A 136,579-nucleotide genomic window follows, 5' to 3' on the forward strand; every position below is an offset into this window, starting at 1 on the left:
TTAAAAAAAATAATTAAATTTAATTTGAAAAATGGTTAAATTTAACTTAATATGTTAAGAAAAAAGAAAACAATAAAATTTCTTGCATGCCTACTATTTTTAGAATAAAAAAATTAAATAAGTTTTAGATCGGCCACTTGTTCATATAGATGGGCGGCCAAGAATAATAGCAGAGAGGAACCCACCAATAAAAAGAGAGAAAAAAAAAAAGAAAAATATTCTTATACAACAGCAATCCAACCAATACTGATTTGGAGAATATATATATGCATTACAGAATGATAATTTTATTTATTTTTCTCACTACCTTGTTTTATCACATAAATTCTAACTAATAACTTCACGTGCCAAAAAAAACCTAAATTTACAAAATATTTATAGCTTACGACACCTATTTTAACGAGGAATCTCTTTAATACAAAAAATAAATAAACCTGTTTTTCACTGTGAACTTTAAAATCATATATTTTTTAAGTTCTTTAACCATAATACTTTAAAATCAAATACAATGACGAATCTAAAAGTATATTTTATGGTGAGCACATATACTTTAATAATAAAATCTCTTCAGACGGTACATACAAAAATAAAATTTTAGAGTGATATCATCGTTGAAATAAACTAGTAATATAAAAAATGTGTCAATCTTAAAAAATCTGGTACATCTCTCAGTTCACATATATATATACAAATTTGCCATTTTCCTATAATTAAAGGTGAAGCCGGAAGAGAGGGGTAGGTCAAGTTGGACGACAACCCAATCCCATGGCAAATATATCCGCATCTCAACATGAAGCCGAATTTGGTACAGCTGCTTGAGATGGTTGGACCGTCAATAACAATAAAAGATTGTTGTAACACATACGTTAGGTTTTATCTGCTTGGTTTTCTGCCAAAACAAAACCTCACAAATTATAAACAAGAATGCCATCGTATATAGTACTAATATATATTCGTGGATGGATGGGAAAAATATGTATAATTAAAAAAGTAGTAAATTATTAGATAAGAAGGAGAAGTGAGAAAGGGAAGATCGAAGAGGAAGGAATATCCACATCAAGGTCAAGCAAAAGCGACAGTGATGCATAGTTATGTGAGCCACAGGTTGATTGAAAACGATGCCATGTCCAATCCATCCCCTTCCTTGCCTTTGATATCACCAAAAAACGACTGGTAATACAGGCTCAAGCAACTCATATCAGACATAATAATTAGGTAACTGATTTTGTGAGCCTTAAATTAAATGCCACGTCACTCTATTTTTCACACTTTCTACTATTATTTATAATTAAATGATATTTTCCCTATATAGGACATTTTTCATTTACCTTTTTAGAACCCATGTTAAAAATTCAAGCCCTTGTCTGCAAGGACGTCCTTACGTGCAAACATGGAATACGTGACGTTTTGGAATTTTAGGGTTGGGGTTTGGTTTTGTAGGGTCAAATACAGTCTATGCATGTGGACAATGACTTTTATAATTAAAATATAAGAACATTATTTGATATAGAAACAGTATAAATTAAGATTTAAGGTTCAAAATAGTCAGATTATAAAAATGTATTAAATAATAACTTAAAATATATTTTATAGCTCATAAGATACAATAATAATATACGTTAAATATAGTTTAAAAGTTAATACAATTGTTCAGCTACTTCAATAAATATAACTACATTTTGTTTTTGATAGTTGCAGACCCAACTTCAAATTTTGTTGTTCATCTGATCTATCTATTTCCAGAGTTTAATGGATCTTTATTCTTCTTCCTGGAAGAATTTTTTATGCTGTAATTAATAAAGCAGGAGATAACAGGAAAACATTATGATTTCAGTTCAACAAGAAGAAAACTGTGTGAAATGATTCTCTAATGTTGCACTGAATCAATTATACAAATATTAAACCACCCAGATTATGACTAGGTCAAAGACTGTAGCTATGAAATCTTCATATTTCCTTTTTTCTGTTCATTTAAAATATTTTAAAAAATAAATTTAAATAAATATAAAATTTATCACAAATTTTAAATTAATTGTATTGTTTTCTTGCTAATATTTTATCAAATTATATTTTATATATTATATTAAATTTTTATAGTAGTAAAAAAAATTCTACAAACCAAAAGTTTTCCTCTCTAAAAAGCAAAAAGCAAGGGGAGGGGGGGAGATTAACTAAGAAAGGCCTTTCCCTCTTCAAAGAAACTCTAGTTTCGTTTTATCTATATTCTGCAAACCATTTAGTTTTAAGTTCCATTGTTTAATTTATTACATGCCCTTTTGTTGGAAAGGCAGAGTCAAAAAGCAAACCAAAACACTGTCTTGTGTTTTTTTTTCTTTGCAGATCAGAGCTTTAAAGACAACATGGGTACTTTCCGATAACTCTTCTTCCAAAGATCTTCCTCTTTCATCTGCTTTTTCTTCGTTTATATTGCCTTTTAATGCTTGTTTTGTTGTATCTTTTTTCTTCAATATCTTCTCTGCAAAAAGGGCAAAAAAAAATTACAAATCTCACATCTTTTGTCTGCCTTTTACGTCTTTCCTTGTTTTTGCTATCTCTGGTCTGTGTATCTCTTCTCATGGATTCTGGTAACAGTGGTAGCGTGCAATCTTCGAGTTGCGGTAGTGAAGAGTTTGATTCACGCGCTGACTCAATCTCAGCTTTTTTAACAGTAACCCATCGACCCATATTTGTCATGGTCCTTCCGATATCCAACCGCCGCCGCTGATGCAACACCAAAGTCACTCTCCATCGTCTATGTTGTTTGACCCTTTATCCAACTGCTTAGATCGTCCTTTGTCAAGTGCGACGAACCCAAATTCACAGCTCAACCTCGACTTTGTTTGGTCTAGAAATATAAGATCTGAGCCCAATTGCAATGATCTTGGGGGTGGGTTTATGGCCTCACAACAAGCACAAAGCAGAGCCACGTTTTCTTCCGTGCAGATCCCTCAAGGACCAGAAAGTGGTACAAAAGCTTCAGTTTCAGGCACAACTAACCAACCCACCAACACCAATATGGTGCGTAACTCAAAGAAGAGAACCAGAGCTTCTCGGCGTGCACCGACGACCGTTTGACGACAGACACGACCAATTTCCGAGCCATGGTTCAAGAGTTCACCGGGATCCCTGCACCGCCCTTTACTTCCTCACCTTTCCCAAGAACCAGACTTGATCTATTTGGTACGACTCATTTAGACCCTTGTTCTCCTCATTATCTTTTAAGACCATTTGCCCAAAAACTGCAGTATCCTTCCCCATTTATCTCTTCTTCTACACCTTCCTCTTCCATGGTCGATGCTATAGCTTCTACACCTAGTACTAATTATACTTTTAGTACAACTTCCATTAACTACCAACTACCATCCGAGTTGGGCCTTTCAAAGCAGCTACCTCAAAATCCACTCAACAACAACATCAACATGCAAAACCCAATGCTTAATCTCTTTCAAACGCCTCCGAAATACCCGCTTTCCGATTCTACAGGGTCCTTGGGTTTTCCATCGAACGAGTCTGCTCTCAAAATGGGTGTTTTTGAAGAGTTGGGTTTGAGCCAGGGCCATGGAAATACCAACCTCAGCGGGGTTCAAAACATGGTTCCTTCATCAGATATTGGACTATTGCCAAGCAACGAATATAGTGCTATTCCTTCGATCTGGGGAGAATCAACCGGGGCTCGACAACATGATCTAAGTCTTTTGAGGTCAATCAATGGCAGCTACAACAGTAACACGCAAAAAGTAGTTACAAATGGAGATTTTCATGGCGATAAAGGGTCAGATAATGTAGCTACAAGAAGTGAAGGTATGGCGGGATCATGGATATGTTCATCTGATTAGAATTATCTTAACATATTATCAACAAAATGATAAAAATCTTCACAAAGAATATCAGGGAAATGATGGTGAATATATATATCATCATGATGCATGAAAGAGATGGAATCTTTCTTGTTCACATTTTAACCATGATTTTCAAACGTATATGTAAATCAAAACAGTACTGCCCCCCCAACCCTCCACTTTCTTAAAAGTTTAAACTCCTTTTTGATTTATAAATTATATTTTAAATGATAGTATAGCCTGATCTATATATCACATTTTAACATAGTATTATTATGTTCATCGTGCATAGTCATTTGGTTTTTGTTTGATTGTAGTGCAAGTATCAAAATATAAAAGTAAAATCAGATAACGCAAAACCATGAGAAATTAATGCTAAGAAATCGCAACAACAAAAGAAACCCTAATAATTTACTGTAAGAAAGCAAATGGCCTACAGTTTTGTCTGGTTCTTTCTATGTTATTACCTCTGAATTTAAAAGAAAACAAATTGCTTTGAATAATTTTATTTTATTTGGGTTGAGGATTGAATAGTTTAATATTATTTAAAAAGTTTCTAATTTATTTTAAATAATATTATGGATGAAAAAGTGTTAAAATCTTTTATTCTTCATTTAAAAATTTATCTAATTCAGTTTTAAATATAGTTGTAATTTGTATGATTATGGAACACGTAGATTTCATGTATATAATGGCTAGGGTCTATTACCTGTGGGAATTTGTGCTTCGGTGGAGTTCTACATTTTCTTTACATATTTAACATTTTGATGATTGTTTCTGAATTTACTCTTTTGTAACGTAGATGGAAAGATGCGCATAATTTTATAAAACTGTACAACATTAAATATGAATCAAATAGTTGATTAATTGTCCTATTATTATTATTATTATTATTATTATTATTATTATTATTATTATTATTATTATTATTATTATTATTATTATTATTATTATTATTATTATTATGTAAAAGCATGTATTTGGGGTTATCAATGTGTGACAAAGTGTGGGGATATTATATTGATCAATTTTCATCGATTGGTAGATCATCTCTTTTATTTTAATATAATATAAACTTTCATCTTTTATTTTAATATAATATAAACAAATGAACTTAGTCTCAATAATTCAAAAATAGTTTATTGTTTTTTAGATATACGGGTTTGAATAAGTATGTATATGATGGCCAAAACTGGCAAAAGTTCTCATATAATGCTACAGGGAATTTTTAATTCCCAAACTAAAGTGCTCATCCGATTAATTCTTCAAATGGGGTGTTTTCTATAGTAAATTTAGGATCTTTCGGCATCTTCAGGGTTAATCAGATTTTTTGGTGGGATCTCCCGGCGTCTTCAGGGTGTTGGATTGTTTGTGTTTTCTACGGTAGATTTAGGATTTCTCGGATTCTTCAGGGTGAACCAGATTTTTTTTACTCTTGCTTGGATCTCTAGGCGTCTTTAGTTGAAATCCATGAAAAAATTTGGCTTTTTTACAGATCAAGCAAATTTTTAAATACTTTCTATAAAATTAATCATATTTTGTTAGTATTTTATTTAATTATTTAATTATTTAATTATTTAATTATTTTATTTAATTATTTTGTTTTTTTGCAGTTATAAAATGGAAAGTGGTCATTGAATAATTATATTCGAATTTTTCGGCTTTTAAACTTTTCTCTCGGCTATAAATACACTCTCAACACGTGGATATCTATACTGAAGCGACGACATTCTTCTAGTTTAGAGGATTGATGTGAATGTTTACAGGTTGAGAGCGTATTTACAGCCGAGAGAAAAGTTTAAAAGTCGAGAAATACGAATATAATTATTCAAGGACCACTTTCCATTTTATAACTGTAAAAAAATAAAATAATTAAATAAAATAATAAAATAATAAAATAATAAAATAATTAATACAAAATATGATTAAATTTATAGAAAATATTTAAAAATTTGCTAGATCCGTAAAATATTCTTAAACAGTGCTTAACAAGTAATTAATTTATGTTAAGGTGATATTTGTGTAAAAAAGCCAAATTGTTTCATGGATTCCACTAAAGACGCCTAGAGATCCCAATAAACAATCCAAAAATCTGATTAATCCTGAAGACGCCGAGAGATCCCAAATTTACTGTAGAAAATACCCCATTTGAAGAATTAATTGGATGAGCACTTTAGTTTGGGAATTAAAAATTCCCTGTAGCATTATATGGGAACTTTGGACAATAAAAACTAAGAAAATTTTGAACATATACTCTCTTGTAATTATTTTACATTATTAAAAAATAATAAAAGTAAATAAATAAACATAATAAATGTTATCAAAACCTGAAGATTATACATTATTACTATGTTTTTTATATATAAATACATTTATAGCGTATAAAAAGATGGGAGAATACAAAAATAATAATGGAACAAGCATAAGATATTGGGGAACTTTTATAAAGAAATTGTATGTTTTATTCATTGTTGTGATGATAGGAATAAAAGAGAAATGATTAGCCATGAGATAATTGGAGATAAAAGGGGCCAGCCCTTTTGGGAGAAGAGAAAAATGTGACATTTGTTTCACCATATCACGGTGGCCCATGTAGCAATCATAGATAGCCTCAGCCCACACGCTATCAATGTGGCAAACAAGAAACAGAAAAAAGAATATACCATGACAATACATATGCTAAAATTAATTAATAATGACAATAAAGCATATATTCCTTGTATAAATATAACTTATTTTTATGTTAAAACACGTTGAGTTGAGTGGTAGCCAACAATTGATCGGTATAGTGTGATGAGGTATTAGATCTTTTAAGTAAGGTTATGAGTTTAAATTCTGGTTATAAATGAAGTAAACTGGGTTAGGAGGGTCGCTCTTACCTTTGTAGTACCCGATCTAAATTGATTGATCAATAGATCAGATATCGATAATTATAGAAAAAATCACGTTAAGTGGTCTTGATGGATAAAGATGGTGTTATTCTCTTAAGATGCATAAATTTCATGACAAGGACCAATGAATCGTCATGTTACAAAATTCATTTGGAGGTTGTTGATGAAGTTTCTTATTTTTCATTCTATTTGATTCTTTATTTGTCTAATTGCTCGGTTCATGAAATAGTAAAAAAATATTATGAAATTCGGATTCTCTAATATTAAATAAACTATTTTTTATTATTAAAACTTGAATGTATAATATATTAGTTTATATTATAAATAAGTACTTAAAGTATATTTTTGTCTAATTTAAGTATCTGCAGTGTTTTTGATTAACAACATAAGTATTTAAACTTATCATATTGATAAAAAAAATAGATACATAAGGTACACATCTTTTCAACATAAGTTCTAAAAAAATTGACACATAACATTAATTAAAGAATATTTTACGTATTTAGATAAAAAAATATTGAATATTTTAGGTTTTTTTACTGAAAAATATTGTAGATACCAATTTTGACCAAGAAGATAAATTTAGATGTTTACTTCAATAAAAGGATATTTTAAATACTTAAACGAAAAGATTATATATTTTAAATATTTATTTGTGATATAAACTTAATATATTTAATGATGAACAATTTTTTATATGAGTTTATATATCGGTATGATTTAATTAATTAATTAATTAATTTTATAATTGATGTTCCAAATAATTGTTAATTATTTTTTAAAATGATATATATACATAATTAAAAATAATATATATGTATCTAACTATATGAATAATTAATTAGTGCAATGATCAACTTAAATCATAGTAAAACTTTAATTTGAAACCCCTCTTTCTGTCTTTTTGAGTTTTATAGGCTACCTTTAAAATAATTCTTCACTTTTTTGTTCCTTTAGGTTGACCTTGACTACCTCTTGGATCGTTATCCACTTGAGAAAGAGGTGAATTGGAGTGATGAACTGAGTCTTGGGGAGCATCAGAGACTGGGGATGGCTAGACTGTTCTACCATAAGCCTAAATTTGCAATTCTTGATGAGTGCACTAGTGCTGTGACAACTGATATGGAGGAGCCATATCACATCGTCCAGCACTGGTTGCATTTCATGACGTTGTTTTGTCCTTGGATGGGGAAGGAGGATGGAAAGTTCATTACAAAATGTACCAAGCATTAAGTTGCAGGTATTGCATATATAAATGGTAGTTATGGTGTATTAATCAAGTTTCTTCAAAATCTGCAATGAGAATTCTTCAGTACAAAGTGAAGGCGAAATTGATATGACAGTTTCTGAGACAGACCGCCAAACTGATGCGATTGCAGTTCAACGGGCATTCACTGCTGCTAAAAAGGTCTTAAAAATTCTGAAGCTTGGTTTCTGTGTATTTTTTGGGATCTGTTTTATCTCACCGCAAACTGTGGACTGATTTTTTCTAGGACTCTATCATATGTGTCAGAGGTAATAGCAGCATCGCCCTCTGTCAATCACGATGCTGAATTGCCTATTGTTCCTCAACTCCACAAGGTTCCAAGAGTACTCCCATTGAGAGTAGCTGCCATGTTTAAAGTATTGGTATGTTTTGGGCAAGTTTTCTTTATTCTCTTAAACTAAACTCATTAACTTAAGATGATTCTCATTATTGTGCCCAAAGTAGGTACGAGTAATTGACCTTGTGAAGTTCTAAATTTTACTGGAAAACTCAATGATGAGTTTCCCGAAAATGTAGATTATTATGCCTCGCTTTATGTAGTTGGTATTGCTTATTCCTAAAGTGACTTTCAATGGATTTTTTTAGCTCCTGGAAAAAAAATCTCTATGAATGTTATCTTTGATTAATTGGCCTTTAGTATGGAGTTTGAATCCTAGAGAGCAAATGCTTAAAGTTATATCCTTGTGTTATCTGAAAGTGTCATTATGATTAGCAAAGATGGAGTCAACCACATTGCCACATGTCTCTAATATTCCTATATAACCGTACCATAGCTGATACAAGTAGCTTAAACACTGTTATATAACATTTCTTGAGCATATGGATGATTAATTTTTTATTGTTGTTGATATTTTACTTATCTTCAATATTTGAATTTGAGCAAATTTCATGCAAAGTCCTTAATGTAAGTAATGAGAAAATGTTGCTTTTATCCACCAACACTAGTTTTTTACTTCTTTATATTCAACCTTAAATTCTTGTATTTTAGGTACCCACGGTATTTGACAAACAAGGGGCTCAACTACTTGCAGTTGCATTTCTCGTTGTCTCGAGAACATGGATATCAGATCGAATTGCATCATTGAATGGTATTACAAATCTATTATTATGCTATTTATACGATTTAAAAATATAATATTGCTATTTTACATCCATAAACTTCCAGGAACCACTGTGAAGTACTTTTTGGAGCAGAATAAGACTGCCTTTATCCGTTTAATTGGTGTAAGTGTTCTTCAAAGTGGTGCATCTTCTTTCATTGCACCCTCCTTTCCTAAAGAGCAACTATTGACCTCCATATGAAATAAATAAACTAAAAGAGGGAGTTACTAATTGAGAAAAAGATCTGTGTAACAATGTATTAAATCTACGCTAATATAATACTATCTGCAATATAAGCATACGTGTATGTATAATTTTATCGTCCTAACTACTGTAGGTTTGTGTTATATTAATGATTTAATGCTAGTGTAGAACCCCAATAAAAAATTGATATCTTCCTGCATAAGTTTCTTTCTCATTCCTAGCTTTTTTCAACATCTAGGTTCATGGCTTCGCAGTGAAAAATTATTTTTTAAATAGCCTTTTTTCTTGGTTTGCAGGCACTTGACAGCTAGGTTGGCCCTTGGATGGAGGATTAGATTGACCCAAAATTTGCTTAAGAACTACTTACGAAATATCAATGTTTTGAAAATCGGACCGGTTCAACTTGGAACCGCTGTCAGGTCCGATTCATTCTAATCCGGTTAAATCGTTACTAGTGAACCGTAAAGAACCACTAAATCAGTTGTGAACCGTTCGAATCGGACCGGACTGGAACCTTTAAGAACCGGCCATCAATAAAAAATTAAAAAAGTTAAAATTTTTATTTTGAAGGTTAATCAACTTTTGTTTTGGTTTTAATGTGTAATGTTTGAAGATTTTTTATTAGAAGTAAATCAAGTAATGAATGATGGAATTTTGGTGTGGGGATGTTTTTAGTTTTTTATTAAATGTTTTTGGTATTTTTATTTAATTTCTTAAATAATTATGACGTCGTCTGATTCTTCCGATCGATCTGACCGGTTCACTGGTTCAACCAGTCGAACCGGTAGCACTACCGGTTCACTGACCGGTCCGGTTTTGAAAACCATGCGAAATAATGCATTTTACCAGGTAGTTTGATCAGCTAAGATACATTGATGCCTGTGTACTTGGTTGACATTGCACAGTGTTTATAATTTTCTCTACTGTTACCAAGAATTCTGCAATGGTAAATTCACATCACATACATCTCATTGTAGGTTTTTCATATGGCAAACAAAAATATTGATGCAGATCAAAGAATAACTCATGATCTTGAGAAGTTAACAACTGATTTATCAGGACTGGTTACCGGAATGGTAAAGCCATCTGTTGACATTTTATGGTGAGTACATTGTCTTGATTTATTTTGGTCATAGGATTGGTTTTCTGTCTAATCTTGAATCTTGACCTTGAAAGCATATGCCCCTTTCCTCCCTCATTTATCTACCCTTCTAAGAAAGATTCTTAACCAATGCTGAAAATTTTAGGTTCACCTGGAGAATGCAGCTGTTAACTGGGAGAAGGGGTGTTGCCATTTTGTATGCATATATGCTACTCGGTCTGGGTTTTCTAAGGACTGTTGCTCCTGATTTTGGTGATTTGACAAGTCGAGAACAACAGCTTGAGGGGACTTTTAGGTAATTCTAGTATCCATGTTACTAATACTAAGAATGCTAAACGTACTTACACACGGAAATACTTGCATGAACATGCATGTGCAAAGTGCCAATCTAAACTGGTCTGGTAGTTTAGTAAGAGAAGCTCTGGAAGTTAAAATGTGAAGATACGAGGTAAGAATGGTATGTTTAAAAACTGCAAAGATGAGTTTGTTTTGAGCAAACTTGCTCACATGATGCAGTGGATTGATTAGAACAATTAAAATCTCTAAAATGAGATGAAAGTTATATTGTTATCTCCTTTTTACATTTATGTTTTAAAATTAAATTAAGATGAAAGTTATATTGTTATCTCCTTTTTACATTTATGTTTTAACATTAAATTAATTACATCTAGGTTTATTTCTCTCGACAATTTTTGCCTTGGTTTAACTTTTCAACTTTAGGTCTTCTCATACTCTTACTGTGCATTACCTGTTAAGTTCTTAATGCATTCATGGATAAATGTGAATATGAAAAACACATGTATCCACTTGGGTACTTTTGTGTAATTTTATGGATATCTGGATGTTTTTCTGCATATATCATTCTAATAACTTGCACTACATTTTAATTAGGTTCATGCATGAAAGACTGCGCACTCATGCTGAATCTGTTGCTTTCTTTGGAGGCGGTGCTCGGGAAAAAGCAGTAAGATATTTAACTCATTGTTGTATCTGATACAATTGAATGCCTACCATTGTTTTCATCTTTTTTTTACACTGATGTAGTCATTTCCTTGTGGAAAATTAGATGGAAAGCAGGAGTAGTTTGATTCTTTCTATAAGCTGGAAGTTTGATACACCTTATGTTTATATTGCACAACTATAGTTTACAGTTAGCATGATAGACTGAAACCAAAAGATAAGCTCTTTATTGTATTGTTCCTACAATCCAAAGGAATATATTGTTTGATTGATGCCTTCCCTCTCTTGTTTTTATATATAGAAGAATATTTTACCGTGAAATGACGTGAGTTCTGGAATATTTTACGGATCATGGTCTACTATCCCCCCCCGGCCCCCTTTTTGCATGGTTTGCAGCTGAGCATGCATTATGCAACATTAATATTTCTCCAGAACTTCCGTTTCCTGTCTCTAATTATATGTTTCTTAAATCTAACAGATTGTCGACTCTAGATTTAAGGAGCTTCTTGACCACTCTTTGCTTCTTTTGAAGAAGAAATGGCTGTTTGGTATACTTGATGATTTTGTCACAAAACAGCTTCCGCATAATGTTACTTGGTTTTTGAGCTTATTATATGCCTTAGAGCACAAGGGGGACCGAGCCTTGGTTTCTACTCAAGGTTAGATATCTAACTCGACTTTGAAGTACTTTCTGGTTTTTCCACCTCCCTCTATTTTTTAGGTGAGCTGGCACATGCATTGAGGTTCCTGGAATCTGTTGTATCTCAAAGCTTTTTAGCTTTTGGTGACATCCTAGAACTGCATAGAAAGTTTCTAGAGCTATCTGGAAGTATCAACCGGGTTTTTGAGCTTGAAGAGCTTCTTGATGCTGCTCAGTCTGGTATACCAAATTTACTCTATCCTAATGGTTGTTTCCATTTCTTTTTCATGTGTGTTCTCATTTATTTTGTTGAAACAATAGTATAAAAGGAATTTCATTAAATCTCGTAGTTTCTGCCATTATTCTGAGTGTGAAAAAACTTTAGAGAGTTCAAATATCATATGTTTGGAGGTATACGTTTTCTGTTGGTATGTTCAGGGAGCAATTCATAAATTATAACAATTTAACAGTTGGGTCCATTTGCATGTAAGCTGCTTACAGTATGTCACTGCATTCATTGTTCCTCGGGACATTTCAACAAAAAGCCATGCATAACATATTGAGCCTCACGAAAACATGGGATTCGTAATGTTTGTTGTGTTTCAATTGAACATACTTCTCATAATATCTATCACTTGATAAATCTTTCTCATGATGGATTTGCTTCTGTATGACACATCTGTTTTGCCCTTCGTAAATATTTTTGCTGATCAGCTACTGCTCCGTATCTATGTGACTAGGATCAACTTCTTTTCTTAGTCATCTTTTGTTGTTCAATTTATTTATTTTCAGACTGACTTAGTTGCTTAAATGTTGCAAATTAATCTAACAAGATTGTCATCTAACCAGGGGATTTGAGTGCCAATAATTTGTTGCAGTCTCAGAGGACTGCTTTCTCCGCTAAAGATGTTATTTCATTTTCCGAGGTGGATATAATTACTCCAGCACAGAAGCTTTTGGCTAGGCAGTTGACATGTGATGTAGTCCAAGGAAAAAGCCTTCTAGTTACTGGTTAGTATAGGGATTTTTATTGTTTTCCTTGATAGGAGATTTGTATCTGACTTGCCTTTAATCTCTTAAGGTCCAAATGGGAGTGGAAAAAGTTATGTTTTCAGAGTGCTTCGAGGTCTGTATACATGCTTAGGGATCAAATCATATATCCTCTCTCTCGTGAGGAAGCAGAGTTGAGAGAATTGAAGTTGTATGGACAAGGTAACCTACTTGTATAAGTTGCATTGCTTTCCTTATCTTTTTAATTTCTAATTTGATGTCACAATGTACTGAAGTTGCCTCTTTGCTTTTGAAAATTGTGAACGTCTTTTTTCAGGTAAAAACCCAGCGGATACCACCAGCATTCTTGATGCACGTTTGAAGTCCATTCTTGAAAATGTTCGATTGAATTATCTTTTGGAACGGGAGGAAGGTGGTTGGGATGCTAATCTCAATTGGGAAGACATGCTCTCACTTGGAGAACAGCAGAGATTAGGCATGGTGAGTTAAGCTAAATTCAACACCTTTTGGAGAACAAGATTCTACTATTTATCGCAGGCGGAATTATGTTTTTTGATAACGAACTTTCTGTTTTACCAGGCACGGTTGTTCTTCCACAAGCCTAAATTTGGTATCCTTGATGAGTGCACAAAGTATGCAACTAATCACCTATGTATTTTGCTTAAAAACTGGTAACTAGCTGTCTAATTTACCTGGGTATTCTTCTCATGGCAGTGCTACAAGTGTCGATGTTGAGGAACAACTTTATAGACTGGCAAAAGATTTGGGTATTACCGTTATTACATCATCACAGGCAAGTAATTTGATTCGACAAACATGCAAGGGTTGTTTTCAGAACATTTATTTTTAAATTCGATGGATAATATAGAACATTTATGATACTCATCATGATTCCTAACACGAACATTGCAACAAAATTAGTTCCTTTGTATTTAAACTCTTCCTTTTTCTATCTATTGTGTTTTCCCGGCCTGCTCTAATACCGTTCCATGCTTTGGAGTTACGACTTGTTGATGGCGAGGGTAAGTGGGAACTTGAAGCGGACTTCGCTGTTTCAAGAATCAGTTGACATGATCATGGAGAAGGATAAACTCTTAGTGATGCTCAGAACTGATGGTAGCTAGGTGCTAATGAGAATTATAATTTACCTTTCATTAGAACAGATTGTTGCAAATACTGCTAGTTAGGCAATGATTAGATGAGAAGAATTAAAGTATAATCAAAACTATAATGTATGTAAGCATAATGAAAGCATTCGTGTACAGGTTTCTACCCCTATTATTTTTACCCTTTCTTTTATGGGATAAAAATCCATGTGTTGTAAGAATTGACAGATGCCCAATGAATAAATTCGAAGGTTATTACATTTTTTATCCCTTATGATTATTGTTATGATTTTTAAGAGAAATATTGTATGAAAATTTTACTTAAGATTTACTCCAATTAATAATATCTACTAGTTTGAGTGATCCCTATCACACCCCTGACCAATGGATAAATGCCGTTTATTTACCAGACCAAAAAATGGTTTTGTCTTCTAATTTATTAGCATCCGTTTATTGAAAAAGAAAATGATAAACAACCCTCTTCTTCTTAAACAATGACAACTAAATTTCATTAATAAAAACAATGAAAGAAATCAGAATTATAACGCAACCAAATATAGTGAGAAAATTAGATACGATAGTCATGAAAATCTCGTAGATACGAAGAAAAACGAAAATATTCTATTAAAAATGACTACTAGCATTAAAAGAATTCAATAAATTTCATAAAAACTCAGTGTCTCTGTTGAACAAGACGTTTTACGAAGTGATAAAGGAGTGATAAGTGAACTAAACTATCTGACAAGCTACTTCGTTACATAATTTTGATTATATCGACAAATTTTCTTTTACTAAAGAGGGGATATGACTATACATGACATGTGATTTTTTTTGTGCGAATACCAAAGCGATCGTAAATGTATGCGGAAAACATACTAAAAGTCACAAAGATTTTACTAAGAGCAGAGAAAACGTGTGTCACAAGAGCATATAAAAGCTTGTCACACGGACATAGCTTTTTATTCAACATTAAAAAAGCTTCAAGAAAAAAAAACACAAAGAACATAGTATGAAAAAAATAAATAAAAAAACTAATAATCGTCGACGACCGGCAACCAATATTAAGATTGGTGCCATCGACGACTAAACAAAAATCAAAAGAAAAGATGAATGTAACATAAAAATGTTGAGAGAAAAATTAGGTTAAAGAAAAGGAACAAATTCTTAGTTAATCAAACTAATTTTTAAAAAAGCTGAATTACTAATAGTTTGGAGCTTATTTAATTTTTAATTAAATTGTTAGTAGTTTTACACAAATTTAGGATCGGAGGAGTGAAAATAGATGATTAAGATCAATAGTAAAAATTGTGAAGATATCCACTGGAAAAAAACAATGAATTAATCTCAGCTATCTATTTTCACTCGATCCTAAATTTGTATAAAATTTTACATTGTGTAATTGTATCTTAACTCCCTTCTCTCTCTCTATATATATGACTAAAAAAATTACAATTCACTTAGCATGAAGATATACAGATCAATATATGTCCATGTTGGAGAAAATTATGATGTCAATTAAAATGATATCAATGTTTTCTTAATTTTATATTTAATTATTCATATAAAATTTTATGATAAAAATTATAGAGAAAATAACCTCAGTGACCAAAAATCCCATATAATATACGATTTTAACCAACTTTTTCCGGATTTGCCAAAATGACCAACAAAATCGCAATGCGATCGCTAATTCGCAACGCGATCTCCATTATCGCAAATTCGCGTTGCATTTTCGCAATGCGATAGTTGAAAATCGCGTTGCGATGGTCTACAGTATCGTTGCGATTTTCCCAATTCGCAATGCGAATAAGTAAATCGCGAATTGGGAAAATCGCAATGCGAATAAGTAAATCGCAACGCGAATTGGGAAAATCGCAATGCGATACTGACTATCGCAATGCGATAATAAAAAATCGCAACGAGATACTTACTTTCGCAACGCGATACTGACTTTCGCAACGCGATAATACATAATCGCAATGCGATTTTCAAAGCGCCATTAGTATCCTGGCCAAGTATTTTATTTTTAAATTCCAAACATGAATATTAATATATTGGAACACTGAACTGTCCACAGTATATCCCGTAATCGCAACTCATAACCTAAAACCTAAAATCACAACTCAGTCCCATCTCCATCTCTCACTCTCTCACCCATCTCCGACGAAATCCGTCCCCATCTCCGGCGAAATCCGTCTATCTAAATCTCTCAGAGCCACCCTCACAATCAGAAATGGAAAATCAACCAAATCAACCAACGAGGGTTAGTTTTTTTAATTATTTTCTTTTTGAAATTTTTGCATTATTATTAGGTTTTTCATATTGAAATTGATGATAAGTTTACTGGTAATTTCAATAATAGATTAACCATTTCACTTAGATTGCTTATTAAATCAACCAAGAATCGCAACGCGAAATGCAAATCGCAACGCGATTTTAGTTTCGCGTTGTGATTCTCTCGTTGCGATAGTCATTTTCGTGTTGCGATTTTCATTTTCAGAAACTATTCTTCTTCTGCAAATTGAAACTTGAATGAATTGCATTACTTCAACCAAAAAACAAAGACAAATACGAAATTCACAGTGTTGCATATTTAAGTTTGAAGAATAAACTACTATTATTTATGTTTATTATTGTTTTTGGTATATCTTCACAGTGTAGTTTTTGGTATATCTAATTTAGTATGTTTATTGTTTTTGTAGAACTTTTATTCGGCTCAATTGACCTTGAGAAATAAAGTCAGCCTGGCCAAAACAATTGCGTCGAAGCTTTCACCTGCACAAAGAAAAATATTTGAGGATACATGCTTCGGGCCATGGCTGAAAGTACAACATCCCGGTGGAGATGCGATGTTGACACACCTGTTTCTTTAAACCATGACTAGAGATCTACCAGAGACTATACAACGTCGTGATGAAGAGATATGGTTTGATTTTTCACCGGCGTATACGTGTTTTGGGCGGGAGGAGTTTTGCTTAATCACCGGTCTACGCTTCGGACACGATGATGTAGGTCGGTACACTAGACACATTACCCGCCCATCATGGCTATCCCGGGTTTTTCCTGAGCTGGAGAGGCCGAGTCTACACGTAGAAGACCTGATAAGATTTTTGAATAATAAAGATGGTTTTACTCGGATGGATGACGTCGACGTTGTCCGAGTATGCCTTCTAATTCTTTTGCATGCCGGCTTTTTAGGCAGAGAGGCCAGACAACCTATTCCAAATGATCTAATCAAATTGGTAGAAGACCTAAATGCGTGGAACCTGTTTCCGTGGGGCTCGTATTTATGGAAAGCTACATGGAATAAGTTATCGTCTGCCTTGGATGATCGAAAAAGTTTGCATGACGATGGTTCCAAATACACTTTGACAGGCTTTATTTGGGCCTTTAAGGTAAGAATTTTTATATAATGTTTCCAAAATTATAAGTAATTATTTAACAATTACTAATGTTTGTTATTATATTGTTTGTAGATTTGGATATTTGAGGCCTTTCCCGCCATGAAGACATATGCAATAAAAACTTCAAATAATATTCCCAGGGCTATTTCCTGGAAGAGGAAACGAACCTTGCAATGGGAAGATTTACTACGGTATACGACAATAAATAATGTAAGTTAACATAAATACTACCATATGTTTATAAACAAGTTATTACTAGTACACATTTAACTTTGTTTGAGCTTTTATATTGTTAGGAGGCCAACACTCCTCTACAGAGGCTGACACCCACAGAAGCTGAGCTTGCCACTGATTGGTGGCAAGCTAGTAAGCGTTTTTTTGATGGAACGGTTGATGAGCAGCCTCCACTTCAGGAGCCATCACCTCGCCCAGAGCTATCACCTCACCCAGAGCCATCATCTGATCGACCCGGCTATACACCTCCACAACGACAGCCATCACCTATTCTATCACATCATCGAGCCTCTTCTCCACCATCACCACAAGATAGGCGACCGGCAAAGATGCCACAACGTTTATCTCCCTGTTCTCCACCTCAACGGGATGAGTTAGGGGAGTTACGTGATGAGGTCAATGCCTTGCGTGAGGAGGTCGGTACTTTACGCAAAGACGATGGTGCATGGCGTGTTGAGGTGTCTACATTACGCGGTGAGGTAGCCGCTCTACGTGAGATGGTAGCATCGTTGCAGAATGAGGTTCATACTCTACGCAACCAGGTAAGTTTAAGATTTTTCATACTCGTAATTCATTCGGTTGCTGCCAATCTGTTTTTGTTAGTATTTGTTTTTGGTTTTGTTTTTGTCTTTTGGTTGAAGTAATGCAATCCATTCAAGTTTCAATTTGCAGAAGAAGAATAATTTACTTTCGCAACACGAAAATGACTATCGCAACGCGGAAATGGCTATCGCAATGCGAAATGAAAATCGCAACGACAAAATCGCAATGCGAAATGAAATCGCAATGCGAAATGAAATCGCAACGACAAAATCGCAATGCGATTTGTGTTTCGCGTTGCGATTTTGTCGTTGCGATTTCATTTCGCGTTGCGATTTTGTCGTTGCGATTTTCATTTCGCATTGCGATAGCCATTTCCGCGTTGCGATAGTCATTTCGCGTTGCGATTTTAAGTTTCGTGTTGCGAAAGTAAACTATTCTTCTTCTGGAATGTTTATATATGTTGTCCTTTTAAATGTTTATATAAGTGCTTACTTCTGGAATGTTATCTGAGCATTTTGTGAACTATGATAGAATAATGATTTGGGTGAATACAATGCTAGTTCGAAACATATTTGTCTTTGTTTAATATCATGTCTGTTTATTTACTGATTTATGTATTAATTTTTTTTAGCGGCCCGATAAGGTGGATGCTTTACGTCGGGTTTTCCTTGCACGACGGAGTTCACGCATCAGACGGCGTGGACGTGCTATTACGTCTCCGTTCACCCCAATGGTGCGAAGACTCCGCAAGAAGAAGCCCGACTCACCGGTCATCCCTCAAGAGTCCCCTCCAATCGTTCAAGAGGCCCCTATTCTCCCTCAAGATTCCACCCCACCGTTCAAGAGGCCACTGTCATCGTTGAAGAGGTCCCTCCCACCATTCCAGAGCCCGATTCACATGGGGTAATATATCGAAGTATTGAGAAACCCCCACCGGTTCCGGACATGATGGATGAGAGTTGGCTCTCGTATGAGTTACCGACTAGTACCCTTCCGGTATCTGAAGTGGAGAGGAGACAACTACCGGAAACAATTATGGATAATACCCTTTGGGCTAAGACCGCAGTTGATTTTTATCTACATGAGCGGAGCCAAGGGTGTTACACTGACATCAGCAAACTCAACGATGAAATGTTTTTGTTGCTTGATCGGTCTTGGTGGGGTGTGCTATTAGGGGTTGAAGACAGTGGCTATTTGGATGGGGAGGTAAGACTATATTTGTCTTATATATGATTTTGATTAATTTGTTTAAAAATTAATGTAATTCACTAATATATGTATTTTTTTGTAAAACAGCATATCGATGCGTGAGTGTCACGTCTACTAATAATAAGGAAGCTTAGGAAAAATAAAAAAAATTCGCTATATACAATAATGCCGACGGCTTTTCACGCAGTTCACTTGAAGAATCAACGAGATGAATCATTTTTGTTGGGCAATGGACAAGCTAAACTTTATCCTGCATGGTGGGAGGTCGATAAGGTTAGTGTTTATTTTTAAATTTTTTAAAGGTGTTAATAAATAAGTGCGCAAATAAATGAATTATTACTTATGATCGCAGGTGTTTATCCCTGTTTTGGAACGTCATCACTGGCTTCTCGACCTCCCACCATGCAGGATAAAGTTTAGCTTGTCCATTGCCCAACGCAAATGATTCATCTCGTTGATTCTTCAAGTGAACTGCGTTAAAAGCCGTCGGCATTATTGTATACCGTGTATTTCTTTTATTTTCCTTAAGTTTCCTAATTATTAGTAGACGTGACACCCACGCATCGATATGCTGTTTTACAAAAAAATACATATATTAGTGAATTACATTAATTTTTAAACAAATTAATCAAATGAAAATATAAGAAAAATATAAGACTTACCCCTCCATCGAAATAGCCATTGTCTTCGACCCCTAATAATACGCCCCACCAAGACCGATCAAGCAACAAATAAATATCATCATTGAGCTTGCATATGTTAGTGAAACACCCCTGGCTTCGCTCATGTAGATAAAAATCAACTGCGGTCTTAGCCCAAAGGGTGTTATCCAGAATTGTGTCCGGTAGTTGTTTCCTCTCCTCTTCAGATACCTGTATGGTACTGGTCGGTAACTCATACGAGAGCCAACTTGAATCCATCATGTCCGGCACGTCAGAGGGTTTCTCAAGAATCCTACATATGACGCCATGTGAATCGGGCTCTTGAATGGTGGGAGGGACCTCTTCAACGATGACAGTGGCCTCTTGAACGGTGGGAGGTGACTCTCGAGGAATGATAGGGGCCTCTTCAACGATAGGAGTGGACTCTTGAGGGATGATAGGCGAGTCGGGCTTCTTCTTACGGTGTCTTCGCACTATTGGGGTATACGGAGACTTAATAGCACGTGCATGCCGTCTGATGCGTGAACTCTGTCGTGCAAGAAAAACCCGACGTAAAGCATCCACCTTATCGGTCCGCTAAATAAAAATACAAATATCAGTAAATAAACAGACATGATATTTAAACAGTGAAAACAAAGATAAATATATTTCAAACTTTCAACCAAAAGACAAAACAAAGACAAAAACTAACTTCACAGTGTAAAAAGTTTAGCAGTTTTGGCAGCAACCGAATAAATTTACTAAGCAATCTAAGTGAAATGGTTAATTTAAGTGAAATTACGAGTAAATTTATCATCAAGTTCAATATGGAAAATCTTAAACTTACCTCGTTGCGTAGAGTATGAACCTCATTCTGCAACGATACTACCATCTCACGTAGAGCGGCAACCTCACCACGTAAAGTAGACACCTCCACACGCCATGCACCATCGTTATCGCGTAGAGTACCGATCTCCTCACGCAAGGCATTGATGAGGTGATGGTGGAGAAGAGACTCGATGATGTGACGGGATAGGTGATGGCTCTCGTTGTAGAGGTGTATAGTCGGGTCGATCAGGTGATGGCTCTGGGTGAGGTGATGGCTCTCGAAGTGGAGGAAGTGGAGGCTGCTCATCATTCGTGCCATCAAAAAAACGCTGACTAGCTTGCCACCAATCAGTGGCAAGCTCAACCTCCGTGGGTGTCAGTCTCATTAATGGAGTGTTGGCCTCCTAAAAATATAAAAACTAAAACAAAGTTAAACGTCTACTATTAATAACTTGTTTATATATGATAGTATTTGTGTTAACTTACATGATTTATTGTCGCATATGGTATTAAGTCTTCCCAATCCAACATACGTTTCCTCTTCCAGGAAATAGCCCTAGGAATATCATCTGAGGATTTTAATGCATATGTCCGCATGCTGGGGAAAGCCTCGAATATCCAAATCTACAAACAATATAATAACAAACATTAGTAATTGTTAAATAATTAATTATAATTTTGAAAACATTATATAGAAATTCTTACCTTAAAGGCCCAAACAAAGCCTGACAAAGTGTATTTCGACCCATCGCCCCGCAAACTTTTGCGGTCATCAAAGGCAGACGACAACTTAGTCCAGGTAGCTTTCCATATATACGAACCCCACGGAAACAGATTCCATGCATTTAGGTCCTCTACCAATAATATTAGCTCCTGAGGAATAGGTTGTCTGGCCTCTCTGCCTAGAAAGCCGGCATACAAAAGTAGTAGAAGGCATACTCGGACAACATCGACGTCATTCATCCGAGTAAAACCATCTTTCTTATTAAACAATTTCTTCATGTCGTCGACGTGTAAGTTCGGCTTCTCTATTGACTCATCAGGAAAAACCCTGGATAACCATGATGGGCGGGTGATATGACGAGTGTACCGGCCTATATCATCGTGTCTGAATCGTAGACCAGTGATTAAGCAGAACTCCTTCCGCCCAAAACAAGTATACGCCAGTGGAAAATGAAACCATATCTCTTCCTCACCACGTTGTATACTGTCGGGTAGATCGCTAGTCATGGTCTGAAGCCACAAATGGGTCAAACTAGCATCTCCACCCGGATGCTGTACTCTCAGCCATGGCCCGAAGCAGGTTTCTTCAAACAATTTCTTTGTGCAGGTGAAAGTTTCGAAGCAATTGTAGTGGCTAGGCTAACTTTATTCCTTAATGTCAATGAAGCCGAAAAAAATGTCTACAAAAAAACAATAAACATACCAAGTTAGATATACCAAAAATTACACTGTCAAGATATACCAAAAACAAAACAATAAACATAAATAGTAGTTTATTCTTGAAACTAAAATTTGCAACACTGTTTTTGTCTTTTGGTTGAAATGAAAATCGCAACGAGATAATGAGAATCGCAACGCGGAAATGACTATCGCAACGAGAGAATCGCAACGCGAAATGACTATCGCGACCAGACAATCGCAACCGCGAAATAAAAATCGCAACGCGAAATGAAAATCGCAACGCGAAATGAAAATCGCAATGCGATTTTGGTTTCGCGTTGCGATTTTTATTTCGCGTTGCGATAGTTATTTCCGCGTTGCGATTTTCATTCTCGAAACTATTCTTCTTCTGCATTACTTCAACCAAAAGACAAAGCAAAGACAAATACTAACTTCACAGGCTAAACAGTTTAGCAGTATTGGCAGCAATCGAATGAATTTAATAAGAAATCTAAGTGAAATGGTTAATCTATTATTGAAATTACCAGTAAACTTATCATCAATCTCAATATGAAAAACCTAAAATAATGCAAAAATTTCAAAATAAAAATAAAAAACTAACCCTCGGAGGTTGATTTTCCATTTCTGAATGATTGTGAGGGATTTTTGACTGTGAATGGTTGTGAGGGATTTCGCCGGCGATGGGGACGGAAATCTTCGGAGATGGGGACGGATTTCGCCGTAGAGAGTGAGAGATGGAGATGGGACTGAGTGTTGTGTTTTTGGGTTTGAGGTTATGAGTTGCGATTACTGTGGACGGTTCATTTTCCGATTTATTAAGAAAAAATACGTGTTTGGAATTTGAAAAAAAAAATACGCGTTAATACGAATGGCGCTATGTAAATCGCGTTGCGAAAGTCAGTATCGCGTTGCGAAAGTAAGTATCTCGTTGCGATTTTTTATTATCGCATTGCGATAGTCAGTATCGCATTGCGATTTTCCCAATTCGCGTTGCGATTTACTTATTCGCATTGCGATTTTCCCAATTCGCGTTGCGATTTACTTATTCGCATTGTGAATTGGGAAAATCGCAACGATACTGTAGACCATCGCAACGTGATTTTCAACTATCGCATTGCGAAAATGCAACGCGAATTTGCGATAATGGAGATCGCATTGCGAATTAGCGATCGCATTGCGATTTTGTTGGTTATTTTGGCAAATCCGGAAAAAGTTAGTTAAAATCGTATATTATATGGGATTTTTGGTCACTGAGATTATTTTCTCAAAATTATATATTATCTTTTTTTAAAAAAAATGGGCAATTGTTTAGGACAAGTGTATGCCATAGGTGTAGTAGTGGAATGGCAGTCGGGTGAGAGGTCATTTTCAGCAACACATACAAATCCATAAAACTCCATCTTCGTTTTCTTTCGTTATCTCGTTGTCTCAACTAGTTTCTTTTTTATAGGAAAGCATAGTGGTAGAGTTGAGCTCAGATGTGCCAATGAAAAAGAGTGGTGTTTTTGCAGATAATGGATCAGGGAATCTGTAGCGTTTAACATTGTTATGAACCAGCAAAGCTAAGGTCAAACTCAAAGGGCTTGGTGGTGTGAACAAAGCTTCTAATCCCCATTCACCAAATCCGTTCTCCACTTTTCTTCATAGGCAGTCAAATTTGGTTACGATTACGCAGCCGAGGAAGCTTTTACTTAACAGAAGAAGAAGAAGAAGAAGAGGAATGTGAAAAGAAGTTCATAGCTGAGTTCTAAATAAGGTTGGAGGGTTGATTGAGATCAACTCAAAGAGTTGTTTGATATGGAAATCTCGATTCTCATGGGAGTGGCCATGGTATCTTAGCAATTGCTACCTTGGATTGTTGTTTACACTTTACGGTAAGTCTTTGCTATTTTATCAGTCCAAGTCGATTAGCTCACTCTTTCGCACTAATTTTATAGTTTTAACATTACTAATTAGGCACAAAAACAGACATTATGCAGTGATTTCGACCTAGGGAGGCAAAAAATCTCGAATTCGACGGGGAAAATCGAAAATCGAATTAAACGGGAACGGGGAAAAACCGTTTATGCTAAACGGGGACGGGGACAGGGACGGGAAAAAATCGTTTATGTTAAACGGGGACGGGACGGGTTTAGTAATCCCCGTCCCGATTACCCGGCCCGATAAATATTAAAAAGAATTATTTTATGTATATATATATAATATTAATAAATTTAATTTAAATTAAAAATATATATATAATATTTATATATTTAATTTAAATATATATACCCGGCCCGATACCCGTTTAAATAACCGTTTATGCTAAACGGAGATACTCGTTTCACCGCGATTTTCTCCGATTACCCGATGGGGATCCCCGTTTAAATCCCCATAGTTTTTTAAGCGGGAACGGGTACAGATTTTTTAAACGGAGACGGAGACGGGAGACCAATACCCGGCCTGAACCCGGCCCGTTGCCATCCCTATTTCGACCTCTGTGGGAGCTTCAACTTTATTTCCCAATGAAACCCATCAGGGAAATGGTCTCAAGGGATTGTTGAATGTGACTTACTGGCCATTGATTAACATGTTTCTGTTGAGTTATTATCCACAATGGGACTGAAGGATAGCCAAGGGAACTCTCGGTTTTCCTGAGAGAAACAAAACCTAAAAAATAAATTTGGGTAAAATACAAAAGAGACTTTCGGCTCCACTGGGAATCGAACCCAGAATCTCTGGTTCCGTAGACCAGCGCCTTATCCGTTGGGTCATGGAGTCGCTTGTAGCAAGTCTGATGGTGTAGTTTGTTTTAAATTTAACCATACGGATCCCAAGCGGCAAAGGCTTATTTGGTTTAAGGAATGTTGTATTATTGGGGAATAGAATCTTCATTTCTCTGTTTGGTTGTCCAGTAATTTTATTTTTGGTAATTTTTTATTATTAACAATAAATTTTTTGGGGTTTATTATTAGAAATGTGATTACCCCTTCATTTATGTATTGTTCAATTATCGACGTTTTAAATTAAAATACTCTTAATTTTTTTTTCAAAAATATCATTATTCTGTCATTGAATAATAAAAATTCTAAGAAGATTAAATTACAAATTTATCCTTAAACTATTTTAGATTTACAAAAAAATTTATAATTAAAATTTTATATGAAGTTTAGAAATTAAAATAAAATTTTATCATTCTATTAAACATATTTATTAATTTTGTAAAAAAATTATATAAATTTTATGAATTTAAATTTTTTTAAAAAATATAAATTAATTATAGTAATATTATAGTAGAATTCAACTTGTTAAAAAATAAATATATAATAAAGATAATTTGATCAAATATACATTCTAATAATCTTTTATTCCTTTAATTAAACACGATAATCTTATATTTCTATTAAACCAGTCAAATATAAAATACAATATTCTTAATAATTCTACTTCTTAGTAATCTTTTATTTTCATGAACCAAACGAACTGAGCGTACTCTTTCTCGTTTAGTTTCCTTTGCGGTGGCTTCCAAGGGAAAGGAGACTGGATAATATAGACGAGATATTATCTTATTATTTCAATTATGCTGCTTTTGTAGCTGAATTTGGCAGAATCGATCATAACCAGAAGAAGCTTTTTTAAAACATATAAATGGAATTCTGAATCAGACACCACTCAAATCGACAAAAAAAAGGTAGGAATTTGTGGTGTAAAAATATCATCTCTTTTTGTGATAATAAAATCAAGGAGATGGGAAAGAAAAAATCACTGAGGAGCAAAGCTGTTCACTTCGTAGCTGATCTCACCACTGGCCTTCTTAACCCCATCTCTGATAAAACCTCCACGCCTTCCCATCCTCCTCATGTAAGTTTCTCTCTCTCCGCCTTCGTTTACATATCTTGAAAAAAGCTTCATTTCCCCCCTTTTTTAAGGTTTTGAATGCTTAAGATTATCATAGTTTTGATGATCACGGTGATGTTTTCCCTTGTTCTGATGTTTGGTCAACATCCCAAATAATGTTTGATTTTGGGTAGTTGAGATATTGGCTTTTTGTATACTTTTGATTGTTCTGCGTTTTCATGTTTTTAAGGTATCTGATTGGGCTTTGCAAGGTTGTATCCTTTTCTATTCCTTTCTAATTATCATTTTTGTTTGTTTTATTTTCCTTTTCCCCTCGTTTGCCTTGGTTGATCCTCCCTTGACATTAGAATTATTCCACTGATTGTCGAAATTCATTGACTAAACTTCAGTTTTGGTTTAAAAGTGCAGGGTTTTTTGTATTGTCATTTGAAACTTATCTGGAATGAAATAACTTGCTTAAGAATTGCAACCTTGTAAAAAGAGCAAATGACTATTGACTGATTAATTTGTTCTGGAGATTACCGTTTCACTCTCTTGACAGCCTGCGAACGTTCTTGATTTAACTGTTCTGATTTTCTTTCTGGTAGGAAAATGTGAATATCTCAAAAACAAATCAATCAGAGACTGAGTCAATCAGCAAGGAGGATGATCGAGATCTAATTGATGGCCCTGATACGTCTTCATTTACTGCGTTCCTGTATTCACTCTTGTCTTCTTCGGAATCAGGTCACAATTTGAATCAGGATGAGCAAAATGATAATCAAGAAGAAGCTGGTGATTCATCAGACAACAGAATGAAAGAGAATGGTAGAAGGAAAAACTTGCTTTCTAGGGGTAAGCAATCACTTAGAGCTCTTTACCAAGCTACTAGGGTCTTTGAAAACAAAAATCAAGACAAGGGTGATGGTTCTGATGTCAAAAGTGACAATGAGGCCAAATTTGATGGGCTTGAGATGAGACATATCCAAAATGTTAAGGAGCCTTTGGCTCAGGGAGGTCTTCCCGAAACTTCTGAACCATCATTGCTGCTTACAGAGAAGACAAGAAATGCTCTTTATGAATCACTTCCTGCTATTGTTCATGGGAGAAAGTGGTTATTGCTCTACAGGTGAATGCCACTGATTTTTGGTTTGATGGACTGACTTTGGTCTTTCATCTGGATATTTAGTTTTGCTTGTATAGAGAAACGGTTATTTTTTCTTTGATATATCTCTATTTCCTTTCATAGTACATGGAGGCATGGTATATCACTGTCAACATTGTACCGGAGAAGCATGCTCTGGCCTGGCCTCAGTTTGCTGGTATGGTTAAATGACTTTCTCCTCTCTTTTTACTTTTATCTGTTAATTGTATATTTTACATCTCCGATGTAGCCATGATGTTATAACTCATAAATGTGAAGCAACAAATCATTTAATGGTGATAGGAGTACCATTTCCATGGCCCAATGCAGGATATTAGTTTGACGTTTCTTAACTTTGATTTATTTATTCCTGAACTCTTGTCCCAATTCAAATGTGATTTAGTTCTTGCATTTCATCTTTTATATCAGTGACATTTAGATTTCAAATCCAGTTCTTTTTTATCTGTGCTTGATAATGAAGTTCATAAACTATAAACATGCAAAATATCGGATTCTTTATTGAGGTTATTTTCCCAGTGCAAGTCCTTTGACGAGGTTGTCTATTTAATTTTATGTGCACTAATGTCAAGGGCTGATGGAATTGATTCTATCTTAGGTTGTTGGAGATCGTAAAGGCGCAGTGTTTGGTGGTCTGGTTGAAGCACCCCTAAAACCAACTAATAAGAAATATCAGGTGATGCTAGAAAATACCCTTTTTCGTTCTTTTTTGTATCCAGCAGGGTTTTTTTTTCCTGAATATCTTGTTCGCAATACATTTGAACAGGGAACAAACAGTACCTTTGTTTTCACCAATCGACCTGGTGACACAGTTATATTTCGTCCCACAGGTATTCCCATCTATGTCTACTGTTTCAGAATTTGAGACTATTAATTCCTCTCTGTTTAAACGTCAGAGTATATGATGCTGAAAAAGTTATTATCCAATGAAGATATGCATGTGTTTCACAACATGGTATAGAAATGGCATGTAACCCTCATGCATGATTAACTGGTTTGAGAGGGTTTTTTTTGTTCTTCCAGTGTCCTTTGATATTTACAACAGTTTCTGAGTAAACTCGGTACATCTAACTGCAAATATGGAACAGGTGCAAATCGATATTTCACTCTGTGTTCCACTGAATTTATAGCTGTTGGTGGTGGTGGCCATTTTGCACTCTATCTGGATAGTGATCTGTGAGATATATGTCCCTTTTGTTCATTTTTATTTTTTGAAAATATCGACCCCTTTCCTAGTTTCCCCCGTTCTCACTTTTCTCTTTCCCTTCTTTTAAATAGAATTCGTGTTAATCACAACAATTTTTTAAATGAAACACTTTTTTTAATAAGAATTGGAGGCCTCGTTAAAATCCCCTTCATAATTGCTGAAATACCCAAGGATATTTCAGCAAAAAGCGGAAGGAGGAAAAGAGTACCTCAAGTTTTATTGAAGTATAGAGAAACAGCAAGATGCTTGAATACAATGGGTCTACCCCTGAGACACAGGCTTAAAGAGACCAGGACAAACACTCCGCCCATACAATAGATACCCTATAGTCAACCAATTCCTGACTTAGCTAGTGCCTCTGTCTCCAAATTAGCAGCACTAGGAAACACTGCTTTCTGATATGTTCATTTTTTTTATTTAAGCTTGAATGGATCTAGCTTGTTCTCGGAAACGTATGGAAACCCCTGTCTTGCGTTCTCTGAAGATTTTGAAGTGAAGGAGATTGAGGTTTGCACTTTGCCATTCTCTCTCTCTTTCTCTCTCTCTTTCTCTCTCTCCATTCAACAATCATCACTGTTCTATTTGCTTCATGAATTCATATTTTCCTTGTTTGGAATATGATCATGTAGATGCCATCTTAACAGAACATGTTTCGTTAAACTTATCCTTGAATCACAGTTGTGGGGCTTTGTGTATGGATCAAAATATGAGGAAATACTTGCTCTAAGTAAAACAGAGATGCCTGGAATTTGCCGATGGTAAAACATCCTTTGAGAGCATGAAGCTATCTTGTTTCTTCCTGCAATCAACTACCGCATGGTTTTGATCATTCGTTACAATAACCTTTTCAAGTGTGTCGACGTAACCAGCTGGAATCAGAATCTTTCAGTGTAAATGTCTTTACTGTTTACTTATGCCTGTACATGCATCTGGCATCAAGCTGAATAGTGGACTAAATGTTACTGACAATATATGGAAGAGTGATTATCACTGTAATCCATTTCTCTTATATTTCATTAGTCATATCAGAATTATTAATTTGTTACCATATTCTTAGCAAATGTAATAACTTTTGGCCTTCATATAGGGGTTTCCTCTTTTTAAAAGGATTGATGTTTGGATAAAATGGATGTTTGAATGAGGATTGATGTCAAAAACTATAATAGATGACCTATCCATATTCCCTGTGAATTTTTGTAATGGGAAATGAGAAACGAAGATAAGCTTTTAACCAATGACATTTAAATAACTATTGTTATCTTGCAATTTCGACCTTAACTGGCACGGCCATGACAAACGAGATGCCATGGAAAGAAAATAAGTCGCACCATATTTTAAATTTAAACCATTGAAGAGAGGGAAAGCAACACAAAACAAGAAGCTCGTTCCAACGGAAAATAAACACGCACTACTTGAAGAAAGGGAAAGCGATGGGAAATCAAATACGTGAAAGGAGGCAGCAACATTTGGATTGATACGACTTTTAAGAACATTCAAGAAGTGAATGCCTTCTCAGTTCAGCAATGAACTTGGTCTACGCGCCAGACGGACAGCAGTCAAATAAAGAGAAGTCTATTTTTTATGCTGTTGCAATATTTTCTTCGATTCCTTTCTGTATCTTACGGGAAGGATAATTGATCAAATTCATGGCATCGGCATCGGCATCCACTGCTTCCTAATAAGCAGAAGCATGAATACCGAGAGCGGCATGGCCGGAGGGGTCAGGAATTTTGACCATGCTGCATCCCATGCTATTGCTTTTGCTGTGCTGCACGCCACACTCGGACCTCCTGGAGCTGTTGACCTTGCAGCATTCTGCTTGCAATTGGATAATAATAATTAAAATAAACTAGAGAAACAGAAAAGACAGATGGAAAAACAGAGAGGTGAACAGCATAATACCTTGGGGAAAAACTTCTCGAAGATAGTTCTGTAAAAGTATCCCTCCTTTGTGGTTGGGGTATTCTCAGGGTATATAAAGCTCGCATTCATCAACATTGCATCAGTGACTCGTTACGTTTGGAAACAAAAGGTTGTAATTGCATCAGTGACCTGTTAAGTTTGGAAACAAAAGGTTGTTACAGTTACTATGCAGCCTAATTTAAAATGTCTCCCAGAAGAACCACAGACGAATATGCCTACCTGTTTATTGGCATGGTCCTTCAAACCATCAATCCAACTATATCCAACTCCATCACTGAACTGCTCTTTTTGCCTGTATAAAATGTGCTATAACAGAGGGAAAATGAAGTTTCAGTCTTCCCGGTAGTTTTCCATAAGATATAATACACTGAATAAATATAACCAAAGGAGCAGATAAAATGATAACACCCCATTAAATTTTTTAGATTGCAGGAATATTTCAAAAGATACAGCAACATTAGGCAGATATGGCTTCTGATCATCATCAAATGCATTACGTAAGACCCACTTCTCAATCCTCCCAAGATCGGGCCTTATCTGCAACAAATTTGTATGGCACTAACCATAACCGTACATTCCTTAGCAGAAAAAAACGGGGTCAAAATATGTAACTAAATTCTAAGATTCCTCCTTTGACCAACATGTGATAGAAACTACTAGTGGTCAAGTAACTGACACCCCGTATCATTTGCATCATCTCATTATCTAATACAAGAACCTAGAAAACTGACTACCACCTTATACACCAGATGAAAGCATCAAAAGCCAGAACATATATTGCATTCTAGAGTGGAAATTGATGTCACCCCTACGATGTGAAATGTTATCCCCGTAAATGGATTAGTAAAATCAGGAATGATAACATGCTGAGAAAAAAAAGGCTTGTCTAGTTTATTCCGGTATGGATGGATGGATGGACATAACATTCCTTTTCTCAACATTAAACTAAATGGTCAACTAATATGTACGTAAAGAGGCAGTGATATCAGATAAAGCACCATCCGGAATTAAATAGCAACCCATGACATATGTAGGTAACGCCTGTCCCATAGATTTAATATAAACTGCACGACCTCCGTAAGAGAGCACATTCTTCGTCCAGCCCCGAACTCTGGAAGCCACTTTATCAGGAAGAAAGCCAAAGGCTTGAGTTTTGTTTCAACCAATTAGGAGCGGCATCCCAAGATAAATACCCGGATTCAGAACTGAAAAAACTCCCGCAATAGAGCTAAGACTTGTTTGCAACCACATCGGGGTAGATGGAGAGAAATAGATAGTGGACTTTGCAAAATTCACTTTTTGACCATGATAGCTCTCATACATAGCAAGAACATCACGAACTCGTGTAAATTCAGCCTCGGTGTTGGGCAAGAAGAACAAACAATCGTCTGCGTAAAGAAGATGAGTGACCCGAGGACCAGAGCGACTCACTCGTAGGCCCTGTATGCGGTTGTTGCGTTGCTCCCAATGTAGAAGCGAACCCTTGAGAACAAAGAATAAATAAAAATGGTGATAAAGGGTCACCTTGGCAAAGACCACGAGACGGTCGGAAGCTATCAGTTAAATTACCATTGATGCGGATTTGGTATGTAACCGAAGTAACACACGGCATCACCAACGAGACCCATTGTTTGGCAAATTCAAGACGGTGTAACATTGCTCGGAGAAAAGACCACTCTACACGGTTATACGCCTTTTCCATATCGAGTTTTAGAATTGCACCACGGGATGAGTCTGCTTGGCCATTTTTCAGAAAATGAGTAAATAACAGTGCACAAAGCAATTAGCCGAAATTGAGAAATTGATTCTGGTTCAATTACTTTCTGATTTAGCACCAACACGTTACGGTTTACATCAGCCATGGATTCTCGACCATTTAGAAGATCTAAACAATAATTAAGTACATCATCACTAATAAGTAGCCAAAATGATCTATAAAAACTCCCTGGTAATCCATCAATTCCTGGTGCTTTTTGGGGATGGATCTGCAGGAAAGCCACATGAACCTTATCCGGAGGAGGAAGATTGGAAGTCGTAAACAATGATTAAAAGTACTTACAAGCTGTAGCATGAATATCCTCCAATTGGTCAACCCATACACCATTAGCCGAATATAGCCCCTTAATTTTATTACGTCGACGACGATTTAAAGACAGACCGTGGAAATACACGTATTTTGATCTCTATGGGCTAGCCACTGAACACGTGAGCGTTGCTTCCAATAAACTTCCACAATATGGAGACGATGGTGGAGGTATCGTTTGAGATTAGCAAATTGCACCAAGTCCGCACCTCGGAGTAGCCTATTAATATGTTCCTGAGCGTTATAACTTTGTCCTTGTTTGCAGCAATCAAGTACACGTGCCACACTCTCTGGGTTTTCACTCCAACATTCATCAAACCTGAAGTAGTCTTGGTAAATATGAGAGACAGTGGTAGTATATGTGAAATATCCAGCATAACAAAGCAATGATCCGGGTTGTGTTGGAAGCGTAGATGGGCACTCGGTAATTTATAACACTCAAACTTTTATTGATACGAAACAAAATACGTTACAACGACACTACCTTAATATTACAATACTAGCTGCGGCTAGTTTACAATCCCCTTATAGCTTTGCTAAGCTCTCTCTCAATTCTCTCTATTTTTTCTTCACTCTTATTTTTTCTTTCGCTCACTACTCACACTTGCTTTGCTACAAATTACACACACATATATATGTAATAAACCGCCTTAACTTGCTTCTAAATTCTTCTAGTCGCGTGATTAAATTCCTTAATTGCCAAGGATTTCAAGACTTTTCTAGACATTGATATTTTAATTGCAAAGTTTAGATCTTCTTGCCAACATGCACTTGTGTCTTATATTGCTCCACATGTGATTGTTTCTACATAATTCCAAGAGAGTTTGACTTCCAACACTCCCCCTCAAACTCGACTTTCCATTCCGAGCTTTTCTTTGAGTCGGTTGAATATATCTGCTCTCAATGGTTTTGTGAAAATATATGCTAGTTGTTCTTCAGTTTTACAGTAAATTAGCTCCACATTTTTGTTCTTCACCTGCTCTCGTATAAAGTGATAGTTTGTATCGATATGCTTGCTTCGACTATGGGAGACTGGATTCTTGGCAAGGAAAATTATAGACTTGTTGTCGACATAAATTGTAGTTGGTTCTTCTTGTGCCAAATTTAGCTCGTTCAAAATATTCTTTAACCACATTGCTTGGCAAATGCACGATGTTGCGGCTATGTATTCTGCTTCACATGTTGAAAGAGTTACCGTTTGTTGCTTCTTTAATGATCATGAAAATACTGCAGAGCCGATATGAAATAGATATCCAGTTGTGCTTTTCCGATCATCTAAGTCTCCCCCATAATCACTATCAGAATAACCAACCAGCTTCGAATTTTCTTAACGCTTGTAGAACAAATCATGATCTGTTGTACCTTTGACATATATAAGGATTCTTTTTACTGCAATTCAATGATTTAGTTTCGGATGTTTCATGAATCTGCTTACAAATCCCACAGCGTATGTTATGTTTGGTCGTGTGATAGTCAGATATGTTAGACTTCCAACGATGTTTTTAAACAACGTCGGATTCACTTACTTTCTTGTTGAATTCATGCTTAATTTGATTCCTGGTTCTACTAGAGTGGCTACCGGCTTGCAATCTTTCATTCTGAATTTTCTTAAAATTTCTTCTGCATACTTCTTTTGTGATATAAATATTCCTTCTTGCATTTGCTTCACTTCAACTCCAAGGAAGTATGACATTTCTCCAATATCTGTCATTTCAAATTCTTTAGTCATAACTTTCTTAAAATCATTGAACATACCTGGATTATTTCATGTGAAAATCATGTCGTCCACATATAAGCATACGATCATGATATTGTTGTCTTCATTTTTCTTTGTGTATAAGGCATGCTCGTATGGACTCTTCATGAACACATTTCTATGGAAATATTCATCAATTCTCGTGTATCATGCTCTCGGGGCTTGCTTCAGACCATATAGAGCTTTCTTCAATCTGTAAACTTTGTCTTCATGTCCCTTTTTAATGTACCCAGGTGGTTGCTCAATATAAACTTCTTCTTCTAGGTAGCCATTAAGAAATGTTGAATTCACATCCATCTGATAAATTTTCCATCCTTTTTGTGCTGCAACTGCTGTGAGAAGTCTGATGGTCTCGATCCTTGCTACTAGAGCAAATACTTCATCATAGTCTATTCCTTGCCTTTGCTTATAGCCTTTGACAACTAGCCTCGCTTTGTGTTTCTCGACCTTTCCTTCTTTATTGGTTTTTGTCTTGTAAACCCATTTTACTCCAATTGGATTATGACCTTCTGGTTGTTTTGTTAGCTCTCATGTATCATTTCTTTCTATTGATGCAATTTCTTCATCCATTGTATTCCTCCATTTTTCATCTTCAACCGCTTCTTCATATGTTATTGGATCACTATTCACAAGTAAACAAAAAAGTGAAACATTATTTAATTCATAATCATTGTATATTTTTGGCATTCTTCTCTCTCTTGTGGATATTCGAACTTTTGTGGGAGGTGCTTCAAAATCTTCAATTATGTTGCTACCATCGCTGCTGCTGCTTGACGACGATGGTACATTTTGTTGAGGACCTTGATCTTCATCTTGTTCATTTTGATTGATAAGATCATCATCTTTATCTTCATTAAAAAATAGTCCTTCAACTTTCTTTTCCTCTTTGCTCCATCTCCAATAGTTTGCTTCATCGAACTCGACATCTCTTGAAATTATTACTTTCTTGGTAAGAGGATTATATAATCTGTAAGCTTTGTTTCTTTCATCATAGCCAATAAAAATACATTTTTCTCCTCTGTCATCAAGCTTCTTTCTGGTCTATTCAGGAATGTGGGCATATGTGATGCATCCAAAAATCTTGAAGTGTCTAACTCCTGGTTTCTGACCACTCCATGATTTGTTTGGCGTCATATACTTCACACTTTTTGTTGGACATCTATTCAATAGGTAAACTGCGCATCATATCCTTTTTACAAGAGTTTACCAAGATTGATGATATTGCTTTTCAAAGCAAGTACATAATAAACATCTTAAATGTATTTCTTTTCTTCATTTCTCTAAGTAATCATAACTTCGCCTTTTCCTTTTAGTTCTGCGTGCGAGTCATCTCCGAAAGTTACTCGCCCATGGATTTTTTCATCTAATTTCACAAACAGTTCCTTTTGTCCACACATATGTTTACTGGCACAATTATCAAGATATCAAATATTTTTATTGAATTCTTCATTTCCTTTATAAGTGAGGAATACATGAGATTTTTCAAATTTTTTCTTCTTCAGTTGCTGCTACGTTATTTCTTTCTTCTTGTTTAGGAGCAGATCTACACTCATAACTATAATGACCATACTTATTGCAATTATAACATTGTACCTGAGATTTATTTCCTTACTGATATCTGCCTCTACCTCGGCCTCTGAATCCTCGTCCACGACCTGATGTTGGATTGTTTTCACTTATTCGATCGGTGTCATATGATCGACCACCACGTCCACGAGTTCCTCGTTCTCCTCTGTATCTTCCACGATAACCATCATGATTTCCTCGACCTTGTGTGTAGCTGTTGCTAGCTTCTCCTTCGTTGACATCTTGCTTTGTAGAGCTGGCTCCAAATTTTCAGAATCTTCATTTTGTTTTATTTTCTGCTCATGGGCTTGAAGTGAACCCACAAGCTCATCGATCGATATTTGGGATAAATCTTTCGATTTTTCGGTTGCCACAACCACGTAATCGAATTTTCTTGTTAATGGCTGCAAAATTTTTTCCATTACTCTAACATCGTCGAGTAATTCGTCATTTCTTTTCATTTCAATTACGACCGCTTTCACACGACTAATATAATCATCAATGGTTTCTGTATTTTTTATTTTTAACATCTCAAACTCAGCTCTGAGGTGACTTTTGGTTCGCTGGAATCCCTTGGAATTAGGGGGAATTGGAATCCAATTCCACCACTTTCCCATGTTTGGTTCAAGTTTTCAAAGGGGAAATTGGAATCCAATTCCATCAAGGGAGGGAAAGTAAATTTCATCCATAGCATGATGGAATTGAAATCCTTTGGTGGAGGGAATGTAAAATTTGACCATAATACCCTCATCAATCTTTTGGTATTCAGGTCGGATTTTTTTAAAAAAAAATTGGGATCCGGTTCGGGTCGGGTTTTTTAAGTGTGATATTCGGGTCGGTTTCGGGTCGGATTTTTTAAAAAAATTGAGATCAGGTCGGATTTTTTTAAAAAATTTCGGGTTCGGGTTGAGTCGATTTTTTTAAGTGTCGGGTTCGGGTCGAGTTTTTTAAGTGTGATAATCGGGTCGGGTATTTTTGGGTTCGGGTTTAAAAATACCCGACCCGACCCGAAAAAATATATAATTTTACCTTATATATTTAGGAATAATTATAATAATACCCCTCTATATATAATTTTTTTCAATTAAGTCACTGTTTTTATTGAATAAAAATATTTTTTTATTATTTCAGGTTGGGTCGGGTCGGGTTGGGTCTGGTGAAACTTTATTTTGGTCGAGTCGGGTCTCGGACGGAGGTTCCCTTGTTCTCGAGTCGGGTCAGGTGGACCAAAAACCCGACCCATAGCCATCCCTAATTGGGATGATTTTAACTTATGATATTTATTAGTATGATTTTTATAATTTATTGAATTGAATAATCAATCAATAAAAATATTTTTTAAATTTTTATAATATATTGCTATATGTAAGTTATAAAACAAACTAAAATTAAGCAAAAAAACAAAAAGGGCAATTCTGTCATTTTACATTACTGAAATCAAATTCACCTGACATGTCTACGAACCAAACAGAATATAGAATTTGATTCCAATTCAATTTTCTGCCAACCAAACAGATTTCAGATTCAGATTCCAATTCCTACAAATTCAAATTCCTTCACATATTCCAATTCGCTCACAAACATTCCAGCGAATTAAACGTCACTTGAGAGTTTGTAAGCGTACCTTCTCTGCTTTTTCGGAACATTGTAGAGATTTTTGCAAAAACTCTCACGCTTGTTTTGCGTTCTTTGCATCAGAAATTTTTTCAAATGTAGATTCGTATACTCCTTGAAAAATAAAGAACAATGTTATTTTATCTTTTTTCTGGGATTCCTTCAATACCTTGTTTTCTTCATTGGCCAGGGTTGCTTCTGCATTTTCAAGCTCGGTGTAACCATCCTGGATGATATCCCAACAATCTTGGGAGCCTAGTAACGCTTCATTTAAATGCTCCAATTGTCATAATTCGTCTTTGTCAATCTCGTGATTTAAGGTTAAATCATGTTGGCCATCTTCTTCACCACGTTAAACTCGAACTAAGCTCTGAGGCAAATTGTTGGAAGCGTAAATGGGCACTCGGTAATTTATAACACTCGAACTTTTATTGACACGAAACAAAATATGTTACAACGACACTACTTAAATATTACAATACTAGCTATGGCTAGTTTACAGTCACCTTATAGCTTTGCTAAGCTCTCTCCCAATTCTCTCTATTTTTTCTTTCGCTCACTACTCACAGTTGCTTTGCTACAAATTACATTGAATTCCTTAATTGCCAAGGATTTCAAGACTTTTTTAGACATTGATATTTTAATTACAAAGTTTGGATTTTCCTACATACACTTGTGTCTTATATTGCTCCACATGTGATTGTTTCTACATAATTCCAAGAGAGTTTGACTTCCAACAGGCTGTAGAGAATTCACTGATGACTGTTCCAAGAGGATAAAGCGACCGCCAACTTGAGGAAGAAACAAAACGATCGAGCCGTTCACAAATCACGGATGAAGTCGAGGTCCCCTTATGCCATGTGAACCATCCTCGGGCAGGATGCATGTCCCATAGATCGTTTCGACGCAAAAACATCCCTGAAAGCTTTCATATCACCTCGCCATCGTTGTCTTCCACTAGCCTTCTCCAAGTCAAGAAGGACTTTGTTGAAGTTCCCGCCAACGACTCATGGTAAAGGCGAATGGGAAAGCCTGTCAATCAACGCCCAAGTGGCTTGATGTCGTCTTTGATCACTACAACCATGAAGTCCGGTGAACCAAAAAGTGTTGAACTTTCCGGCAAGTGTGACGTCAATGTGGAGATCGGAATAAGATAGAAGCTGAACAGAAATCAGAGACCGCCAAAGAAACACCAAAACAGTGTAAGTGGAGCTACTAGCTACAAACAAACACCCCTCCATTGCCAGCCGATGTTTCATAGTTTCAACACATGGCCGTTGCAAACGAGTTTCACACAGTAATACCAAGTCTAAGTCCTTTCGGGCAATAATTTGCTCTACAAATTGAATTGTTTGTGGGTTCCCAAGCCCACGACAGTGCCAACTTATTATTTTCATAATGATCAGTGGGGCTCGCTGGGAGCCAGCCGCTGTTGGAGAACTGTCGGATGGGAGGGGGAAACAACTACCGCTGATGCCGAGTGATTAAGGTCAGGTCTACGAACACATGGACGTTTTACTGGAACCGGATTATCACCAGAAGAGGTCGACAAGCTGGTACATTTGAAGGCACGCACCAATCAAGACCGTGGACTTGTAACCCATACCCCAACAGAGGGACCAGAAGTGAGCAAGGCAGGAGCAACAATAGTAGAACTACCCAATCCATCTGAGTGTGCTGAAGCTGGTGGAGTAGGAACCGGAGATTCAGTCACCGGGATAACCTCAGAAGATGGTGTCACTGTAGAACCCTCTAAGCTTAAAGTAACAATAGCAGGGCGAGGACGATTAAGTGGGAATGAGCCAGGCGGAGGATGAACCCGCAACCAATCTCCAAATTTGTTAGCTGTAGTCGGATCAGAAGGTGCAGCAGAAGAACCGAAATGATATGCCCAATAAGACCACAATGGAAGCAGAAGTTCGGTAGCCTTTCATATTTAAGAAAGCATAGTCATGGTTTTCCATCTTGACGTCGGCCGATAGCCAAGCAACGACGTAGAAGTTGTGCGATGTTTATGATCACCCTAACACGAAGATAAGATCCCAAGCGCCCTGCCCCCGGACGCAGATCAACCACAAGCGAGGTGTCCAGTCGGTTACCAATACGTGTCCCCATTGCCACTGTCATCATGCCCAAAGGGATATCATAAGCTACCCAAATAGCCAACTTATTGAAGTCGAACTCTGTGAGGCTGCATTTAGGATCATAGGGCACTAAGGCCAGCAAATCCCCATTAAAAGACCTTAAGGAGCGGTCCATGGCATAGGTACGAGCTTCAGCCGAAATAAAAGCAATCAAGAAGTGTTTCTCGCTGAGTGCAGAAATCATCTAAACCCGAGAAGGTCCCCATATGCTACGGAACACCCGGATAACAGCTTCAGAATCCACAAAAGTCGAAGAGAACAGATAACATATCATGGTAAACTAAGAGGTCTGCAGAGGAGAGGTGTTAGTAGAACCAGGGTGGAGAACATCCCCAACTTTATCAGCCGTAAAGTGGAGTTGGGCAAGAAGGTTGTTAACTTCATCGGCCATGGCATAAAAGGCAGAGAGAAAACGGAGAAGCGGACTGAAAGTGAGTATAATCAAGAAGAGAGTACTCCGAAACCAGATGAAAAATAGCAAAGAACTTTGAGAGAAACGTGTGGGTGCAGTTTAACAAATCTTATTTAACCGGTGCATGCCCCATGCAACTGCCCATTCTCCACAACTTCCGAAACCACCAGCACGTGGCTCTCGGGGAAGTTGAAATTTGAAAACACAGAACATGTCAATAACTGTCTGCGTAGGTCCCATGTGCGTACTCACCGATCCAAACATCAGAGTTCGCGACGGAGTGGATTTTCGGAAATCCATAGTAGTAGTTTGCCGCCCATCTCCAAGACAGGTGGTGGGTTTTAGACAGGAAGAAGTGGGGTCAATCAGAACCCATGAAGCAGTGAAGTTATAATGATAGCGTAAATAATTAGACATGATTGCCTAAAAATTTGAAGAAGTTAGTAATGAGAAAGGACCATAACAAATACCTGCATCGGGAAGCGATAATCGTCGCCGATAGCCATGACACTCCCTCGTGAAGGGTGAGCCGAGAGTCGAAAAGGAAGAGATCGTTTCAGAGCATTTTGTAGTTCAACCTTATTTGTTTTTAATATATTAGTGGAGTGTTCTACAATATAATAGAAAGTTCTAAAACACAATAAAAATGTCTAGAACATCATGGAAAGTTCTAGAATATTTTGGAACATCCTAAATTACTCTAAAATGTTCTAGAACTTCATGGAATGTTCTAAAACTTCATAAAAGGTTTTGTAATACTAGAAAAGATCATGGAAGATTTTAAAAGCTTAGGGAGAATTCTCTAGGTCCGGATTAATTTAAATTATATAGAAAATTTTAGATGTAAAATATAGATTGTAGGATCAAACTAATCTCTATTGTCTGATGTGGAAGGCTATGTAAATGAGCATCGACCATCTGCTAAATACATCCATCAATCCATTGAAACAAATATTGTAAAGTATTCTCCATATCTTTTCTTTCAATTGCTTATGGTTATAAATCTCTCCATTAACCTATAATCATCAAGTAAACATGAAAGTAAAATCAAACATTGCATTCTACTTATGGATCCATCTGATTGTTACTTTTTGTTGCTAATTACTTTTTTTCTTATTTACATTTCTTTTCCAATATTATAATATGAAGAAAAAGCGAATAACAGAAAGTAAAACCATAATTGATAACAAATGCAAAATCGTATACTCATATCTTCATATTATTGAAAAGGTTATTTACTTTTATGTCGAAAATCAAGCATTTTAGGCTAAAACCAAATAGCAAATACTATAAAGTAAAATAATAAATTTATTTTCATAATCATTTGCTACGTGGAGTGATATCTACTTCGAGCACTTCAATTCACCACCTTTTGATTCATCTGACATAATTTATTAATTTTCACATGCTTTTGACCGTTTGAACTTATAATATTATCGATCTTAAATTTACTTAATAACATTATAAAAGTAAGGTAAAGTCGAATTAGAATTAAAAATGGAAACCTAAATTTCAGCGTACTAGAGCTTTCCTTTTAATGTAAAATTGAAATTTGGCAGGGGGGGAAAACATACTTGATAAATAAGAGTCAGCTTTTTAGTATGCATATGATTCGTTATTTATTCATAGATAACTAACACAAAACTTAAGGGGAACACTTGCCCAAATTTTAATCCAATCTCAAAGAATAGTTTAATAAAAAGAAAATATAAAACAGAATCAATGAGGTATTCTGAGCTAAGAATCAAAGAGGTTCGTGTTTTATTCTTCATCTCCTTTTTCACCTCCCTCTTTCCTTTAAGATTCTTCATATTGGACACAGCTATCACAATAAAATCTTACCTATCACTACAAATTTCAGCAACCGTCCCCTTGTGCAGTTACGACCTTCTGAAACTACAAGATGTTCTATGCAAGTCTCATAGTTCGAACCTCGGAAGCTGATTATACCAGATGGTGAATACATTTTCCCAGGTAACCGCACATTGTCGGTGTATACGGTAAAAGCAACTATCTCCTACTGCTTGCTGCCTTACCCTTGTTAAAGTCAGCAAGCTCCTCAATAAGCTTCCTCTCTTCACTGCTCAATCGTTTTGGTATTTCAACCTGTACGCGGACCAACTGATCACCCCTCATGTTGCTTTTATTTAGAACTGGGACACCTTTCTTTGCCATTACAAGGGTGGTGTTAGGCTGCGTCCCAGCTGGTATCTTCAAATCAACCATACCATCCACAGTTGGAACCTTGATTGTTGTTCCCAGAATTGCATCTATGTAAGACACTTTGCAGGTATACAATATGTTGGTATCATCTCGTTTTAGGACAGGGTCTGGCATAACTTCAATAACAACAAAGAGATCACCAGGAGACCCACCTTTCTTTCCAGCATTTCCTTCAGACCGAACCCTTAAACGACTACCGGAATCCACACCAGCCGGAACTTTCAAACTGGTCCTCTTTGTTCTCCTTACCCGCCCGTCACCAGAACATGTATTGCACGGGGTAGAAATTTCCCCCGTCCCACCACAAGAAGAGCATGTCATTACCTGCTGGAAAACACCTAATGGAGTCCTTGCAGATGAGGTAACCTGACCTTGCCCACCACAGGTAGTACATTTCGACGCTGTTGTACCAGGTTTTGCACCTGACCCTCGACATGTTCCACAGCTTTCTAGTCGGGTTATCTCAATCTCCTTCTCAACTCCAAACACTGCTTCCTTAAAGTTCAAGACAAGACTGTAATATTCATCCTGCCCATCAACTGCTCTACTCCTGGGACTTCGGCCACCCATGCCCATGCCGCCCATGCCCTCAAACAGTGACTCAAACAGATCAAAAGGATTGCTAAAATCCTGAGAAAATAAACAAGCCATCAATGACAAAATGATTCATTGAGAGAAGCCAAAGAAAATAATTTTGAATTAAGTTCTCTTTATTCAGGATTGTTCCCGTTAACTTACCCCCATTCCCATTCCAGCACCTTTAAGTCCAGCCTCCCCATATTTATCATAAAGAGATCGTTTCTCATCATCAGACAAGACCTAAGCAATACATTGCACACCAATGATCATTAGATGTCATATGACCATAGTCACATGAATTAATTGTATAAAAGAAGTCAATTGTAAGCACAACACAGAACTCTTACATCGTATGCATTGCTAATTTCCTTGAACTTCTGCTCTGCCCCTGGATCTCTGCAAAATAACATATGATGATAAGAAATTGAATAAATGAAGGAAAAACAGACCAACAACTTAAACATGGATTTAAGAAGTTTTTTTAACTAGCGCCAACAAACTGTTTTGAAAGACTTCAGAGGAGATATGTGACCAGAAGGCATAAATCTAGAAAGAGGATTCTACATTTTCTCCCTTTCATCAATCAAATTTAGAAATATATGAAATATATGGATACAGATTCAACAAATATCTAAGTTGGGAAAATCTATGATTACTATTCAATTTTCTCTTTCTTTCAACAACCACATTCACTTTATAACCATTATTACAATTAGCTGTCATCTCACAAATTTTATCGGAACCATATTGTAACATCCCAAACTACGGGTTAGTGACCAAATTGTAAAATTTCAGAATTTGATGATAAAAGTAGAATACTTGAATAGTTCAATGATTTATTTGAGGATATTTCTTGAAAGTTTTTAGTAATTATCCAATGAATTAAAGGGAAAAATGGTCAATTGACATTAAAGATATTTTTATCCCCTTTAATAGGAGATAAAAACGTGTGAGATGAATGCATTTTATCTTCTTCTTCATTTCTTCTTCTTCTCCAACCATGGAAGACTAGGCAAAGGTGAGTTTTCGATTTTGTTGATTATTTGTTGAATTAAAGGTTAGGTTTTGATCATTAAATGATAATTAAGCTTGAGGAAAGCTTAAGTTATCTTAAATTCAAAAGATAAAGGAGTTATGACAGATTAAAGAAAATGGGTTTTGAAGTGAAATTTTGAATAGAAATGTTTAAATGATTTTGGAGGTTGAATTTGACTTGCCATCTATGAGAATAAGAAGTTAGAAGTGTTACAATTAAGTTTGGATAACATGGAAAATTTGATATGATTATTGAATTCTATATGGAGAATAGAATTCTAAGGTTTAAGATGAAATAAATAGATATAAATTAGTTTAAGTATGTATACTTGAGGTAGGAATATGAAATGGGATGAAATATGAAGAATTGAAGCGAAAATAGAGAATTTTCGTGTAATGAACAGTAATTTTCTGGGTTGGAACGAAAATTTCCAGATTATGCAAAGGGAACCGATACCCCCTGGGGGGGATCGATTCCCCCTAAATGAAAAATAAAATTTAGTTTATTAAACCGGCTTAAGTTATTAACATCAAATTTAAGGTTTAGGCTTCTGATAGTCGTTTTGAAATGTTATATTTATGTAGATATTGAGCCTAAACAAGTTCTGGAATAATCAAAGGATTAGGATTGAATCAAAGCAAGCAAGGCTAAGGTGAGTGCAATTTAATTGTACTTATGCTATCGGAAAACATTGGCTCGCGATGAGCCAGTGACGGAGTTACTATGGTAAGAAGGGACTCCTAAAATGTTATATGATTGGTATGATTCTTATGAGTGCATTTTAGTTTATAGGATTATAAGGAATTGGACTTGTGATAAGTCTATTTTCAATAGTTGTTGTGTATGGATTATTGATTATAATGATGTGAATGACATAAAAGGTATGTATACTTGATTATATGAAATGATATGTGCTTATATGTGCTATGTGATTTATGTGATATGCCATATGGGAAAATAGAGTGTGAACTTTAGGAAAGGATTATATGATGTATATGAACATATGTGAACAAAATAAGACATGCATGTTTACATGAATACATGAGAAATAATATAGGTAATATGATATGAATATATGTGACTACGTGAGAAATAATATATGTCTATGAGAAGACATAAGAACAAAGTATAAGCTATGTGATATATGAATATGAATTCATATGAAAAGTGACATGTATTACATGAAAGTAAACTACGTGATTATATGAACATGTGAATGTGAATCACATGGAAATGTTCTACGTGTAAGTGAATTATGTTTTTATGTGAATATATGAAATAATATAAAGAATAATGCCCATGATATGTGTCATGAGATCTAGAGGTATAGTTGGCATGCCAAGAGTAGAGGGTCTACGCGGTCCTTCGGGACAAATTCTACGTGGTCCTTCGGGACGTATATGTATTCTTTGGAGCATGTATGAGGTCTTGTGAGACACATGTTTGATCCTTAGCATATATATGATTCTTAAGGAGTTTATATGAGGTCCTTAGGGACATATTATATGGCACTACGGTGCAATTCTACGTGGCACTTCGGTGCATTTCTACGCGGTCCTTCGGGACAAAATTCTAGGTGGCACTACGGTGCAAAATTTATATGAGCTGTGGTGACAGCATAGTGCACAACCTCACAGTACTCGCATACCTTAAGTTCTCAGTAATGTACATGGGCCTATAAAAGACATTGAAAGTATTTACAAGATTCATATGTGATATTGTGTGCATTCCTAAGTGAAATGTATTTGTTATATGAGATTGGTAATTATTTATGCAATAGTGAGATTTGAAGTTTATATTATATGCTGATATAGTATATAAAGAAATTAGTGATGAAATGTTATATGGTTTTCTTATATATTTTATATGCCTCACTAAGTCAACGACTTAGCGTGTGATTGTTTCACGCGTAGGTTACGAGAAGATGACGGTTGATAAAAGTTACTCAAAACAGGTCAGTTTCTCCTTTCCATAGATCAGATCAGAAAAGAAATGTATAATGTGTATTTTGTAATAACGATAGTGGTTGGCATGTAAATAAATGATCAAATCTGATAAGTTTTAATCGGTTTTGAAAAGTCATACGAATGAGTTTTGTAATGTTTTAATGAGTATATGTAATTAATAATATTCAATTTATTTTGTTAAATAAATTTGGAAACATAGATGGGAATTTTTATAATGATGAAAGGTTAATTTTTATAAGTTAATATGTAAATTTCGGAAAATACTGTAACAGTTACTGTAGCATGAACAGTAACCGCGAGTTTGAACAAAATTTTCCAGTATCTTAAAGGGGAATCGATTCCCTGCTACAGGGAATCGATACCCCCACTGTTCATCGCACTATTCATTGTTCACTATTCATACCGTATTTTTACTGTTCACGAATATGTATTTTTGAACTCAAAATTTTATAACAAGCACAAGTGAACCATATATGGTCGTATTTTCTTAATACAAATTAAAATGCTCGATTATTTTGAAAAGAAATCGTTTTAAAAAGTCAATGTGACATCTCGGACTCGTATTCGGGTCGGGTACGGGTTGGGGTGTTACATTTAATGGTATCAGAGCTACGGTTTAGCCGATTCTAGGCTAAAAACGAAGTCAAAAGTGCTTTAAAAAGTATACATGCCAACATAAAGTGAAAAATTTTCTGATCTGATAGTGTAAGGAGTATACTGTCTTGTAAATAGAGTTAAATTGTTATGTTATATAGGATAAGTGAATATATGATGATGATTTATGAGATATATATGTTTATATGATAGATGATATGTGAACATATGCAAATGACATATGTTAAATTATATGAATTGGATGATCATATGCACATGTTATATGTGATAGAAGAAATGATATTAATACATGAATATATGAGAGCTTCTAAAGTAAAGCACAAGGCAATAGACTGCAGGTAATAGCATTCACCTGCCCTGGCCAGGCAGGGAGAAGAGCGAAAAAACCTCAGGGCGTGCCTGTACAAGATTAGAGAATGTTTCATGATGTGGAATGATATTATGATATATTTTAATTTTATACTTCAATAATTCATAGAATGAATGTATTGAAAAGAGTTGAGAACACCCGAGTTCAAGGGTGAATTTGAGAAATGTTTCATTGTTGTAAGAAAATTGATTAAATGGTAGGAAGATAATGTTAGAAGATTTTCATTTCTCCAAAGTAGAGAAGTTAAATTGAGTAGTTTCGTTGCTATGTGGGCAAGCTAAAGTATGGTGAACAAATGTCACCATAAGAATGTTAAAAGATCAAGTGATGTGGTTATCATGTGTAGAAGAGTTCAAGAATAAGTACATGAATGATCAGTTCATAAAACAAATAAGCTCGAATATATGAGCTTGAAGCAAGGGAATTATACGTGCATGTGTATGAGTATAAGTTTAATAAGTTAAACAGATTTATTGTTGAGTTGATTTTGATTAGAAAGGATAAGTAAGAACATGTGATTGGTTGTTTAGGGCTTGCGCCTTAAATTAAAAGAGTGTTACTGGTTTCGAAATTTTTCTTATTTCAAGAAATTATTAATCGCGTTAAAGTTTTATAAAGAGCTCAGAATGAAAAGATTGGAGAACAAAAATCTCATATGATTAAGAGAATTAGTGCTTTATATAGTTAAGCACCATTAAAGAAAGATAGAGATTCTGATTTTCAACTTTAAACCCGATATGAATTAGTTGTATTCTCTGTCAGAGAATCAAATCAGATGAGAGTCAGTCAGACTAAAGCAATAGGGTATGATATTGGAAGATTAATCAATGAGTTAATTGATAATAAGTCAGGGTTAAAGACAACCTTTGTGAATTGGGTTAAAAGTACTGTTAGAAGTTATGTAAATCGAAGCAGAAAAAGTATTTGAAATGGATTAGATGAGTATTGAAATTGGTGATTGTTGAAACAAGTGGAGAAAACATAAGTATAAGAATGATAAAGAATAAGGTTTTGTGCAAGTAAAGTTGACTATCAAAGTCATGAAAATGTGATAAGGAGTGATAGTTAAGGATAAATATATGTGATATAAAATAGCATGAGAGTATGAAGGACATGATATGGTTTAGTTATGTATAAGACAAAGGTAAATGGAATGGTTGAATTCGAACCAAAGGAATTATATTATAGACAAATGAGAATTAAGGTTTGATAAGTGAAAGAAATAGAGAATGAATTATTTTGATTGAGAAGAATAAATATATGGATAGTTTGATGAAGGTTTATGTTTTGATTGAAAGAAATTAGTTGAATAATAAAGTAGTGTGATAGTGAGGGTATTAAGTTAAAGGATTTGTATGTTTGACGGAAACTAAGGATTGATAGAAAAGTTAAAAAGGATAAAGAAGGAAAAGTATAAATGATATGAAAGGAATGTAAAAGCATAAGGAAAAATATAATGAAAGAATTAAAGTAATGAAGTGAAGTTTATGATAGCACGAAAGATTTATTGAAGAGATGATATGTAAAAAGGAATAGTAGACGTGTAAATAGTATTGTGTATAAGCAAGAGTGTGGACATGATAAGGGATTTACATTATAGATGGAAAGAGTTAGCAATGGCTGACCAAATTATGTGATGGAAATGTATTGGAAGTTATAAGATATTGTTAGGTTATGATAGCCAAATATGAAATGGATTCGAACACAATGTATATTTTAATTATGTGATGTGATGTAGTGAAGGAGATAAGGATTTGAATGTTCAAGAGAATAGAAAGAGTAATAGAAAAGTTTAAGAATGGATATGGATTTGACAAGTTAAGTAAACTATTATTGAGATAATTATGGTTGGGAAAAAAATATATGATTAATTAATTAGGGCTCGTGCCCTAGATTGAACAGTTGATATTTACTAACTGTGATAGTAAAGGTGATAGAGTTATAAGATTGGAAGAAAAGATAAAGTGAGTTAATCAAGTATGATCTGGATTTGAATATGGTTAGATATTTGGATTATATGTATATGATGAAGACAAAGAGAAGAGTATTTACAAGTTTTAAAGGGAGCTTTGAGGAAAAATAATACAAAGTACAAGAGATGGTAAAGAATGAGGTTATGTATAAGTGAAACTGCTTAACAAAGATATAAAGATGTGATAAAGATCGGTAATTAGAGATGAATATAAGTGAGATGAATAGAGTATGAAAACATTGGTGAAAGATATGATTTATTTGTGGATAATGAGATCTTGATTATAGAAAGATGGAGATTAAAGGATCAGATATGATAAAGGTTATATGGAAATGTAAATTATAAGTTTAATGGAGAAGTAAGAAAAATGTGCAAGGTGATGTGAAAAGATGGTTTGATTCCGTAAAGTATATGTTTAATCACAATTGAAGAAGATGTAAGGTTATGTTCTTGGTTAAACGATGATGGAATAAAAGTTTGGTTATTGTTGCAAGGTAATTAAAAAATTTATAAGGAATTTGATTGATTCTTGACACTAAGTGATGAAAAGGATTGTTCATGTCCTACGTGATGAGTGACATTATATGAATTTTAGAGAGATCAAAGGGAAATGCAGAATCGAAGGAAAGAAAAGACAGAAATGGATGAGGCTACCAGTTACTGTTTATATGATAAAAGACAGTAGATGGAAAAAAAAACTAGTTGAAAAATTAAAGGAAATAACATAAGAACATTAGAAGATATGTTCTTATCAATGTGTGCAATGAAAATTCGAGGACGAATTTTATTAAAAGGAGGGGAGATTTGTAACATCCCAAACTACGGGTTAGTGACCAAATTGTAAAATTTCAGAATTTGATGATAAAAGTAGAATACTTGAATAGTTCAATGATTTATTTGAGGATATTTCTTGAAAGTTTTTAGTAATTATCCAATGAATTAAAGGGAAAAATGGTCAATTGACATTAAAGATATTTTTATCCCCTTTAATAGTAGATAAAAACGTGTGAGATGAATGCATTTTATCTTCTTCTTCATTTCTTCTTCTTCTCCAACCATAGAAGACTAGGCAAAGGTGAGTTTTCGATTTTGTTGATTATTTGTTGAATTAAAGGTTAGGTTTTGATCATTAAATGATAATTAAGCTTAAGGAAAGCTTAAGTTATCTTAAATTCAAAAGATAAAAGAGTTATGACAGATTAAAGAAAATGGGGTTTGAAGTGAAATTTTGAATAGAAATGTTTAAATGATTTTGGAGGTTGAATTTGACTTGCCATCTATGAGAATAAGAAGTTAGAAGTGTTACAATTAAGTTTGGATAACATGGAAAATTTGATATGATTATTGAATTCTATATGGAGAATAGAATTCTAAGGTTTAAGATGAAATAAATAGATATAAATTAGTTTAAGTATGTATACTTGAGGTAGGAATATGAAATGGGATGAAATATGAAGAATTGAAGTGAAAATAGAGAATTTTCGTGTAATGAACAGTAATTTTCTGGGTTGGAACGAAAATTTCCAGATTATGCAAAGGGAACCGATACCCCTGGGGGGGATCGATTCCCCCTAAATGAAAAATGAAAATTTAGTTTATTAACCCGGCTTAAGTTATTAACATCAAATTTAAGGTTTAGGCTTCTGATAGTCGTTTTGAAATGTTATATTTATGTAGATATTGAGCCTAAACAAGTTCTGGAATAATCAAAGGATTAGGATTGAATCAAAGCAAGCAAGGCTAAGGTGAGTGCAATTTAATTGTACTTATGCTATCGGAAAACATTGGCTCGCGATGAGCCAGTGACGGAGTTACTGTGGTAAGAAGGGACTCCTAAAATGTTATATGATTGGTATGATTCTTATGAGTGCATTTTAGTTTATAGGATTATAAGGAATTGGACTTGTGATAAGTCTATTTTCAATAGTTGTTGTGTATGGATTATTGATTATAATGATGTGAATGACATAAAAGGTATGTATACTTGATTATATGAAATGATATGTGCTTATATGTGCTATGTGATTTATGTGATATGCCATATGGGAAAATAGAGTGTGAACTTTAGGAAAGGATTATATGATGTATATATGAACATATGTGAACAAAATAAGACATGCATGTTTACATGAATACATGAGAAATAATATAGGTAATATGATATGAATATATGTGACTACGTGAGAAATAATATATGTCTATGAGAAGACATAAGAACAAAGTATAAGCTATGTGATATATGAATATGAATTCATATGAAAAGTGACATGTATTACATGAAAGTAAACTACGTGATTATATGAACATGTGAATGTGAATCACATGGAAATGTTCTACGTGTAAGTGAATTATGTTTTTATGTGAATATATGAAATAATATAAAGAATAATGCCCATGATATGTGTCATGAGATCTAGAGGTATAGTTGGCATGCCAAGAGTAGAGGGTCTACGCGGTCCTTCGGGACAAATTCTACGTGGTCCTTCGGGACGTATATGTATTCTTTGGAGCATGTATGAGGTCTTGTGAGACACATGTTTGATCCTTAGCATATATATATGATTCTTAAGGAGTTTATATGAGGTCCTTAGGGACATATTATATGGCACTACGGTGCAATTCTACGTGGCACTTCGGTGCATTTCTACGCGGTCCTTCGGGACAAAATTCTAGGTGGCACTACGGTGCAAAATTTATATGAGCTGTGGTGACAGCATAGTGCACAACCTCACAGTACTCGCATACCTTAAGTTCTCAGTAATGTACATGGGCCTATAAAAGACATTGAAAGTATTTACAAGATTCATATGTGATATTGTGTGCATTCCTAAGTGAAATGTATTTGTTATATGAGATTGGTAATTATTTATGCAATAGTGAGATTTGAAGTTTATATTATATGCTGATATAGTATATAAAGAAATTAGTGATGAAATGTTATATGGTTTTCTTATATATTTTATATGCCTCACTAAGTCAACGACTTAGCGTGTGATTGTTTCACGCGTAGGTTACGAGAAGATGACGGTTGATAAAAGTTACTCAAAACAGGTCAGTTTCTCCTTTCCATAGATCAGATCAGAAAAGAAATGTATAATGTGTATTTTGTAATAACGATAGTGGTTGGCATGTAAATAAATGATCAAATCTGATAAGTTTTAATCGGTTTTGAAAAGTCATACGAATGAGTTTTGTAATGTTTTAATGAGTATATGTAATTAATAATATTCAATTTATTTTGTTAAATAAATTTGGAAACATAGATGGGAATTTTTATAATGATGAAAGGTTAATTTTTATAAGTTAATATGTAAATTTCGGAAAATACTGTAACAGTTACTGTAGCATGAACAGTAACCGCGAGTTTGAACAAAATTTTCCAGTATCTTAAAGGGGAATCGATTCCCTGCTACAGGGAATCGATACCCCACTGTTCATCGCACTATTCATTGTTCACTATTCATACCGTATTTTTACTGTTCACGAATACGTATTTTTGAACTCAAAATTTTATAACAAGCACAAGTGAACCATATATGGTCGTATTTTCTTAATACAAATTAAAATGCTCGATTATTTTGAAAAGAAATCGTTTTAAAAAGTTAATGTGACATCTCGGACTCGTATTCGGGTCGGGTACGGGTTGGGGTGTTACACATATACAACTAGAGTTCAAGTTTCCTGCCACTGAACATTACACGTGCATTTACCACATTATGTCAAAGCATTTAAATGTAATATACACAAGTGAACCATACACGACCATAATAAAAGGCTAAGAAGTGCAAGGTTAACAACTGACTTGTTCACATCGGGATGATGACTCCGAGCAAGCTTTCGATAAGCTGCAACAATAAAAACAGAGATAATATAACATGAGAGATAAAAGCAAAAAGTAACAAAAGAAACAAGCAAACAGCTAAGCTACTTAGTTTTGGAGTACCTAAGAGAAAGGAAATCTAATTTACATAATTATCAGTCATTTGTACATACAAGTAAGTACACCGTTGAGTCATGTTAAATCAAAGCAAGGGAAGCATAAATTTTTCTTATAGTTGGGACACCTAAAGATACTTCCTTTTAAACAGTAGGAGCTTTCAACACCATACCAACACTTGCCAACTCATCCTATTAGACCTAGTCTTGCATTTCTCACTAAGACTTGCATATACTCATTTTCTTCCACTTGAAGAGTAAGAAAATGCCTCACTGTTATCCCAGAAAACAGACCGTTTTTCAGCTTCTATACATGCTTGATATGTGTACCTACTTATATCATCGAATGTATCTTCAGTTTCTTTTCAAATCCATCCATCCATCCTCTCTAAATTGGTCTTCCCTTTATATCATTAACACCTACCCTCCCTGAAAACTGAAGCTTCTGCAATAGTGTTAACTTTCAATGCAAAAATCCTTAAAGCTGGATAAACTTTAATTTCAATAAGTTACATACCACAACCACAAATAAGAAATAGACTAGCATAAATACCCCACAATATCATATAGGAAACAAAATAGAACAGTCACTGAATAAGGTACGGTAAGTCATCATACCACTCTTAATTTCGGATTGACTTGCATTTCTTGACACCCCAAGGACAGTGTAATAATCCTGCTTATTATAATGCATGATAATGTTAAATTGAGAATGGAACAGCAAGCAGGATGTCAACTACAGAAAAAATAAATGTTCATCCCTAAATTTTCAAAATATATAATTAATGGAAAAAACCATTACAGCCCTCCACTTTCACACACACACACATAGAGAAGTAAAATAAGAGGTTTATACTTACAGTTTCAGCTCTAGTAATGAACCGTGTTCCCCTACGACGATGTGATGTTTGAGATGGCCCCATATAGGATAATAATGAGAAGGAATCACGTGAAAATAAGCTTGAACTCGATCCTCCCAGATACCTCATTGTACAAGTTACTCTACAAAAGGGTAATAAAAACCTAAATTATTCTTCCATAAATACCAAAAGTTAGGCCATTATGGGTGGTGATAGCACATTATAAATCCCCACGTCTCTCTTTGGCACTCACACTCATCCCCCCCCCATTTTTTCTTTCTGTAGTCAATACTACAATTATAGCCTAACAAAAGAGAAATAAAAAAGGGGGGAAATTTCACAAATGCAATGCAAACTGATGCAGAAACCATAAAAATAAAAACCATAACTAGTAATGACATATCAAATTCAGCAATTCCATGTTTATATAAAGCTCTGAAAGAAAATAATTGACGTCGAACAATCAAATTCAGTAATGTCCCTTCCATACAAAAAAAAATAAGAGTTGACCAGAAAACTTACCCTGATTGGGCTGTCATTATTTGATTTGCGACATATGGTCGTACAATAAACTGAGGACGAATACCCCATTGGGCAACACAGGTACTTCCACAAGGTAATATTGCCATCCAATACGAGGATTGACAAACTGATCTTAAGTTTACGCCAAATGACCTTTGGCAGGCTGAAATAGGTAAAAACTTAAATTTTAGTGTAATCTAAAATGAAAGGTAAGAAAAATCATAGGTTGACTGCACCATTATAAGATGTAAGCTCAATTCAATGCATCCTTGGAAAAATAAAATGAAATAAAAAGTAAACCAATAAGAGTTCTGTTTCATCCATCATTGATGGAAATACCAGAAGGGTTCCAATCAAATTAATGCAGAGGATATAACGGTTATTCTAGTGATCATTGTTCACATCAACTCAAACAATCATCATATGTGCGACAAGACTAAATAAGATGAAACAAAATAAACTGGTAGAATCCTAGTATGGAAGCTTAACCTAAATGCTCGCTTTTAACAGATCAAAAATCATAATTAGAAGCCGTTGTATAGAAAATATGAGTTTCTACTGCAAAGGCCATGTATTTCATTACTTGCCATGATACGCACACTAAGAATTTTAACACTGTAATAATTAATAAAGCCACTTCATTTTTGTACTTGAGGCTACAAAGGATTGACGCATATCGCTGGAACTAAGACTCCAACATCCTACTAACAAACTACACAGCAGTTGGCAACACTTCAATAAGCCCACAATTACCCTTAACAGTGGAAAAGCCTAAGTGACCAGAACAAATATGAGCAGCAACATCTTCAAATTTCGAATGGTGTGCTTTGCTGACACTAAAAAGACTAGTTTCAAATACTGCAACATCAACAAAACTTCACCAACCATTTTCTGGCCCCAGCACCGAAAAACCTATTCTGATTCAAGGTTAAAGCCCAACTTGCTCTCTTTTCTGGATTCGTGCCGTCAAAAGCTAGTTTTCATTTATATGTATGTGCGTGTGTGTGTTCATTTCCTTAAATATTACCAATGCTTGTTGAACACATTTTTTTCCAAATTATTCCAACTACTCAACCATTCTATCCAAACCCATTTCTTTCTTCCTTTAGTAGCAAAAAGGCCCCCTCCCCATTTGGTGTTTCAAACAAAATACTCATCCAGTGCTAACCAAATTAATGCAAGTTTTGTATCAACTAGGGTCAACAATCCACCACCGAAAAACCAAAACTGTCAAACAAAACCTTATAGATAAAAGAATGAATAAAATAAAATAAGCACAATAAATGAAAATGAGTATCAGCCATAGAATCGATATAATATTCAAATTCTCAATACTTACGCCGTAGTTCAACAGCTAAAACAACCCGGCAACCCGGGTTCAAAGCCAAATAGAACTACAAATATAGCATTTCATTCAAAATTTAGGGGAAAAGGTCGAATTTTGTTGGCTCCAAAGTGGCTTCCTCTCACTGAGAAGGAGGAGAGAGAAGGAGGAAATAGTGAGGCGCTTCTGCAGAAGAACAAAAGGCGGGTGAAGGATGAGGTTAGAGTCTCTAAATGTAGGGATTTTATTCTGTGATTTGATTGGTAGATTTATGTCATGTTGCTCTATTCATTTCTCACCGTTGGATTGATACAAAGGATTATGACGTTTGCCAACGCCTTCCCCTAGGTCTGTAAAAGAATCGAATGCACACGAACAGAGGTATGTTCATGTTCGTTCATTTAATAAATAAACAAACATAAATGAACACGAACATAAATGAATAAATTTTTTTGTCATGTTCGTTTATTAAGGAATATAACTTGTTCATGTTCGTTCATTTAATAAATAAACGAACATAAACGAACAAGAACATAAACGAACACGAACATAAATAAACACGAACATAAACGTTAGAGACCCTACCTTCCATTGTTCTTTCATAAAAAATAGTCGACAATACAAATCAACCAAATATACAACGATAAATAGCGTAAGAGTTGAAACTTCATATTGCACTATAATATAACTTGTTTTGAAGCTTTCAGCGATCGTCTCTACTTTTCAGTGAATACTAGGGTTTAGGAAAAAAAAGAGGGAAAATGAATATAGGTGCGAGGTGTCTCACGGGTTAACATATTAGATTTAATCTCCAAATAAAATTGGGTTAATTATGGAGTTGGTCATCAGAATATCAGATTAATTAATATTTTTAAGATACTTACAAATTGGTCACCAAAATTGATTTAAGAAGATTGAGTTAAACATAAATGAACGAACATAACCGAACGAACATAACCGAACGAACATAACCGAACGAACATAACCGAACGTTCACGAACGTAAATGAATGAACGACACTTATGTTCATGTTCATTCATTTAATTAAACGAACACAAAATCTTGTTCATGTTCGTTCATTTAATAAATAAACGCACATAAACGAACTTCCCGCCACACGATTCATGAACGATTCGCTGAACGTTCAGTTCATTTACAGGCATGTTTTCCCCCTCAATTAAACGATTATATTTTCTAGGTGAAATTACATGCTGGATCCCTCTACTGTAGTGACTAAACTAAATTCATTTCTCATCGGTTAACTGTACGAAGTAGGTTAATAATTTAATTTAAAAATAAAGTAAAAAAAAACGTTCCGAAGAAATTGTGGGAGCCTTGAAGGAGTGGGCATTTCTGTTTGAACAATAATTTTTTTTATTAAATCTTAAATCTAATAAAAAAAGAATATTTTATTAAAAAAATATTCTTTATAAATTTAGAATTTATGACTTCAAAAAATATAAAAAAAATAAAGATGAACGATTGAACTAACCAATCAAACATATTTTTATTAGGAAGCAACAAAAATTTGCAGCAAAGTCTTCACCTGATATTTTTAATTCCAAAATTGTCTATTGAAATTTGATGTCATGAAAAATAGTTTATAAAAGAAAATAATGATATTAAAGATAAACATACAGAATGATTTGATTTATAAATGCAAATATAACTAGAAAATTTTATAATGCGAAAAAAATTTAGACGTAAGAGTTTATTTTTTTTATAGAGTTTTAAAATTTACAATGGCTAATGAGAGAGAATTTTAAAATTCCTTGAACTTGTCCTCCCCTATTTTTGCTGGCTTGGACTCCGGGTTGCTATGATTTTCCGCATTGCTGCTTGAAAAAAGGCTATGCCCAACGTCTGATGTCCTTGACTACACGATCTTCGTTTGAATGTTGTAAGGTGTACGACAGACTACAAGAACGTCACCCCACCTGCAACAGTTGTAATTAAAGCAGAATATATTTATTAGATAACCACGTTAAGGCAATAAGAAATCGTCCCACCAAAACTGTAAATAACAAAGATTGCACCAATGTTTTGACTTTTGATGACGATTATTGCATTGATATCTTATATATAATATGATAAACAATTATCTTGTGCAACTTTGATGCCAATCTAAGCTTGAGACCGGAGAATACATACATAAATTCCAAATGTTTGAAGCATGCTTAATCTCTGTGACAAATGCCTCATCTGAATATGAAACACTGGGAATGATTATCTGCAATTTAACAGAAACATGGAACAAAAAATCTTACAAGACATTATCCTGTCTTTTTGCATACCTTTCAATCTGTTTTACAGCCATTGTTATAGTTTCCAGGCTTCGAAGCAGGGAGTGAATCAATAAGGAAAGATTTGAAGTGCTGGTATAACTCTTTAGGCTTCTCTATATTGATCGCACGCCCTGCATTCTTTATGATCACTAGTTCTGCATTGTCTCCCAGATGCCTGCATGAGCAGCTTAGCATCACTATTACAACGAAAACAAATTTCACGACTCGGTGAAAAAGGAAACCGAAATACGATATTAGTTACCTTTTCAATCTGTAGCCAATTCCAAAGGGAATATTTGGTCAACATGTTCTCCCCAGATTATAAGTGCTGGCTGCATTTACATAAGAACATCGCTTACTCAGCAAAGACCCCAACATCAAAATTGCAGATAAACTGCCATAACTGTTAGGAAAATAAACCCAGTACAAGTAATTTCCCTATAACCAGATTAGTGAGAATGCGAAATAAAAGCGGAAAAATAATACCCGAAAATTGATAACGGAGTTCAGCCAATTGTGCTTACGTCTCCGGGCTGCTGCAGATCTTTTACTAAGAGAGAAAATTTACAGGTGTTTACAAAACACTCACTACTCACAAGAAAGCTCTCTAGTATAGGAAGAAAGAAATGTTTTGGGATGATTTTGAAGCTAAATGGGTAAGGGTATTTATAGTAGAAACTTAGGGACTAATCTTTGAAAATACCCTAAAGTGCAATGACTAAAGTGAATTTACCCATTCCTATTTTCAACAAACATCTACCAAAATTTTACCAAACTTTGAAAAACATTTTTCAAAGAAACATTTACCAAACTTTGAAAAAAACATTTTCCAAAGTTGGTTGCCAAACTTTGAAACTTTTAACAATCTCCCACTTGAAGACTGATTTTAATATGTCTTCACACCTCGATCAATGCAGCAGCATGTCTGGTCTTGTTATTCTAGCATGCCAACTGAAGTTGAACACAACTTCAGTTTGTCCGTAGTCACCGTCTTTGTCAACATGTCTGCCGGATTTTGAGCTCCACTAATCTTTTCAAGTTTCAAAATCCCATCTTCCAGAAGAGACCGGATAAAATGATATCTCAATTGTATGTGCTTTGTCCTGGAATGAAAAGACGGATTCTTTGCTAGATGGATAGCACTTTGACTGTCGCAATACAAGATATTGTTTTCTTGTTTCTTGCCTAACTCTTCCAAGAAACTTTGGAGCCAAACCATCTCCTTGCTGGCTTCCGTAACAGCGACATATTCTGCTTCAGTTGTAGAGAGAGCAACTATCTTCTGTAGTTGAGAAACCCAACTCACTGCAGTTCCTCCTAGAGTATAGACATACCCTGTAGTGCTCCTTCTGATGTCGATATTTCCGGCTAAGTCAGCATCTACATAGCCTGTCAGTATCATATCTCCACCTTTGAAACAAAGTGCTTTGTTTGTGGTACCCCGAAGATATTTGAGGATCCATTTGACTGCTTCCCAGTGTACCTTGCCCGGATTATTCATGTACCTGCTAACAGCTCCCACTGCATGAGCAATATCTGGTCTGGTACAAACCATGGCATACATCAGACTTCCAATTGCTGAGGCATACGGCACCTTCACCATGTGTGCACGTTCTTCCTCCGTCTTTGGTGATTGGTCTTTGGAGAGTCTGAAATGAACACCTAAAGGTGTACTTACTGGTTTAGCATCTTGCATGTTGAACCTGGAGAGTACTTTGTTGATGTACTCAGCCTGCGATAACATCAAAGTCCCCGACTTTGTGTCTCTCTTGATCCTCATCCCAAGAATCTGCTTTGCAGCGCCCAGATCCTTCATAGCAAACTGCTTCGACAATTTTTGCTTCAAGTTTATGATCTCTTGCATGTTTGAGCCTGCAACGAGCATGTCATCAACGTACAACAATAAAATAATGAAACTATTGTCGAACCTCTTGATGTAGCAACAATGATCTGCTTGGCATCTGGTAAAACCACTGCTACTCATGAAACTATCGAACTTCTTGTACCACTGTCTAGGAGCTTGTTTTAAACCATACAAGTTCTTCTTCAACCTGCATACCAGGTTTTTCTTGCCTGCCTCTATGAAGCCTTCTGGCTGCCTCATATAGATCTCTTCCTCCAAATCACCATGAAGAAAAGCTGTCTTTACATCTAACTGCTCAAGATGTAAATTCTCTGCAGCTACAATTTTCAACACCAGTCTGATTGTAGACAGTTTTACGACTGGAGAGAAAATTTCATTGTAGTCAATACCTTCTTTTTGCTGAAAACCTTTGACTACCAATCTTGCTTTGTAGCGTTTGCTCCCATCGTGCTCTTCTTTGATCCTGTAAATCCACTTGTTATGGAGCGCTTTCTTGCCTTGTGGTAATTCAGCTAATTCCCATGTCTGATTTGACATAAGCGAGTCCATCTCATCTTTCATGGAAGACTCCCACTTGACTGAATCCTCCACTTGCATTGCTTCATCATAGCACTCTGGTTCACCATTGTCAGTTAGCAACAAGTAGTGCAAAGAAGGAGAATACCGTTGGGTTGGTTTAGGAATTCTGGAGGAGCGTCTCAGTTCTGGTGTGCTTGGTTCTTCTTGAACTGCTTCAGGATTGATTTGAACATCATTTCCATGAATCTCCTCAAACTCAGCAAATTCCTTTGTTTCAGCTTTGGTATTTGAACTACTTGATTCTACAATTGACCTGTCTTTGTACATCACATTCTCATTGAAAATGACATCTCTGCTTCTGATGATCTTCCGATTTTCATAGTCCCAAAACCTGTAACCGAACTCATCACCGCCATAACCAACAAAGGCACATTTGTTGGACTTAGCATCAAGCTTACTTCTTTCAGCAGAGTCTATGTGTACATAAGAAATACAACCAAACACTCTTAAGTGTGAAAGGTTTATTTCTTTCTTGCTCCAAACTTCCTCTGGTATTCTGCCATCCAAAGGAACTGAGGGCCCACGGTTGATCAAGTAAGCTGCAGTGTTGATTGCTTCAGCCCATAGAAATTTGGGCAAGCCGGCATGTATCCTCATACTTCTGGCACGTTCATTCAGAGTTCTGTTCATGCGCTCTGCTACACCATTATGTTGCGGTGTCTTGGGAACTGTTGTCTCCATCTTGATCCCATTGTTTGCGCAGAAATCTCTGAATCTACTGTCTCTGTACTCTCCTCCATTGTCAGACCTCAACCGCTTGACTTTCAAACCAGTCTCATTTTCCACCATGGCCTTCCATTTTCTTAAGATATCGAAGACTTCTGATTTCTTCTTCAGAAAATAAACCCACACCTTCCTTGTTGAATCATCGATGAAGGTGACATAATATAGTGAGCCTGCAAGAGATGGAACTGGGGATGGTCCCCATACATCAGTATGAACCAATTCTAACCTTTCTGCCTTGGGTGTCTTGCCAATCTTTGCAAAACTGACTTTCTTTTGTTTGCCAAAGATGCAATCCTCGCATAGTCCGACATCTACATTCTTTAGATCCGGCAACTTCCCTTTTGACAGAAGTATCTTCATTCCTTTCTCGCTCATATGGCCAAGCCTTTGGTGCCATAGGTTTGATTTTCCATCAGCATCTGCTACTGCAATGATATTCTCTAAATTTGAGGTTACATAGAGAGTACCAGTCTTCTTACCACGAGCAATGACGAGTGCTCCTTTGGTAATCTTCCATTCACAACCTGAAAAGGTTGTACTATATCCTTCTCCATCAAGCTGTCCAACAGAAATCAGATTTCTTTTGAGGCCAGGAATATGTCTCACTCCTGTCAGCTTCCAGGTGGTCTGGTTTGGCAGCTTTAGTCGGATATCTCCTTTTCCGACGATCTTCAAGGTTTCATCATCAGCAAGATGAACCTTCCCAAAATCACCACTGATATAGTTCTCCATGATTTCTTGACATGGGGTGGAGTGGAAAGATACCCCTGAATCCAAGATCCATGATTCAATCGGACTGTTGACGCTTAGAATCATGGCATCACCTGTCTCCTCTGTCACGTTGGCAGATTCCTGTGCACCGGTATCTTTCTTCAGTGCTCGGCAATCTCTTTTAAAGTGACCTTTCTTGCCACAATTATAACAGGTAAAATCTTTCTTTCCCGTTCTGGATTTTTCCCGTCTGGATTTGGATCTGCCACGATTTGAATTTCTTTCTGAAGTTCTCCCTCTGGACTCCGTGTGCAAGGCTGAGGAGGTTGATGCTTCACCCGATTCTCTCCGTCGAATTTCTTCGCTCAGTACCAGATCCCGAACATCGTCGAATTTCAATTTACTATTTCCCGACGAGCTGCTAACTACTGTAACAGTAGCATTCCAACTGTCTGGTAGAGATGATAAGAGAATTAAAGCTCGAACTTCATCATCGAATTCAATTTCTACAGAACTCAACTGGGTTGTGATTGTGTTGAGTTCATTCAGGTGTTGAGCCACTGATGCCCCTTCCGTCATCCGCAAATTGAATAATCGCCTCATCAAGTGAACTTTGTTTGAGGCCGATGGCTTCTCATACATACTGGAGAGAGCTGCCATAAGACCTGCCGTGGTCTTTTCCTTTGCTATGTTGAAAGCAACATTTCGGGATAACGTCAGTCGGATAACTCCGAGGGCTTGTCTGTCGAGAAGAGCCCAATCTTCATCCTTCATGCCCTCTGGTTGCTTTCCTGAGAGGGGTTGATATAGATTTTTCTGGTACAGAAAATCTTCGATCTGCATCTTCCAAAAGCCAAAGTCCGCACCATCGAACTTTTCAATTTTCACCTTCCCTTCGTCTGCAGCCATCGCTCCCACTCGAATCTGGCTTCGTTTGGATCGTTTCTGACAATTTCTGCGAACCGCCGTGTATTAGAACACCTCCGTCGACAAACTCGTATCGCCGACCGAATTTCACTATTCACGAAATTCACTATTCACGTGAATAGTAATGAATAGTAACCTCGCAGAAAATTGACAAAATTCACAACCAAAAGCTCTGATTACCAGTTGTTAGGAAAATAAACCCAGTACAAGTAATTTCCCTATAACCAGATTAGTGAGAATGCGAAATAAAAGCGGAAAAATAATACCCGAAAATTGATAACGGAGTTCAGCCAATTGTGCTTACGTCTCCGGGCTGCTGCAGATCTTTTACTAAGAGAGAAAATTTACAGGTGTTTACAAAACACTCACTACTCACAAGAAAGCTCTCTAGTATAGGAAGAAAGAAATGTTTTGGGATGATTTTGAAGCTAAATGGGTAAGGGTATTTATAGTAGAAACTTAGGGACTAATCTTTGAAAATACCCTAAAGTGCAATGACTAAAGTGAATTTACCCATTCCTATTTTCAACAAACATCTACCAAAATTTTACCAAACTTTGAAAAACATTTTTCAAAGAAACATTTACCAAACTTTGAAAAAAACATTTTCCAAAGTTGGTTGCCAAACTTTGAAACTTTTAACAATAACCTGGGTTATCTTTGGAAGATCCGACCGCTTTCGGTCCTTGTGTAATGCTTGGATCAATTCTTTTCGCTCTTGAAAATACTCTGTGCACATTTCCTGCCAACAGAATCGAATTCCGGTACAAACTTAAGACGATCATGTTATAAGACCGCTATTTCAGAAAAAGAAAAAAAAACCCAGAAATGTAGTCGAAGACGAAACAATGATTCAAAAGAATTAGAGAAGCTTCACTTACATTGATGAAATCGTTTAGAAAACAAGTGGGAACTCCTTTAGCAGGCTTATAACACGAAATCGTCATCAGTTTCCTCATCTTTTCTGGCGTTTGAGGCAACAAAATACTAACAGCCTCATCCACGCTCTTCACTTTAAACATCCCTTCTTCCATATCTTTCTCTCCCATACAAACCCCAGCGCAACATAGCACCAACTTCTCCACTCTATCTTTAAACTGCGCCGCCATACTATAACCGACGAAGCCACCGTAACTGATCCCGACAACGTTCATAACCGTAACCACATGGGAATCCATAACCCGCATGACACACTGAGGCTGAAACTGCTCGGAACGTTCGGTTCGGGTCGTGTAAGAGTCGCCGAAGAAGAGAAGGTCCGGGACGTAGACGTTGAATCGGGACATGAGGGGCGAAATGAAGTCGTTCCATTGCCAGTTTGCCACATTGCGTTGGCGCCTGTGCCGTCTATGAGGATTAATGTGGGCTTGGATTTGATGTGAGCTTTTGGGACCCAAACGTGCATGACGGTGTCGTCGCCGAGGTCCGTTCTCGATGATGGGAGCCGGCGTTGGAATTGCCTAAAAAAAAATAGTGTTTAAGCTGGGTAAACTATACAAATGGTCATTAATATTTGAGTAAATTTTTATTTTTCCTATTAAAATTTCAAAAATAATAAATTAATCACTAACGTCAATAACTTGACATTAATCAATGTTACTGATTTAATGTAGGTAACGAAAAATTGGTGTGTCACGTTGACTGCTGACGTGGCATCCATGTTTACTCCTATTGCGGTCAAACTTGCATGGTGCAATTAATTGTTTCATGTCCGTAAATTGTTAATGGATGCAGAGTTTAATCTTTTTTTAATATAAGAAACAACGTCTAATTAAAATCCCCTTCATAACCATCGCTGTACAAAAGTACCTCAGCGGACATTAGAAGGATTTAAAGTCTAATCTTTCAATGGTTCAAAAGATGCATATCGTAGTCATTTTAATGATGAATACGCATATAGCAATAATTATGGATGATGTTGATTTACTTGAAGTTTGCAAGAGGCCCAGAAGAGAATGAAGATAAAGAAGCCTCCTCACATCCTGGTTATCCATTTGAAACGGTTCAAGTACATCAGCTTGGCCGGTACAAGAAACTCTCCTACCGCGTTATGTTCCCGCTTGAGCTGAAACTGAGCAATACTGTTGAAGATGCAGATTCTGAGTATTCTCTAATTTGCTGCAGTAGTTCACGTGGGAAGTGGACCCAACCATGGGCACTATGTTGGTCTGGTGAAAAGCCATAACCTCCGGTTATTTTTCGATGACGAAAATGTGGAGATGATTGATGAGTCTGCAGTCCAGACATTCTTCGGGTCAGCCCAGGAGTACTCGAGCAATACAGATCACGGGTATATCTTATTTTACGAAAGCCTTGGTGCAAACAAGAGCTAATAATTTTTCCGCCTCTTTCTCTTTGATTCTAATAACTTGGAAAGAGCTGGCACAGCTGCATATGAGTGAGATGAACGGGGTTATGGAAAAAATGTATACTCAGGTTGTATCCATGTACAGTGGATGGTGGAAGCGCTCTGTCCTTTTCGTTTTGTTTTCCCCACAATAACAGTGTATAAATTTTATGATGAGAACATCAGAGTTTGTATTTGTCATGGTCGAGAATGTTCTAACAATGGCAATGCTTTTGGAATCACTTCCAACTTTACAGTTAAGTTGGCTTTTACCACGATTCAAATTCAAAGGCCGATTAGATTTATATTTTCAACTCTCGATTTAATTATACTGATCCTAATTTTTTAATGGTACAATATTTACTAAAATATTAAATTGAAATAATATATATATAAATATATAATTGACTTTTATGAATAAAATCATTTAAATTGAGGATATTTCAATTGCACTAAAAATTGAAAAAAGAATAATAGGTTCCTCCGATGGAGAAGTTGCTTGCGCAAAGGGCGAAATTAATTAGCTCATGGAGCAATAACTACACAACCAAGTAGCAGTAGCAGTAGCAGGGACCAAACTAAATGCCAAAATCTATGCACTGTAATCTCAAATCATTGACGAAGAATGGGCTAAGTTCAGACATTTACAGATGAGTTATATAGCAGCAACAAAGCATTCAAACAAGGTTTGTAAGAGAATTAAGACGGAGATCGGTTCATTTAAGGCGCTGTGTGCATGAAAGTGTCGTCATCTAATAGTTTTTCAAGATCAATCAAATCTTCATCCAAATCTGTTGCTTCTCCTGCCAAGTTTAGAATCCTATTGTGCATGACCTGCCAAAGTTTGATGTTACGAGAGAATGTCATCGTCGTCATCATAATATAAATAAACTTGGTTTTCACGCATGCTTTTAACTTATTTCTGTGAAAAATCTAAACCGACTCTGATACAACTGTAAGATTCCATGTATCTAACGTCCTTTGTTAGAAAGAACAATCTATGCTATTTGGACTTGAGTGTGAATATCGAACTTGGATATGTGTCTGACACAGACACGTTCTTTTTCTTCCCCCAAAATTTTTTCAAATATTTGGAGGATCCTTAAGAGGATTATCTCCTATACTCATGCCAGACTTGAGAACTTGAAGAAAAAAGAAAAGTTGATTAACAAAGATTTCAATTACCTTCTCTTGGATCTCAGTTACAGCGTTCTTCATCCTACTATATTGATCTCTGCCTGCAGGATTGTGAGCCATGGACTTAACTCTGGCAAGGGCTTTCTGTAACCTTTCTTCGGTTTGCTTCCTGCCTTTCTTCAGGAAATCATAGTCATCCTCCTTTGAGGGTGCAGGTGTGCTAGGCCCCTTGGTGAGTGTTTCAGATTTGAATCCACGTAAACCACTTCCTTTCCGTCTCCAACGTAAGATCACCTTCTCCACAATCCCCACCGACCAAACTATCTTCCGATAGTTTTTCCTTACCTGGTGGCCTCTTACATGCGCCTTTCATAGAAAATAAACAAAACTAAAAGTTAGGGTTCAATAATTAAGATTTTAAAGGAATATGACGACAGAATATAAAGCAAGAATTATAAAAGCGATGAACCTGAATCTTGACAATTCTTTGGCGGATAATCAAAAACTCTTTTCTTCCCTTCCAACCACGAAACTTATTTTGAATGCGAATGGCAGCAGCATTCACGCTCTCATCATGTTGTCCAGGCTTGTTTGACTTGACCGCTATAAGTGAAAAAGCACGCTCATCAGACATTCCAAATTTATCATCACCATACTCTATTAACTGCCTGTTTTGGAAGGATTGCACCCTGAAGACTTGATGAATACGAGCAGCAGCTTGCGTCGCATTACAAACAGCAGCTAATGAGTCCTTTAGTGATGGGCCATCTGAAGCATCATCATAGCTGAATGGAGCTGTGTTTTGCTCCATAATTTTCTGTATGTCATCTGGTCTAGAATATGTGGTATCGTTACTACCTTGCTTATCCATATCCAGGGATAGAAGGCGGGAACTTAAATCAAATTCCGCAAGATAACCAGAAATTCCTTTATGTCCATTGGCTGAGGCTAGGTCTGCAGGTGTTCTGCTTAAAGGATATTCGGGAGTCGGATCTGTTAATGCTCCAGGAGCTGCACCCAGTGAAATAAGGGAAGCAACCGTCCGTTCTCTGATGTTAAAGACAATTCATGTCAGCAGAAGCCAGACAGACCAAAATAAGCCCATCATTGATATAGTACATAAACACACTTAAGCAATATAAATATCATTACTAAACCCAAGAAAAATTAGCCCAAGGACCATTATTTTTTTTGGAAGCCTGCAGCTCTAAAGCCTAGAATTTTACTTGATGACTCTTTCCTTCGGATAAATCATACCAAGAGCCCTATGGCATAGAATACCCTTCCTTGCTTGCATAAAAGAGGCAGCTCAGGAAAATAGTCAAAATGTTGAAAAAGAGAAATGTACGAGTGTTCCAACTTTTATTTTCAAGTTGCTTACCTGCCAGAAGATGCTGCCCAATGAAGTGCAGTCCAACCATTCACATCCCGGAAGTTAACACTCACACCAGCAACTATAATGGGTTCTAAGGCCCAATCATAGCCAAGAGCAGCTGCAAAATGTATAACACCTTGGCCACCCTGGTCCAATATACTAGGGCCTTTTCCACCTTCTGCAATCTTCTGCAAAAGCCATACACGCAACTTTTCTTTCAATAGCTTCTGAAGTAGCTGCTCCTTTATTTTTTCAGGGAAAATATCTTCTTCTGAGTTAAGCGCCAACATCTGGTCCCATTCCTCAATGTCCTCCTTCAGCAATGAATTAATTTTACTGCCCAACTGGGTTATATCAGTTAAGCTATCAGTGTTAGAATTGAGAGAACTGGAGCCCAGGCACAATAATCTATCAAACCGCATATCAAGAATTTCGGAGGCGTTATTGCTAGGGTGATCTGCAGTATCTATATCTTGATTATGACTGAATCGGAACTCAAACTCTCGGACTTCACTACATGCTAATCTGTTGGAGCACGTGACATAGAAGGGAACCCTGCCAGCCTCATGTCTTGGAGTATGGCAACGAAGAACACCGTCTGCTAAAACCTCTGCTGGAACTTCTACTTCCCCAAACATGCATGACCACTTACAATTTTTGGCCTCGTCACTACTCTTCAAGAACCTTCCAGTGACAAGAATCTGAGTGAAATTAAGAGATTGGGAAAAAAGAAAAGAAGTGAATGAATCAGAAAACAAGTACTTTCTAGATGCCACTATATACAATGAGGAACTAATTTTCGAGTATTTCAGCCTCATCAGTAGAAATTGATATTTCAATGCTGACTTGACTTGCATAAAACGAATTACAGCTTACCTTGATTTTAGAGCCTACATATGCCCAATTTGGTGAAAAATCAATAATACTGAAAAGCTGATCATGGGATAGGGAAGGACCCAGCATAAAGGAATCCAATTGCCCCCGAGAGGGAATAGAGGAAACATCAACCCCATTTTGACCTTCCACCTCATCCCAATAGGCTCCAGAATTTGAATGCGTATGCGATTCCTCTACATCTCCAAGTTCTTTACTCATCCAGCGGTTGAAACTATCAAGCTTCTTCAGACCTTCTTCTGCTAAGGAACCATCAAGCAAATGTGGTCTCATAGCAGAAGAGTAAATAGATTTCCCCTCCAGTGTCAAATAGCTCTCTGAATCTGGTTTAGGAACATATACAAGGTTTGCATTTGAGGGGTCTACCAGCTGGTTATTAGGTAGAAAATCATCATGTTGCTTTTCTGGACAAACATGGTGATTAACTTTTTCATGAAATCTAGAAGTAAGATCATATCTCAGGTCTGGATGTAACTTCTGATCCAATGGCCACTTCATTAAATGAGAAGAATTACCCTCAGAAGCCTGTTTAGAGGACAAATTAGGACTTAATTGGAAAAAGAAAAGGTAGAATATACACCTAATTTGATGCATTAAACTGCATCAATGCAACTATATCGAGTAAGGTTATAGTTTTTTAGGACCTAATTTGTCAATCACAGCTGACATGACCATAATGTGTTATCTTTAAATACTGCAATTCCACTCTTAGCATGTATAGCTAGAATTTTCAAACCCATCGCCAAAGTTTAATCAATCCATTACCTGCCGGTCTTCTTGAGCATGTGATATATCCTCAAACTCCTGCTTTTTAAGAAAATTGTTGTCAAATAGCTGCCCCATGATATCATTTTGTTTCAAGGTGAGTGGTGATTGATATTGTGCAGAGCCAACCCCGGGATTACCATTTTCCAACACATCCTCCCATAACGTGAAATCAAGGTTCTTCTGGGACTCATACGTTATTCCAACATTATTGTACTCTCTATCCTTGTCTGGTTGAGTAAGTTGAAAAGCAGTTGGAGGTGGTTTCCCATGATAATCATCTGTTAGCAGTAAAGGACAGTAGTAAGCAAAAATGGTAAGGCAAATCAACAGTAAAATAACACAAAACCAAACAATTAGCATACTTGAATGTGATGCATGAACATATGGATCATAGAACCCGGTATCCATCCTTCCCACAACAGGCTGATGTGAATCAAGAAAAGAATGGAACTGTGAACTTGCTTGATGATTATAGGCTGCATTAGATATCATCTTGCTTGGTAAGAATAATAACACACGGACTAATGCATTCATTACCCACAAAACCAACTAACATTCAAAACCACATTAAATTAGCAAATCATTTATTAAAAATTGACCCATGTTTAGCTAACAAACATACCTGATTCAGCATCTTCATAATCTGATGCCTGCACATGCGCACTGTTCATGCTTGCTGTATCCATCGTTTGTGAAGGAATCTGACTATTACTGGGATTAAAATTGGAAGAATTAGAACTTTCCCCCTCATAATATGGAATAGTTCCTTCAATCTCTTTGATGCGGTTAAAATTTGTCCTATTTCCCTGACAAAATTTCAAAAATAATAACAGAAAAATTAGAAGATGGCTCTTCACCAGAACTGTTTAAGCAATTTATTATTTATTAAAACACTAGAGAAAGAGACAAGTATTAAATTCAATTAGGTCTAGACTTCAGTAATGTATTTGAAAATCTAAAGTTACATATTGTGAAGCTAAAGACCTTTAAAGTTTTAAAAGAAGACTCAGGATCAATGTTTTTCACGACAGGGAAGAAGGTGGGAAAACATAGGAATTAGAAGACTTTTGATCCCCTCTAACTGCCAGTCTGCTGCCTTAATGGCTGTTTAAGATGATGCCTTTTCACGATGGAATGCCTAGTCCTAGTACAATGGGAGTAATTTTAAAACCTAATGTGAGTTGGTCAAAGGTAATGGCACCAAAAGACGGAAGAAAATGCGAAGCAAGAAAAATAACAATATTCAAGATAGAAATAGCCACATATGGTGTAGAAATTAAGGAAAAAATGAAAACCTAGACTGATACCATGTAGAAATTAAGGATTTAGGAACACAGATCAAAGTGATACTCTGGATTTCTTGATTGATTAGAAGGGATATACAATCCTCATATAAATAGGCTGAGTACAAGTGTTTGAATACAACTACAAGTACTCCTAGATAAGGTTCTATCCTACTTAGAAAATAAAAGGATAGAGTTATAGTTAATCTAAACTACTAAATCAAATAAGATAGAGTTACAGTTAACCTAAAATACTAAATCAAATAGGATAGAATTCTAGTTAATCTAAACTACTAAATCAAATAATTTAATGCTATTTCACATGCCAATATTCTACAGATGGGAATAGCTCAAGTAAATAATTGGGAAGTGGGACATACATATAGCAACAAACAAAATACAAAGTTCATATTGGCATGCATGCTCTCAAGCTCAAATACACACACGCCCATATATAAAATATTGCCCATGTGATATAAAATATTTGACCATCAACACGATACTTATCCTTAATTTAAGCAAAGAAAACCCAGTTCTAGGCTTGCTAAAGTCTTGCATGCTCAATAAAGAAATCAAGTGAAATGAACACAATTAAATGCATTAACTTGTTTTAGGGCATTCAGATTCCGGATTGTACCACTTCAAGAGGTACAAATGAAAACACAAGATGTTTTCAATTTATATCAGCTTTTAAAAATTCCATTTTGGCTGGTTGATAATATTGATAATTCTGCAACCATACAATCATCTAAAGCTAAAAATATATGCGTTTAAATTTATAACTTTAATCAGTTAAAGAACCTTTCTTCAAAAAAGAAAATCAGTTAAAGACCCTTCTAAGAAGTGAAGCAACAAAAAAAAGATACTACCTTCCCATAGTTCTTTCAAAGATGGATAAGCATATGCGGGAAGAAAAAGAAAAAGGCGATAGAATGAGGTCTGACCTTTACATCTCGATAGTGGACAAGAACAATGTGCGACAGTTCCCTATACATTTAGTGAATAATGTCAGCAACCAAAAAGGGATTTGTTAAACTAGTATTGCAACAGAGAAAATAATACAGTTTCAAGCAAATAGCACATGCATTTCAAACCAAGAAAACATGATCCACATTAGCAGAGAATTTATTGCAAAATTAGAAACCTCAGCCAATTTAACATGCTAAATATTCTATCATCATAATGCAAAAACTACCATGAAAATAAAAGAGATCTTAGGTTCAGTATTTCCTTACATTAACTTATTGAAGGTGTAAATATGAGTTTATTTTTTAGTAAGTTCCGTTTTCCTAATTTTAGAGATGAAAATCAAATTGATAGAGAAAACTTTAAAATATCAGAATTAGTGAATGCAGGTAATATAGAAGCACCCTATAATGGAAAAAAAGATAAAACCGGTTCAGCATAGGCATAAGCAAAAGAAAAAAACCCAATACTGTGTAAAGAACTCTTTCTGTGTATCAGCTTAACTTGCTTGAAATAAAGTAAATCCCAGGTTCAAAACCTAGTAATAGAAAGATTAAAGGACATGAGTATGAATTCCAGGACAATAAAAAAGTTGATTGCTTTGGACTCATAGTGTTGCCATCACATACTTTTAGACTATCAACTCCAATGCAGAGGAAGACTTTATTTTTGTAAATCACATTTAACTATTATTTATTGTGCAGTGAAGTGTAAGAAACAACTAAAACTGAGTATTTAATGATTTAAACAGAATATATAATCCACACAAAATACTGTCAACACAACTACTGCCCCTTGGAACATATATGTTTAAAGACCTACTCTTCAAGCATCCAATAACTGCGCCTTTGGAAGTTTTCATCATCTTCTCCATGAGCATAGTAGCAATGCAGAGCATCAATGTTTCCAGCCTGAAAAGATTAAATTTTTCCAATTCTTTTTCAAAATGATAATTTCATTCAAAATACATTCATTCTTCCCACAAAAGAATTCAAAAAGATATATAAAAGAAAGTTTTCCAATCATTGATTCTTACCTTGAGTCTCTCGTGAGCTTCCTTCACTGTTTTCCCATCCTTTTTCTTCCTCCAGTTATGTCCGTCCTTTCTAAAGTATCTCAGTACCTTTCGGTCAAAAAGAAAAAGTGAACCACCTGAAAAAGAACACATTAAGTTTGGAGAACTCAATTTGGGATGTTAGCAGTTTAAATATCAAAACAACCTTTTCAATTTGGGATGTTATCATATTTTAAAAGTCAAAACATCCACTGATTGAATTTGGGATGTTAATATATTTGGTTGAATATCAAAACAACCACTTACTAGAAGTAAACCTGTTATGCTCATGATTGGTGAGGGTGATGAATCTATCCCAAAATAAGTAATCTAAGTTCTAAAAAAATGTATTAAGAGGAACACTGAATTGTATATGATTTTGTTATCAATAAAGAAAAATTATCAATCAAATAATAGACTAAGTTAATAACCCAAATAAATAAATAATAGAAAATAAGATATGAGTAGATCTTAGGAACAAATAAGCCATTCAAATTTAGATGACAAACTTGTGATGTAACATCCTCAAATTAGAGTACTGCAAACACAGAAAGAAATGCATTCTGAGAAAATAAGAAATAAAAATTAACATTCTTTGTTCGAGTAAAATTTAGCTACAGAATTTACAACATAGATGGTTTTATATCTGAATTATAATCCAAATGTGATTTTGTTACCTAAGAAATGGATCCAAGGAATTGAAGAACAACACATTCTCAATGAATTTTTGAGTAAAGAAAGCTGCAATCTCACAATTTAAAGCTATTGAGAAGATATTAATGGAAGCAAAACAACAACAACAAAACCCTATTCCCATATGCAATGGGGTAAGGGAGAGGTAGGGTAGTAGGCTGCCCAACAACAGGTTGAGAGCAACTTCCGTGGAAGACCAGTAAGAAAATTAAAAATAAAGATAAAATACAATTCATGTTTGCAAGAGAAATAGAACTCAAAAATCATATGAGCCATGTTTGCATGTTATCAAGATAAGAATCAATCTACATCAACTAACAACATGAACCATTACAATGCAATTAGAAGATCATACTTGGTGGCACATGTGCTGGTTCGGGAGCAATGCGAAATTGATTATAATTTCTAAGAATTTCACATATTTCAGCTGGTCGTAACCACCTATGCTGCGCTTCCATGAGTATCTGCTCAATATCTACACCCAACAAGATGAGTCATTCAAATCTTTGCACATACCTTAATATCAAGTAAAAAACACCAAATTACTCTAATCCTCACATTAACTTCATAATGAAAAAAGATTCTTCATACATTTTTTTATACAAAATAAGTGAAAACGGTTACGTTTGCTTTTTAATTTTGACCCAAGATCCTTTCTTTTCAACAAATATTAACACCTCTTGAGCTTAACCATTTTTCTTCTGCATAAAAGGATTCGAATGAAGCTATTTATTCCATCTTTCAAATCAAATCTCACAAAATAAAAAACAAATTAAAAACCACCTCGTGAAATAAAATATTTGCAGAATGGAGTAAAGTGAACATCAAATGCAGTAAATTAAAACATGACAAAATATAGCGGGAAGAAAAAGCAAGATTCTACTTTCACTAAAAACCCAAAATGAAAGATAATAGAAGAGTCAATTCCACACGTACCCACTTGATTAGTAAGGCCATAGCGCCTAGTATCTGCCATAATCTTGATTTTCTTTCTTCTTTTTTTCTTTTTCTGTTTTCTGTTTTCAACCCTTTCACTTCGCTCAAAAACCCTTCAATAAAAGGTCATTTTAGGATTGAAAAAACAAAAAAAAAACGCGGTTTTTCGGTATGATCATAACGCACCCTTTGTCAAAGAGAAAGAGATAGGAAATCGCCGAGGAGATGGATGGAAAGGGGATTATCGGCGAGGAATCAAAGTGTTAAGACTTCCTTCAGTCAACTTCCTGACGAGAGCACGGCATTCTTTATTAAGAAAAAGATCCAGTCATTCTTTTTCCTTTCTTGTCATATCCTTATATAGCACTTATTTCATTATTATTTTAATTTTTAATCTCAATTTAGAAAACACTTTAAATATAAATTATATATATATATATATATATATATATATATGAAAAGTAATTTTTAAGTGTTTAAATATAATATTAAAATCTATATTAATTGAGTGATTAAAAATAAAACTTGTATACGTTGAGTCTGATTAGAACTATGATTCCTTTAAAATGAAATAATTTTTTATAAATTATGATGAAGTCTTTTTAAGATGTATCAAACAATTTTCGATAAAATACAACAATTCTTTATTAGCTTTTGATGCAATATCTTATTTTGTAGTATCCTAAATTCGATTCAATATATTTTTTAAGGATAAAATTCAAATCATATAATTAAGATTCAATATATTTTTTAATCGTATAATTAAAAAGTGAAGACCCACAAATTAAAACAGTTATATAAAAATATAAATTGGTTTAGAAACCTTAATCATTGAGCTTGGTTTAAAAAAGCTCCATCATACACGCCTCATGCGTGATGTAACCGTTGTACATAATGCGGCTTGATGCAGTAGGAGTACATAATGCGGTCCGATGGGATTATTGATTTGGTGTGAGTTAAAGATTAACAACAACAAATACAGATAAAAACCTGACTTGGTTCGAGTTGGTGTGAGCTGGAACACCACTGAGTCAAGTCGAGTTGAATACTTCATTGTTAAAAAACAGATCTTTGAGGGTGAAAAAGTAAATCTTTCATGAAAATTCCAAAAAGGAACATATTTTGATATTTGGGTTGTGAAGATAACTCACTCAAGTAAATCAAAATAGGGTTCATAATGCCTTGAGGAAAAGGAAAGTTTTGAGAGAAACAATGGGGTTTCTTGATAGAGAAAATGTCATTTTTAGAGAGAGAAAGAGAAGATTCAAAGATTGTGCTTTGTCATAGACGATTGGTCGGGATGATATGCTTTGCTGGAGGTAGAAGAAAATGGAAATGTTCAAGGGTAGAATGGGAATACCGAACAAAGTTGACCGCGAATATTGAAAATGGTGAAGCATAAGAGACGAATATTACATCGGTTGATGATATGATTCGCTTTGAGATTTACAAAAATATCCTTTTATGTTCTTGTTGTGTTTGTATTGGTACAAATATGTGTAAAATATTAAGGGTAAACTACACGTTTAGTAATTAACTATAAATTTTGGTTTATTTTAGTACTTAAATTTTTAATTATTTTTAAAATCATATTTAGAGTTTAGTTTTTATTTCATTTTAATACTCCGTTTAAAATTTAACGTTAAATTTTGAAATTCTTTTTGAAAGTTTAAATATTAAAACGTCCAAAACTAATAATTTAAGTATTAAATGTGTTAAATTTTTAAAGGCATAATACTAAAATGAAACAAATAGTTTAGGTTCTAAAAATGTAATTTACCATAATATTAATATATTTTTTAATTTTTTTCTTGTAATTTATTTTTTTCATGACCATCAATATTAAAAACTTTGCTTGAACATTTTATCGCGTCAGCAAGATACATTATACTAAATATGTCTTTTGAAAAATACAACTCGAATAATATATCTTTATTTCATGTATAAAAATATTTTTTCTAAATATTCTTTTAACTGTTATTTTCTAAAAAAAAAATTACATAATTTACCCTTATATTTTATATATATTGATGGGATTTTGACCACTATTTAAACAAAATACAAAATAAAGTAGAGTTGATTTGTCTTTTGGTTGTTTTGATTTTCTTACGAGTACTTGTCTATTATGTTATTCAACATTTATGAAGTACTATTAAACTACTTTTGGTATTAATTGAAGTATTTTTATATATAAGTATTTACATGGTATAAAATTAATTCAAAAGTATTTTTTTGTGAAAATTGACGCATCGAGTTCGTGATGCGAGCGCATCACACATCAGATCCCGGGACACTAAACGTATTAGAGCGCATCCCGCATTTTAAAATCAAGTCATTGAGTAAGAATTACGATTAATACATATTCGACTAAAGTTAAATAAGCATTGTCAATCATACTTATTCCATCAAACACACATGACCAAGATTTAGCATGTCAATTTCTAAATTTGATCTTTATGCAACAATAAGGTATCAAAATGCTTCTAAACATATTAATTAAATAATTTCGAAACTTTATATTCGTCAATTATCACTATCTCTTTCGTTAATTTCTTCGATCATATTATATCATAACATATTATCATGTATATATGGGTAAACTATGCAAATAAGTTTTTATTTTCACCACTAATATTTCAAAAGTCACAAATCGATCATTAATGTTATCAATTGTTATAAATTAGTCATTCAATGTTCACTGCTGATAACCTCAATTATGGAAAAGTAAGCTGGATCGTTAAACGTTTATATGTACTATCAAGTGCCATGTTTGAGAATCCGTTTGACTCGTGTTGACTGATGTTTCAACTAATTATAGCAGCAAAGTTCCATCGAAAGCCTCTCTCGCTTTTTCTTTCCCTTGAATCTAACCTGTCCCGTTTTCAAACCATATATCTAATCCTGACCCGTTTGAAAACCAATATCGTTTCCGGTTCGGTATTTATTATCTGAGTCGGTGGGAACTGAAAAGTTCACATTTTTAATGGGTTGCGCTCAGTCCAGAGTAGATAACGGAGAATCGGTGGCTCGTTGCAAGGACCGTAAATGCTTAATGAAAGAAGCGGTTGTAGCTCGCAACGCTTTTGCAGCTGCCCATTCTGGGTACGCCATTTCCTTGAAGAACACTGGAGCTGCCTTGAGTATGGCCATGGAGAAGTTTAAGTGCCTCTCCTAAACCCTCAATAAATCCCTGCTCCTCTTGACTCTACTCCTCAACCGCCTCTAATGATGGATAATATCCCTCCACCTAAATTCTCCCCTAGCCCCGTCACCATCAAACGCACTGTTAGTATGCCCGCAATGCCCGTCGAGAGTCATAAGGAGTTTGATGTTTCCATTGCTATCGAAGAAGATGATGATGATGAAGATGAAGAAAAACATCATGAGGGAAATGATAATGATAATAAGGAAGATTAGAGAAGATTCAAAAGGGTCCTGTCGGGAGGAGATAACTCTCACAAGGACTCTTGAGAACAACAATGTCGACCACCGACCGAAGCTAAAAACGTAGCTTGGGATTTGATAAAAAATTCAAGAGGGTCCCTTCGGGAGAAGATAACTCCCACAAGGACTCTTGAGAACAACAATGTCGCCCACCACCTACCGTCGATGCTTCCTAACTTAACGGTCTACCTCTGCTGTTGGGGTCCCAGTTCTCCTTCACATCTGCCAACTTCCATACACAGACATCTTGCTCGATTTGCAGAGAAGTGATGGCGAGAACTTTAAGTTTAGATGACGTTACTCCTGTTGACCAAGTGCTAGCAATGAAGGAGAGGCAACATGAGTCACACAAGTTCTCCCACGTGGCACTTAATAACAATACAGATAAGCGTTTAACGATCCAATTCACTTTTTCTAACTGTAACGTGAAGTGATCAATTTTTTTCTTCAAAAAAAATACATAATATTTAGTTTTTGTTTCATTTTAGTACTTACAATTAAAAAAAGTAATGCACTTAATACCTAAACTATCAATTTTTGTCCATTTTAGTACCTAAAATTTCAATTCTTTTCAAAACCTAACATTAAATTTTGAACATAGGTATTAAAATGAAACAAAAACTAAACATTAAGTATGTTTTTTGAAAAAATTTAAAGTTAAGGTACTAAAATAGACAAAAACTGATAGCATGTGTACTAATTGCATAATTTACCCTAAATTTTATTATGGATAAAAATTATTCCTTATTTTAAAGTCAGGAGTACAAAAAGTTCAACTAGATACCAATTATTTTAACAGACACAAAAACCTAACCTCTTTAAGCCAGATATACGACTTTCCATGTAAAACAAGGCCTCAAAATCAATACTAGATGGTTTGAACAATGCATTAACCATTCATAAAGTTACCGCAACAGGTAAACACTCTCTCCACATAATGTCGCAAAAATTTAAAGCATAGCATTCATGTGATATCCATTAAAACAAAAGAGTTGACTTGAAAATTGAGCAATCAAATTTACCAGCTGACCGAAATTCTAAAGCTTGTGGCACAATTTAAGCTGCAATGGATGGCTTAGAGGCAGCAGAGAGTCTGGATCTCTTCTTGGCCAAGCTCTCGCTCCTGCGTTCACGCTGCTCCTTCAACCTCTGGGCAAGAAGCTTCTGATACTCGGCCGCATCAGCCTTGGCCTTTGCAACTCTCTTCTTCTTCTCTGCAATTCTAGCACGCTTCCTCTGCAAAGTCAAAGGAGTCACCAGCCTTTGAATTTTGGGAGCCTTGCTCACTTTCTTACCTGCATTCCGAAAATTTATTTTGATTTTCCATCAGTAACATGTAAGGGCAAGCTTTTCAACAAAGATAAAACACAAATTAAAGTTCTCTCCCAACAACTTGAGAAAAAAAAATTAAATATTTTCCCACTAACCAGATTTGGTTGTAAAGGTCCGACGATAAGTGTTAACATACTTCCTAACATCATCCTCCTTAGAGAGGTTGAACAACTTTCGGATTTTTGAAGCTCTCTTCGGACCCCTCATTCTTGGCTTCTCAGTGTCGGTCAACCCAGGAAGATCATTTTCACCCTTCTTCACAATAACCAAGTTCAGAACTGAAAGATCCTGACTAACAATGCACCCACGAACTGACTTCCTCCTACGCTCACCATTTCTCCTCCCGTAACCACGGAAGCAGGGGGTACCTGTTAAGATAAAAACAGCCATTCAATAAATAAAAATCCATAACAAAACAATTCTACACAAAAAATATTTTTTTTGGGGGGGTGTGGAAAATTTCGAGTTCAAAGACCTCTGTGAAGCAAAAGACGAACACGGCCAGGTGTAAGAACTCCTTGCTTCATAGGAAAGCCTTGCTTGTCACAGCCACCCATGATCTTGAATACATAGCCCTTAAACTCCTGTTCAAGGATAACAAGGGAAGTGCAAGTCAGAGTTAGGATGGCGAGATTTGCTAGCAAAAATTCAAGACACAGAAAGAGACGATAAAAGTAAATCCATCACATACCTCACCAAGGGCATCACCACTGACTTCTTGTGAGATCCTCTTGTCAAAAAAGGCTCGGCTGTGATTCAAAGTCAGAAAATTTCTCAAGCAACAATTAGAATTGCATTGCCAAAAAATATTGAGAATACAACCAAAGACAAACCAAGCCAATAACCACATACAAAAAGGTGGTTCCAACTTCCAAAATAAAACAATATTCAACAAAATTCTCGGCACATACTTTAACAGATGTACAAACATCTCATGAAGTAGAAGAGCGTTTTTTCTTTAACTCGCTAGCCAAAAGTTCTTTCAGAATAGAATGACATATACTACTAATGAAGTTTCAATAATATAAGAAGCTGGAAAAAAAACGTTCAAAGGAAAACCCACCATCATTTTGACCCTAATGCCAATGCCGCACACAATTTATGCCTCATATAAAAAACATCCAGATTTCTTAAGCAAAAACAATGTTATTCAGTTTTAAAACCTTCTCTGCACATTCTCTAAATACTCTACAAATTCGATTTCAGCATGTCTAACAGAGCATAACAAATAGCGTCCCGAATGTTGATAGACAAAAGAAACAAAATAATTTTCCATTAAGGTTCTCACCGGCGAAATACGAGCATGGAATTCAACATTACTATTCAAACTGAAAGACACAGATAAACTTAAAACCCACAGAATGAAAAAAGAAAATTACAGTTTCTGGTCATCGTCGATTTCCAGCTTCTTCTGGCAACCAGTTGTTGGATTAGCAATGTTGAACTGAAACAAAGAAAAGATAAGCAAAACAACATTTTTTTTCTTATAAAAATAAGATGAGAACAAAAAAAAAACCTTCATCTTTGTGAGATGGGTGCTTCTTTGGCTAACGCCGCCGCTGGTGCTGCTCTTTTCTAGGGTTTCTTTAGAAAGAGATTGGGATTATACAGACAACTTTATATGTAAAAGAGAAACTTGGTGTTGCAAAAGGATTTGTGTGCCATGTCTTTGAAGTTTGGGCTTTGAGTTCATCTGCTAAAATGGACTTTTTTGGACCAAACCGAACATAGTCACTTCTATTCATGGGTGTCCAAAACAAATTACATGATTCCTTTATTTGAAAAAAATCCATTGTTGTCTATGTTTTTATAGATAATTTTTCCCCGCTCTATCAGTAAAATTATATCTTAAAATCATCATCATAAATTTATAACCGCCTGTAAATACCTCTACGCTTGTTAATATAATAAAATAGTCTTTCTCTTTTCTTCCTATCAAAGAGAGAATCTATTTTACTTTCCAATTTCAACATAGAATGATTCTTTATTCAAATCAAAATAAATAAATTGTATAACCATTAATTTATTTACCTCTTTTTTCAAAGTATAAATCATTATTAATCATCAAGTGATCACTGATTTGTTTACTTCTTTTTTATTGTATAAATCATTATTAACCAGTTCTCCGTCTGTTATATATTAATATCACTACGATAAATATAAATATTTTTATTAAAAAATAGTTAAATAATAGTTACTCAGACATACGATCCCACTTTTAAGAATATTTACCCAATAAAAGCTTTAATTTAAGAGAACAAATTGAGTACGCAGAGTTCCAATTCAGCTTTATAATATTTTAAAATTATAATAACAATTTGTTTAACATAATTTAATAATTATGTATCTTTACTCGATAATATGTACCAACGCGTCTCACTTTAGACGCTATAATGCATATTTCACTTATATAGCGTACAGGTTCGTATTTACCCAACTCACTCACATAAGCTTAAGTAATTAAAGATACTAATCATATCGTTAAAGATACTAATCATAATCTTCACATTACTGGCTTACAGCAGTTGGTTGATTAAGAAATCATATTTAACTTGGAGCTCATATCCGGGGAACTTGGAGTTGTGGGGTGCAAGCAGATCAAACCAGAGGCAAGCTATCTCATCAAGTCCTTGGAAAAGGGAGTAACCATGATCGCCTCCATGTTCCACTTTTACAAGCTTCCTTTCATTGTTGTACAAGTAACTTGCAAACGCCTTCGCCCTTTCTTCATAAAGGCTTCCTTTCATTGTGTACAAGTAACTTGCAAAAGGAAATAACAAGAAACAATGAGAAAATGGATTCCTGGCCACGTAGAGAAAATCCAGCACAGCAACGTGGGGCTGATGTATAGTACCCTGCGTAGGTCAACAAGGACTGCAAAATGCCATCTGCGGGGCTGGTCATCAGACTCTGTCGGAGTGAGATGCTCAGATCCGAAGATGGCGGGGTGAAACTGGCTATAAACCTAGGCCCGTAGATTCTTGGGCATATCTGTGCAAGACAAGCAAAATAAGAGGAAGTACTACTACTACTACTAGACTGTTATCAAGAAAGGGATCTGCAACTAGTTCTCTGCGGCACCGCCAAAGATAGTGAGGTTCGCAACCCGGCACTTACCTTCCATCCTGTCCCTCTGGCACAACATAGCGTAGTGCCCATAGGCCTGCTGTCCATCTATGAAGGCTGCAGTACTCTGGGACTTGAGCTTAGAGAGAGGGAGAAAGACGTCTTCAAGGTGTCAGATGCCCCACCGCTCACGAGGCTGGTTGCCTGCTCGACCATCTGGCAGTAGAACCCATAGGCGTTCGCAACGATGTCAACATTCGCTTCGAGTATGTTCTTGAGATGCTGTATGGCAAGGTAGCGGTTGTTGACCCATGGAGGGATGGTCGGGTGCCTAGCACGAGGCTGCACCAGGTTGTCAGTGGACGCCCCAAAGGGGTAGAGCTTAACCATAGTGATCGCTTCCTCCAGAGTCACAAAGTCAGTGGTGGCACCACACATCTCATACATTGGGCGCACAGTTTGGAGTAGGGTCTTGTAGCTATTGGCAGCGCGCATCTCGGGTTCCAGGGCGGGGAGCCTAGAGGCAGCTGGGCCGGCGTTTGCATTCACTAGCATCTGTGCGGTGTTCTCATTATATGCAGTCGTATACTTGATGGTCAAGTTGACAGGGTGGCAGCTCTTGTGCCATAAAGCATCCTGGATCATTGTGATGTCGTTCTGAAACCACTCAGTAACCCCCGTAGCCGACCAGTACGCCCTCTCCATCACAGCATATGCCTTCCTTGACTGGCTATTGGGGTCATTCAGGTAGTGGTGACCTGTCATAATAAGTGAGTAGCCTTGGACTGGAATGATCCCGATCGAACACATATGGAGAGTGGCTACGACTGCCCTCTCTGTGTCTGTGAGGTCGAGCACAGCAGTGAGGTATTGTCTATAGGTGGCTGGCACATCCTCTGCAATAGTAAATCCCGTTAAGCGTTCCCCATCAAATGTCGCACTGACATAGGAGTTCTTCATCTCCTCTGGGATGAAATCGGGCTCAGTCAAATCATACATCTTTGTTGAAACAGCACGCGCCACACCGACGATGATTGCCATCTTTCTCAGTTGGTCATTAGTCCAGGCCACTGGCTTGCTCTGCATCAGCCCAGCTCTGGCTATGCGTATGAACATCGGCACGTACTCCAGTGCATGTTCGGGCGGCAGGTTAGCGATAGGCCTCCAGTGCCAGATCTCCGGGATGCTGGCCTTCACAAGGAGAGACTTAGAGTCGCTCAGGTTTCCATTTTTGATAATGAAGGCGCTCACCATCTTGATCGGCCCAACATCATCGTTGAGATTGAACAAGGTCCCATCTATCATCACGCTCTCCGCAGCCAAACCAGGTCTGTTGTTCGCCCTCACCCCACTCCCACCTACCGCTCCAGCTTCCGAGACTGTTACTGGCACAGCTCCCTCTCCAGGGGTTTGGGTGTTGGCCATTCTCCCTAAAAGTTGATTCTAAAGACTAAGAAAGAAATGAAGGTAAAGAAAAGGTATATCTAACTATTATAAGTAAGTCAAATCAATAAGGGATTCCCTTATTGGAAATCAGCAACGAAAAACCAGAAAACACGATTCCAAAATCAACAAGAATCAAATAAAAAAATCCATACAGGAAAAATAGAGAGAATAAGCAGAAAAGAAAAAACCATAGAAAATGTGTGGATTTTGTAAAAAGAAAATAGGAGAGAAACCCTTAAGGAAAACCGAGGCTTTCTTTCGAAAGAAACCTCCCTCAGATCTTTGTATCCCGCCGGCGAAATATCTTTTTCGATATGAAATCTTTATTTTTCAGATCTACTCTTTTTTAGACTTCTTTTGTAAAACGAAGTTTAGATTTACATTTAGGGGAGAAAAAAGAATCGAGAGGTGTTCCGTTACCTTTTCAGTAGACGACAAACGGCGGGTCGGAGCTAACTTGCGGTGGTTGGTACGGCGAAGTGGCGGCCGGTTTCTGGAATTCCATATGAACACGAATAACACCAAGGGATGTTCAGAGGATTTTGACAACAAAGGTTAAAATTCAAGTTTTTTTATGAAAGTAAAATGATTTTTGTTTTCATAAGTTGAGCCTTATAGTCTCATTAAAGTGCCCATTAAGGGCCTCCGTGTTTTTTAAAAGACCAAGAGAAAACCATTATCGAAGTACCCCTTTTTTTCTATCCTTTCATGTTGGTCCTATTTTCATATATTTTCTTTCTGATTTCGACCTGTATTGCTTCGTCAATTTCATGTTGGTCCTCTTACAGCTCATGGTCTTTACTGGGCAAACTTTACTCGAGTCCCTACAACTACGTCTCAGTTTCGATTCTGCTCTCCATTTTATTTTTCGTTAGATTTAACCACTGTTTTCTTTTCTTTGAATGCTTATTTTTAGGAAATATACCTAGTGTGTTTTATGTCTGTGTTTTGTTTCATGTGTGATAGTTAATCCCATTTACATCTTTAAATCTACATTCTTAATTGTTTGCGTATTACACGTTTAATTATTCCCATTTGCATTTAATTGTTTTAGTTTTACGTTTGTTTTCTGGAATGTTTGACTTTACCTTTATTACCATCTTAAAATCCTCGCAGCTATTTAAAGTCTCATTTAGGATTAATTTGAATGTTAGCTGTTTGGTTTACTTTGATCCTTATCCCTTATTTATTTTCGCCTGTATATATATTAATGGGGGTAGTTCTGCTGTGCGGCGCTTAAAAAACGTTAATATACGGCGTGATCAGTTAAATAAGTGATCGGTTAAAATTTAGATCGGTTATGTTATATTATTTAACTGGAAATATTATCAAGTACAATAACATATTAGGTAACACTTATATAATGTAATAGATAGCGCTTATATAATAAAATAGGTATTTAACCGAAAATATTATCAAGTACAATAACATATTAGGTAGCGCTTATATAATATAATAGGTAGCGCTTATATTGACCTATTTTATAAGTAAATAGATATATTTATACCGGTAATATTGCAAATTTACCTATTACATTATAATTATCAGTTTCGATATTTTTTGGATCGATACTTTTTATAAATGTATCGACACTATATGCATTCACCTTTTGTCATTTATAGACCGATTTTATCATATTTTTACATGTTATATTATTATGGATCGATACATTTTTATAAAGTATCGACACTTTATTGGCGCTATAACTTCTTCTCTTATTAATTCCAAAAGTGTCGATACTTATAATAAATTATCGACACTTTCAACATATCTGGTAGCGCTTTACCTGTTTTGTCATTTCAAGACCGATTTTGTCATATTTTTACCTGTTATATTGTTTTGGATCGATACATTATTATAAAGTATCGACACTTTATTGGCGCTATAACTTCTTCTTTTTTAAATTCTAAAATTGTCGATACGTATAATAAATTATCGACACTTTCAACATAACCGGTAGCGCTTTACCAGTTTTGTCATTTCGAGACTGGTTTTGTCATATTTTTACCTGTTATATTGTTATAGATCGATACATTTTTATAAAGTTTCGACACTTTATTGGTGCTATAACTTCTTCTCTTTTAAATTCCAAAAGTGTCGATACTTATAATAAATTATCGACACTTTCAACATATCCGGTAGCGCTTTACCTGTTTTGTCATTTCGAGACCGCTTTTGTCATATTTTTACCTGTTATATTGTTATGGATCGATACGTTTTTATAAAATATCGACACTTTATTGGCGCTATAACTTCTTCTCTTTTAAATTCCAAAAGTGTCGATACTTATAATAAATTATCGACACTTTCAACATAACCAGTAGCGCTTTACCTGTTTTGTCATTTCGAGACCGGTTTTGTCATATTTTTACCTGTTATATTGTTATGGATCGATACATTTTTATAAAGTATCGACATTTTATTGGCGCTATAACTTCTTCTCTTTTAAAAAAGGTAAAATTTACCTGATATGTTGAAAGTGTCCATACTTTTTATAAAAATGATCCATACTTTTTTTAAAGTTATGTAATTTATGTTTCAATTTTTTTTAATAGTGTTTCATGTTTTCCACCAACAATATTAATTTAATAATTTCATTTACACAAAAATTTATTTGATTGTTTTGATATTTTATAAAATATTATTTAGAATTTAAATTTAACAATATGTTTAGGTAGAAAATGTATTGACACATATTTAGGTAGTTATTGTACATACCTAAATATGTACTACGAATTTAATGTTGTACCCACCCTTTAACTACCATTACCAATACAACATCCTATTGAAAGCAGCACGACTGAAACATGTTCAAAATGAACCTTTGCTTACATCTCCATCAACTCCGGGACCACTGAACTTGCACAACAAAATTTTTGCCATGGATCATACTGATGTAGACAATGTTAAGCCAACCGAGGAATGCCATGAAGTACATCATGTTGATGAATCTGACAGATTGGTTGGTCAGCTCTTCTGTTCACGTGATCAAGCTTGGTACTTTTACAAGGGATTCGCACGGGAACATGGGTTTAGTGCACGTAAGGGAACAACACGGCTTGACGTGGAAGGGAATGTGAAGACACAATAATTTTGTTGTTCCAAAGAAGGGTTTCGAGGATCAAAAGTTCAATGTTTCGAAGGACCTGATTTCCTCAGAAGAATCGTTTGTTTCAGAAGGAGGTTGTGGTTGAGAAGAACTGGGTTGAGAAGAGCTTTGAGAAAGACCGCGCTTCTGACGCTGACGTTTTGGAGCCATTTTGGTTGGATGCTATTACAATTGGAACACAAACATTCAGGAAAAAAACTCCAATATAGAAATCAATCAAACCCATAAAATATCGATACATTTACCTGAATATCTGATCGTCACTGTTATGATAATGCTAGTATTCTTCGATAGGAAGAGTTCTCTTATGCCTGCTGAACGGGGGAAAACACTCGATATTTAAAAATAGTATCGACACAAAATTAAAAAGTGTCGATACATATATTACACCTATTATCTCATAAATCTGGCATACTTATACCGGTTAGATTGAAAAATTACCTATTACAATATACTTATGGGTTTCGATGTTTCTGGGATCGACACCTTTTATATATGGATCGACACTTTATGGTTGCACCCTGTTTGCCATTCATTCTGGACTAATAGTATCAATACAAAATTAAAAATTATCGATACATATATTACACCTATTCTCTCATAAATCTGGTATACTTATACCAGTTAGATTGAAAATTTACCTATTACATTATACTTATGGGACACAAAATTAAAAAGTGTCGATACATATATTACACTTATTCTATATAAATCTGATACTTATACCGGTTAGATTGAAAATTACCTATTACATTATACTTATGGGTTTCGATGTTTCTGATCGACACCTTTTATATATGGATCGACACTTTATGGTTGCACCCTGTTTGCCATTCATTCTGGACCAATAGTATCGACACAAAATTTAAAAGTGTCGATACATATATTACACCTATTCTTCATAAATCCGGTATACTTATACTGGTTAGATTGAAAAATTACCTACTATACATATGGGTTTCGATGTTTCTGGGATCGACACCTTTTATATATGGATCGACACTTTATGGTTGCACCCTGTTTGCCATATTGTACTACATAAGTCTCGCACATTTGACAATTTGATGACATTTTTGTATAATAGAGACAACATCTCCATATAGTAAGTATCAACATGACTCTTAATGTGTATAAGAACGTCATGTACAACAACCTACTGCTAACTCTATCTCATCATTCATAATTACATTCACATACAAAATTATAAATCGTATACAAAATTATAAATCTAATACAAAATTAACCCTACATTTACATCATTGCATCCTTTTGTTATTCTTATGTCTCATGGCAGCTTTTGTTATCTCCTGTCTTCGTTGATTTTGATTGTGGCTTACGAGATCGTTTAATATTCGCGATCGATCCCACTCTCCAACAACCTATATTCAAATTGTCAGAACGTTAAGTATTGTAAACTACAGCATTCAATCTACGACATTTAACAATTTTACCACAAACGAATTTTTTCTTTTCACTTACAAAATCACCAGTTGCCCCTGTAGAACCGATCGATTCCATCCACATCATCACATACTGCCGCAATCATGTATGTTACAAATTTTGAACACCATACACATGCTATCACAAATTTGAAATTTTTAAAGGGAAACTTTCCTAGAGATCCACAGTATTCAACCCAAATGCGTTCTTATTAAAAAATATAATATTTTAATATGCATTAAAAAAGAAGAAGTTATGATCCAAAAAAGTTATGCATTATAATTTACATAATGTCCTTTCATACATACATACATATCAATCTCTTAGCATCCTCCACTCTCTGTTTAGCTGCTTCAGATGTAAACATACTATCATATATTGTTGCAACACGATCTACCATATCCAACACCAACAGATACAAATGTGAATTATGGTAGTTTATTGTGATCATGATCTGCAACAAATTTCACACCCAATTTGATAAAATTCAACATTCTATATCCGAAAACAACATTTGCAATTGGTATGGTGTCTTACCTTCTCACAGTCGGTGAATTTCACATAGTTATCCAATATGGGACCTTAGAAGGTAGCAATACTCTCAACACTTTCTTTCCTGTTGGCATCTAACGCCTGATGCTGCAATTACACAACAAACATTATTAATTTACCGTCTATAATACTACTTATCTCCATTTATTAATTTAACTCACGCTAAGTGGTATGGAAGGTAGCCAATCCGTAGCGAGAATCAATACCTAACAAAAGTAATTACAATCAAATATTCAATAAGTTTTACATTTTTATACTTTCTACTTACCACACCGCCAACTCATTCCGTAGGCTTCAACGTTGCAACGTCGTATACAGTAGCGAATTGATTTCCCATTGAGATTACAGAATATCTGTATGAATCATTAGGATTAATATGTTGTCATGAAATATTTAAATATCACTCACAAAGCAATATATTTCACTTACCCCGATTCTAACTCACTATTCCATAAATAATCACAATTGCAGCTTCGATGTCATCAATTCCGCTTGGAATATCCGCTTTTTCAACCTACAATTTTGCATACAAATTTTTGTCACAAAACAATAAAGATCAAATTAAGTTTTATTTTATTCAACTTACCTTCTGCTTCTCTTCTGGGGGGCAGGACATTCCGAATCCAAATCTGCTGCCATACACTCTTCGGTGTAAAATGACATCTACTTCGATGTCATCAATTCCGCTTGGAATATCCGCTTTTTCAACCTACAATTTTGCATACAAATTTTTGTCACAACAACATAATAAAGATCAAATTAAGTTTTATTTTATTCAACTTACCTTCTGCTTCTTCTTCTGGGGTGCAGGACATTCCGAATCCAAATCTGCTGCCATAACACTCTTCGGTGTATAAATGACATCTACTTCCTTCCTCCTCATTTCTTCCATCTCTTCTTCTTCCTCCTCTCCCTCTTTTCTTCTTCATATTTTTTCAGTTCATCGTATTTTTTCTCTACATAGCTCTTCATCTCTTTTATTTCACCCTTCAATTGATCTCCTTCATCCAAGTATTTATCAACCACCCCCTTTACCCCCGTAAGTTCACTCCTCAATTCCACAACCTCCTTCACCACTCCCTCAAATTTTTCACCCGTCACCATCTTAAGATCACCCCTTAACACCTCAACTTCTTTCACCACTTCACCCCTCAACACCTCTACTTCTTTCACTACTCCATCTATTTTTCCTTCCACTACCCCCTTATGCCTCTTAAGTGTATCTTCGACTCTATCAAGTTTCTCTTCGACTCTTTATTGTCTTTGCATGATATAAAATTGGATTTTTTTTTATATCAGCCAATTCAGACATCAAAATATCGAAGTTACTCTGTTTTCCCTCACCGTCGTCCCCCTCACCGTCATCCCCCAATACAACCATCTCTCATTTCTTCTCCTCTACCTCCACTACCTCCTTTGCATCCTTGCCAATAACCTTCAAAATTAAATTACAATATTAAGATATTGATTATATTCTTAATATTATTTAATTACATTTATTACTCTTTCTTGCTTCTTCGCTCTATCCAACTTCAACTTCACCATCACTCTAACCACCTCTTCCTTCCCCAATGCAAGGATGTGTGCCACTCCGGTTCTTTCATAAGCCGGCACTGCCTCACAGCCCGACTAAAAATCGAACGGTGCAACCTGCATTTATAATAAAATTTATATTTTTATATAATAACTATACTATCATTTTATATAAAAACACAAAAAAGTTATTCAACTCATTTACCTCTAAGATTGCTATGCACCCTTTGAGGTATCTCTGGCTGCCCTTTTTAAAGGTGATTATTGATTCAATCAATCTCGAACGGATATATTCAGTCCAATTGAATTCACCCTTCAAGCCTTCATTGCAAATGAGCTTAATATATATTCCTTGTTCGTTGACGTATCACCCGTTGGACAAAGAAAGATACCGACAAGGTATAATAGAACTCTGGCCTTCAGCTCATCCCCCCTGTAAGATCCACTTTTTATTTCCTCTTTAATTTCAGCATATGTCACCTTCTACTTCAAACCATATTTGGAGGCAAGTGCTTTCCAGTCCTTACTCTTACAGACTTCTACAACACTTTTGCCTTCATTTTCTACCCCCAATACGGCTACAGCACATGGGATCCCGAGATGAAATGAAAAATCACCATACTTAGCAATACATTGTCTGACATCAAATTGCGCCATCAAGGATCGACACAATTCCCTCCGAATAGGTCGATCCCTTACTCCTACCAACGATCCAAAACCTATTTCTCCCAGCACATTCAACTGACCCTTCTCCTTAAGGTGTTTAATTAATGAATTCACCCTTTTAATGATGCATCTTGTCGAAACTTCCTACATTTTTTAACAATATATAATGTTATAGTTCTTATATATTTTGTATCAACGTATTTACAAGTTTAATGAATACCTTATTTTCATGTGCTTTCCTCCGTTCTTTGTATTCTTTACTATCATTCATTGACTGTGTGATGTAAGGTTCCTTTTCAGCATCACTCATCGAATTTAATCAAACCTATTCCTCCGTTCTTTGTATTTTGTATCAATGTAAGGTTCCTCCGTTCTTAATCAATACATTAACACTAAATAATACTCAATGTCAATTTCATTTTACATACCGAACCGCTCTGTGTGCCATCTTCCTTCATCCTTTTGCATTCGGCCATACTGTCAACATTTAAAATTTGTAATCAATTTAAAGTTTATCGATACTTTAATCCAATTACCATTTCAACAATAATAACAAAAAGACATTGATACTTACTAGAAGTACATATATCCACCATTTGGTTGCTTTCGAGTCTCGGCCTCAATTTCAAAGTCATATGCGCCACCAACAATTTTCCAACCCATTGACTCCATTTTTCCTGGCCTTTATATATCAGTTTACGCAAATCAAATTATTTTGTTACATACACTTTATTTAATATACAAATATAGATAACTACTCTTGTGGTAAAACGGTTTTCTTCAAAAGAATTTGAATGGCCACTACAAAATGTGTCGGCACATTTATACAACCTATAATATCATTTTATACCTATAATATTTAATAAAAGTATCGACATTTATATTTTTCCTTGAATATCACTTTCTACCTGCAATCGGTCACAAATGCTTCTTTACTCCAAAACCCCAAACAACACATAAAAACACTATCGTGATTACTGTAATAATAAAAAATTAGGGTTTCGACAACATACTTTTCGATTCGACTGCAGCAACAAACAAACAAACTTCGCTTTAGAAACGTCTTCTGAAATGCAGCAACAATTACGCTTCGATTTCAAAAACTCGTCCGTTCTATCTATTATCAGAGAATATTTTAGCTATGACATTTATATTTTCATCGGATATGTTATTTATATTTAATCGATACAAATACAAAAGTGTCGATACTTTTATGTCAAGTGTCGATACTTTCGAAAGGATAATTATGTATTTCTTTGAAAGTATCGATAATTTATTACACGTACTTACGAAAGTATCGACACTTTTAATATATCCGGTATCATTTTACCGGTTTTATCATTTTGATGTCCGTTTTATTATATTTTTACCTGTTATATCGTTGTTTGATCGATACATTTTTTTAAAGTATCGACACTTTATAGACGTTAAAACTGCTTCTCTTTTAAATTCACAATGTGTCGATCCTTATATAAAGTTTCGACACTTTCAATATATCAGGTAGCGTTTTACCGGTTTCATCACTTTGATACCAGTTTTATCATATTTTTACCTGTTATATCGTTGTTGATCGATATATTTTTTGAAAGTATCGACACTTTATAGGCGCTAAAAATGCTTCTCTTTTAAATTAACGAAGTGTCAATCCTTATATTAAAGTACCGACACTTTAAATATATTTGGTACCGCTTTACCGGTTTTATCATTTCAATACTGGTTTTGTCATAGTTTTACATGTTATATCGTTGTTGATCGATACATTTTTAAATTGGATCGACACGAACCGACAAGTTAAGTTTGCCGGTTGCATAATTTTTTAATATTTCTTCATGACTTAGACCTACTACATTATTATTAGTCAACATTTCCAGTAGCGCTAAACCGAATTTGTTAAATATCTTTTAATATATCCGGTAACGTCGTATATTAGCCGTATATTAACCCGCCGTTCCTGAGACATTCCCGTATTAATGGTATGTTAGCATGTGAAGGTTATTAACATGGTTTTCAGAACCGGATCGGTTAGCGAACCAGTCATGTTATCGGTTCACTGGTTCAACCGATCGAACCGGTTCGACCGGTCGAAAGAACCGGACGACGTCATAATTATTTAAAAAATTAAATAAAAATACCAAAAATATTTAATAAAAAATAATTTTTTATATCACAAGTCATATTCAAAGCAAGTCATAACATATATAAGTTAAAAACCATAAAATCAAGTGAAACAAAATGATTCAAATTAATTGCAACATAATATTTAAGGTAAAACATATTAAATAATAAATATAATTATATAACTATAATTAAAAAATAAATTTGGGGCTAAAAAAATCATAATAAAATGATATTGTTTGGTTTAATTTTTTAAAAAAACAATCTCATATGGCTAAGAAACATAGAAGAGCATCCCAAAAATCTAAAAAGTAAAAATATGAGAACAAAACAATCTCACATTGCTAAGAAACATAAAAGAGCATCACAACTAACTTCTATAAATAATAGAGGTAATTTGGCATTCAAAATCATGGAGCCTTTTAGTGAGCATTGAGTGAACTATTCTTTCACTTCAATCAATTTCACTTCAATCAAGCTCGAATTTTAGTCTTCAATCAAACTTCTATTTTTTTTTAGTTCAAGCCTTTTTGAGTTCAAGTTTCAATATTATATTTCGAGTTTGAGTTGAACTTGATAATTTTTAGCTTGTGAGTTTGAGTTGAGTTGAGTTGAGTTTACTTTTAAAGTTTTCAAGTTCGAGTCGAGCTCAGCAATACTCGAGTTCGACTTGGTTCGTTTAACAAACGACGTTGTTTGGTTTAATTTTTTTTAAAAAAAATAAAAATCCCAGTTTTTTCCGATTTTTTCCGGTTTCCAGCCGGTCTGGTTCGAACGGTTCAGCGGTTCTGGCCGGTTCACTAATAGCAGTTCAACCGGTTTAAATTGAATCGGACTAAGCAACGATTCCCAGTTGAACCGGCCAGCCCGGTCCGATTTTCAAAACAGAGGTTATTAATCATTGGTTTTTATTATATTTTTGCGTATACGTAAAATCTGGTTACTCGGCAGTGTGTAAATGTGTAATTTGGTGCATATAGGCCTAAGTTTTATTTTAATTAATTTTTTATGTTATCTTCATGTGCATAACTCGACATAATTACATAATTGAATTAAGGGCAATACCCTTTTAATTTAAAATTATTTTAAGTTGATTGTCTTAACTTATTAGAGATTCGTTTTTGACAATTTTAAATTAAAAGCGTATCTTATTAGTGACACCTAATAAATTGATTTCTCACTTAAAATTTGGGAACCAAAGAAAAAGAAATATTCAGTTATTTAAATTTTTCGAGGAAAGATTGTTATAATTTATCTAAGATATGGTCTTGATATTTTTCAATAATCGAATATTCTTCATCTTTCTAAAAGGAGTGGTAATTTTAATTTAATATATTTTGGTGCATTCAAATAATTTAATATTATCATATTTCATTGTAAAATTCATATTTTGTTGTTTTATGAGATCAAAAATCAAATTAAATTTGGATTTGAAAATTTCATTGCAAAGACATTAATTAATCGATTAGGTACCGATTTAGGGCGCTGTGGGATTGCTAATCATTCCCCACACGTAACCGACTTCCGAACTCATTTTTGGTAACACATACCTCAATTTGTTCTTTTAATTAAAATTAATTTTTATTTAAAATGACAAAACGTTTTTGGGTGCCCAATCACATCATAATCAAATATTGGTGGCGACTCCTCGAACCATACGTTTTTATTTTTAAAAGGAATCCTAAATTTTTTGAAACGAGAGATTTTTTTTTAAATCACATTTGTTTTTAAAATAAAAAAAAATCAAAAGAGAGGCAGAGTTACTAACCTGTGATGCCTTGGCTAGAGTGATTGCCATATTTGTTGCACCTTGAGACCATTGCACCAACTTGTCCCTCATGTTCCTTTCACTTGAAGTGTAATTTCCACTATGTGGGAATCGGTTACTCATCATGTACCTTAAAGTTCCTTTGACATCGACCTGATCATCTTCCGAGAGAGGGAAATGAAGGAGCACGTGCAAGATTCCGGCTAGACCGTTGGCTGCACCCCAGTACCTTGTACCATGCCATCAATACTTAAGTGGGGATTTGCTTGTTTAGGAACAAAGCAGCCCATAAGAATCCGGCTCGACCGTGAAGAAGATCATACGACATTCCGAAACCACCTTCTTCAGGTCCAACCGGGAGAGCCTTTTCTTGTGCTACGTATATGCTCTCCATGAACCACACAAAGTGATTAAGGTTGTGGGTAAGGATTTTTCATGATAAAAAAATAAGAATGCATTTGATAGAAAATTATCCCATCACATATGAAACTGAATATGTGAATGGATTAAAAGTGGAGCCGGGTAATCATTTTTCTGAAAATTTTAAATTATCATATATTTTTTATTTATAATTTATTTTTATATTTTTATTTTATAAAATTTTATAAATTCGTTTAAGACTGATTCAGTACCAGAATTCAGTGTTTCCACCGTTAGAATCCGTACCACCACCATGAATCTCACCATATTCGAACACAATTGTTCATTGGGATTAAGGGAAGAATAGATACTGTGTAAAAAAAGATACCTGGCAGAGACACGCGACAGGAACGCACGCGTCAACGATCTCAGCGGCCAATAACAAGTCCTGCCGATTACCAGCCACGTCGTAAGATCTCAAGCAAGTAAAAGCTGTCCCCAGCAGCCCCGTGTACACCGTCGGGTCTATTCCAGTTCCCGACCTGTCACCACTTCCACCACCTCCTTTCCACGTTACCTCCAAAAAATACAAAACCACCTGTAAAAGCTTGTTGTCGTATCTTAATTATAACAGCATAGACAGTTCGAGGTTCAAATGTAAGAACAATTTTCTAGTCCTAGGAAAACGACAAAAATATCCCAAGAAACAAACAGGCTTACCTGGTTCTTGAGAGCGATGGCGGCTTTGAGGAAAATATCAGCAGAGAGTGAGAAGCTGTTAGAAAGCGTTGGATCCACGTTGAGAAAATGATCTAACCGTTCATTTTCACCCTCTTCATTGCTTTCTTTAGAAGCCGCAAACTCCATTACAGAAGACATTGATGTCTGGCTTTTGAAGTCTGAAACTTTCACCAACTTCCACCATGAAGGACGACGATCTGGCGACTCCCACCACTTCAGAACCGTTCCTCTGATGCGAAATACGACGTGGGGCTGGTGACGAGAGTTGGAAGCATAATAAGGAGCGAGTCTTGTAGCTTCGTTGAGCGAAGTGGAACAAAGACTAGATAACCTTTCCCTTAGGCATGAAGGGAAAATCCCTTGATTTTGGAGCTGAGATGGGTGGATCTTGCATTCGGATTTCGAGAGCCCCATAATCACAAATTTTCTTTTCTATTTTTTTCATGCTTTTCGCTCGATTTCTGTTATGTATATATAAGCGGAACAACTTGGGAGAAAACAAATTCTGATGAAGCTTCCTCGTACGCAGCAAACCACTTCTGCGTTACTCATGAGTGCGATAGCGTGGATCAGTGTCGGGTTAATCACCGTTGGATCATAGAAGAGGCAGAAGAAAATTTCCAGAATAGAGAGAGAGTTTAGCTTCTCTCTTTTTCCCCCCCACGTGTAATGCTGATTGTAATACTAATGGTAATTACAATTTAGTACTATAAATCGTGCTTAATAGATGTGCTAAAAGTTTATGGTTGGGCTTAAAACATGGGCTCATTTTAGCCTGGTCTGATTGGACCAAGTTTTCATAGCTATCGAGGCCTAGACGACTCAACTTCACCATCATTGATTATAAATGAATAGCAGGAAAGTAGTTGTCGAAATCAGAGCAAAGCTTTGCAACACCACATGCTAAATTTCTTGTCCAGATAAGAATGACCAAAAATGGACTTAAAATTGAAGTATTTGACGTTAGCAAATCCCGTAGCGTTAGACAAAGGTTCAACCCAATCGTCCCTTTCCACAGTTAATACACTCGAAAACGATGTGAACCGTCAACGTTCTTCCTTAATGCCCCATCTCCACAACACCCTTAGCTGCCTACCAAAAGCAATGTCATGTAAAACCCTTTTATGGCCAAAAATAAATTCAAAGCCCCTTCAATGAGGCTTGAACCTGTCTATCTTCATGTGTTTATTGCCTCTGCTATACACATAAATACGGTAGCTCCTTTGTCCTATCAGCTACGCTATCCAAATACACACAAGCTCAGTCTTTCCTTACATCTGATGTGGAAGCTTTCACCTTTATGATCCATCATCAAACCCCACCTCCCCTCTCAAGGCGAGAATTAAAGTATAATTAACACCGTAGGATAGAATGTTTGATCTCTTAAATAAGATTAAAAATTTAAATCATAACAATATAAATCGCGGGACATTTTTTCTTATAATATTGATATCAATTAGTCACATGTTCTACTAGTCATGTTTAAGACTTTAAATCGAATATATAACTTATCTTAGAACGAACACCACGATATCTTAAAAAAGATATCCAGAATTTGGCTCAAAACAAAATATTCTACTACTAGTTTTTTTGACAATTCATAGAGTGGGGTGGCTTTAGCTAGTGGTGGAGCCGAATAATACACAAAGGTGAAGGCCGAGAGGAGGGTATTTGAAATAGACATGATTGAATGATTTGAACCCCATGATCCAAACAAGGTGGCACGGAAATCTAGGGCAAAAAAAGCTTAGATGCTTCTGGGGATCTGTGTTTTGAAGAAATTGAAATATAACAGTTTGGGTGTGATTTAGTGTTTTATCTGAAAATTTTGGACAGTGGAACCAGAGACACAGAAAGAGACGACAAAGTGGTAGGTCCCAACTTTTCTGACAAAGGAGTAGGTATAGGTCTCTGCCACCGTTGCTCCCCACCACCATCTACATCGTCTTCACCATGTAAAACATGATTTTTCCTTCACCATTGCCTTTCTTTCTCATTAAAATTACACCCTGTCAAAGTTTAGTTATTGAATTGGGTACCTATTGATCATTCTTTATACAAAAAGTTGATTGAATCTTTCACGTATGGTAAAAAACTTTTCCATATAAAAAGCTTGTTGGTTGGGAAAAAAAGTGGATTTATGTTTTTTAAAATTGATTTTTGGATCTTGTTGACAAGTTTTTATTAAGATTCTCTAATTTTTTTATAGAATGTTTTAGTTATTTTATTTTTTTCTCAGAGATGATTTTATACATTTGTTATTATTAGTTTTTTTAAAAAAGAGAAATTGCATTCGATTTCAATAGCATCGAAGATTACAAATTGTTTAATGCAATCATGTTCATCATAATAAAACCAATACTGAATGATTCTCGACAAAACTCAATAGGCGAGAGAGTGAGCAACCTTGTTGACTTCTCGATTGACATAAAAAATTTAAAAACCTTGGTTATTGTCAATGATTGCATGAGCCTAGGTGAACATCAATCCGATGGTGGAAATATCCTCCTTCGATTGGTAAGATGTTTCACAATCGAAATAAAATCTCCTTCGATAATAACTTGTTGTCACTTATTCTCGGCCGCGAAGTGTTGAAATTTTACTCAAGAGTTTCCAAATTCTTCTTTAAAAATATACGATGTTGATATTTTCTTATAAAATATTATAAGATAATCGAATATTAATTTATATTTTTAAAAATATAAAATATTAATATTAAATTGATATTAATTTGGATCACGCAACACCGGTTTACAAGAAATCTTAATTTTTAATATCAAACAATAAATAAATTTATAAATAAAAAAAATCGAATGCAAAATATACCATATTATATTCAAAGTTCTAACAAGCTCATCCTTCAAAATTCAAAATAATCCAAAGTCGACTTTCTCAATTTGTTTTATTTTGTATGTATAATCGTATTGTTTGATGTGGTGGCGGAGGGCAACAACCATGTGAGAGCTTATTGCATGTCTCTCTCACGCGCCTCTCTTTTTACCTCTTCCTTATTTATATTAAGCTAAGGTGATTACAAAGTAATATGTGCTTTGAATACTCTTGATCACTTGATAATAAACGCTCAATCACCCTATTGTAACTACTGGTGCTCGAACTCTGACCTCTAAGAACAAAAACGATTCTTCTAACCAATGATATAAGTTGGTTCTAGCACTTTAATTTGAAATTTTAAAATCGTTAAAATAAAAGTTCATTGATAAATTTGTGGATTACAAGTTATAATTAAGAGAAGAAAGTATTAGAGCCTGTCTATTTTAATTGAAGAAATATGTTAGTTAACAGTTAACCGAAGCGTAGGTTACTAAATATATAACTGTATTTTTCTATTATTTGTAATGTCTAATAATAATTTGGTTTAATATACGTTTAGGTTCTTAAATTATACCTCAAATTGACTTTTAGTTCTTAAAGAAATTTTAATTAAAAGTAGGTGTTTAATATTTTCTCCGTTATATTTTTAGGTGTCCGATCTTTTAAAAAACATTAAGTAAAACATGTCACGTTTATATTTTTTTTGACTTTTTTTAAAAATAAAAATATTATTTAAAAATATTTTAAAAAACGGAACGTGAAACATGTCGACTAACGATTTTTTTAATGTTTTACATCTAAAAATGTAACGACAAAAACATTAGATATCTAACTTAATGAAAAATTCTTTAAACACTAAAAATTGCTAAAATTGTATTACTATTACATCATGGATGGACATTAGTGTTTCTTTATCTAACCTAATCTTTATTAAAATCGAATTAAATATTTCTTTATTCATTTCTTTTATTTCGAAATGAAAGAACCTCACTAATACCAAACAAATGTCTCCCCCTACTCTTCAATTCGCTAACATCTAAATATCACCAAATTCAAGTATAAATTAGACTCTTTTTAACTATATTTGAATTAATTATACATATCTCTATAAATTCAAGTATAAATTTATATATTAATGATTTTGAATCTTTATAAAGGAGTTCATGCATTGGGCACCGGTTAAATTTGTTGTTTAATGACATTTATATATTAACAAATTTCATGGATGAGGAAAGTAACTCATAGAGATTATTATTTAAAATTAATTACAACTTAAAAATTCAATTCGATTGAACGTATTTAAATATTTCATATATTTTAATATAATGATAGCACAAATTTAAATGATATAGACATTGTAGAAAAATTTACTTCATTCCTAACAAAAATGATGTGATATTCAATAATGCATCTAAGACTTTAATTTTAAAAGTTACAAGTGATCAAAACTTAATAATATAAAAAATACTTTGTTTTTAATGTAATATTAGATGACATATTTTAATTATGAATTCATCACTATAAACCACAAAGGTATCTCATAACCATAAGTCGAACCGCCAGCCAGGGGCAGATGTATGCGGTCTTCATGGGGTTCAATTGTATACCCATTATTTTGAAAATACTACTAAATCTAGTTTAATATATTAAGGGGAATTGAAAAAATAAAGAAATTTGCATACCCATTTTTTTAGAAAATAGAATATTAAAATTTTGAACCTTTTTTTAATTTCTAGATCCGCCACTGCCCCCAGCACTAATAGTCAGAGCAACAAATATCACCAGTCTCAATCTAGAATAACACTGAGAATCAGTATCATCTCTCGATCTCTTCCCAAACTGATTCACATAACCTGCTTGAGTAAGTGGTCCTGGTTACCTCTGAGCTTTATCAAAATAATAAGGTTTAAGACTCACATGTAATGACTCACTCTTCTCAGCAGTTCTGGCCCGACGAACTAAAGTATTCAACACTGTGTCATGGTGTAAGGCAACCGCTGAATGAATCGAGGGGTAGAGACCTTTCAAGAACCAATCACACTTTTCCTTCTCGTTTGAAGCCAACCCTGAAGCATACTTGACCAATCTCATAGTCGGTCAGGGACATATCATTTTGCTTCAAATTAATAAAATGTTCTCAACACTTTTCCAAATACTCAACCCCCATATAACGATCTCGGAAAGCCTGATAGAAAAGCTCCCAAGTGACCTGTCCGGCTGGAACGGTGTCCTGCTCATATTCTCACCAATCCTGAGCTTCAATGCCTAACAATCATACAGCTGATCTCAACATACTATCAATAAGATAATCCATTTCCTTAAACTGTCGTTACAACTTCTTCAACCATTACTCAACATTAGTGGGATCTATCCATGTTCCTACCCAGAAACACAATCATCTCAACAACTAAGAACTCGATCAAGATGAGTTTCCTAACACCTTCAGTATGACAGATGCCATAACCATTTTTTTTAAACAATTAAATATTATTTTAAAAAATGATTATGACTTTAATTTGAAAAATATTGATGATTTTTAATTGATTTGGAATAAATAGGATAGAGTCACCATCGACCTTTGGGCTAGGTAGGTTGAATACCTAAAAACGTCTTTTTTAAATAATTTTAAGAAAAAAATCACTTTTTAGACAAAACTCGGTCTGTGCTTACCAAAGATTTGATTTAAAAGGATTCGGGAGTCGTTTACGCGTGGGGAAGGATTAGCACCCCTACATCGCCAAAAAATTGGTACTGATTTGCTTACACAATGTCGTAAATGGTGGAAAGTATAAATCAAATATAAAGTTAAATTATGATACATTTATTAAAATTTAATTAATTTGCTCCGAATTGATTAATTAGAGAAAATTCTTTAACTTGAAAAGAAATCTCGAGATTAGCAATCCTTTATCGGGAAAGCTATCTCGTTTATTTATTATCCGTAAAAAATATTCCCTCATCGATAAATATGCAAATCGAATATAAAAAATCGATGTTTACAGAAAACAAAATAAATTGATTAACTAAAAAAACGTGACATATTGCATCATTTGAAAAAATTAATTAGTAAAATATACTCGACTTATTTCAAGTTCCTATGTCGTTAAAATGCCGTACCGGATCGCACCACTTCGACCAAGTGGTACTTTCTACGCTCATTTTATGCATACGTGTTCTTGGAAATAAAAATCGAATATTTCATCCATGTATAAAATGAAACGGAAATAAATGCAATTAAAAATACAAAATATATGTAAAATACATTCATACATAAATGACTAAAATAAAAAATAAGTAAACATTACAAACTAAAATGAAATCACTAAAATACAAGTATTTACAGGACTAAAAAAATTAACAGAAATTTAAAGGCTGAACAGTAAATACATAAAGTTAAAGGATCAAAATAACAAATATAGAAACTTAAAGGACTAAAATAGCTAAAACAGAAAATTAAAGGACTAAAATAACAAAAATAGAAACTTGAAGGACCAAAATAGAAAAAACAGAAACTGAAAGGACTGAACTATAAATATAAATAAACAAGATTCCCAAGATAAAAAATTTTAAATAGTACAGGTATTATAAGTGCAAATAACCCATAAATAAAGCTTCAGACTAAAATGCATTAAAACATAAACATGAAGACCGAATAATAATTAAACTAAAAGTAAAATAGTGACTAAAATGATAGATTTACAAATATCATTCCCAAAGTCAAACATTTAAAAAATATATAATACATAATAATATGACTAAAATATAAATACAGAAACATAAGTGCTCAAAATCAAATAAAGTGAAACTTCATTTATTGGCTTAATAATAAGATTACAAAATGTGGGGACCTAAAATGCTATTATTCCAAAGCATGAAAACACAGATTAGGTGAGGGGCAAAACGACAGTGTTTTGGTCTAATTTTTTATAGCCCAAAATGAGGCTTTTTCTTTAATTTCCCCCTAATTTGTTCTCATCTCAGCAAACCAAAGGAGAGAGAACTCTCTCAACTTCCCTCATCGGGGAAGAAAGGGACGCCCTACACCGACGACACCCACAGTGACCCACGGCGGCGCATGACGATCAGAGGGAGAGAAAACCACCAGAAAGTTTCATCTCGCCACCCTAAAACTAAAACCCAACCCCGTTTAGCCTAAAACAACCCCTAAACTCCTAGATCTAGGTGGTTACCTTCGAAAGAAACAAAGAGCACAACAACCTTCGGGTTTCCACAAACCACGGTGGGATACATCTCTCTCTATTTTTCTTTTATTTTGTTGTGGTTTCGAATGGGTTTTGTTTTCTTTTTTTTAATCGATGCTCTCATTTTTTTCTCTTAGTTTCTTTTCTGAATCCCTCTCTTTTTTCTTTTCAACCCCGAATCCCCTCTCGGTTCTTTTTTTTACTCTTCTTTGGTTACCTGATATATTGGTGATCTTTTTGTTGACTTGTGATAGATAGATAAGTCTTTGCCACAACCCGATTTTATCGGGATTTTGTGATCCACCTTGGGATATCACTTGATTGGTTTTTGACTATTTCATAATTTTTTCCTCTGATTCTTGATGACTGATGTGGTGGTTGTCAATGTTGGTACGGATCGAGGACGGCGGCAGCTAGGGAAACAATCGGCTTGAGCGGCGGTTGGAGTGATGAACGGTACATTGCACGCACGGTTGGGGAAACCAAACGATTGCTGGCGACAACTAGAGTTGAAGGGTCTTGAAACCCTACTTTGAACAGGTTGAGTGTTGGGCCGGTTTGGGTTTGAACCGGGTCTTGGGTCTGGGTCAGCAGCTGTTTGGGTCTTGGGTATGTTAGCTAGTGTTGTAATCTACTGGGCTTGTGTATTGGGCCTAGGGCAACTTGTACTGGATTGGGCTTCAAGGCCTACACAAAATGTAAATAATTATTACTAGTAATAATAATAGTAATAAATAAATAATAAATAATATTTTTGTAGACCCGGACAAAAACGGGTGTCTACATCAGAGATAACGAAATAATTCACTACTCACTACATTAATATCATCACGAACCGTCTCACTATCCTCAAATTCATGTAAACCATCATCATGAATCTAATTTGTGGGCAAATTTTCACCTCAAGTATGTTAAACTACAATTCGATCCACGTATTGCTCAACTCTCTTGGTCTCATTAACTTTGTTAGAATTTTAGGTTTGACCCATTGGTGATGGAGGATTAGCTCTAGTCGTAATAGTACAACCCCAAATTTAACTCGTGACTCGACGATAATTCTTACGAGGTGCCATAGAGAACTATAAAAAAAGAGTAAAATCTAATATCAGAGTTGGTACTTGGAGTTTCCAAAATTAAACATTTATAAAATATTTGAAAATAATAATAATGATAATAGTAATAATTCAAAAAATTCTCATTTTAAATCAAAATTTTTTGTGCATGTCAACAATTATTTTTTCAATTAAAAATCTTGTGGTCGAGCTCCACAGTTCGAGGGTTGAACCTGGCTCTTATACCACTAAATATAACCCCCTTTATCCGACCTAGACGAAACAGACAGGATCTAAAAGGTCCATTAACTAAAATTTCCAAACTAACCCAAACATTATGTTAAAAATACTTAATAATTAACCATCACATTTAATTATTACAAATAATTTAAAATAACCAAAATAAATCAAATTATAAATATAATGTAAATAAAACATATATCGAATCCAAAGTTTAAGTCCACAGTCCAAAACAAAATTTATGTTCAAAATTCCAAAATATTTAAACATATTAAATAATATCCAAGTAAAATAATAATGAAATAAGAAATAGAAAATCCGAATAAATGCCATACTGTGAAAATAATAAAATTTGAATAAAGACGCAACTCCAAGTACCAGTTCAACTAGCTCGAGAATCTGAATGAAGAAAACTAAGGTGGAGTAAACTACAAGGCTTAGTGTGTCTCTAAAGTACATTCAAACACAAATAATGGCATAGTCTAAAGTAAGAAATAATATTCATATGTCAATGGTATCACAATTCAAATGATATGTAAATGCTCATACACCTGCCCGTACGCATATCACACCCAGAAGAGTAGGTTCCCCATACCACTCTAATTCTAACCCACACACCATGTAATTGGGGTTTGCCACAAAGGCAGAAGCCAGTAAATCTGAGGCATATATTAATTTCGAATCATATATTTATTCTGAAGCTTATAATCTGATTCACAATATTTTCATACAATAACATATTTTGTACGAACATCACATAATTCTAATTCAAACAATTCATCATGCATCACATAGTATTTATGAATCATAATAAATGCAACCAATTTCACACTTAAGCATGTTTTCAAGTCATATACCAAGCAACCAAGTAAACAGGTAAATAAATCAAAACATATGTATCACAGATAGCCTAGTGATGATAATAATCTCTACCACGATCTGAATCAATTATTATGACAAGTAATTTAATTAAATAAATTAATTAAAAATTAACTATGATTTTAATATAATAAAATTTGTTAGTTAACACTCAAGGTCGGCACGAGTTATATGTTTCAGTTCGAAGTTGGCAGAGGAGGCGGTGATTCCGGTTCCGAGTCAAAGTCCCCTATTAAATTATAACGTTCGAATTTTAAGTTACCAAAAATACGAATTCTAGGTTAACGAAATAATTAGCGACGAATAAAAATAATTCTTGATTCGAATTAAAGGGTCTGTCGAACAGTAGTGGCAGCACCTACTGCCGTCCCCTCATTGCTGGTGACAAACACCATGGCAGCAGCCATGGCTTGGTGAAATAAAGGCAACCTCGCCTGCCCAAGGGAGGCCCAAAATGACCGGTTAGTAATCTGTAGTGACCACCCATGCGGAGGAAGGGTGGGTGCCACCTTACCAGACTAGCACAATCTTCCTCACGTGCAATCCGGCCACACAACTACCATAAACAACCGTGAAGCACGAACGGTGATGCAACCATAGAGAAAAAGGAATTCTCAATTCGATTTTACTTACCGAGATAACTAAGGCCGACAAAGACAACTCGGGAACGACCAAGGGTGGGGGCTGTGATATGGCTCTCGGTGTTCTACTCTGGTGACTTTGGTCAGTCAAACGGTGGTAGCGCAAGAAAAGAGGAAGACAGGCAGTGACATGGAAAAGAAAAAGAAAATGAAAGAGTGAAGGAGACCGTGGGATAAAGAGAAATAGAATAGAGAGTTATGTTAAAAAGTAAATTGGCTAATCGCAAGGTTAGGGAATTTGATCCTACATCAATTTTTAGGGAATCAAAGGAAAATCGCCAAAATTTAAGGTTTTTAATTTGGGGTAAAAATGTGGTGTTAGAGTAGGTAATTTGGGTATTATGGTTCCTCCATGTAATTTGTTGAAAGTTGATGAAATTTGAGACTATGTTGAAGATGGAAACCTTTATGCGGGCTCAGATGAAAATGAAGGTTGTATCCTTCTTGCAACTTAAAATGAAATTGGTGCAAACCTAGGTGAAGATGGAGGGCGTATCCTTCTTCTTCATCTATCACTTTATTAACCTCACCGACATTAATATCCTCTTTATCAGCATGTACATTTGGACCATCAACATTAATACTCTCTTTACCAGTCTGTACATTTGGACCACCAAATCATCAGTTAGCCCACCATCAATTGACTCATTAACATCACCATCAACTGGCCCATTATCATCATCAAGATCGTATGCATCTTCCTTATCGAACCAGATATGAATATTGTCGGTACCTACAAAATCTACATTTTTCAACTTTAACCCATGATTAACATATATGTTTATCTTCCCTTTACTAATTAAATGGTGAATTAAATTTAAATAGCTTGCATTATCAGAACTTCATATCCTCAAACCTCCATCTAAACTATAACTCGGTTCTGAATATGTTAAATAAGTTATTTTGTTTGTTAGACACCCTATATCATCAACAAAAGCAACGATGGTAGAATAATATAAATAACCAGGATCAATTTTCTTTTTAATCTTTTTTTTACTCCCAACATAATTCAATTTAGGTTTCCAAGTGAAGGTCCCTCAAAATGAATTACCAAAGTATATTTCATACAAATCATTTTCCCTAAATAATTACACTCCAAATAAATCATTTGACATATAAATCAAATGCACATGCACCGAAAACGGTAAACATGATGCTTCACATGAACATTTTCATAAACTTACCTTTATTTCGCCAACCAAGTTTTTGATTTAGAGTTTTAAACAATCACCACGATCAAAAAAAGTTTCTTTCAATCAATCTCCTTCGTTGCTAAATTCAATTAAAGAAAATTAATCGATTGTTAAAGAAGAAGAGGAAGAAAACAAAATCGATTGTTAAGTGAGAAGTGAGAAAGAGAAGGCAATTGTTGATACAAAGATGAAGAGGAAGAGATAGTCTGTTGAAACAAATTAGAAGTAAATCGGTTTAATAGTTTTATTGAAGCAAATTTTTAATGATTAAAAATCTTTTATTTTCTTTTATTATGTTTTTATGAAAAAGGATAAATTATGAAAAAAATAGTGATGTAGTGTGTTCTGATTGATCCATGAAATTATTTTAACTGTATTAACAATTTAGGACAAATAGCAAAATATTTCAAAAAAATACTTTAGGGGATAACTTAGTATAAATGATATAGTTTAGGGGCAATGATACATTTAAGCATATATCTTTTTATCGTAAATACACAATTATCTATATTTTAAAACACGAAAAACATGTGATAAAACAATAAATTACTATTTTTATCGTAAACATCTTTTTCTCATTAACTTACGGGATAAGATAGCTTGTATCGGATTGTTTCCCTTTTTGACTTTTGAGAAAATATTTTAACATCGAATAAACATTTTATAACGTAAGTTTATTTACTGGCTTAATTAGAGAAGAATTATATAAATTATATCATTTTTTTAAATATGTATTTAATTTTTTTATGATTCATCCAGGTGTTTAATATTACAAATGTAGATGCTTGATTCTTGATAATTGTTACAAAAATCTATTAAATGATCCATGCCACATTAATTTAAAAATATTATTATATTTTAAAAACCTTCAAATATCTTATTTTACACTTTAATAGCCTTTAATCTGAAAATAAACCTTAATAGTCCTAATCCCAAATCACCATTGAAAATTTGAAGGGAACGCGGGGTGGGTTTTGGGGGGGGGGGGGGGGGGAGGGGGGCGAAGGGTGTTCGGGCGACCAACGGTGGGGGAATTATTTTAAGAAAAATATTTTTTTATAAAAATAATATTTTTATTTTTAAAAAAAATTAAATTATCAGAACATAAACTTCACGATATTTTCTAATAGCCGTTTACAGTCGGAACTCTTAAAATTGTACAATTTATAATGTTAGATACTTAAATGAATAAAAAAATCAACATCCATTAAAAAATATATATAATTTAAACACTTATTTCCTAATTAAACATTATTTATTTAGGTATTAGCTTAAGGTGACAAAAGCTGTCAAAAGTTTGAAAAATAGTTAAAATTGTATTTTTCTTACATTCAATTAAATTTATATGTTTTAAAATTTTATCAATTCACTTTTTTAATTAATATTAATATTAAATTTGATAACTCTTTTATAAATCAATGTCATATGTTATATCATAATATTTTCGAACGATATTTTTATAAATTTATTACCTTTTAAATAGTTTTTAAAAGTTATTTTATAATTTTAATAGTTTATATTTATATTTTTAAAAAATATCAATTTCATGTTACATAACTATATTATGTCATGTGTTAGTCACATATCAAAAAGGCTTTTAAATGTTAATAGTTAAAGTTAATCAAATAATATAACTGATTATATCCCTTGATTCAATGATATAATTAGTTTAACTTCTAGTTTAAAGTACGAATTAAATGACTTCAATTATTAATGAATTTGTTGTTAGTTTTTTAGGTTTTAGGTTCACGCACTACATACATCAGAGGTATGAATATACATAGTCAAATGATTGAAATTTTTGAAAATATATTACATTGTATACCCCTATATTTAAAAAATATAAATTTAAAGATAAATTCAATTGAATGTGAAAAATTAAAGGATTAATTAACTTTTTTTTTAGTTTGGAAAAGTTTATATACCCAAATCTAGAGTTTGATTTTTTATTAAGTTAAAGTGATTACAAAGTAGTATTTGTTCTAAATTCTCTCAACCATTTGTTATTGACCGCTCAATCACCCTGCTGCAATAGTTGGTGCTCGAACCCGTGACCTCTAGGAACACAAAACGATTCTTTTAATCACTAGGGGAAGTTGGTTCGTGCTAGAGTTTAAATTTAAAAAGTAATATTTTCTCTCTCTCTCTCTTTTCAATAAATAAAACGTATCTAATATTGAATTTTTATTTCGATATAAGATAAATATGAAAATATTCACGGGAAAAGAGATTAGGAATTAATGTCAGTTTTTCATTTCACCTCTGATCGTAAAAAATAAAAAGTTAAATTACGATAAATTTATTTTTGATAATATTTATATATGATAAAACTCAAACATAAAAATTTAAATACTTATGATTTCTTAAGTGTTTATATTAAATTTAAATAAAAATATTATTTTTTGTTAGATCTCATATAATTTAAAAACAGAATAATAATTTTATGATAGATAATAAAATAATTTGAAATATAAAATTATACATTAATTATTTTAAAGTATGGTTTGCCGGATTTATGAAAGTGGGAGCCTGATTCTTGGGCAGTGACGAGGTTAACACAAAAAGGGCAGGGGGATGTTAAGGAAAAGCTGCATTTAAGAGGAGATGCGTGTGATTATGGGGATCCAATCATCTGGCGCTGCTTTTCAGGTTCTCTCTCTTTATCTCGTCTTTTGTCTTTAACTCCTTTTCAGCCTTCCCCTTCTTTTTTATATTGCTACGTTGCCTTAGCCTTTAGGCTTGGGCATAGCTCTTGTTTGGTTTTAAATACCTAATCCAGCGTGTATATTTTTTATATAACTATTCGGGATTTCTTCTCTTACACTTTAACAATACTTTATCTTTTCAAATATAATATTGTAAGATATGATTTTAGTTTACTTATATATTCATACTTTTTTTTTATTATATTATTATATTTAAATTAAGTTTTTCCATTATCAACTTCTAAATATGTATACATATTATGTGGACAATTTCAATTCAACATGTACAAATCATTCTCCACCATAAGATATTTAAATTAATATTTAATTTTTATGTTTTTAAATTGATCAAATAATATTATATATCATCATTTTTTAATAATCTAGAGAAAGTGTAAGACAATATATGTTTAAAGATAACTCTCAACCACTTGACATTAAAGGCTCACACCCTTGACATTTCTAGTACTCGAACTCAGAACATCAAAGAATAACAATAATTCCTTTACCAACGAGATCACTTGATTCGTGGATATTATCATTTAATTAATTGATATAAAATAAGTAAAAATAATAAATAATTTAAAATATTTTGTTGACGTCACATCTAACATACGACGTGAACCAAGTGTTTTCAACTTCCACGTAAGGATGACAGACGTATACAATTTCGTGGATTTCACATCGCATCCGTTTCTATTGGGGTGAGGATGAGTATAAGTTAAGTGAGTAGTAGGTGGGTGTGGATGTAAAAAATTATATCCGATGTGGGTAGTAGGTAAGTGATGGATTTGAAACCCTTACATGCATTGTATTCACCCGCCCTGCATCCGCTCATCCTATATTTGCATGTCCACTAACTACCCATTATATAATTTTTGGACCATTATTAATTTAGGTATAATTTCAAATATTATTTTACAAATTTTAAGACTTGTAATTTAACTAAATGTTAATGTATAAACATTGTTATGACGGTGTTTTTCATTGTTGTCTAGACTTTAATATGTCTTTTATTATGGTGTTCAATGTATTAAGACATTTTTTTTATTTTAAAATTTTATGTTAATCCTTAACTCAATTGATCATTGATTTTATTATGTTTTTTAGTGAACGTATTTATTTTATGTTTTGTTGTTTATGTAATTTGTGAGGTTATTATTAGGTAGGTATAGGCGGGTACGAGATGGGTGATGAGTATTCAATTGGGTAATGAATGTGGGGATGAATTTGAGAATGTACCCACGTGAGTAAGTGTGGGTTTAAAAATTTTATCCGCCATGGATGGTGGGTAAATAATAGATACAAAAATATTAAACAGATACAGAGATAAAAGAAAAGATCCCGCTCCATCCATTTGTCATCACTACAGCGGGAAAACTCAGCTAATTTCATTTTTCTTAATAGAATTTCAAGGGGATCTCAAGTACGGCAGCCTTAATATACGGCTAAGGAAAGACGCTATCAGAAATATTATTATTTTTAACATTTTCGGTAAAGCGCTACCTAAAACATTATTTTTTATCGAAAATGTTAATATTGGACGCTACCTAAAATGTTTAACATTTCCGGTAAAACGTTACCTAAAACATTATTTTTTTTCTACCAGAAATGTTAATATCGGTAAAAAAAAATAATGTTTTAGGTAATGCTTTACCAGAAATGTTAAAAAATAATAATATTTTCGATATGACATTTCCTTAGCCGTATATTAAGGATGACGTACGGCAGAACTACCTGAATTTCAATCTTAAGAGCCGTAAATCATAAAGTCGTATGTTATTTTTAAGGTAAATTATGCATTAAGTACCTAAACAATCAATTTTGTCTATTTTAGTGCCTAAACTTTTAATTATTTTCAAAACCATACATAATGTTTAGTTTTTAGTTTCATTTTAGTACATCTATCATTAAAAAATTAACAAACAAGCTGACAAGGCATAAATCTGGTGGACGGGTTAACCAATTCGATGAGTGGACCACGAGAGAATGACGAGTCGACCAGGGCTTGCCAGGGCAAGAGGAATGCCCGCCCAAGGCCCACAAATTAAAAAATTATTAGTGTAATTTATTTTTATTTTTTATAATAAATTTAAAAATATTATGAAATAAAATAATGGGTCCATGAGTTTATTAAGGTATCAATTGTTATCATTAAATTTTTATATTAATATTAATAAATTGTTCAACTTCCCATCAACCTCTAATTTAATATTTTTTCCCAAAATTCAAAAAAAATCCAATTGAATCTTTTTAATTTGAGTTTTTTCAAATTTCCACCATCAATTCACCAAATCTATTTTTAGATTTTTTAAAATTTTATTAACATTAATTTTTTCTATTCAAAACTCAATGGGAGAAAAAAAAATAAGTATAACTAGCGTGTTTCTTTTCTCTTCCATATTATTTCACAATTTATCTGAAAATTATTACTCTCATGTTTTAATTTCTCATATTTCTCACAAACACGAAGTCATAATTGTTTATCATCAATTGTATTGCTTGAATCATATTAAGATTGTTCTTAAAATTTTAGGTAGATCATGTTTTTAAATTCTTTCTTTCGATTTCTATATATTTCTAAATTCCAGGTAATATCGTTATTTTATTTCCAAATGTTATCATGTGTTTTGAGAAAAATATGTTGGAAATCATTGATGTTGACACTATCATCAATGATTTTCCATCAAGAAATGTTCGAAAACAATGTTTTTTTTACAAGTATTTACATGCTTAAATATTTTTTTTTGATATTTTTGATATTGTAATGAATTATTATTGGTGTAATTTAATAAAAAATCTAATAAAAAATTATATTACACATTTCTTAATTTTTAAAAAATTATGGGCCTATTTTTTATTTTTGCCTTGACCCAAAAAAATAGTCAAGACCGACCTTCCAGTTTCCACTAGACGGTCGGCGAAGAAGATTGGAGGATGAAGCAATCAAAGAGTCCTTCATCAATTTGGGGGAAAATTGAGGTATTTTCGGTGAAACAGATACTAGAATCACGTTCAGGGGTCGAAAGGGTCCGACCTATAAAGTTTGGGCTTTATCGGCCAACTGATGCAACGACCACCAACTATAGACACAACGACCGATGAGTATGTGTTAAATTTTTAACGGAGAGATAGTAAAATGAAGTAAAAACTAAATATTATGTATGGTTTTAAAAAAATTAAAAGTTTAGGTATTAAAACGAATTAAAATTGATAGTTTAGGTAATAAATATATAATTTACCCTATTTGTTATTACTGTTTTGCATAAGGAAAAGACAAGGAAAATGATGATTGGTGATTTTGTTTATTTTCCATGATGAACTGCGGAATTTTGTTTGCCGTTTACAGCTAAAAGAGAAAAATAAAAAGAAGATGCAATTACGACCTAATCATTCCCGCTCGCCCCAGGTTTTGGTGTCACCATTTGCTTTAAGCTACCATCTTCATGTCTCTTCTACAGCTCCAAATTACCTTCTTCTTTTTTTCATTTTACAAATCTCTTGGAGCTTCATTTAAGATAGCCAACTTTGTCTTTTCCCTTATTTCCTGGCATTTTGTTACATGTCGATTTGTGGCTTCTCTTTTTAGTTCCACTGTTCTGAGTAACACCATTGCAGACTCGGAGCTTGCTCATCGGAGAAGAAATTGCAAGCTTCATCTGCACTAAAAAAATTGTGCTCTTCCATCTTCACAAGATAAGTCGTTTTAGAGAACTGGAAACAGTTCATGGAGGATGGTAAAGAAGTAGACGATGAGTTGAAGTTGAATGATGAAGTTTTCCTCGGCGACATCGAAAGATATTGGCTTTGTAGGATCCCGGACGAAGAAATAGCAGCGTTGTTGTTGTTCTTCGCGGTGGTGGTGTCGTCTTCGTTCAAGATAGCGCTCGAGTCGCTATCCGACGACCCATCTTTCAGTTCCGGCAAAAGGATGGCGTCAACTCCTCCATTGTTGTTGTTGAAGCTCTCGTGGATCAGTTCGACCGGAGGCTGCTCACTTCGTTCCATTGTTTTTTCATCATTTTCGGGCACAATCACTTCCTCTTTCACTGAACGATTTCTCCCTATGCTTTCTCCATTCAGTTTTGCTTTTAGCTCTCGTATCTGCAATCATTTTCAGGAGTTTAGAATTTACAGTTAAAGAGACTGGAGTATATAATATGTTGGCACATTACCTCTCTTCGAAGGGCTTCATTGTCTTGTTGAAGGGTATCGAAATTGAGCTTAAGAGTTTCGTAGTTGGTTTTGAGAAAGCCATAATCCCTTTCCAATTGCTTGGTCTTCCACCTGGCACGGCGGTTTTGGAACCAGACAGCCACCTGTCTCGGTTGCAAGCCAAGCTCTTGAGCTAGTTTCACTTTCCTCTCGGGTTCGAGCTTGTTTTCGACCTCGAAATTCTTCTCCAAGGCTTTCACTTGATCGACTCTTAATCGCCTCTTTTTCTCGGTACAATGCTGCCCTGCTTCTTCCAAGCACCCTTCTTCGTCTAATCCATCTAACATCGAATGAAACTCTTTACTGTAAATCTGGTGGTTTCTTGGACTTACTTCATCTGTAACAAAAGACAAACAAATACCCAGTTACGATACTAAAACAGGGCCCTGAATTATAAGTGAACTGAATTGAAATTGAGGTTTGTTTCTACTAAACCTGTGGCTGGACAGAGGGACATAAACGCACCCAAGGAACCTGAGCTGCCAACTGATGTCTTCATGGTTGATGAACTCAAAACACTCTTTTGAAAAACTACAGATCTCTTTCTTCTGATGTCTTAAAAATCTTTCGTTTTTTTAGTTTGGTTCTTTGGTGAAAATCTTTGTATCAAGTGGGTCTGAAACAAGGCCAACTTGTACAAGTATGTAGTTGTTTACAACTGTCCAAAAACCACTGCACTTTCTTAACTTCCCCATCACATTTCTTCTCCAACTGTTTCATCCTCTCAATTAGAAAACAAGCAAATTCAAAGCAAGAAAACCAAGACTACACCCAAAATACCCCAGAAGACATGCTTCCAAGAAAACCAGTATACCTACACGTGTACATGTAAGAACAGCACACCCTTCCCACAAAAAACCCAGACCTAGAAGAGAAAAACTTAAAAATTTATATTTTCTTTCATTCTTTTGCTTTACATCATTATTCAATCAAAATCAAATGGCAATAGTGTTAGGGAGAGAGAAGAAGTGGGGGAGTTTTCAGAAGTGAGAACCAAACTGGGAGCTGGCCATAATCAGCTTATCTAACTTTATAAATAAAAGAAAAACTAAGATGGGTCAGATTAGGGTTACAATTGATTGGTGTTAGGTACACTGAGTAAGCATTGCAAGGTTGGCAAATGCAAATGCAACCAAAATTCACCCCAAATGCAAATTGTAGTCTGTACCGGTTATTGCCGATTTTCGACCGTTTGTTTTTGGTTCTTTCCTTTTTGGTGGTAAAAAAGCAAAAGGTAACGTTAAGAGTGTGTTTGGTTGGGAAAATGTGAGATTCTCATGGAAATAGAATCTAAATTCCCCCGTTTGGTTGGCCGAGAATGTCATTCTTGGTAATCTTACATTACTAATAGTGGGTTTTTTTGGGTATATTACTGGGAATGTCATTACCTCCCTTTCCTTAGGTATTGTTGGATTACCAATGTTTTGGACTAAAATGCCCTTAAAAAAATTTCTTTAAAAAATATTCTTATTCTGTCATTGAATAATAAAAATTCTACGAAGGTTAAATTATAAATTTATCCTTAAACTATTTTAGATTTACAAAAAAAAGTCTATAATTAAAATATTATATGAAGTTCAGGGGTTAAAATAAAATTTTACCCTTTCATTAAACTTTTTTATATTTTCAATTTTGTAAAAAAACTATATAAATTTTATGAATTTAAATTTTTTAAAGAAAATATATAAATATTTTCCAATTTGCTAAAAAAACAAATATATAATAAGGACAATTTGGTCAAATATACATTCTAATAATCTTTTATTCCTTTAACCAAACACAATAATCTTACATTCATGCTAAACCAACCAAACACAAAATACAACATTTCCAATAATCCTATCCCTGGTAATCTTTTATTCCCACTAGTAATCTTACATTCCGTGAACCAAACGCACCCTAAAGGTTAGTTTTTATTCCGTTTTAGTACATCGCCATTAAAAAATTAGGTAAATTACGTATTTAGTATCTAAACTATTAGTTTTGGTTTATTTTCTTATCTCTAAACTTTTAATTTTTTCAAAACCATACCTGAAGCTTGAAGTTTAGATTTTGTTTCATTTCAGTATCCCGTTCAAAATTTAACGTTAAGTTTTTAAAACAATTAAAAGTTTAGGTACTAAAACGGATCAAAATTGATAGTTAGATACTAAATGCGTTAAGCTTTTAATAGTGAGGTACTAAAATGAAATAAAAACTAAAAGTTAGGTATGATTTTTAAAAAATTGAAAGTTTAGATAATAAAATAGATCAAAATTGACAGTTTAGGCACTTAATGCGTAGTTTACCCTTGAAAATTTAATGGCAATGCATTTTTAGTGGGTAAATTACATCATTCATCAATCAACTATCTTCTCACTCTTGTTTTAGTACTAAAGTTTAAAAAAATTCAATTTAACTACTCAACTTTCAGATTACTCCTATTTTAATAATTCTAATTTATTTTATTATTAATAAAAAAATAATGATTTATTCTATTAATAATTTTGTCATATGACATTAATTATTAATATTATTAGTATTATTTTATTAATATATAATTAAAAATAAAAAAAATTGAAAGTCATAGTGACTAAATTAGGAGTAATTTGAAAGTTAAGCAATTAAATTAAAAATAAACTTTAGTAATCAAAATAGGAGTGAGAAGATAGTTGAGTGATAAATGATGTAATTTACCCATAAAAAAGGTGTCACATGTGAAAATCACCTATTAAATTTTTAACAGTGAGGTACTAAAACTAAACAAAATTTAAACATTAGGTATGGTTTTTGAAAAAAATTGAAATTTTAGGTACTAAAACATAACAAAATTGATAGTTTAGGTACTACATGTGTAGTTTACCCTTATTTATATTAAATATCAATTTGTTTTAGTTTACAAAATATGATATTTAATATATTTATGAGTAATTTATTAAGTATATGATTCAATTTTTAAGTGAAGGTGAACTTATTAAGTGGTTAAAATGAGTATTGTTTTTTTTGGGATTTCGAGTTTAATAATTATTTTTGAGAGTGTGTTGACAACTATTAAGAAAAAAATATAGATATATATTATCTTGTAATCATCCAAACTAATAAAAAAAATTAGGTGAGGGGAAAAATAAAAGTCAGTATTAAGGGGGTCATAAATGATCCATAAACTTTTAGGGAAGGATGTGGAGTATAATTTTGCCATTGTATTAAATTATACTGTAAAAAAATATAGGAGTTATGTATAAATTAAACTATTATGGATCAAGGCCACTATCTATCCATTTGTATTCGCCCCAAATTTTAGGGCGCATTCAATTGTTTATTATATTTAGACTTGGTAAACTTGACCTGAATATGATTACCTGAATCGATTTACTCGACTCAATATCTTATATTAACTCGGATATGATGATTAAATTTGATCTGAAACCTGAATCATACCAGACCCGAATCATACCTGATCCAAAATTTAGATGATCTAATATGGACACATATCCAATTTGACCCAAATCGAAATAAACTCGAACCGAAAATAACGCGACTCGAAAGAACCCGAATTGAATTTAACTCAAATCAAAAAGCAACATGAACTAAATTTAAACTGATACGAAATTGATCCGAATTGAAATCAACCTGAAACGAAAATCTATATATACTTTATTAGACTTATGACCAAATTAAGTATAAATGATAAGATTAACAAACAAGAAGACATATTTTTACAAGAATATATTAATAATTCTATATATATTTGACTAGGCTCATAACCAATTCAATCCGAATTGACCTGATCCAGAGGTTTACCCAAATTGAAAATCAATATATCCGATATTGACATGATCCAAAAATCAATCAATATGATATTGATACGAATTGAAAAAAACTTATCCAAAAATTGACCCACCCGAAAATTGACCCAACCCATTAGCTGACCCGACCCAATTTACCATACATTCGAACTAAATTTGAACTAGACCCGATGTGACCTGAATAAAATTAAATTGAATATAATATAAACGTGGAATGTCCTTATCTGAAATGACCAACCCAAACTTGATCTAAATGACCCGTTTGCAGTCTCTAATTATATTTTAATCACATAACTGTTAAATCTCTAACCTTTGTTAACATGACCTACATTCCAATAAAAATTATTATTTACAAATGAGGTTGGTTTAATTGTTCAAGTGGTAAACAATTTGATATTGTTTTAGTATGCTTTAATTTTAAATTTTTTTATATGTAAAAACTTTCCACTGAAAGACTAACTCGCCAAAATAAGATGTACGATGCAGGTTGAATCAGATTAATTAGAGCGAAGCCTTAAAACCAGAATGAATAAAAAATTAAAATTTATTATTTTATAAAAAACACTTATTATCCATCATAATAAAATTTATTTTAATCCATTTTCAACATTTCATTAGTTTCTTTTCTTAACCAACCCTATCACATATTATTATAACTGTGTCAAGTAATTATGTTATTTTGAAAATTTTTAATTCTTCTATATTTTAATATTTTTATATATTTTTATAATATGTTTTCATTCTAAAAAATTTTCTTTTGATTAATTTGGAGTAAGTATTGTCGTCACCGTTTTTCGCCCGGGTGGAAAAAAACTAGTACGACTTAGGGGGTTTTCTTTGAAAAGATTTTGAAATGTGAGGAGTTGTCACCAATCATTTAAGGTGCGATTGGAACACCATAAAAATTGAGAGATTTTAATAAAACATTTTATTTTACCAAAATATCGAGTTTTGGGGTCTGCAAAAATCCATATATCAGGCCTGAGAGTCGATTACATGTGGGGAAGGGTTAGCACCCCCACAATGCCCAAAAATTGGTACCTAGTTGATTACCCTATTTTAAAATTTGGAAATTTTGAGTTCGAAGTCTTATTTAATTTAGAAATCACTATGAATGCAAATTTAAGAATGTTATTTGTTTATCAAAGCCAATAACATTTACCCCCTAGCATGAATGCGGGAGATCAACTATTGTGCCCAATAATTGAACATTGCCTCGAGATTTTAGAAAATCATGATGCAGTCTTGAAAAAGGATGTTGACCTATTTCGGGAATCATCAGTAGTTGCTCCCTGAACATGCTTACGGGAGCTATACCGTTAACTCCCTAATAAGAGAACATTGCTTTTGGTTTAAAAAAAATGAAATCACACAATTGATTTAAAAACCCATTGTCTATAGGCGTGTCAATTGAAGGAATTTCTACACTAAAGTGTCAAATTATTGAAAATTTAAAGGACTTAAGAGATTAAGCTTAAGGTGAAGTCTCTAATAATTATCCTATTAATTTTTATTAACCAATTTTTGGATCAGATAATTGATATGAGCACTCGGACATTTTCTGCGAAAGCCTAAACCAAACTATCCTTTAATTTAAGGACTAAGGTGGTAAAAATATAACATCATAAGGACCTAAGTGTAAAAAATCTAACGTTTAGGGACCTAAGTGTAAAAAACTAAATTATAGGGACTAAAGTGTAAAAACCTAAAGTATAGAGACTACGACGTAATAATTCTAAAGGCTATGGACTAAGGTGTAAAAATCTAAAGTTTAGTGACTTAGATAAAAAATAGAACAATTTAGGGATCAAATTATAATTAAATAAAGTTAGGGACTAAATAAAAATGTATTTAAATTCTAGGGACTAAAACAAAAAAGGGAATAATTAAAGGACTAATTTGCAGCTACACACATTAATTTAAAATAGTGGCTAAATTGTAATAAATACAAAATTAAACAATAAAATCGAAATTAGGACAATGACTTGAGTGTAAAAACACGAAAAAACCTGAAATTAAATAAACTAATAGTTAGTATTAGGAAATAAAAATGAAAAATTACTAAATAAGGTCAAAATTTAAATTTAATTAATTACAGCAAATCTGGTGATCAAAATGAACTCGAAGTAGAGTTACAAGGACCACGTAGAATATTTTCCCCTCAAGGCCCAAAATACGCGTCTAGGCCATATGACGTCGTTTCAAGTCTGTAGGCAATAAGGGCCAAAACGACACCATTTCAAGATACCTATAAATTGGCATATTTTGAGATTTTTTTTCTTTTATTTCCGCATGAACTGTCTCTCTCTACATTTCATTTATCTCCTCCATCTCTCAAGAAGGTCGGTTGGAGCTCCAAAAAGTTGTCGCCATCCATCACCGACCTCTGCACTGGCAGGCGTCGTCAGTGGTCATTGGCCAGCTCCGTTTTGGCACGATAGTCCCGGATATGTGGTCCGTTTTGCGAGAAGAGGGCCCCTGTCATAGCGAAAAAGGGCCAAGAACACCTCGACTTCTGACTTCCGATCCACCATCGTCTGCCGTCAGATCAAATTGGTTCTGAGTTATGTTGTTCATCGACATCTCCTCTCCCTTCTCAATAGTTGGATCCTGGAAAGGACATCCCAAACGCCAACAAAGACTTCGATTGAAGGTAGCGTCTCTTCTCTTATTCTCGATTTTTTTTTTGTAATTGTTTAATTTTTTTTTTCAAAGAGGGCGTTCTCTTTGGTGGTTTTTTGTTCCGAATAAAAGAAGAAAAAACTTGTATTGTTTTATTCGAATAATATAAGAATATAATTTTTTTAAGGAAATGCTTTTCTTTTTTATTGCTATGAAATGGTTTACAATGGTGGGGATCCTCTGCTACAAGGACTTTTTTTTATAGAGGAGTTTTTTTTGTTTACAACGTTTTGTTGGAACCCTTCCATGTTACAAAAACAAAGTAAAAAAGAAAAAAAAAACCTTTTCTATTTTTTTCTTTCCACTTGCTTCTTTTCTTTGTCTTGCATGTTGGTGGTTTTGGCGTGAGGCATTATTTGCTGGTGCATGCAACTAGGGCTGTAAATGAGACGAGACAGATCGTGAGCTACTCGAGATCGACTCGGTCAAGGCTAGATAAATACTCGGATCGAATGGACTCGAGCTCGAGCTCGACTCGAATTTTTAACGAGCCGAAACGAGCTACTTGATACTCGACTCGAAAAGCTAGTGAGCAGCTCGAAAATATAATATATTAAGATTTTATTTTTTTAAATAAATTATTAATAACATTATTATTTATGTGTTTATTTTTTTAAAAAAATATAGTAAGACTTTCATATATTTAAGGTTCAGGTTCGAGTTCGAGTTTGAGGCTTTAATCTAGTTAAGTTTAAGATTTTTTTTATTTCGAGCCTTTTGGAGCTGTTCACAAGCTTCAATTCAAGATTTCAAGTTTGAGTTGAGCTTAAAAATTTTAAGCTCGCAAGTTTTTGAGTCGAGCTACATTTCAGGGTTTTCAAGTCGAGTCGAGCTCGACTCGGCTCGTTTACACCCGTACATGCAACAATGAGGCAATGGTGGAGATTAATCGCCGCTCATTAGCCTTAATTTATAAACATATATTTTCTTTGTGTTTTTAGGCTTTTATAATAAATAAGTACTCAAAATATGCCCTCATTTTCATTTAAGTACCTAAAGTTTTTTTTGTCAAAATAAGCACCTAAAATTATCTTCTTTTTTGTCAAAATAGGTATCTAAAGTATTTTTTGGTCAAAATAGGTACTTAAAGTGTTTTTTTGGTCAAAATTGGTACCTAAGTATTCATTTTTTTCTAAGTACCTAAAGTATTTTTTAATTAATGTCATATGTCAATTTTTTAGAACTTATATGAAATTTTTTAAATAGTTTAGGTATCTATTTAGACATGAAATACTTTAAATACCTATTTTGACAAAAAAAAGAAGATAACTCTATGTACTTGTTTTGACCAAAAAATACTTTAGATATTGTAGATTTATTATATATATCTTTTGTTGAACAACGACGAAACTAACTTTAATGTTGAATGTCGACTGTCAATATTTGTATTTTTCTTTTATTTTCTTATATCACATTTTTTTTATTTTTAATAAGTCTGCTTGTATGGTATGTTATGACATTTTTCTTGTCGTTGTTTTCACTTATTTTTTTTTCTAAGGATTGATTTGACATCGTCACGACTGATCAATATAATACTTATCTGTTATATTTTTTATCTTATCTGATTTGGACCCTCATATTGAATTTGGATACCAATTATGCATTCGTGGATAGCTTTTTACATTGTTCGAGTCTGATTTACGATTTGTTAGTTTTTTAATAGCTTAATTCCCTTTTGAGGTTTGTTTGTCGATGTGATCATATACGTTTATATCTATCTTTGCTTGAGTTTCTTTGTTAGATTTTAATCTTTTCTTATATGATTCTTATGGAATCTTAAGTTGCCAATTTTCTTTCAGTGATTACAAGAAATTGTCCTAATTATATATTTAATTTACCATTATAATTATAAATTATAATTTAAAATATAGAAAATATTGTAGTTTGATTTGATTGATTGATTTGTATAGTTCTACTTGAGTACAACTTCCTTTGTTTTGCATCAAATGGGGGATTGTCTCAGGAAAGACGGGCTAATATATGACTAATATATGGCGTTACCGAATACATTATAATATATTTAACAAATTCGGTTTAGCGCTACCTGAAATATCGAGTAATAACAATGTTGTAGGTGGAAATCATGAAGAAAATATTAAAAAATTTGGCAACCGGCAAACTTAGCTTGTCGGTTTGTGTCGATACAAATTAAAAATGTATCGATCCATAGTAATATAACATGTAAAAATATGATAAAACCGGTGTCATTATGATAAAACTGGTAAAGCGCTACCGGATATATTGAAAGTGTAGATAAATTAATATAAGTGTCGACACTTTTGTAATTTAAAAGAGAAGAAGTTATAGCGCCTAAAAGGTGTCGATACTTTATAAAAATGTGTCGATCCATAGCAATATAACAGGTAATAATATGACAAAACAGGTCTCGAAATGATAAAACCGGTAAAAAGTTACCGGATATATTGAAAGTGTCGATAAATTAATATAAGTATCGACACTTTTGTAATTTAAAAGAGAAGAAGTTATAGCGCCTGTGTCGATACTTTATATATCCGGTAATAATATGACAAAAGAGGTCTCGAAATGATAAAACCGATAAAAAGATACCGGATATATTGAAAGTGTCGATAAATTAATATAAGTATCAACACTTTCGTAATTTAAAAGATAATTAAATGTATCGATCCATAACAATATAATAGGTAAAATATGATAAAACCGGTATCGAAATGACAAAACTGGTAAAGTGCTACCGATTATGAAAGTGTCGGTACTTACTTTAAAACGCTAAACATAGAATTTAAAGAAATAGTAATATCCTCTTGAAGTATCGACATATCTGGTTAAATATAACATAGCTAAATTTCCTCTGAAAATAGATAGAGTTTTTGAAATCGAAGCGTAATTGTTGCTGCATTTCAGAAGGCGTTTCTACGTTGAAGTTTGTTTAGTTTGTTGCTGCATTTCAAATCGAAAGGTACGTTGTTGAAACCCAAGTTTTTTATTATTACAGTAATTAGGGTTTTTATGTGCTTTTGTTTGGGGTTTTCGAAGTAAAGAAGCATTTGTGACCGATTATATGGAAAGTGATCTTCTAGGTAGATGATCTTCTAGTAGATGATAAATATCGATACTTTATTTAATATTATAGGTAGAAAATGATATTTAAGTTGTATAAATGTGCCGATACTTTGAGTATTGAGTGTTCCCATTCATTTGAAGGAAATAGGAGGTTTTGGGGACCGATTATTATATAATATTAGTAGAAATAATATGGATACATGTATAATTATAGGTAGAAAATGATATTTGAGGTTTGTATAAATGTGCCGACACTTGTTGTAGTGGCCATTTAAATTTTATTGAAGACCAACCGTTTTACCACAAGAGTATTTATCGATTTTTGTATAAGTTTTGATTGTTTGCGTAAACTGATATATGAAGGAAAAATGAAGTCAATGGGGGAAAGCAACCAAAGGGTGAATATATGTACTTCTATAAGTATCAATTTCTTTTGTTATTATTGTTGAAATGGTATTGGATTAAGTATTTAGGAACTTTAAATTGATTACAAATTTTAAATGTTGACAGTATGGACGAATGCAAATGATGAAAGAGATGGCACACACAGTGGTTCGGTATTAAAATGAAATTGACATTGAGTATTATTAGCGTTAATGTATTGATTAAGAACATTTATGCTTAATATTAGGTGAAAAAAGATGTGAGGTCGAAATGGAATTCGAGTGATGCTCAAAGGAACCTTACATCACACTGTCAGGAATGATAGTAAAGAATACAAGAACGGAGGAAACCACATAAAAAGAAGGTATTCATTAACTTGTAAATACGTTGATACAATATATAAGAACAATAACATTATATATTGTTAAAAATGTAGGATGTGTTGACAGGTGCATCATAAAAAGGGTGTATTCATTAATTGAACACCTTAAAAAGAATGATCAGTTGAACGTGCTGAGTGAAATAGGGTTTGGATCATTGATAGGAGTAAAGGATCGACCAATTCGAAGGGAATTGTGTCGATCCTTGATGGAGCAATTTGATGTCAAATAATGTATTGCTAAATATGGCGATTATTCATTTCCTCTGGGGGTATCGACTGTTGCAGCCGTCTTGGGGGTACAAAACAAAGGAAAAAGTGTCCATAATTTGTTTTCCAAACAAAACAAGTTCACAAATAAGTGTCGACACATTTATATCAAGTGTCGATCCCAAAAACATCGAAACCCGTAACTATAATGTAATAGGTCACTTTACAATGTAACCGGTTTAAATTTACCGTTTTATGAGAAAATAGGTCTACAATATGTGTCGACACTTTATTCATTTGTGTCGATACATGTTGTCCAGAATGTATTTCCAAACCAAGTGCACGAACAAAGTGTCGATACTTTTATAAAAAGTATCGATCCCAAAAACATCGAAATCCGTAATTATAATCTAATAGGTAAAATAACAATGTAACCGGTCTAAATATACCGGTTTTATGAGAAATAGTATTCATAAAGTATCGACACTTTATAAATTTGTACCGATACTTTATGTCCATAATGTGTTTTCCAACAAACAAGTTCACAAATAAGTGTCGACACTTTATATCAAGTGTCGATCCCAAAACATCGAAACCCGTAACTATAATGTAATAGGTCACTTTACAATGTAACCGGTTTAAATTTACCGGTTTTATGAGAAAACAGGTCTACAATATGTGTCGACACTTTATTCATTTGTTTCGATACAAGTTGTCCAGAATGTATTTCCAAACCAAGTGCACGAACAAAGTGTCGATACATTTATAAAAAGTGTCGATCCTACAAACATCGAAACACATAATTATAATGTAATCGTAACATAACAAATGTAACCGGTCTAAATACTTGTTATTTAAAAAAAGGTATACATAATGTATCGATACTTTATACATTTGTGTCGACACTTTATGTCCATAATAAATTTTCCAAACAAGTTCACGAAAAAGTGTCGATACATTTAGAAAAAGTGTCGATCCTAAAAACATCGAAACCCGTAATTATAATGTAATAGGTCACTTTATAATGTAACCGGTTTAAATTTACCGATTTTATGAGAAAATAGGTCTACAGAATGTATCGACACTTTTTAAATTAGTGTCGATACTTTTGAAAATTATGCGTGTTTTTTTCTTATATACAAAACCCAAAACGAAAAAACCCTAAAGGCAGAGAACTCTTCCACTCCGACGGTGATGACCTTCAAATGTAGCCCCAGCGTATCAACATTGAAGAAAATCGAAAGCGACCAGTAAGTATCAATGTATTCATGTAATTGTTCTTGAAATGGTAATTGGATTCATGTGTATAAGATCTTTTAATTCATTACAAATTTCAAATCTCTACAGTCTGACTGAATGCAAAATGATAAAGGAAGCTCATAATCATGTTGACTGCATAGCCATAAAAACACCATTTCAGGGTCCAAATGGTAAGCTATGAATTGGTAACAGCTTTCTTTGAGGGTTTGGGACTGAATCCCTACAACATAAGGAGTACATGATTGAACATTACATATAATAGTTGTATTCAGTTGTTGAAGAATTGTTTTTAATTTTATACGAATATAGTTGTAATGTTCAAACATAATTGAATGATGTGGTTAATTTGCAATAACAATAGGTTGTTGTACATGTTTCCTATACACAGTAAGAGTCATGTTGATACTTAGGATATATGGAGATCGTTGTCTGCATTATTCCAAATGTCTCTAACATCATGTGCGGGACTGAATGACCAGTCCATTTCGTCTTCAAAAAAATCAGTTGAAGTAGGCTGCGTGCTTGTATTCAAACCCAGCTTGACTTAAGGACATGTTAGTTTGTTATGTCCCTCACCGTTGCAGAACCCACATCGCCTAATTTTCTTCTCGACCTTGTTTTTTGTTACTTATTTTCGCTTGCGTTGTTTTCGTTGAGGGTCGCGAACGTTGTTTAATACACTGCTCCGATTGACTGAATCATTCAAACCAAACGAGTTCTCAAATTCTTCTGTTAATCTTTTCATCTCATCTCTTGCGGTTTTGAAAGACGCGTCTGTCTTTGATGCAGCATAGCATAACATACTTGCTGTTGTACGTAGAGAAGCAAACCTTTCCATTTGCATTATTTTTGGAGGCGCATTAAAATCAACAAAACTGGGTACAGAAGCCTTCGCATCCTTAGTCCACCTAATTTGAATCAAAGACCCGGGAAAATATGTGTAATCCAAGTGCTTCAAAACGTGAAGTTGATGGCGACATGGAAGTCCAACTGTCTTGAATTTTCTGTATGAGCAATTTAGGGTTTCCGTACGAGAATCAAAACTAATTTCAAATGTCCTATTTTTTTCTTTGTACTTTTTCAAATAAAAATATTGGCATTCATCTGATAATGACTCAATCTCTTCCTGAATCCGGTACAATGTCTCCCGTTGAAGTTCTTCTTGGAACGCACGAAAAGATTCGCGCGTATAAATCCCAGAAGCATGACTTTCAAATTCAACCAGTTTTGTGATCAGGAATGGCTTCGTCTGGGAACTTAAGTAATCCGCTTTCAACTCGTTCAGATGCATTCTACTAATTACATCTTCAATTGCACGAACAACATCTAAATATATCTTCTTGTGTTTCAATGCAATTGCGAGTGAAGCATTCATAGACTCGCACCTTTGTGTTGAGCGAATATTAGCAAAGAAATGACCGGTTAGATATGCTTGTGCCCATAAGTGTCGAGTATTTCCCTTCTCAATCACCCATGGATGCTTTTCGACGTTGAACTCTGAAACAACTGAACACCATTGTATATCAAATTCGTCGGTTGTCCACCAGGAAACCATGCATTTTGAGAATGATGCTGTAAATTTTGGGTCACCAATGTTAGCTTGTGCATTGCGAGAAATATGCCAAGAACATAATTTGTGCTTAGCATTAGGGATAACAGATTTGATAGCCCTCTGCATTGCCCAATCTCCATCGGTGACAACTGAAATAGACGATTTGCTTATCATGGCTTCTAAAAAATTCTGTAGCACCCACTTGAAAGATTGGGACGTCTCGTCAGCGATTATGGCAGTAGCAAACACAATTGTGTTATGGTGATGATTGACACCGACAATAGGCATAATTGGTCGACCATACAAATTTTCTTTGTACGTTGTGTCGAACGTAATTACATCATCGAAGCATATGTAATCTGATCTCGATGTAGAATCCGACCAAATAAGATTATGCAACGCCCCTGATTCGTCTACTGAGTATGTCACAAAAAACCCGAGATCATCATGTTTCTTATAATCAAAGTAAGCAATAAGCGCATTCACATCCCCATCGACGATTTCCTTTGCTTTGCCTCTTTGAAGTGCATTGTAGAGGTCTTTATGTGTAAATCCAACATTATGATAGCCCCTTGCCTGCTGCGTTAAATAGTTCATTACTTGTGACATGCCAACACCGACCTCTTTCAATGTTGTTGCCTCATCGATATCAGCCTTACTTACAGCTCTATTAGAACGCATAAATGGTGTCATAGCAGGTGTGCACAATGCATGATTATGTTTTTGATAAGACTTACTTATAACCCACTGATCGTTTGTATTTGTTGCTGTAACTACGATTCTAGCCTTGCATCTTGTTCTTGTGATTGGCGTATGAGCACGTTGACGATCAACGATATTGACTTTTGATACTCGAAACCCTTCTTTGGAACAACAAAATTCTTGTGTCTTCACATTCCCTTCCATGTCAAGCCGTGTTGTTCCCCGACGTGCACTAAACCCATGTTCCCGTACGAATTCCTTGTAAAATACACATAATTCTATGTTAGTAAAAAACAATCCACATCAGCAAACGTAGTCTTTATGTCATTCTTTCATTTATGATTTAATATATTTGTGAGTAAAATAGAAATAAATCGAAAGTTTAATAAATAAAATATTTTTTAAAATTTAATAATCAAAATAGAAATAAGAAAAAAAGTTGAGTGACAAAATTTATAATATACCTATATTTAAAATATAATTAAATCATTAAAGTTTGTATCGCCTAAAACGTGCCTCTAGTCCTGGTTAACATATTTAATTAATTAAATTTATATAATATATTATCACTTGCAAAAGCAATGAAAAACAATACCTCCACGTTAAGATATGAATATTTTCAGAGCTTCAAAGATGAAACAGTCATACTTTGTGAGCTTGATAAGCTGATTAATTATTTGAACATAATTTTAAACAAATTAAAAAATTAATTTGAAAAATTCAATGTTTCATTTGCTTCTGCAAAGTTTTCATTTTCTCCCTAATCAAGGATTATTATGTAATTGTTGGATGTTATTAATATTTACTGTAATTAATCGTAATAAAACTTATTATATATACACTAACATAAAATGCATCAACAATAGTAATTTAAATCCAACTTTGTAGCGAAAGGCAATATTGTAATTGATTTTTGAAGCAAAAGTTACTCGCATTATTCAACTCTTCCACCTGCATGTAATTCTTGAGATATCATAAAAGCTGCTACAGCAAGTAAAAAAGCTTTGCACAAATTTCCGTAAAGCCACAAACTGAGACGGGAAAAAGGTTAAATTAAACCCTAAACAGTGTCATTTTACCTACAATGAATCATTATGTTTGCTTTCCAAAGGCAAAACCGCACATCCAAAATCATACTTTTTATCCCTTTTTTGAGCAAGAAACGGATTTTCTGGATGAAAATAGACTGTTCAAAGTAAATATTGATTTAATAGGCTTTGTTGAAATGTCATCAATCAAAAAGTTCATAGATGGAACATCAGTCACTAACCTAAAATTTAATATACTTTGGAATGAAGTAAATCAAACGTTATGTTACGCGTTGTTTATTATTTATTTTGATATGACTATCGGTATCAATTAATTTAAATAGGATATTGTAAAGACAAAAACGATCATTCCAACTTAATTTATTTCATTCGTGATTGTTATAATTCAAATATCTGATTTTGCTTAATAAATTTAGATCCTCGTTTCACTGGACTAATTGATTGTTGGTTTAAGAATTGGTCACCTTCAAACTTGTTTTTTGTTTTTAAGAAAAAGGAAATGCACTGTATCCAGGGAAAAGAAAAGGGAATTTAGGGAGAAAAGCTGTCTGGTATGATGCCATGATGGTCCCATGACGATCTATGGAATCGGACCTTGGTTAGATACAAGGATGTAACGCAAGTGTTTGCACAACGTACACTGTTTTTTTAAAGTGAACACCCTGATGAAGCAGATGGGCTCGTGAAACCTATCAATGCCTGCTTGTTTGTGTTCAAGGGTGACTTGTTGTAAAATTCGCAAGCGATTAATTATCAAGTTGTATGGAATCAAACGATGGCAGTTACGGGCTATGGGTGAAAACTTAAAGCAGCAGGAATGAGTATGGGGCACATTGATTGGTGTCACTGTCAAATTCCAAGGCAATAATATGTTGGATTTTTTCATTCTACTCATCGTTCATGTCTGGGCTGAGGTACCACCTTAGATTCGTTTGAAGAATGTTATTACAAGCAAGATTGGCTGAATATAATGATTAATTCTTCAAAATTAAAAGATACAATTCTAAAAGATGGCAACACCTTGTATATTATCCTCTAACAAATTGCTTAAATTTCAATTTCACTGTCTATCAGACAAATCGCTTCATTTCATTAATACGATTGATTTTGGATCCGATTCATGATTAAGAACAGTCGAAAAGTGCAAAACATATATACTTGAAGAGTGAATCAAAATAATCGATATTAATGTCAAATAAACCATTTGTTTCAACCAATTTTGAGATGTGAAACAAGCTTCTTGTTTGTTACACATCTATTCTATTTCTAGCCGATACCCTGTTTTAGCCCCAGCTGAAGTTGCTAGCCCCCCAGCACCCACCAATAATATTAATATCTACCGGGTCGGGTCTGTTGAACCTCTATTGAAACTTGAAGGCTCATAGATGTCTATCATAATTGTCATGTAGTCACTTCGAAATCAAATATTACTACTAATCACTGCCATCTTAAAAACATTCCCATTCCCATCAAAATTTTAAAAATTATAATTTCAATCTTTATTATTTTAGTCCCAAGACTAAAATTATTTTAATTTATTTATATATTATAGTTTAATATCATAATATTAAATATTTGTTTCTTGATTATAATATTTACGAATCAATATCATAATCTTACATTTTAATCAAGATTATAACTTATCATCATAAATTTATATAAAACTAAAATGGTTTTATATTGTGTAAGTGAATCCTAATTAATAGTATATTAATAAACATAATTAATATTTATATTATTTATTGTGTAATTAAAATTGGCGCTTTCAAAGATTATTTTTTTGAGAGAAACGGTGTGCCTCATTAAAAACCCCTTCTAGTCCTAATAAGGGGAAAAGAGTGTCCAAATTCTATTACTGAGAAACCATGTCACAAGATACATCAGATGCAATAATCTCGAGACAAACGAGTCGAAGAATAAAGAATTACCCGAATGTAGTGCCCAGGTAGCCAAAGTATTGCTACCTTGTTGTACTCGCGTCGTACGAACTAAATTACAAACGATGCATTACAGTCAAACAAATTTCGGACTTCCTATAACTGAAATCTTGTAGTGAAAACATCAGGTGGTCTATCCCGGATGTTCACCACCATAGCAGAATCATACTCAAATACCACATTTGTCCATTGGTTCTTGTAAGGTATGGCTCATAAATATACCGGTAAAGAGGACAGGGGATGGAGCGGAGTTAATTTTGTAATTATGTACCAGGGTTTTCTATTATAAATAAAGATGTAACCTAAACCTATGAGAATTGAATAAAATTTTCTAGCGCCGCCTAGGCACCTAGGACGTAAGCACATTGTCGAACCTCGTTAAAATTCTTGTGTTCTTTCGTTTACTTTGCCCGATTTATCAACAATTGGTATCAGATGTCAGGAGCAAAATTCGAAGTCGCGAAATTCGATGGTCCGGGTAACTTCGGATTATGGCAAACGAGGGTGAAGGATTTGTTGGCGCAGCAGGGGATCCTGAAGGCTTTGCGACCTACAAAGCCGGCGTTGATGGAGGAGGAAGATTGGGAAGAATTGCAACAACGAGCGGCAGGAACCATACGATTATGCTTGGCGGACGAGGTTATGTATCACGTCATGCATCTATCGTCTCTAGACGAAATTTGGAGGAAGTTGGAAAGTCAGTTTATGTCCAAATCCTTAACGACAAAACTGTATCTAAAGCAGCGGCTGTATGGGCTGAAGATGCATGACGATCATGATTTGGCGCAACACGTGAATGTCTTCAATCAAATCGTTTCTGATTTGGCTCGGCTTGATGTAAAAATTGAGGATGAAGACAGAGCGATGATTTTGTTGTGTTCGTTGCCTCCCTCTTACGAACACATGGTGACTACTCTTACATATGGGAAAGAGACTATCAACGTTGAGGAGATTACTGCAGCCTTGTTGGCTCACAACCAGCGGAAGCAGAATGCAGGGGAAAACTCTCAAGCCGATAGCTTATATGTCAAGGGTAATCGAGACCGTGGACGGAAGCCAGAGAAGGCAGGGTCTGGCAAGCAGAATTCCAGATCCAAATCTAGGGATAAGAAGACAATTCACTGTTACAAGTGCAAGGAGGCAGGACATATGAAGCGAGACTATCCGAAGTTGAAAAAGCAGACTGATGAGAAGCGTGATGTTTCATCCAAGTCTGTGAACGTGGTCGAGGATGACAATTCTGATTGCAGTGAGGGTGATATGCTTTCTATTTCAACGACTCAATTGACGGATGCGTGGATTCTTGATTCTGGATGTTCTTATCACATCACGCCAAATAGGGAATGGTTTTCGACATACAGGTCGGTTAATTATGGTTCTGTTTATTTGGGTGATGATCGATGTTGCAATATTGTTGGTATTGGTGATGTCAGAATTAAGATGTATGATGGCTCTGTTCGGACGTTGAGTGGTGTTCGACATATCCCAGATTTGAAGAAGAATTTGATTTCTTTGGGCACTTTGCACAAGAATGGTTTTATCCCTAAGGCTGATGAGGATAGGGAAACTATTCGGATTGTTAAAGGTGCTTTGACTTTGATGAAAGGAAAGATGACTGCAGGAAATATTTATAGATTGTTAGGGAGTACCGTTGCAGGTGGAGTTCATTCTGTTGAGTCCTGTGATGATACTACAAAATTGTGGCATATGCGTCTTGCTCATCTTAGTGAACGTGGTATGACAGAATTACACAAAAAAAATCTGTTGCATGGTGTCAAAAGTTGTAAGCTCGATTTTTTCAAGTATTGTGTTATTGGTAAACAGACTAAAGTTCGTTTTAAGACTGCGAGGCACACAACTCAAGGGATTCTTGATTATGTGCATTCTGATGTATGGGGGCCTTCCACGACATCGTCTTTGGGTGGATCTAGGTATTATGTTACTTTTATTGATGATTTTTCAAGGAAAGTTTGGGTGTATTTTTTGAAATAGAAATCTGAAGTTTTTGAGTAGTTCAAGCTGTGGAAAGCTGAGGTAGAAAACCAAACAGGACGAAAAATCAAGTGTTTGCGGTCTGACAATGGTACGAAGTACACAGATTCACAGTTCTTACACTTCTGTAAGGAGCACGGGATTAAGAGACATTTTACAGTGCGCAAGACAACACAACATAATGGTGTTGCGGAACGGATGAACAGGTCGTTGAATAAAAGAGCCAGATGTTTGCGGTTGAATACGGGGCTTCCCAAACACTTCTGGGTCGAGGCTGTTAACATGGCGTGTTATCTTATCAACAGATCGCCAAGGGCATCATTGGCTGGGAAAGTTGCAGAAGAGGTATGGACTGGTCATGATGTTAGTTTTGATAACTTACGAATTTTTGGTTGTCCTGCTTATGTGCATGTACCTACTGATGAGAGATCCAAACTTGATGCAAAATCGAAGGAGTGCATTTTTCTGGGTTACAAGAAAGGTGTCAAAGGATTCAAGTTCTGGGATCCAGTTGCGAAGAAAATTGTGATCAGTAGAGATGTTGTTTTTGATGAACAATCCATGTTGCAACAGAAGAAAGACACGACAGTGGTGGATTTTGAGCAGTTTCCAGTTGAGAAACCAGAAACTTCTCAACCGACTTCTGGTGGTTCCACTACGGATGATTTGCAGGATTATAGTCTCGCCAGAGATAGGGTGAGACGGACGAATATAAAGCCTTCGAGTAGATTGGGTTTTGAAGACTTGATCTCTTTTGCACTTATTGTTAGCAGTGATGATCCAGTTAATTTTCATGATGCTGTTACTAGTCAGGAAAACGACAAGTGGATGGCAGCCATGGTTGAGGAGATGGAGTCTTTGAATCATAATCGTACATGGGAGTTGGTTCGCCTTCCTGAGGGTAAAAAGTCGATTGGTTGCAAATGGGTGTATAAGAAGAAACCAACAGTAACAGAAAAAGAGGGGGAGAAGTTCAAGTTCAAGGCTCGTTTGGTAGCAAAGGGTTTTTCACAGCAGAAATGAGTTGATTATGATGAAATTTTTTCTCCTGTGGTCAGGCACACTTCAATCCGAGCAGTACTTGCAATTGTGGCCAGTTGGGATTTACATTTAGAGCAGATGGATGTTAAAACTGCTTTTTTGTATGGTGATTTAGAGGAGCAGATATACATGCGGCAACCTGAAGGTTTCACTCAACTGGAAACGAGCATTTAGTTTTGCAGATTGAAGAAATCTTTGTACGGGTTGAAACAGTCTCCGAGACAGTGGTATAAACGGTTTGACTCCTATATGATCAAGATTGGCTACAACCGATGTGAGTATGATTGTTGTGTCTATGTTAAGAGCCTTGATTATGGTTCTTTTATTTTTCTATTACTGTATGTTGATGATATGTTGATTGCTGCGAAGAACATGGATGATGTTATCGGTTTGAAAACTTTATTGAGTCAGGAATTTGATATGAAAGATTTAGGTGCTGCAAAGAAAACTCTTGGAATGGAAATTTGTAGGGACAGAGACTCAAGGAGACTGTGGCTATCTCAATGGGGTTATGTTAAAAAAATGCTAGAAAGGTTTGCGATGAGAAGCGCAAAACCAGTTAGCACTCCATTGGCGAACCACTTTAAGCTCTCATCAGAACAGTGCCCTAAGACAGATAAGGAACCTGAAGATATGGCAAAGGTTCCGTATTCTAGTGTTGTTGGCTGCTTGATGTATGCAATGGTATGTACTCGTCCTGATTTAGCTCATGTTGTTAGTCAAGTTTGTAAGTACATGTCTAAACCTGGTAAGCAATATTGGGAAGCAGTCAAGTGGATCTTTCGATACTTAAAGGGTAATGTGGGACATGGAATTGTTTTTAGTAGTCAACGAGATAATCCTTTGGTTGTAGGATATATGGATTCAGACTATGCAGGTGACTTAGATAATAGAAGATCTACGACAGGGTATGTTTTTACTCTTGGTGGAGGACCTATTTGTTGGAAGTCTACTGTTCAATCTGTAGTGGCACTATCTACAACTGAAGCTGAGTACATGGCAGCGGCTGAAGCTGCAAAAGAAGCTTTATGGCTCACTGGTTTAGTGAAGGAGTTGGGTGTTCAGCAAGGTGGAGTTCAGCTGCTTTGCGACAATCAAAGTGCTATTCACTTAGCTAAGAATCAGGTATATCGTGCTAGAACTAAGCACATTGATGTACGTTTTCACAAGATTAGAGAGTTGGTTGCACCTGAAGAGATTTTGTTTCAGAAGGTACACATTGATGAGAATGCCGCTGATATGTTCACCAAACCAGTTACGACAGACAAGTTCAAGCATTGCTTGGACTTGTTGAATGTTTCAAGTTGTTAAAGAACTAAGGTAACCCAACCCACATTGAATGTTTCCTAAGGGGCAGGATATTCGCCAAGGTGGAGATTTGTAAGGTATGGCTCATAAATATACTGGTAAAGAGGACAGGGGATGGAGCGGAGTGAGCGAAACGGTACAGGGTTAATTTTGTAATTTTGTACCAGGGTTTTCTATTATAAATAGAGATGTAACCTAAACCTATGAGAATTGAATAAAATTTTCTAGCGCCGTCTAGGCACCGAGGACGTAAGCACATTGCCGAACCTCGTTAAAATTCTTGTGTTCTTTCGTTTACTTTGCCCGATTTATCAACAGTTCTCGACAACAAAACACAAACCAACCATAATTGCATGTACTTCAGCAATCCCAGCTTCCCTACAAGATGGCGCTGAGACTGCCATACCCCCAGGGTAACCCAGCAGTATCACGAGCTATTATACTCACTGTCTCCATTCGTCGTTGCGAATCGAAAGCCCCGTCAACATTAACTTTAACAACTCTAAGGACAGGTGGACGCCACTTCTGTTGGGCAACATTGGTCAGCGCTTGTCACGGTGGAACATCGGCAGTTGTGCGTGCTGCTCTGCCAACAGTGGAATTCCTAGCCGATTTAAACGCATTCTGGAGCACCTGCGCATTTAAAGCTATAAGCGACGAAGGTTGAAGTTTCTCCTCATGGACTAGTGTATTCCTTCCATTCGACATATTCCAAAGTAGAACAGCAAAGTCATCGAAACGTTCAACTCCGAACAACTGCGATAACACTTCTACCCAACTTAAACTAGATTCTCCGGGTACGAAACGAGGTACCCCAAAAAACAAGCCTACTGCATGGGTGCCTGGGCATACCGACAACCATGCAAAGCATGAGCAGTTGTTTCCTCATCAGCTTGGCACATAGGACATAGTCTAGATCCTAAACCTGCTTCCCAAAGACGTTTACCAACAGGCAACCCATCATGTGTCAAGCTCCACATAAATATACATATTTTTGGAATAACCAATAATTTAGTAATGACCTTCCAAACTGGAGATGTGCTACCCGGTGAGTGTTGCTGACGTTGTAGCCACCAATACCTGGACTGAACCAACTACACACCAGAATCATGATAGCCCCAAATAATAACCTCTTCAGAAAATAGGGTAATAGTGGTAGCTAAGATCGCGTCGACATCTGCCCTCGTGAACACCTCTCGAACGCGCGATTCAATCCAAGTCAGACAATCCGACATCATAAATAATGAAGCCTGAAATCTTGCTGGCGGAGAGGAAGAGTAATCCCATGTGAGTGTCACCTTTGTAGAATCACCCCATTTATACGTAACCAGATTCAACTGACTATTAATGCCAATGCGCCTATAAATGGTTCCTTCTATCGAATGAAGTGCCCTAAAAATGCCTTTCCATGCATAAGAAATTATGTCTCCTTGTCTCGCATTCAGAATGTCACCATGTGGGAAATATTTGGCCTGCAAGACTAGGGAGAATAAACTATTAATGCAAGATTGAAAGAACGCACATCGCGTAAACCTAATCCCCCTTGTCTTTTTGGTTGACAAATCTTCGACCAAGCGATCAATGGCCAACCACGGGCCAAGCTCTTCCTAGTCCACCAATACAGTCGCATTATAGAAGTCATGCCAATAAGTAAAGATTCCGACAAAAGATAAGAGGACATCGCATACTGTGGTAACGACTGGGCGATT

General features: G+C 34.7%; 7 protein-coding genes and 3 pseudogenes across 11 annotated transcripts; 3 read left to right on the forward strand and 7 right to left on the reverse strand.

The window, feature by feature from the left end:
* Positions 1-2,157: 2,157 nt before the first annotated feature.
* LOC120165635 lies at positions 2,158-3,867 on the forward strand (annotated as a pseudogene).
* Positions 3,868-5,021: 1,154 nt separating this feature from the next.
* LOC120165589 lies at positions 5,022-14,084 on the forward strand (annotated as a pseudogene).
* Positions 14,085-25,981: 11,897 nt separating this feature from the next.
* Positions 25,982-29,526, forward strand: LOC120165603 (oxidation resistance protein 1-like). Its single transcript, XM_039175083.1, has 8 exons — positions 25,982-26,224; positions 26,809-27,329; positions 27,450-27,522; positions 27,961-28,038; positions 28,129-28,192; positions 28,451-28,538; positions 28,992-29,076; positions 29,248-29,526. Exons 1-8 carry the CDS (start codon positions 26,111-26,113, stop codon positions 29,329-29,331), a joined length of 1,107 nt encoding a protein of 368 aa, XP_039031014.1. The 5' UTR covers positions 25,982-26,110; the 3' UTR covers positions 29,332-29,526.
* Positions 29,527-41,776: 12,250 nt separating this feature from the next.
* On the reverse strand, positions 41,777-55,631 carry LOC120165558 (chaperone protein dnaJ A6, chloroplastic-like). The gene is made up of 9 exons (XM_039175052.1): positions 55,592-55,631; positions 54,148-54,315; positions 53,626-53,767; positions 53,384-53,441; positions 52,632-52,674; positions 43,217-43,265; positions 43,029-43,109; positions 42,079-42,920; positions 41,777-42,017 (listed from the first exon to the last, which is right to left on the reverse strand). Coding segments are annotated over exons 2-9 (1,323 nt in total). The 5' UTR covers positions 54,255-54,315; positions 55,592-55,631; the 3' UTR covers positions 41,777-42,016.
* Positions 55,632-57,753: 2,122 nt separating this feature from the next.
* LOC120165590 lies at positions 57,754-64,223 on the reverse strand (annotated as a pseudogene).
* A 1,223-nt stretch (positions 64,224-65,446) lies between these two features.
* On the reverse strand, positions 65,447-74,142 carry LOC120165619 (calmodulin-binding transcription activator 3-like). Of its 2 annotated transcripts, XM_039175097.1 has the most exons (13): positions 74,017-74,142; positions 73,436-73,555; positions 72,370-72,485; positions 72,156-72,244; positions 71,312-71,354; positions 69,707-69,890; positions 69,447-69,560; positions 69,082-69,362; positions 68,299-68,841; positions 67,429-68,123; positions 66,517-67,096; positions 66,096-66,413; positions 65,451-65,744 (listed from the first exon to the last, which is right to left on the reverse strand). In XM_039175097.1, exons 1-13 carry the CDS (start codon positions 74,054-74,056, stop codon positions 65,631-65,633), a joined length of 3,237 nt encoding a protein of 1,078 aa, XP_039031028.1. In that variant the 5' UTR covers positions 74,057-74,142; the 3' UTR covers positions 65,451-65,630. The 2 variants fall into 2 exon arrangements, with proteins under 2 accessions (XP_039031029.1, XP_039031028.1); XM_039175098.1 differs by lacking the exon at positions 69,447-69,560 and having other exon boundaries at positions 65,447-65,744.
* Positions 74,143-78,401: 4,259 nt separating this feature from the next.
* LOC120165621 (40S ribosomal protein S6-like) lies at positions 78,402-80,420 on the reverse strand. Its single transcript, XM_039175099.1, has 6 exons — positions 80,309-80,420; positions 80,172-80,236; positions 79,484-79,541; positions 79,268-79,376; positions 78,888-79,160; positions 78,402-78,755 (listed from the first exon to the last, which is right to left on the reverse strand). The coding sequence occupies exons 1-6, from the start codon at positions 80,312-80,314 to the stop codon at positions 78,517-78,519; spliced, it is 750 nt and encodes a 249-aa protein (XP_039031030.1). The 5' UTR covers positions 80,315-80,420; the 3' UTR covers positions 78,402-78,516.
* A 748-nt stretch (positions 80,421-81,168) lies between these two features.
* LOC120165647 lies at positions 81,169-83,867 on the reverse strand. 4 transcript variants are annotated; one of them, XR_005519847.1, is made up of 3 exons: positions 83,725-83,867; positions 81,910-83,308; positions 81,169-81,552 (listed from the first exon to the last, which is right to left on the reverse strand). XR_005519847.1 is itself a non-coding variant. In XM_039175118.1 (2 exons), exon 2 carries the CDS (start codon positions 83,281-83,283, stop codon positions 81,967-81,969), a length of 1,317 nt encoding a protein of 438 aa, XP_039031049.1. In that variant the 5' UTR covers positions 83,284-83,288; positions 83,725-83,867; the 3' UTR covers positions 81,169-81,966. The 4 variants fall into 4 exon arrangements, 1 of the variants encoding a protein (XP_039031049.1); XR_005519845.1 differs by having other exon boundaries at positions 81,169-81,783; XR_005519846.1 differs by having other exon boundaries at positions 81,647-83,308.
* LOC120165591 (lanC-like protein GCL1) lies at positions 83,729-96,204 on the reverse strand. Its single transcript, XM_039175074.1, has 5 exons — positions 95,568-96,204; positions 95,236-95,424; positions 94,766-94,875; positions 94,488-94,716; positions 83,729-83,797 (listed from the first exon to the last, which is right to left on the reverse strand). The coding sequence occupies exons 1-5, from the start codon at positions 96,000-96,002 to the stop codon at positions 83,729-83,731; spliced, it is 1,032 nt and encodes a 343-aa protein (XP_039031005.1). The 5' UTR covers positions 96,003-96,204.
* A 16,403-nt stretch (positions 96,205-112,607) lies between these two features.
* On the reverse strand, positions 112,608-114,544 carry LOC120165628 (homeobox-leucine zipper protein ATHB-6-like). Its single transcript, XM_039175104.1, has 3 exons — positions 113,983-114,544; positions 113,508-113,884; positions 112,608-113,436 (listed from the first exon to the last, which is right to left on the reverse strand). The coding sequence occupies exons 1-3, from the start codon at positions 114,044-114,046 to the stop codon at positions 112,918-112,920; spliced, it is 960 nt and encodes a 319-aa protein (XP_039031035.1). The 5' UTR covers positions 114,047-114,544; the 3' UTR covers positions 112,608-112,917.
* Between the last annotated feature and the right edge of the window lie 22,035 nt (positions 114,545-136,579).

The sequence above is a fragment of the Hibiscus syriacus genome, unplaced genomic scaffold (genome assembly GCF_006381635.1).
Source record: "Hibiscus syriacus cultivar Baekdansim isolate YM2019G1 unplaced genomic scaffold, ASM638163v2 tig00111584_pilon, whole genome shotgun sequence".
Lineage (NCBI taxonomy): Eukaryota > Viridiplantae > Streptophyta > Magnoliopsida > Malvales > Malvaceae > Hibiscus > Hibiscus syriacus.

What these genes read in the sequence shown, in the direction of transcription:
- LOC120165647 (XM_039175118.1), bottom strand. Translation starts at nt 83,283, where the DNA reads ATGGCCAACACCCAAACCCCTGGAGAGGGAGCTGTGCCAGTAACAGTC.
- LOC120165591 (XM_039175074.1), bottom strand. Translation starts at nt 96,002, where the DNA reads ATGGGGCTCTCGAAATCCGAATGCAAGATCCACCCATCTCAGCTCCAA. An exon ending in CCATCGCTCTCAAGAACCAG is followed by an intron (nt 95,425 to 95,567) that starts GTAAGCCTGTTT and finishes TATTTTTTGGAG; the next exon opens with GTAACGTGGAAAGGAGGTGG. An exon ending in GGATTCTTATGGGCTGCTTT is followed by an intron (nt 94,717 to 94,765) that starts GTTCCTAAACAA and finishes GCATGGTACAAG; the next exon opens with GTACTGGGGTGCAGCCAACG.
- LOC120165603 (XM_039175083.1), top strand. Translation starts at nt 26,111, where the DNA reads ATGGGAAAGAAAAAATCACTGAGGAGCAAAGCTGTTCACTTCGTAGCT. An exon ending in GGCCTGGCCTCAGTTTGCTG is followed by an intron (nt 27,523 to 27,960) that starts GTATGGTTAAAT and finishes ATTCTATCTTAG; the next exon opens with GTTGTTGGAGATCGTAAAGG. An exon ending in CTCTATCTGGATAGTGATCT is followed by an intron (nt 28,539 to 28,991) that starts GTGAGATATATG and finishes TTTTTATTTAAG; the next exon opens with CTTGAATGGATCTAGCTTGT.
- LOC120165619 (XM_039175097.1), bottom strand. Translation starts at nt 74,056, where the DNA reads ATGGCAGATACTAGGCGCTATGGCCTTACTAATCAAGTGG. An exon ending in AGTTATTGGATGCTTGAAGA is followed by an intron (nt 71,355 to 72,155) that starts GTAGGTCTTTAA and finishes CTAAATGTATAG; the next exon opens with GGAACTGTCGCACATTGTTC. An exon ending in TTATGAAGATGCTGAATCAG is followed by an intron (nt 69,561 to 69,706) that starts GTATGTTTGTTA and finishes TATCTAATGCAG; the next exon opens with CCTATAATCATCAAGCAAGT.
- LOC120165558 (XM_039175052.1), bottom strand. Translation starts at nt 54,254, where the DNA reads ATGGCAATATTACCTTGTGGAAGTACCTGTGTTGCCCAATGGGGTATT. An exon ending in CATCATCCCGATGTGAACAA is followed by an intron (nt 43,266 to 52,631) that starts GTCAGTTGTTAA and finishes GTTATTTTGCAG; the next exon opens with AGATCCAGGGGCAGAGCAGA. An exon ending in AAATTAGCAATGCATACGAT is followed by an intron (nt 43,110 to 43,216) that starts GTAAGAGTTCTG and finishes TGTATTGCTTAG; the next exon opens with GTCTTGTCTGATGATGAGAA.
- LOC120165628 (XM_039175104.1), bottom strand. Translation starts at nt 114,046, where the DNA reads ATGAAGACATCAGTTGGCAGCTCAGGTTCCTTGGGTGCGTTTATGTCC. An exon ending in GTCCCTCTGTCCAGCCACAG is followed by an intron (nt 113,885 to 113,982) that starts GTTTAGTAGAAA and finishes CTTTTGTTACAG; the next exon opens with ATGAAGTAAGTCCAAGAAAC. An exon ending in ATGAAGCCCTTCGAAGAGAG is followed by an intron (nt 113,437 to 113,507) that starts GTAATGTGCCAA and finishes AAATGATTGCAG; the next exon opens with ATACGAGAGCTAAAAGCAAA.
- LOC120165621 (XM_039175099.1), bottom strand. An exon ending in TCGTCTTTTGCTTCACAGAG is followed by an intron (nt 79,161 to 79,267) that starts GTCTTTGAACTC and finishes TTATCTTAACAG; the next exon opens with GTACCCCCTGCTTCCGTGGT. An exon ending in GACCTTTACAACCAAATCTG is followed by an intron (nt 78,756 to 78,887) that starts GTTAGTGGGAAA and finishes TTCGGAATGCAG; the next exon opens with GTAAGAAAGTGAGCAAGGCT.